This window comes from Trichoplusia ni, chromosome 16 (genome assembly GCF_003590095.1).
Source record: "Trichoplusia ni isolate ovarian cell line Hi5 chromosome 16, tn1, whole genome shotgun sequence".
NCBI lineage: Eukaryota > Metazoa > Arthropoda > Insecta > Lepidoptera > Noctuidae > Trichoplusia > Trichoplusia ni.
Window position 1 is genome coordinate 1,365,795 of NC_039493.1, and position 123,557 is coordinate 1,489,351.

General features: G+C 33.2%; 2 protein-coding genes and 1 non-coding gene across 9 annotated transcripts; 1 reads left to right on the forward strand and 2 right to left on the reverse strand.

Moving 5' to 3' along the window:
* The first annotated feature begins 44,372 nt into the window (after window positions 1-44,372).
* Window positions 44,373-111,749, forward strand: LOC113502137 (calmodulin-A-like). 6 transcript variants are annotated; one of them, XM_026883530.1, is made up of 9 exons: window positions 44,373-44,594; window positions 55,134-55,175; window positions 88,566-88,650; window positions 90,256-90,416; window positions 101,377-101,410; window positions 101,959-102,060; window positions 109,314-109,449; window positions 110,334-110,482; window positions 110,989-111,749. In XM_026883530.1, the coding sequence occupies exons 1-9, from the start codon at window positions 44,505-44,507 to the stop codon at window positions 111,018-111,020; spliced, it is 831 nt and encodes a 276-aa protein (XP_026739331.1). In that variant the 5' UTR covers window positions 44,373-44,504; the 3' UTR covers window positions 111,021-111,749. The 6 variants fall into 6 exon arrangements, with proteins under 6 accessions (XP_026739331.1, XP_026739330.1, XP_026739325.1 ...); XM_026883529.1 differs by lacking the exons at window positions 44,373-44,594; window positions 55,134-55,175; window positions 88,566-88,650; window positions 90,256-90,416 and adding exons at window positions 98,204-98,227; window positions 100,815-100,958; XM_026883524.1 differs by lacking the exons at window positions 44,373-44,594; window positions 55,134-55,175; window positions 88,566-88,650; window positions 90,256-90,416 and adding exons at window positions 98,234-98,541; window positions 100,815-100,958.
* On the reverse strand, window positions 62,243-80,398 carry LOC113502138 (troponin C-like). Of its 2 annotated transcripts, none has more exons than XM_026883532.1 (6): window positions 80,067-80,398; window positions 79,888-79,924; window positions 74,986-75,129; window positions 70,281-70,397; window positions 62,914-63,045; window positions 62,243-62,337 (listed from the first exon to the last, which is right to left on the reverse strand). In XM_026883532.1, the coding sequence occupies exons 1-6, from the start codon at window positions 80,067-80,069 to the stop codon at window positions 62,309-62,311; spliced, it is 462 nt and encodes a 153-aa protein (XP_026739333.1). In that variant the 5' UTR covers window positions 80,070-80,398; the 3' UTR covers window positions 62,243-62,308. The 2 variants fall into 2 exon arrangements, with proteins under 2 accessions (XP_026739333.1, XP_026739332.1); XM_026883531.1 differs by having other exon boundaries at window positions 79,888-79,939.
* Trnat-agu lies at window positions 105,845-105,918 on the reverse strand. The gene has a single exon. It is a non-coding gene; the product is annotated as a tRNA-Thr (tRNA).
* Window positions 111,750-123,557: the final 11,808 nt, after the last annotated feature.

Below are 123,557 nucleotides of genomic sequence, written 5' to 3' on the forward strand. Positions count from 1 at the left end.
GCAATGAATTTGTCCTGCTTCCGCTGTTGACGCCGTATGCAGTAGGTACGGTGCGCAAAATAGTTGTAGAATCAATTCAAGTAATACATCTCTCATTTTTATAGCCGCCGTGAAGCCAATGGAATGTGAAATAAATGGGGGTTCTTGAATTCTAGTGCCAAATTCAAATGTTTTGGAAAGTGTATGTTTATAGGGTTCGGTACCAAAGCATAATAACAGAACCTTATTATTTAGGTACCGCTGCATGTCCGTCTGTCACGAGGCTATATTTCATGAACCTTGGTATCTAGACAGTTGCAATTGTCATTACGTTGTCGCCAAAACAAAAAATACTAAAATTAAAAATCATTGATGGTTTAAGCAAATGATGGGAAGGTAATTTGATGAGTGACTATTTTTTTTTACAAGTAGTTTCCTTTTCCTTTTATTTGTGAAGTAACCTCAGTGTCGCGGTTCTAGCTCGCTCGCACTTGGCCGATATTTTTACTTTGTTTTGGACCATTGTTGACAGCAGAATTCCGCTCCACAAAAGATTTTTTCAAATATTCGTAAAAATCTAACATTCACGCTGAACGTGGGAAGTAAAATGTCGAACATATTTTTCGAGCCGCGTAACTACGAAATTCCTAGATCGCATGACTAAATACGTTGAATGTAACACGTGTTGACATTGTTATTAATTTCAAATCATATTACTTCGATTAAATTAATTCAATTGGCTCTATATTTTATTTTAATATTATAAAATTAAATCAAATCAAGAGCTTTTCTGATCTTCATTTTTATATTATTTTACTACTTAAAATTACCATTTCACAGACACTTTAAAACAGCACAAAATAGAAACATAAAACGAAAACCTATACTTTTCAGTCCATCAATTGCTTAAGAAAATGTTCATGAATAATTCATTCGTTTGCTGACGGTACAGCCCGCCCACTCGCAGTTCTGCTGATGCACTGAATTCCCCGAAAGATTTTACATAAATATATATGTAGAGGTCAGAATAGTTTTGTAGAGTTCTAGTAAGAGGCTTTAAAGGTATAATGGTTTAGGGAGTTAGATGTAGGGTATGTATTTTGTAATATTTCGATCGATAGGAATATTGCAATCCATGATGTTATAGAAGCATACTCTAAACTTAAAAAATATAATATTTCATGGAAATATTTTATGCTTATCACATTTAGTTTCTTTCTCTTTAACCCAATTATGGAAGGGTGGCCAGTTGAGGACATCCATAAGAACAGAATGAATGAGGTTCACTAATTGCCACTCACAAGGTAAACTACAATATTCAACCTTACCATAATATTATTGTCATAACGGAAACATAACATCGATTTCATACTACTACACGGCTACTGAGCCGAACTTAATGATACTTTTAAGGGGCCAACAGAAAAAAATGCTTAAAAAAATAATATCAACCAGTCAAAAGTTCTGAGGTAACAAATGTAAAAAATACACTCAAATTGGTAACCTCCTCCTTTTTGAAGTCGGTCAAAAAGCACAAAGCACGCTTATTTCCATACCTCGTGTAGTACAAAGCGAATTGAAACAAACGCCTAGCAAATAACAGATTCCCAAAAACTATCTTCGAAAACAAAACACAGTGATGGCACAAAATATTTGAAAATTAATTTGTCAGCAACATATAGCTTAATAAAGCCATTTGGAGCGAAGCCAAGCTGGCTAGAGCAAGGCTTTTGCTCCATTGTTTTTTCATAATTGAGAAAAAGTGAAATTGTGACGATGAAAATATAGTTGTTGGAATGCAAATGTTAGTGTACATATGTGTGCTAAGAACCCTAGTCGCGTGTTAGGGGTTTGGTCGCTCAGATTACGGTTGCGGCACCAAACAAGGCCTTTTTCTGAATTTTTAGCTTTTTATAAGTAATTAACCATATTTATTATTATCAAAAGCCGCGCATTCTTTACAAATATTAGTGTGGTCAGAATGATCTTAACTTGTATTTTTTTTGCTTTGGCAAGTAATCATATTGATCATTATTATATTTCGGAATTTATTTAATGTAGATTTAAAAATATAAAATAATACAAACTAATTTGATTGTAATGTACACAGGTTTCATGATGCAACACAAAACCATAGCCAGTTCGAAAACGACTGTACAAAACTTTAAAAATCTAAATTCTCTTAATTCACAATATCTGTTTATTTTATTTATGTTTATTTAATTATAAAGGTTCTTCAACGACTTATTCACTATAACATATTACATAGACAACTAGTAGGTACATGGATAATCATGGTGAATTTGTCACTTAAAGAAGAACACAGCTTAAACATAAATAAACAATACAACTATGAGATCTGTTTCAATTAAAAATTTGGAAGATAATATGACGTACTTTACTCTGTTTTAGAACAACATTCTTTAATAAGCTAATAACACTTCTTTATCAGTTAACAATGGGTAATTAGAATTATTAAAAAAGAAGAGAAGTATTAAGGCACAATAGGTATAATAATCGTCTAATTAATTATCGTATAATCATCAGGGTTATGGTTACATTTACTTTCACTAAAAACTTACTCAGCGTAAATGTAGACGGAAATACAAGTTTCCTAGCCGGTCGACTTTGTTTTTTAGCCATCAAGGTAATCGAAAAAGTTTGAGCAAATAATTGACCACAATTCCTTTTATTCCCGCAATTTACGAGATTGAGAGAGTAATCACGTAGTTTAAGACAAGTTTACGAACAAACGGGCCTATTTATAGGCCAATAAACCAAACAAAAATGTGTAGTTTCAAATGATTTGCGTACGTTCGAAGCCAAACAATATATTACTGCGAACTTTTCAATGTCCAAGTCAATCTTCAAGATGCTCCCCGCCTCGTTAAATGACAATCAACGTCAACATTAATAAGCAAAAGCGGTTAATAGCTAAAGAGTCTCGCATAAACTTCAAGTAATTACGCATATTTAACTTAATAATAACTTCATTCACTACGCCGCTCCGGGTCTACGAAGTTCGTAGCTATCTCGTAGCCCTACACCGTTACGCCGTAGCGAGTTAGGATCTCAATCAAAATACATTTTGTATTTATGTTTTGCTTTACTACATCCAATTTAAAACTCGGTTTTGCATTTAAGAGGCTTTTAGTAAGACAGATTAAACTTTTAACCATTCACTAACTTTTGATATATTTTTTAAGGTAATTTGTGGTTTGAACGATTAATGAATTACCTACTTACTACGAAGATATGTCAATTTTATTTGACAGCCCGTTAGTTATTTATCGCACTTGCACATTTATACATAATTACTAGTGTTAATTAAACTACTTTTGGCAAGGTACTGTGATCACAAAATTTACGAAAACTTTTTTAATTAGTTTTTGTATTTTGTAGAGATACAAATTGCTACAAATTGAGCCAGTGCACTAGTTCTACAATTGACGAGAATCGGCGAGTAGATTTTGACTGATAATCAGTACTCATGATAAATAGTTCGTAACTAAAGCAAATGTACAGAATAAAGATGATGATTAATAACTTTATTTTGTCATATTTTGGTTGTAATATTTTAGGCTTCTTTATCCATGTATCAGTGTAACAATAATATACATAATCTAATTTGCTAATTGTTATTTTCCGTCGTAAGTGTTCTGAAACTAGGTCATTAATCGCAACATATTATATTGATTAGTGATTACAAAATAATATATTTTCGCTTTAATTGATGTATGGAAATGACTCGTAATGTGTAAAAGCAGTAATTTTTGTATCAATTATTTCATTAAATATTTAGAAGCTTAAATAATTAACACCGAAGCTTTATATCGAAACCCATAATTTTATCGGCTTCTAAGAAAACTTTGTTACAAAATAATATTTCTTATAATTTGATGTTTTAGTTTGTACACACACCCATATTCGATATAACTGGTATTTCTTCCCAATGAATTAACACTGTCTTTTGTTAAAGGCAACTCATTTAAAAAAAAGTATTTAAAAAACAATGAAATTTGACTTAGTGGTTTCTTAGGTTTACGTGAATGTTAGAATTGAAATGAAACTACTTTTACGGATTTTATCGCGGTTTAATTTTAGATTTTAGTTCCCGACGTCGCCTGACGAAATTTCCAACATCGTCTTTCATAATTAAAGTTATTACTTAAGCAAGTAACCATTATTTACACAAACTGTGTTATTTCAGCCTTCAGTTTAACCCTTCCTAAATTAATCCACTAATCTTTTAAGTAAAAACATAAGCAGATTGAGGTTCACCTCTCATTGGTCCTCCCAAAGTTTTAGTAAAGGATCTCTTGCTTATTATGATTTTAATACTATTATTTGAAAACCATTGTGTATATGTGTTACAATTAGGTGTTACTTGACAACAGAAAGTAACCTTGATAGTTCTTTGGATTATTGCTCTATTGAAATTGATGAAATACTTTGGACTTGCCTTTCGTTGAAGTGTCAATAGTCTGTATTAAAAAGAAACTAGGTGTTTTCTTTTTTTTTACTAGACCACTGTGCCCTACTGATGGGCAAAGGCTTCCCTCAAATCTTTTCACGATTCTCTGATTTGGGCCACATAGAACCATCCCACGTGGTTAGCGTTTAGGTCTCTGGTTTTACCAAACATTAATTGGTAATATTTTTGGCATTTTAGGTATCTTCTGTTCATATTCCAAATAGTTCTGTAACTTAAGTGTTATAAAAAAGTACCAGAAACACAAGTGCCATTGCCCAAGTAGCAAAACACTCACAAATTGTTCGAGGATTGCGTGCGAAAACAAAATTTGTGTTGATTTATTACGATTATAATCAAAATAGGTGGAAGGTCATAGCTCTTTAATAGTATTTTTCCACTATCGTTTATTGTGTTATAAACTATGCACGCGACTTTGCCTGTAGGAATTCTTGGAAGGGAATGACAGAGATTATTTTAATAATGGCTTATAAAGTTGTTGTAGTGTGATAGTGTGCTTACGGGTGAATAAAAAAATATTTCATTTACGCAATGTCTTTGAACTTGAAGAGAGATGTAAAGTTTAATTTCTATAATAATATTTATTAAGATACTTTACTATGATACTATATAAAGACGAAAAATATATTTTCCACGTAGGCTTTTTTCAAAAAGCTGCCCATGTCATACTTGTCCGATTCTTAAATGCGTTTTATGGATAAGAACCAGGAAACTCCACAGTCATATATTACCACTGCACAAAATACCCCACTGAAAATATTTTAGGCCTTGGTATTTGCCAATTATGGCATCATTCTTAGGACTACAAAAAAAATATTGCAAAAATACAGGAATGTTTCGTGCGGTAACGAGCCAATTACAATAAACCGGTTGCTATATTCACGCCTAAACAAATAAATGAGCAATAAAATGGGTACTTTTGCCTGACATTTTATGCGTCATTTGATACGGTATCTGAGGTTTTCGACACTATGATTAGTGATTCGTTTCCTTCAACAAAATATTTTGTGACATTTGGCTGTGTTTTGGTACTAAGTTGAATAGAGGTCTACTACGTCTCTACATAATATTATTGCAGTTTTAGAAGAAAGCCGCTCATTGAGGTGTCTTGCGTCGTCATAGTTTGTACAGGTATAATAGTTTTACTGTAGACCTTTGTTAAAACCAATCAATTCAGCCCTCAAGCTCCACTGCTGGACATAGGCCAACCGAAATTATGGTATAATACCCAGTACTCCTCCTTCCACATCCAATCCGAACCAGCTACCTTTTTTAAGTCACCGGTCTATCGGGCTGGGAGATGTAGCTTACCATACAACATTTTTTTGCCATAATCCTTAAATTCAAATATTAGTCTATTAATCAATGCGTTTAGTCCATTGCAAAAACTTTAGGTTAATTGATATTGGGATCCAAGTTTATTGTCAACTATAACCTCCCAGAACCGCATTTATCAAAACTGACCAACTACCTATTTTGATTGCGAACGACTTTCCTTACATCCATTTTACAAAGACCCAACAAAGTTTCCGTAACTCATTCATTAACTTACAACTTGTAAAGGAGCAGGGGTCTTTTGAACTGGCCATCGAAGTTTGGAAGGAAGCCAAATGCATCAGAATTCAAGCTTCTGTGGCGTTCTTCTATTAAATATTTTTCTTATATTTTCGCGGAAAAGTTTTACTTGATGAGGTTATATTGTCGTTTCTCACAAGGTTGGGAGACTCTCGAAATGAATGCCGCAGTGTCTGCCGTATTAATATTAAGGTCAACAATAAAATTTTAATATCGTATCTAATTTAAATATTTTATATGATCGTTTTAAGTGGGAACGTAGGCTTTTTGAAGGTCGAATTTAGTTTAAAAATATTCCTTTTGATGAATATTAATAGGTTTTGTCCTCGGAGTCGCATTGTTCGATACCTGACCAGAAAATAGTTTTTTGACTACTTTCTTAAGCGTTAGCATTCTAGTAATTTCTGAAAACTATTTAACGTGATTTATTAAAACATGATCTATGCAATTAAACTGCTGGAAAAGTGACAGTTCAACGGCCTTCTAGCAGAAATGACAAGTGTGTTAGGCATGTTTTCATTACTTTATTTAACTATAGAAAAAAATTAAAAACCATTGAATACAATTTTAATTTAAACACGACAAGTACTTGCAATTAAATAAAAATAATATATATAGTAATAATTCAAACCTCAGACAAGACTCGAGCCTGCATGAGCTCGTAAAACATAATTTATTAACTTTATCGTGACACAGTCTTAAGGAGTTACCAAAAACAGTACCTTAAACACTTAAAACAACGTCATAATTTAAGCTAAAAACTATATCAAAATAAACAAAGAAACGACCAATTAAAACACATTTAAAAGACCGGTCTTTACCACCCCTTATAAATGCATTAAGTGTATTAACTCCTGCACCGCCATTAACACTTGCTAATGTTGTAAACACGTATGATATCACTCCAAGGTGCGGTGTTATTAGCACTGGCTCGGACACGCAACGTCGTTATTTCATGTTTAAAGAGCGTAAACTTATTTGATAAGGGATCTTAGTTGCTATAAGTGAAGGGAAAGTAGATAAAATATACGTATTTCTTGTTATCTACATCAGTCTATGGCTGACTTCGCCGCCATTTTTCGAGTGAAAAATATATTTTTGGTTTATAAACATATTTTTTTGGTTAAATATTGAAATCCACGCGGACAAGATATTTTCTATATAAAAATAAGATTCCCTCAGCATTGACGGTAAATTAAATTTAACAATAATTAAACAGTGGTTTAGAAGGTGGCTGGCAGCGGATGGATGCGGGCTGCCCAGGACCGGGATGGTTGGCGCTCTTTGGGGGAGGCCTACGTTCAGCAGTGGACGGCGATAGGCTGAGATGATGATGATGATGAAACAGTGGTTTCTTAGGCTTAGGCGAATGTTAGACATTGAAATGAAAATACGTTTACGGATTTTATCGCGGTTTAATTTTAGATTTTAGTTCCCGGTGCCGAAACGTCGGGAAATAAAATCTAAAATTAAACCGCGATAAAATCCTCAAAAGAAGTTACATTTCATCCTGTTCTTTTAATGTTCAAAAAAAGATCATGGATCTCTAGAGGTACTTACACAAAAGCATACCCATAAAATAGACAAAAAATCTCTACGAACAATAGATATGGAAATTTTTCTCAGAATCTATCACCGATATAGTGCCAAAGGTTGAATTTTCCGTGTGCTCTTGGCACGGGGACAATGCCACCAAACTATGGAATTTAGTGGAAGTTTGTTTTTGGCGTTTCTTTAGGAAGGTCAGGTTTTATATTCCCTATTTATATTTTAAAAAATCATTTGATAGCTACTTTACAAGGGGTTGTAAAAAAAAATTACGATTATAGGTAGTATTTTTTCCCCATTTTCACGTAGGAAAAATATAAGTCAGTTCCTTAATTTAATTGATAATAAATACCCGCATTCTGAACGTAATGTATTTTATATTAGGTAAAAAAATGTGTGACTTATCTTACAGTCTTAACTCAAATAATCGATCCTTTAAAAGTCCGAAATTCAAAAAACATCCTCAATTGCCTAAATAAAAACGTTATGTACCACGTCAACTAACTTTTCAACTTTACTTTCTAACTGCTAAACTAAAAGTAGTTATCAAAACTCTCAAGGAGCAATAAAATAGAAGGTAACAGCCCGAAGGTGTAGGCGTAAATATCAAAGACCCTCTCGTGTAAACGAACAATTAAAAACTATTCGTTTGATATTAACTTGACCCCTCGTATCGTCGACATCTAAACTAACTAGGTCATTGAAATTTATAATATTAAATATGAAAATTTAATTTCATATGTTTTTATATTTTCACTAATGTTTTCGTGTTTCATTACCATTGTTTCGCGTGTCGGTATTGTGTTTACACGCGATTGAGTTGTTGGTACGTTGAATTAACGCGTTTTGTTAATAAATTGGAGTTTGAAATGGTGTTTTTTAATTCTGAGAAGTCTTTTGTTTTGTCGGTATGTTAACATGCGAGCTCGTTTTACCTCTTTTTGTATTACTCAGTTTAGTCGAATAAAGTTCTGAATTGTTTTGATACCACTAGCAGTGGTTGTAACACCACTGCCAAAATAAAATACTTTTCCTTGCTTATGATGCTAATAAACTGTCCAATTTTATCTTACTCACCCATCAACATAAACACTTAATCCTATATAACCAGAAACTAGGATAACATCCTCCTAAACTCTTCGAAACCCGCATTATGTTCTCAAAGAATGCCTTAATCTGGTATCTATCGGCTATCGGCCAAATCTTTCAAATGGAGCAATAACAAAACTTCGGTTCCTTCGATTGCTACTTGGGCGTCGTCAATGGGAATGAAAAATGGCGTGACGTCACACGGTCGCCATGTTAGATCCCAAACCGCGCCCCCTCAACGCTCCCAAAGCTAGGATTTATGAAAAATACGATGGTATTAAATTTTCTGTGATTGGCAAGAAAGTTTTGTCGACAGTTCTTGAGAAATGTATTTTTTCCTGGTTTTCGGTGATAAATAATGTGGGTTTCTCAGAATGTTTTTACTACTTATTTTACGAGTAATTGCTTTGTTGGTTATAAGCGAAACGATCAGAATTCGAACTTATAATATAAATTGCCTAGAAGAGACCTTCTGGATATCTGTTAAAGGATACCGGTACTTTATCTAAGTCTTGTTGATGAGAATACAATAAATAAATGTTTGTGTCAAATAGTGTTAGTTCTTCATACATGGATTTAGTGATTAACAATTTTAATTTTAGTATGACCAAAAAGGATTATTTAAAACAAAGAAAATACAAAATACACTTCTTATACCTTCAGTATGTTAATTATATGCATATCCATATTATAGGCACTACAGTATTTTTTATAGATCGAATACTATAGAAAAGGTTTTAATTGCTAAATCGATTGTTCGAACACTTTGAACGGCGCTGCACCCAGTGTCAACCGCACGGAATTTGGCACCGGCCGAGATCAAAGCTTTGAAGGAATATCTACAGTCCTACGTAAATATAGGTAGTGTTATCCCAAAAGAAATCAGGTCTCTTTAATCGGCCTAGGAGTTCTGAAATGCACTCATATTCTCCTCGTTTTTGGAACATATTCCAATACAAATCTGCTGCTATTAATCATTTTCATCATAAATACAATTGCAACTATCTACCACGGTTTATAAGATACAGCTAAGTGACGGATACGCAGTTATTCGTAGACAGTCTTAATAATAGTTTTCCTATTTTCACTCTTTGGGTACGGAATCCGAAAAAAACATTCAACTACGGTCTCTTGCAACACCCTGTGTATTTGCAAAGAACCTAAACATGACTTGATTCATCATTCTTATCATTAGCCCGTCTCTGTTCACTGCCTGACATATGCCTCTTCTACGACAAGCCGCTGAGCTCTATTGAGTTCTCCTCCTCCATTCCCTGCCTGCTGCCTTACGATGATCATCACCCCATCTGGCCACATATCACAGGGCTACAGCTCTATTGTCACGCCCTGAGTCAATGAACACCTAAACAATACGAAGTTGTTACTCCAAATCACTCCTCTTAATTTGCAGTCTATTGTACCCATGCCTGCGTATGTAGAACATAGATTTATAGTCCAACAAGAGCTGGGTATTAATTGGTGCCGATTGTTCTAGTTAATGGTTGCCATGGCAACACGCTTTGTTTATTACATGTGCAACTGATTGCTGACACTGTTTCGTTCGGGAATTTATTCCTATTGTCATTTTCAACTGTACGTGTTATTCATATGGACAATTTTAGATTTTAAAATGCGTAGGTGGGATATAAAGTTTTCTGTTTATTTATTAATTGAATATTGAATAGGCGCACAATTTTATTGTCGACTCTAACTATTATAACTGAAAGTAATACTTGCTTGCAAAAAAAATGGATACGAATTTTTTATCCAGGCTTTCTCTGTGTCCGATTGCTGGGAAAAGATGCTCCATTTCCTTGGACCATTTTCTATCCTGGATACATGGAACTAGCCCACGCGGAAAGCCTTTAGATGCTCCCGCCTTAGAATTTATACAACGCATGAAAGATGGTGACATATGGAAGTGGGGATAGTAACGTCACTTGTCATCGATTCTGTCATAAAGTGAGGTCATACGAGATTCCAACTTACTGTTTCAACTTTACTATTGTTTACTTGATAAAATAAATAAACGCGTCTGATATCTTTATGGAAATCTATCTAATGGACGCAGTAGATTTTTTAAATCAAATAGTTAATTAACATGAAGTCAATAAACATTTAAAAATGTACAACCAAACATAAACTCTTTTTTTCTAGTTGGTTTATAAATCGTGTTAAACACGAATCAGTGCTTAAATTATTCGAATACTTAACAAGAGTCCTTGGAATACTTTAAATTAATAACATTTAATAATTGTTGGCGTGTAAATTAATAATTACTAGAATTTTGTGCAATGCGGTAAAACTCTTTAGTTGGTAATTTATTAAAATACTTACAAAATACGAAGTTCTTTGGAGTTCAATCTTAATTAGTTTTTGTAGTAATCGTGACCGCGGTTTGCGTCTGCGTGTAAAATTATTTTTGAGCTTCTCCAAACTTGGATGTTAAGTTTTATTTTAAACATATTTTGTTGACTTGCTACCTAATTCTTTTGGTACATTAGTTAGTCTTATTTTAACATTTGGTTGAGTGAGTACAATGAGATTTTTAGTTGTTATTATAGTAAAAATATCACAAAAAATCCCTTTTTTGTACCTACTTTAAAATCGGTTAAGCGGTTCTTCCGTTAAAGTGTCATAGACAGTCAGACACGTTAACGAATGACGAAGAATAACTTACTTATAAAGGTCTAAAACTAAGGAGGAACAATTTTGTATTTCAATCATCAACTTAGCTAAGTACCTATTATTAGAATAAAATAATTTCCAATTATTACTTCTACGATGAAATTCGCATCTCATTTTAACCACAAATGTACTGGAAGACAAAGAAACAAAAGAGCCAAGATAGCTTAAACATTGTATCTGTAATATAATGCCGCAGCAAAACCTTAATTACACATATATCCTGAAGATCTCCACGAAATATTATCCTAGAAAATATACAATATTTGACAAAGAACTTTAAACTTTACACTACCACAAATAAGGTTGGTTTTCGTATAGGATCTTTTCAGTTATCCAACCGCCATTATACGACTGGTATACACATTTCAGTGTAAGTTTTTCTGGCAATGCATGTCGTGGGACCTTTCTGAAACATTCAGGGAAGCTAAATGAGAATTTTGTATGTAACTGTTCAGTTATGAGCGCTTTGTGAATTGTATGGTATAAGGAAGGTTGTGTAAGTCTGTAATTGCCCCAGCGCTGGGCGTAGAAGCTTTTGGATCTCGGAATTTGGTTAGGTGTATGTTGATATAATTATCTGAAATTGAGTCTGTATTTTTTTTTATGTCAGATGAATTGTTTAATTTCATGGATCTAAAATAATTCTACATCATAGTCATACCAAGGAAAAAATATTTAATAATCAATCAATGTATGTAATACATCGAATTTTAGTATTAAAAAATCTTAACATAACCTTTTAAGTTTAACCGTATGTACGCTTGAACTGACGGCATATATGAGTATGTACCCAATGTGCGTTTTCGAAATATTTGACACCATTCAGCAAATTTAAAACTAAATTCCATTGTTTTGACAAATATAGCCGATGTATCCCAAAAATGCATACTGTTCAAAATCACAACACCCCATCTAAAGCAGTCTACCAAAAAATCCAGCCACAATAAAGATTGATCAAAACGGTGAAATTCCAATCTGAACTAATATAATAAAGATCTGCCGGACCTGGGTAGCACATAATCCCACATGTTTACTCGCCCTTTCATATGCGTCTTATGATGTCGCACCTTCCAATAAGGGTAGGCAGGGTGACAGGTATTACGCATGGCCGATATTGTTTCAGAGGCGAGGATATTAATTCTGAAACGTCTGTCTTTATAACTGGGTTTAATGTCACGTCTGTTTTATTTCGTGTTGTCTTACTGACTAGGTATAAAATGTTATTGATATACGTCAAATGTATTGTGATTTAGTTAGGGGAATTTTATTTATTTTAAAACATTAATTCGCATATATACAGTCAGCCCAAGCGATCATAGGCGTAAGGTTATACATAAAAAAAATATATATTTTGTATATCTTACAAGAATTTTATAGCTTAATAATTTTTTGCACAGTTTGTCTGTGGATATGAATATGTACCTAGTTAATTAATTAATAATAAGCGCAGTACGGTCGCTAACTTGTTAGTAGTAGTTGATATAAAAGAAAATTAAACATTAAAAGAAACCTTATTAAGTGGTCGCCTAATGTTTAGTCTAACACTTAATAATATGATGTTGTTTAAATGATTTGCAGAATTTATTCATTATTTGTAACTTATAATCTAAGCATGATTCTGCAGTACAAGACTGCGTTCCGCAGTTTTGTAGAAATGGTACCTCATTCAATGAATTTATTTGTTTCTAAAGCAGTAACTAGAACTATATTGCAAAACATTATACTAAATAGCAAATTGAGTTTTTTTGGGCTGTCTAACTTCCGAGGTCGATGGCCCATTTGGACGTAATCCAAGAAGGATACATCCAGATTGTTATCTAGGTACAGACGTAATTTCTGCCTATAATTTAATGACAGATGATATTAAGGTTCATATTTCATGGTAATTGTTGACATCCTGAAAAGCCTTACCTTAATATTGACATAAACGTGTAACTGAACGCTAGAACTATAAATAAAAGAGTAAAAAAATAAAACATAATCGAATTGAAACCTCCGTCTTTTTAAAGTCGGTTAATTATACAGGGGTTGAAACTCCATGGTAACAGCTGAACTTCTTATCGACCCGTTGGGAAATTAAACGTGGTAACACAATTAAAAGCACTTACTCCTCAATACCTTACTTAAAAGAAAACGATATCCACTTTAACTCGGCTATAAAATTTTCTAAACTTTTTTACCAAACAATAGAAAATAAAAATACAAAGCAATATAAAAAATACTCAGAAGGGTCAGTGTTTTATGAAATGAAATAATAATGAAATCAATCACCTTTAAAAGGTAGTGTATAAAATAAAAACTTAACTTAAAACGTCAGAAACAACACCTTATGGTACTTGAAGAATGATCTCGATTAGCTTAAAATCAATAAAAAAAATGATCTGAATATTTTTTTGGTTACATTATTGCAAGGACTAATTCCATATGGCCCAGGATAGAGAACATTTGGGGAGAATATTTTAGGCAGCTCTTTGCACAGCAGAGGGACAGAGTGGGCTAGAAAAAAATGGTTACATTGTACCTGTAATTTAAATTATTTTTTTCGGCCACTTCATAAACATGAAAAAAATTACAATATTGATGAGAATATAATGGCTTCTTAACAATATTGTACAGACTGAACCTACTGTATTTTGTCTGTCCACTGTGACTATTTTGTAAGTGGTTTTCATTAAACTGTCTCAACCAATTCTGTCCGCGTCGCGTCCCGTCGTCGGCCCTCTGTAATTTTTTTACCAAGTAGATTAAGGTGACCCTATTTCGACCTCATTTTTTTGTAAAACAATAGTCGTGCTTTCTTTAATTAAGCTGTAGTTATGTATAGAAGTGTAATCGTATCGTGTAACTAGAAATTTTATTGTTTTGCTTGCTTGTTTGGGATTTCGATTCATGAGGTCTAGTTTTTTCTGAACTATGGATATTCCTTTTAAACTTATGTTAAGATTGAACATGCAATATATATCCAATGAGACTTATGTAAATTATCCAACTAAAGTAGGTCATATTATCCAACTACGCTGTCTGTTCGTCTGACTGCCCGTCCATCCGTCACTAGGCTGTATCTCACAAAACACACAGCTGGATAGTTTAACTTTTACATTCTGTAATGACGTGAAAGATAGCCACCTAATCATTTTGTACAGAACCCTCTGTTCCATAATTCCATTATAATTACTTACTTCTCGTATAATCTAATGGAAATATTATTTAATTTAAAAATCTGACACAAAACATTTAAAACCACATTTTTATTACAATCTTTTCACAATACATTATTTAAAACAGCTACAATAATCCCTTAAAACTCCTAATCCTCATACGTCATAGCCTCCACACAAACGCTTGGCTCAAAATAAACAGTGACGGCACTCTTGTGGAGATAACGTCAAGCGCCATTACTTACTCGGCAGCGCCGATTTAAAAAACATTTAACTAATCGCAGCCACATAAATTTGCCTGACAACCCTCTAGGGATGGCTGGGATCGAAAAACTGAGAGGACGTACGGAGAGTATTCTTTAAACTAAGGTTTTGGGTTTTACAGTTGATGAATGAACTAGCGTTTTTAAAGTTTAAAATTCATCTTTAATTATTAAAAAAGCGTGAATTCTTTATATGACATTTGATAGAAATATTGAGCTTATTTTTAGAAACATTTAATGTAAAATAAAGTTTTTTTATAAACAACAACATTTTCGTATTTTGTGTCACAATTATGCGTTTATAGAGGTTGGAAAATTCAACGAAAAGTTTTCTTTAATTTTGATGGTCTGTTTTATTTTGTTCAGACTCTATTAAAACAATATATTATATTAAACATACTGTTTGAACATAGGTTGTCTTGACTTAACGAATAAAGAAACAATCTTTCACAGTATTTGCCCTAACAAAGTACTTCTATCACATCGTTACGTAGTAGCTACTCGCTTGAGTTTTGTATACATCTCACTGTAAAATGAAAATCAACTTTCACACTCAGAATGTCTGTGACCAAAACAATTTTGCAGATTTTCATTTTCTTCTGTATTTACATTCTGAGTGAAAATGTTTTCTATCTCTACAACAGTCTATTACATTTTGCACGTGAGTCGTTCTGCATTTGTTTTGACTGGGAATAGCAGGATTTGCACCACCACCTTTTAAAGTACGGCTGTTACAGCTGTAAGAGAGAGATGGCACTCTACATTGCATAGAGCAGTGTCCTTCTTCCACATCTACAAGTTTTGTCGTTTCTTTTAAGGGATAGTGGTTGTGTTATAGTAACTGTCTCGTTTAATAACGTTTATTCTTGTTTTCTGGAGATAATCACTTGCTATCTCATTCGTTTGCGTCGTCGTGAAAGTACTTAGAATTTTCTTACGGGTTTCGTTCCCTCGTTTTTATAGTTAAGAGATTGGAATGATCCATGGATTGTGACGCTCATGGCTGTAGGGCTATTCATTTATTTAAAGTCCGTATTCGAGCTGTTATGGCTTCCATCATCACTTTCTACGAATCCTACTATTTTTGAGCTTTGCTGATAACATTGACTAACTACAAAAATTAAGTTAAGTATATACAGAATCATCATCAGCATCCACACTCCTTATTATACCAATTTTAAGTACAGATTCTTCTTCTGTTATATCATTTTCACCCTTATAGACTAGTATGAACAAAAAAAATGAAATCCGAACATTTTTTTTTTAAATCTTCAAAATTAACCTTCACATTGTATTCTTCAGGAAACTAACCTGTCAGTCTTAAACACAACAGAAACTTTAAACAGACACAGAAACTGCATCAATCGTGTTCTTATCTAAATTAAAATTAGATGCAGTTGTTTGTGTGCCAAGTGGTGGATATACCTTAAAACTATTTATGTGTTTGTTACCTAGTACAATGACCAACAAAAGTGGATCTACCAACTCTTAAAATGTTTATAGACACTCTGTTTGCTCTAATTAGCGAGTAGTTTTTCTCACGCCTACACCTTGGCGGACATGTTCCCAGGTTGACCAAGCATGGGAAAGTAATTTGCGTGACCCACGAATGCTTCTTCTGAGTCTTGGCGTCTTTGTGTCTGTGAATTCATGTTTGAAAACCTCCCGCGATACAGGGATTCAATTACTTACATATAGTATAGTCAATCTATCATTATAATAAGCAGCAAGTTTCAAAACGAATTCTTATATTTCAGCTTCATTTTCCAATATTACTATATATTTAATCGTATTAAGGTGCGTTGGAAATGTGATAGTCTTAATAAACTTTTGGTGCTGACAGTACCTAGACAGTAATGCTATGGTTGGAACCTATCCAGCGCAGTCAGAACTAGTTGAGAGTTTTATAAGGCTGTATGTTTAACCTGCTATATTTGGACATGTATGGGAAATTGGTTCAAGGATTTTACGGAGGTATTTTAAATCAAATTGAACTTAGGTACCTTTAGACTTTTAATATAAACCTAAATGTAAGAATTTGCCGTTTGTTGTGTGTCTAGATCTGATCCCATTGAAATACAATAAATAACTTTCAAGGTTTTGCAGGTTAGTTAAAAAAAAAACTCTTAAAATATTAATAATTTCTGCAACGGACAGAAACCTTTAACGGCAGGACTATTTTAAAAGAAACAGTCGTCTAGAGACTAAAACCACTCGTTCATCACGTTTGCTTGTAAATGCGCATACAATCTTCAGCAGCAAAAACTAACGACAGCTGAGACATCGTCTGCAATCAGTAAGAAATAGAAAACAAAAGAAAATCAGATCGCAGACGTCTGGGACTCCAGACTTGGGTACAGACCGTGCAGATCCTATATTAGAAAATACTTGGATGTCCACATCAACCCTATTGTATAGCAGTAAAGTCTATTTTTGCTTGTAATGCTTGTTCGCAAGATGATGTGGTTGATTGTACAGATTCTATAATCGTTATACCACTTCATTGTAATAAAAACTCTATATCTAAAAAATAAGGTCGATTTTTGCGGGTTGTTTTTGTGTCTTGCAATTGTTGTGGGGTTGATAGTACGAGTTTTGCAGAACTTGTCTATTAGTATATAATTGAGTTATAAGTTGTTGTTCTCTCACGCGGGCTTCTATACAATATTACAAGATTGCTAGTTTAAATTAGTTTAACGAAATAATGCAAAGATAATCAAATTCCTTAGTTTCGTTCTTCAAATTGCTCAACACGTGAACGAATGGTTTTGAATTTTTAACATCAATTTCATACTTACCCATTTTTCTATAGGTTTTTCTAACAAGCAAAGAATTTTCCTTCATAACGTTATCTCAAATACTGGAATTATAGAATCAGCTGACGTCTGTATACCATTACACAACATTTCGATTTGCCGAACATCTTAGATTGCAGATGTATTGACTTCGCGAGGATTTTTGGCAATACGTTCGGGAGTTTTAACGGCTTGGAGATTTGTAAAACGGTGTCAGGTTTCTGAGAAAAATAAATATTTTATTTCTGAATACAAGGATTCTGTTCTATATTAAATCCAAGTACTTATGTATTAGTTATAACCTATGGCTATAACAGCTTTAGGAACTTACAATTACTTACCTATACATTAAAATGACCTGACCGTTGATTTCTTCTTTCTAGAATAGTAGTTGCATCGGCAAATAACACTTATAGAATTACACTAAGAAAATTGTATATGCACTAATAAAAGGGACCCATAATACACCCTTGAGGTACGCCAAAACTGGTAATCTATTCTGAATTATAGCAAAAACTTAGAATCTGTAAGCTGATATGTTATATATGTATTAATTTAGCGTAAATAAAACACTACACTAATACGATTAACATCACCCAGTCGATTTAACACCTCCCGGACCCAGCGATACCGTTCATCACATAAGTTGGGGATTAAGAGTCATTCCAAATTGCGCGACAACTTATCCGGCTTGTCCGCTTCGCAAATATTCTCTCTTATACCTTCACAGGATTCTCCCGAAGCCGTACGCATGCGTGGTAAAGTTACCAGATTACTAACATAATCCGTTACTATGTTTAAGTCTTCCACGCGATCTAACTGCAAGATTCGAACGCGTTTATTCATTTTGATTGAGCGTGTGCGTGCGTGAGCGTACTCGAAAATTATGTATATTATAGTTATTTGTTTCTTACTTAAAATTATTGGAAAAAAGCAAGATTTTGATTGTCAGCTAGCAGTCTCTGGACATTTTAATGAGGCAATAATTACCAGAGATGGCAGAATTCTTGCGATTGCAAAACGATCGTTTTTACAGCTTTTAACATGAAATTCGACAGGTGATAAACTTATGTAATGTCATTTGGATTTTGAGTATTGGTATGTTAGTTTTTTGGCAAATCTGCATTAAGCTATGTAGTTGGAAGATTACACACCTAACCGACCAACTAAAACTTGTTTGAGTTGGTCACCATGATACCACTATTTACACAGGTATTCTTTCAAATATTCCCAAAACAAACTATGATTCATACTAAACGTTGTTCGCATTACCGAGAAACAAGAGCAATTTACACTTTTCTTTCTTTCCAAAGAATCCTTTAAATCCAATTAAAAAGAGAAACTCTAAGGTACAAAAAGTCTGTAAGCTAAAAGGGGGCTTTGGAAAGCATTTGAAGGTCTAAACCGCAAGGAGGTTTTGTGGGACGAAACTGGTTAAAAATTTTCGTCGTACTAAATTCGTTGGACTTAATCTTCTTTATTATTATGAAGCTAAGTTTTGTTCTAAGAAAAAATCAGGATGATACAGCAATATTGTCCTGTAATGCAAGTTATTAGATGCTGATATCTACCACTGCCTTATAAATAAAGTAAGACTCATGCAGTTTTAAAATTGAGGAAATCACATTGAGTCGCTAGCGAGTAGGTAATTATGGAATTTAATTGTATCTATTTGAAATTCAAGTTCATCTGTTCATCTAAAAAATATAAGAACTAAAAGCACTTTAAAACTCTCAATAGGTCTTATTCGTAGGTAGAATAGGATATCACGACACAACATGGTTTTGGTTAACACAGACCTTTCACAGACAAAAAATTAAAACTAATATAGTAATCTGTACCAATAGATACCTATCAACTTAATCCCACTTACAAAGATATATAGAAAATGATATACTCGGCTGCGAAAGATCAATTTCTTAGATAAAAGCCCAGTCACCGTGATCACGTTTTGGAGAAAATCGCTCCGTTATACTTCGAGGCAATTTTATTTATGATTTATAACCGTGAGAATACTTATAGGTGCGTTGAGTAAATTAGTCTGCCAGATATAATTGTATTTAATGTTACATAGATTTTAACGGAGACAGAAAGTGGGTAATTTAGAAATTTACATTTCCTTTCCGTCTCTTGTCTAAACTTCTCCTTTCATTTACTTACATGAAAGTTAATGTCTTGTTAAGATTGCAAAATTGTCTCATAATTAGGTTTTGTCTTTAAACTTAAACCTTAATAACTCTCTGACGCTTATTAAAACCTCTTTGCTGATCTTCCTAAGTACAAGTTATATGGGTTGATGATTACATTTTCTAGCCAAAATTAAATATTTTAATTAATGAGTATACCAGAAAAAAAGATAAATAAAAAGAAGGCACCCCATTCTTATATCCGGTCTAAAGAACCTCAAAAAAACTTTTAAGTCATCTAAGACGCGGAGCTATTTTTAATCAACCCTTTTCTCAACGTTTTATAAATAAAAAAACAGTCAAGTGTGAGTCAGACTTGCGACACCGATGGTTCCGTCCAAATAGGTCAAAGAAAACTAAAATGTTTGGGCGACTGAAAAATTGTCGGTACCCAAATTAATTTGTCAGCAACATTTATGATCGTAACAACCATTGCTTAACTAGGACCTTTATTTTTAGTATACTAAAGCAGCAACAGAAATAAATAATCTTTCATTTCGTGAAAATTTCAATTTACCAGCTATAACGTTTTATACGATACTGCTTGGTGACAGACAAACAGACAGATCGACTGATGTACAAACTGAGGAGCTTCAGTTACAGAGTTCTATTATAGCCCTTGTGTCATCAACATCAGTGGCCTCTAAGATCTATGACAGATGATTGAAACAGCAGCCATGTTAGTTTTTCTGATTTTGGCAATTGCGCGTACACTTATGTACGGACCCCTAAACACACCAGTGAACGTCAAGTGTCCGTGACTTGGCAGGAATCCCGTGCTGCAGAGAGCAACGTCATCATATTCCATCAACCGGTGACGTCACGATTGATGGCTGGGTTTACTTGGCGTTAGTACTTTAGTGATTTAGTATAGCTTGAATTATGGTGTTTGGTAGGTGATGGTTTTGTGGTCCATAGTCGGTGTTTTGGCCTTTGCTTGTAGTCCTTGCTCAGAACTTCTTGGAGTTTTAGAAAAGAAGAAAATTACTGTTTTTATTTTTGTACTGTTTTAAATAAGTCCTAGACTTTACAGGGTTTCATTTATATTCGGCGCTATGAATACATATTTCTTTGATTGCAAAGTTTTTTTTTCCTATTTACTTACCTAATACGCTTACCCATACATAAATATTTAATATATCTTGAAAAGTGTGCAAATTTTATTGATACCAAATTTTTGTGGCACCAATAAATTCAAATAACATGAGTTGGTCGCAAATCCGAGCCCCGCAAATCGTACAAAGCAATCAAGCTCTTTCATATGTACAAGATAAACTTTTAACAAAAAATATTTACAAAACATGTTGGCAAAATGTAAAACATATTCAAATTTCAACCTTATCGCCTAACTTTTAAGGTATGATTTAGAATGGCATGTTATACCAGTCTGTTAAGTTAAATGTTTTTTATTTAGAAGTAAGTCTAACTCGGCTTTAGAACATTGTTCTGTGATACAAGGCTTTTTGCAGCTATTCCCCTGAACACTTAATGTTTAGTTGGACTATTTACGAGTGCTGTAGTTTCTTAACAGGGTTAGTTACAGATTGTTTTCAGTCTAGAAGAGATTTGTTAAGCTATTACTCTGATTCTCCTTTAGATAACTTTTCTATAGCTTAGATATATTTTTGCCTAGGTTATACTAGTTTATGAACTTTCCGTTGAATGCAGATAGCATCTATCTTATGCAGTGAAGCTCATGCTTGCTGCTCCTTGCAGGTTGACAATTTCATTCACCAAGTTTTTGAATCTAGAATTTCTCACTATGTTTTCTTCACCTTGGTATTAAAGAAAAATTGGGAAAGAGAGGAGACGCGTCACATTATAACAGTCACAAGGTAATTAATTTCTTTCTAAAACAGCAATATCTGTACTGAAAATATACACTAATGAAACTTCATAATTTAAAACAATTCAAACCAGAAAGTTCCCTTAAGTTAACGATTAATCATGACAGACAAAACAACCCAAGAATCCATTAAAAGCGGAAAAATAAACTACAAACAAAATAGCGAAATCAAACAACATTAAAAAATAACAAAGCCAGCGAACCACTCCACCAATTAGGTCATCAAAATGCCATCATTACTCTATCTAGTGACGTCACTATCGCTAATAATGATCGGCAGGGCATTAGCGGGTATATAATAAACCCTTATTTAATAGCCGCTGTTGTGTTAATTTGATGCGATATTGAATACTTCAAGGTTGCAACGTCATGCCTATTACGCTTGAGGGTGGAATACAAGCCTTTAATGTGTGGCTTTGTTCGTGTTTATGCTTTTTGTGTATTGTTTCATTATTGAAATGTATTGACGCGTTTTGGAGTGAAGTGAATGCTTGTTTGTTTGAGCATTTTGTGGTAAATGTGTGAGGAAGTATACTTTGTTGAATGTTGTTAGTTTTTTGTTCTCGTGCGTCGTTAGAAGTTGATAACGTGGAACAAAAATGAGGGATCCACATATGTCCATCCTATGTATGGTACACTACAATTTTAATAGTTTAAATCTTGTTTTTTTACTCATAACAAAATATTGTATTGTTGCTACCATCAAAACTTTGAAACACAATCAGTACTTTTAATTTCCGCCAGCTAACAGTTAAAACAACAAACGCGGATATACAACAATCACGCAGCACAATTGCTCTCGCAATAAAAACAATGTCAGCGATATTTGAAACACAAAAAGTGTTGTAGGTACAATCGTTTAGCCAGAGTTGGCTTTTATCCCGCTATCGTTTCAATTTTCCAAACATGTATTACAAAATGCTCGTTCGTTGGCAAGCCTGCAAGGAAGCTAATTGCCAATTAAAATGGCTGCCACAATACACTCGGAAAGTACGCGTGATTGCCGTGTTTGGATAATGCGTTTCGTGGTATCGATACATAATTAATATCGGTTCGTGTGAACTGTTATGCCGATTTACAAATAAATAGCTTTTGCCAGCAGCTCTAACAGCTAGAAATTGAGAATGATATAACGAGAATATTAATTGGGATAAAAATCTATCGTATGTGGTAATCCAGGTTTCATCCAAATCCGTCAGTGGTTTTCAGGTGAATGTACAACAATTTAGTTCTATTCAGTTGGGTAACTTGGATAGCCCCATAAGTTTAATTGAGACCCACAAGCCTCAACCCAACCTTGTAAATACGAATCAAAGAAACAATCGGCGTTTGCAAATTATATAGCACACCACAAAAATATTTATTGAAACAGCCAAATGGACATGACACCAGCTACAATATTTTACACACGAAAAAGCACGAATGAATTACACGAATGAAAAATCACTGTTATTTCACTTTCAGTGTGAAAAATGCATAGAACGGTTATCATCTAGTAGCAGGCACTGGTTTGAGTGTTTTATAACCAAGCAAATGTGATTTGTTCGCACTGTTTTTAAACCTTTTTGCGAAGAACTGCGAGGGTGCGATTTAGTTTTATGTGTCTCTTCATAGTTGTTTCCCCTGGCGTTTGTAGTCGCTTCTCGTTTTAGTGGTTTGGGAGTATTCGGTGGTGTGTAGCCCTTTAGGGGCTGTTATAATGCTCTTTCGGAATTGCAAGTGATAGTGACAAAGTCAAAGGATTGTTAGGATTTTCGGGATTTCGATCAAACTTAATGATTTTAATGAATATTGGGGATAAACAATTCGTATTTCGCCGGTCAATTAACTGAAAGATCAAGATAATTCAGTAAGTGAAAATAAGACGTTGTATTATTATTTTCCAGTAACTATATGGCCTGTAGATGTCCAATTCAAGCGGTGGACTATCCGTAAAATCATTCCCATATTTTAAAAAGTTGTATATCCTAATGCGATATAAAAACAAGTCTGTCTCCGCTAAGAACGAATCCAGGTCACCCCGCCACCCCTCATAATTATAAAGAAATATTTCACCAGCCGAAGTCGTTCATCTCTTGGGGACTTTAACGACGGGAATGACCCCAAAAGCCAATATCCTTAGTTTAGTGCCGTCATGACCATCCTCGGAGTGCTGGCTTAACGACCAAGTCCCTTAAAAAGTATTTTGTAAACTCATTTGGGATACCACTCTGTCTAATGGATGCGGCTTTATTGCATCAGTTGGATTTTTTCATGGGTTTCCGCGATAATCATTCGCTCTGTTTCTGGCTGATTTTATATTATTTTTATAAAAGTTATAAATATATCTTTCACATTATTTTCGTTCAATTAAGTTGAAATCATTGCATATTCTAAGTGGCTAGAGAAAATTAACTGAAAAAACTGAAAAATGTGGAGTCGGGCTTTTTCTTTGAAAAGGCTTTTTTCACAGTAGGCCCATTTATAATATTTTGGTTTAGTATTTTTTTTCCACTTTCCAGAAACATAAGCCGTAAATTATAAATATTTAAAATCGGCAAATAGTTTAAATAACAGTTCAGTTACAAAACTGATGGCATTTTAAGCTTATTTAAAGACATCATTCCTTACTTAAGATTGATTTGAATTTAACACATTGATGTTAGGATATTTTGATTTATTATATGACCGAATATTTAATTTCGGTTTTGGATGAAAAGTGATAAATTGTTTCCGTTTTCGGAATCTGTTTGTTTATTTGTCTTTTAAATTTTGACATTATTTTCACTTTAACAACTTCTTCGTTTATTCATTTAATTATTGCTGTAACTTTTACTTTAAAGACTTTGGAAAGTTAATTTTAGATTGATTTATATTCGTTATCTAAATATTAACCGTTTTGAATAACCACTACCACTAAATTACAAACCATAGAAACTCTTTTCAAGTGACTTTAAAAAGGAAGCGGGTCTCAATTTGTCTGTATTTTTGTTGATTTCTTTCATATCCCACGAAATATCTTTTTGGTCCAATAAAAAATCATCAAATTTGGCTTAGTAGTTTTTAGTTAAAGTAGATTGTATGTTTTTCTTGTTTAAATAACAGGATGTATTGTCAATTGGTATTATACATGATAGTAGCGAAAAATGTTCAGCACATCTTTTTTTAAACACTCATAAAATTTTGATTTTGATTAATATAAAATTGTACTCTGTTGTCTTACCTCAACTTAAAACCACCAAGAAATAGTCCTATTTCACTTTTCTCCACAGATGCATTCACGTTGTCTGTCCATTATTCTCCGTCCAACATTAACTATGAATATATTTCTAAACATATAGCACAAAGCCTATTCAGTCCACGGAACTGCAGAGTGACAGTTCACGTGACAGGGCGACGTGACAGGTCGTCGTGACAGCCGGTAATGATTCTCGGGTCACGTCGCCGAGAATCAATTGTAGCTACAATAGAGAATAGCTGAGAGTCGGAATGTGGATCAGAGTATCGATTTAAAGTGTATCGAGGATTTGATTCGACCACTTTTCTTGAGAAAATGCCTAATAGTGTTGGGCTTGAGTTGTATTTGAGATTTAAAAAATACTGACTCTAATGACTAATACTAACTCAAAGGCCCACTGAAAAAAGTATAGTCAAAACAATATTGTTGAGTTGAGAGTAGTTTAGAAAACACTAGTGTTTTTTTTATAAATAAGAAATTAAATAAAAAAACATACTGTATATTAAGAACACTTACGAGTATTTATTCCGGCCAGTGCAATCAATTTCACTACAATCACAACGAAAAAAAAGACGACTTCAATTATTGACCTAAAAACTGAAATTACATCGGTAGTGGTACTCAAAAAACACTAAATGACATACGACTGGGAACAATTCGCGAGCCGGTATTAAATCACAGAATAACGTAACTGTAATTAATTCGAGAACTTGCACTCGAGAAAGAAGTGAAAATTTATATGATAATGACACTTATTTCACGAACCATAGAGTGCATAATATTTTAACACATCAGCACTCTCATCTGACTACACCTTGGATATGTAATATTACAGATATGGTATGCAAATTGAATATACGAGATCACAATGTAACATAATATCACTTTATTTTTAATCCGAAATATTTTCTTTCAATTTAACAGAAGAAATTTTTAAATATTTAACTTAAACCGTTATCACAGAACCGCTTAAGCAGTACTTGAAAAATTAAAAACTCAAATTGATTAAAATAACAAGCGAACAATTTAGAAGCATTCAAAGTTCGTGTCTCTCGAGATGAATACAGTTACAGCCTTTACTCCTTGTAAACGTGTTTATAAAGCCTTATAACCCCGTCACAAAGTAAGATTATTTTAGGTGAGGGAGAGAGATGGCGCTATATAGCGAAAAGTTTGCGTCTCGCTCACACAATTACATCGGTCTGACTTTCGAAGGCGATGGCAGGATTTCAGAGCTATTTGTATGAAATATGATCGTCAAGGGAGTTGTTGACTATAACAGTAGGATCATGTGATCCTGTAAATGTTACATTTGTGTTCGTTTGTAGTTTATGTGAGGTGATGTGGGAGTGTTTGTCCGTGTGTTTAATGGTGGTAAAAGTTAATTGTTTGTATGTTAAAGTTGAATTTAATTGTTGAATGTTGGTAAAGTGCTTAACACTACAGTACATTATTCTGAATCAATCTTAAGAAAATTTTATCACATCTCATTTAAAAACAAAAACTACAACTATTATGCTACGTGAGAATTCCAACTCAATCATTTAATAGTTACACACGCACTAAATTTCAAACAATTTACATGAATTTATTCAACCCTAGAAAAAGTATTACCGTTGTTCTATTTTAATGTGACGACTCACTCAAAACAATATAAAGAAATTCCAAAAAAATACATCTCTCTTACAAGAGCTACCCCTTAAATAATCCTACTCACGTAGAAAGGCTTAAAGAATAACGCCAAAGAAATACACGGAATTTATCATCTACTAAAATCGAGAAAATACATATCTAAATGTGATCGCAAACAATGGGGGAGTACAAATCGTATCCAAGAGGCAACTGGATCGTTCGAAATCAATGGAGATTATAATCAATTTGTATGTTACTGTGATACTTTGAAATACGGTAAAATGGGAAATGTTCTAGCGTGTGTTTTGAACGTAATTATAGATTTATATCTAATGCGATAATGGTGTTATGAGTGCTGTATAATATTTAAATCAAACAAAATGAGATTCATATTGAGTCGCAATTTATTTAATGAATAACGCGAGATTTTTACTAAATTAAAGTAACACAATTTATTGAATGTCCTCTCTAATTGTGCCAGAACTGAGCACAACATATCTAATATTCACAAAAATATCGAATAGTTTGTATTTCCATAAAAAGTCCGATCAGCTCCAAAGCTGAAATCAGTTAAACACACTCACGTTATGAACCTAAACGTTTCAATAATGTAATAATATAAATCCCAGTAATTTTTTTTTTCCTGGTCGTCCGTTATAACAGCAACATATAAGTAATATATGATATGAAACGGTCCGAGTAAATCCTTTCCTAATATTCTCGATTCGAATTCATCGCGACGGGCCTCACAGACCAATTTCGTAGTGATGAATGAATCCCAATTTGCGGGTCCGCATTGAAGGGTTAAGGAAATTCTAGTTATGGTTTTTGAGGTCAGTATTTGATTGTATAAAGGCTTAGCGCGATATTGCAGAGGATTTTGGCAAGCAATATCTTTTTCAAGTCCGATTTATTTACTCTGGAACGATTTCAAACGTACTAGTGGATATGGTTTTTCTGAAGTGTATTATTTGATATGGATTTTCTTTTTTGAATTACTAGGTTGTTAAAAGTTATAATAATAATAATAATAATAATAATAATAATAATAAATCTTTATTGCATTAATTGTGGTTACATTAAAAGGTCTTAATATAAGTTTACAGCTCTGCACAATTTACCTACATAGGCATGCAATAGGGTACTTAGCTTACATAAAATGTTAGCTTATGAATTATAGATATAAAACAACATTAAAATAATAGGCAGTACCAAAAAAAGATGTTCTTACATTAATATTTCAGCATCCCAGTTTTCATAAGTTAGCTTCAAAGTATTCTTTTAAATCATAGAAACAATGTTCAATTAGAAATCTTTCAAGTACATTCTTAAAACTCTTTAGCTTAAGTGATCTTATTTTACAGGGCAAGTGGTTGTAAATTTTTATACTAGTAAAATACATGTTTCTTTTATACATTTCATTATTAGGTTGTGGTATTATTAATTTATCTCTGTTCCGCAATCGCCTATTATATTCTTGAGAGTTTTTGTCAGGAAAGTAATTACTGTTACATTTAATGAATGTAGCTGCTTGGAGAATGTATATTCCTGTCAATGTTAAATATCCATATTTTTTAAACGTCGGTCTGCAAGAGGTTTCATTATCAAGGTTATGAATTATTCTTATACACCTTTTTTGAAGTAAAAAAGTAGTTTTAGAATCCACGGAGTTACCCCAATATATTACTCCATAATTTAAAATTGAATAAATTTTAGCGTAGTATGCTGATTGTGCTGTTTTAATATTAGTTGTATTTTTTATTATCTGTAGTGTATAGCAATATGTTCTAATTTTTTTATTTAAATTTTCTATATGCAATTTCCAATTTAGGTGTTTATCTATATTTAGACCCAGAAACTTTGATGCATCTACTTCTTCTAATTTATTATTGTTATAACTTATATTTAGATTTTTCTGTGCAGCTTTATATGATTGAAACTGTATATACTTTGTTTTATTTATATTAATTTTAAGATTTAAAGTTTTTAACCAATCAATTATTTTAGCTAGAGAATTATTTATTTTTAGTTCGTATTCTATTTTATTCATACTTTTACTAGTAAAAAATATTGATGCATCATCAGCAAATAAGACAGATTGATCCTCTATTATTTGCGGAAACTCATTAATATAAACCAAGAACAGTAAGGGTCCCAGGATACTTCCCTGTGGAACTCCGACTTTTATATGTGTGTAAGGTGACCGAGTGCGAGACAAAGTTTTGGTTTTAGCATCTGGAAATGTTATTTCTGTTGCTTGTTTGCGCTGGGTTAAATAGCTTTCCATTAATTTTAGAGGAATACCTCTAACTCCAATATGTGCCAACTGTTTTAGAAGTATGGCATGATTAACACAATCGAAGGCTTTTGACATATCTAAGAGTATAGCTATAGCAGGCATTTTTGTATTAATTGCATCTAGAATTTCTTTAAGAATTTTAAAAACTGCTAAAGTTGTCGATCTTTCTCTACGAAAGCCACACTGAGCATCGTGTAATATATTATTTTTTTCTAGGTAGTTTACTAACCGTGTATAAATTACTTTTTCAAACAATTTAGAAAAGATTGGTAATAATGCGACAGGTCTATAATTCTGTATTTGATTTTTATTTCCATTTTTAAAAAGCGGTTTAATAATAGCTTGTTTAAGTTTTTCAGGGAAAATACCTACTTCTATCATAATATTTGCAATATGAGCTAAAGGTTTGATTATTGGTAATGCACAACTTTTAATTACTTCTACGGTTATATCGTCATATCCAGTACTTTTTTTGTTTTTTAGTAATAATATGTACCTTAATAGTTCCATTTCGTCTACTGGTTCCATAAACAACGATTTTGTATGACTATGCCCCAACGGTTTATATTCTTGTTCGTTAAATTTTTTATCATAATTTTGACTTACATACTTCATATTAAAAATATTAGCTATTTGTTGTGGTTTCGTTACTTGTTTGTTTTCCTCTTCTATATAATTAATAAATTTCTCAGCACGTTCGTTATCTGTTATTTTCTTAATGTAATTCCAGATTCCTTTAGTTTTATTTTCAAAATTCTGTATCATATTTATATTAGCTTGCCTTTGTCTATAACTTATTATTTTTTTCAATAGCTTTTTATATTCTTTATATTTACTTACAAGTATTTTATTATCTGATTGTTTCTGTGTTTTTATAAATAACTTTCGTTTTCTTTTGCACGAAATAACTATGCCTTTTGTCGTCCAAAATATGTTAGCTTTATTTTTTACTTTTGTTTTGTTAACAGGGAAACATAAATCATAAAATAACTTAAATTCTTGAATAAATGCGTTATATGCAGTATTCGGATCTTCTGATGTGTATACATCACAGAAACTTAAACGCGATATACAGGACCTAAATTTAATTATATTCTCTGGATGGTAATCTCTTCTAAAAATAAATTTTACTTTTTCTTCTGATTTAACGTTTTTATTAGTATGTATTAATTGGGCAGTGTGATCAGATAGCCCAGTTTGAATAACTTCGGATCTAGTTTGTTTTATGTTGCTAATTATATTATCTATGCATGTTTTTGACGTTGGAGTTATGCGAGTTGGTTCATTAATTTCAAACTTAAGGTTATAGATATCTAAGAGATCTTTAAATTTTTTAGTATTAGTTGAGTCCTGCAATAAATCAATGTTGAAGTCACCTGCTATTATAATATTTTTACATAGTTTCTTGTCTGTTTTTGTTAGTTTATACAACATGATGTCTAATTTCTCGAAAAATATATTTATTTGACTACTTGGCGTTCTATAAATACAGATAATAATACATTTTACCGATTTTACATATATTCCACAACATTCAAAATGTATTTCAACAGCGTGTTCATCAAGCCAGTTAATTTTTTGGAATTCAATGTTTTTTTGTATGAAGATTGCTGAACCACCTCTTTTTTTATTTTTTCTGGAATAATTTGCTGCATTTAAATAATTAGGTAACTTTATAAGTGACTCACAGCCATTTGTTATGAATGTTTCAGTAAAACACAATATTTGGGGTTTTTTATCTAGTTCCTCTAACAATAGATGAAGTTCGTACAATTTTGACAATAAGCTATGAATATTTTGATGAAAGACTATAAGATTATTTTCGAAAAAATGAAATGTCATTATTTTCAATACTATTAGTTTCATTCCCTACTTCAGTATACACAAGGTTCTCAGTTTGGGTTGAAGCGTTTAAATACATGTTATTGTTATTTGTTACTTTTTTTGGTTGTAGATTTTTAACATAAAGTTCATAATTGTTTTTATAGCCTACACGTAAAATTTCTCTTACTATTGTTCGTGTAATACTCATGAAGCGCTGTTTTCGTATAGGTATACCCGTATAGTGTCCCATTATAATATCTAAGTATATCGAGTGTTGGAATTGTTTACATATGCAGCTAATTTCATTGTTAAATGTGTATTCATTCATGTATCTATTATATGGTACCTCACTTATTATTACATTTGTGTGGTTAGTTTTACTTAACATATAGTATAACATTGATATGGCTTCTTTAGGGTTTTTATCATTACATCCAGCTAACACAATAATAAAATCATTTTTAGAGAAACCTGATGATAGTTTCTGTGTCGGTTCTAGGACATCCTGTAGTTTTGCTCCTGGTTTGAAGAAAGTAAAGACTTCATACTGTGATCCTAGGAGGTTTGATAAAGCCTGTTGCAGCCCTCTTCCTTGATCATCCGCAAGGATCAAGACTTTATATTTTGGCTTAATTACATCCTCACATTTTTTCGGTGTATCTCGTTCTGTAAAAATTGGCTGCGTATTTAATATTTCTTCATTGACTACAGTAATATTATTATCTTTGTTCATTTTCTTTAATTCTTTCATTTTTTCTTCATGTGTATTTGTTTCTCTGCTGGTACCTGGCTTAATTAATGGTTCTTGAAAAATCAATGCGGTGTTATTTTCTTTGTTTGTATCTATATTTCCTTTTTGTTTAATCAATTTATCTGTTTTGTTTTTCTGCGTAGATGGCGAAGAAGCACTAATTTTCTTTGTTCTTTCATTTTTAAATATTTCTATAGTGTTTCTACACTGCTCTAATTCTTTCTGTAGTCTCTCATTTTCAATGCATAAATTGTCGATTTTTGCATGTGCACCTTCAAGTTGCAATGTCATTTGATCCAACTTGAATTGTAACTCTTTTTTTTCCATTAAATCTACATCAATATTTGGTAAACTTCTCTGTGTATCTTCCAATAATACATTACTAGGGTCAGAGTACTCATCTTCCGATAGAATAGAGACATCAATATTTGATTGCGACCTTAACTTACTTCTTTGTGTTACAAACGACATTTTAGTCGATTTTGTATGTTATCCGTTTAGACTGAAATAGTAATTTCCGAACGTATTCCTTGCTTGTTTATAGATCTGTGGCAACTGTCAAATGTCAAATGTCAGTTTCAATTTTATTTGACAATTGGATGTAAACAAATGTTTTTTTTTTATCTTTTGTGTTGTTTCTCCTTGTTTTCATATGAAAATTCAATTACAATTTTAAATTTTGTAATTAATGAAATCATAAAAAGTGCATTCAGAGAGTTATTCGTCGTTACTCGTTACAAGAGATAGTACATAATTTGAAACTGAGATAAATTGTGGTGCTTAGGTCCACTTTTAACTGTTTATTATTTATTTTCAATTTTACTTTTGAGGCACTGGTATTGTTTATTGTTTTAGTTATGGATTCAATAACACTTGCACTGGGATTTGACTTGTTTTGTACACTTTGTGCGGCGTCGTTAGCGCGGGGAATTTAAATTTAAAAATAAAAGTCAATGACCTTTAAGCTTGATCCAACAAGAAATCACTGCAAATTAATATTATATATTGTTATGAGTAACTTAAAAACACTATTTATATAGTTCACAAACAGTTTTTCTTTTTTTATTGTTCTTGTTGCTGTTTTAACACGGTTTTACACTTTTTAAGTTTGTTGGCGGGATTATTTAAAAATTGAGACACTTTTAACGCGGGAGTTTCGAAGGGTTTTTAAACTGCAATTTATTTATATTATCACTGAATTGTTTCTGTTTATTACATTTACACTTGTTCACTACTACTTGTTTTATACTTTAGGCACTAGGACATCATAAAATGAGCTATTATACTATTTTTAGTTAAATTTTATTACGGAGCCGATGTTATCGTGGCGACAGCGCCATCTACTTATTAGATATTAGTTAGATTATAACTTGATGAAAGCCTTTGATAGTCTTGCAATTTAATAAAATACAACAACTGAATTCAAAGTGAAAAAACCGAAAAAAAATCTACTACAATATTTTTTTCGATTACATCTGTTGTTCGTGTACATTTTCATTCATAAGACAATAAAAAATGCACATTAAGCAATAAACAGCCTCCTACTTCGCACATTCTTATATTTTATTCACAATAGCCAAGTTGCGGTCGCGGCTAAATGTATTAAAAGTTGAAAATCTCTGGAAGAACAAAAACATTTTTCTTAAAAAACTCTCTGTATAAATATATCTTGCATATAAAAACATCGAATTTAAAATATTTACCCTTTCATAAATAGGTCTAAAATCTGACTCCGAATAGAGCAGACTGAAGGGCAGAAATCTTTGAAAAAATTTAACAAAAAACAATACCCATTGCTATTCCACGTAAGATAAGACTCGAAATGCTTTACAAACAACTTGGGTATAAGCTGTCACCCCTATAAGTTTATCTCATAATATGTGACGTAATGTCATCAAGGTTGTCACGAGAATATCACATAACATAACAAGCGCCACCTAGCGGTTACACCCGTATAGATCCCGTTGCCATGGAAATAAGGGGATAAAATATAGCTATCTAGAAGCTAACATGTAGATCGTTGCTAATGCATCTTCTTAAGAATAAAATAATGTTTCAAATTCGGATCAGCAATTTAGACGTTGTGCCAACCAAAAATATACGCAATTAAAATGTCAAAAAGATCTAATTTACTTCAAACGCCTCTTAATTTTAACATAAAAAGAATGCTAATGCCTTTTATACTTGCTCCACTTGACTATCCTTCACACAATATTTTTCTCAGAGAATGCAAATTAAAATCATCGAGGTAGGAACAGCGTAATTTTCTATTGAGGAGAACACACAAAGGAGTTTGTATATTACTTGGGAGATACTGTTTGCGGAAACATTTAAGCTTTCAAATTGTTCGCTTAATTTCCTACTGTCAAAAATGTTTTGTAGCCTTTTGTGTTTAAGGAGTTTATTATGTTCCATATTAAATTTTCTTTCAAGTTTGTTTATTATTGTCAAGCATTTGAAATGGATTAAAAATTCGTGTCGTGGTTACGCTTACGGTTATGTATGCACGAGGTGCAGGTTCGATACCAACGCAGGCAAAGTACTAATGTAACTTTTTAAAGTTTTTATATACTTTATTATTTTCCCAGACACCACAGACGCAGACAGTGGAACCTGGAATCCAACAAAAGCAACCCGCTTAATGCTCAAGTCTTTTTTAACGGGAAGAGGCCTGTGCCCAACAGTTGGATGTATATAGGCTTATTAAATATTATATATAACTTAAAAAAAAAACAAGAACAGCGAAGAAAAAACACAGCGTTTAAAATTGCATTTTTCAAGTTGCGTATAACAACTCTCGCTGACAACCCTGTCGCCAGACTAAGTGACGTAACCTCGTCAGGGCTGCCACACAAACGGGGCCAAGTAATTTGTCTTGGTTTATTTTTTGCTGGCTGAAACCGAAGAAAGGCTTAAGCCTTCTTTTGCCGACGAACAAAAATGTAACCTTAAAAAGTAAAACTCTTTTAATGTTTGTTTCATTATTTTAAATGGTCGGAGTTGGGTTTGGGTTAATGTTTGATGGTACTTTGTGTAATTAATTTTCATTGATATAATTTTAAATTTTGGTAAAGGTAAATGCTTTTTTTGTTCCGTACTCAAAGCGTGAAAACAGAACCCTATTCGGTAATAGAATACCGTTTTTACCCTTAAGAAGGAGCCTCAGTAGGGTCCGCTGTCTGTTTGTCCCCAGAATGTATCTCATGAACCGTGATAGTTAGATAGTTGAAAATTTCGTAGGTAGTATGTACTTCTGTTGCAGTTTTAACAAGAAATACAAAAAATAAAGATCGATTTTAACACAACTGGTTTATTTACGAGTATCTTAAGGTTTTTTGCACGGTATCATCTGTTTCGCGAGTCCAATTCGCTCTAGACCAGACTTTTATAATATTTTCTCTAAAAAAAATGCCACATGATGCCTTATATTTTATGACTCAACTACGACATACTTTCCAAACTTACACGTTCAAGACGACATACTTTCGAATGAAGTTTCACTGCAACAGGGATTTATCCTGCCACTATTAATCCCACAGATGTGTGGAATCACAAATTAAGCCAAGTTTCTAATCGGCAAGTTTCCCGCGCACAGGATTCTTGATGAAACTTGCCTGCAGTCCGATACTTGTTGGGTTTAATTAACTTTGAGAGAGAAACTATTGAAGTTTATTATGTTTATATATGAAATTATTAAATGTTTTTGTTTAGAGTTTAAATTAAGTAAAGTTTCGAACATAATTACATTAATAAAAATCTTCAATTTTGTAATTCTATTAGCGCAAAGCTGAAGAAAATAAATGTATATTATATAGTTAAGAAAATAAGTGTAGGTACAGACAGCTAGCAGGGGGAGATCTGGATAGTTTCTAATTAGAATGACTATCAAAATATAAAGCTGAAAATTATTCAGTCCTTATTTTTTAGGATTTCGTATCCAAAGGGTAAAAACACTAAAAACAGAATCCTGTTATAAGGCTCCGCTCTATCGCACGCACTGTTAAAAATCTCATACATAGTGAAAGACAGATAGTTTAAATATTCACAGATGATGTATTTTTGTTGACACCATAACAAATCTGACATGCAGGTTAAGCAACGTGTGCTAAGGCCATAAAATTGATGAGAGACCATTTTTAGTTAGTTCTATATCTAAATTTTTACGGAACCCTTAAAGTTGCGACGCCGACTCACACTTGGTCAAGGTGACCTATTGATGTTCTTCTTTAGAAAAACTATTACATAAGACCATTGAACATTAACAACAGCGCAAACAATAATAAATGACAACAATATGATCGTACAACAGATTTCTTCCCATCCAAGCAAAAGTTATTCAGATAACATTATAATGGTTCTTGAAACTATCGATTATACTTCAAACTAAGGTTCTCCTATCTCAAGAACTATACGAACAAACAAAACATACAATAAGAGGTCTTTGTGTTGATTGTTCTAATCTATGAAGATTGTGGAAGCGAGATAGGGCTATACACTACTAGTAGCGGTGTCCTGCTTCCACAATGGCGAGAGTCTTCATTTATAAGTTCAGTAACGATGTTGTATTTTACAATTCAAATCACTTTGTTTGTCTTTTGCGTCTTGTGGTCAAAAGGTAGGCTTTGTGTCTTGTAGGCTCAGAATTTCGTTGTAGAGTATTTATTGTGAGGAAGAATGCGAATTTAATACATTTTTTGATTCTATGAAGTCATCCTCATTTGATGACGTCATGTGCAAACTGCCTATGCTTCATTTGCTTATAAAAATGGTAAAAAATCTTTTTGTAACTTTTTTAATACAGGGATGAAGATGTTGGTATTTCGGAAGCTTTGCAAATAGTTTGGTATTTTTACATCACACAAATACTTGTCCTACGCGGGGATCGAACTCGAGACAGGTCGCGCACTGCGGGTTTGACGTGGTGACCTCAACCACTCGGCTATCCGTTATTTAACATACCTGTGGTTTGCACCCACATGTATTTAGGAGAAAAAAGCCTTCAGGACCCATTAGTGGTCAGGCGAACACAGCTAAGCCAGTTCCTACATACCTCTTTAAAAGGTAAAACCTCAAGCTTACCTTTTAAAAAGGTCGAATAAGTTTTTCCTCGTTTTTAACTCCACTGAAATATTTTCATTTTCAACTTCAAAAGAAACCAAGTTTCTATTTCAAGCACTCTTTAAATGGTTTTTAAATGAAACTTTTTAGCCTGCTTACAGAGAAAGTTAATAGGTTGAATTGGGCATAACATTTTACTAATATTGTTCTGGTAATCATTTGTTTTTTGGAAGGTTCAGGAGTATGTTTTTCTTCTGAATCATGTGAACTTAACAAGAAAAAAACCGAAACTATGTGTACGTAAAACACGCACAATTTGAGTCACTATTTCAGTAATTTAAAGTTTCTTAAGCGTATCGGAGCCTACTAGAAAAACAAATCTATACTAATATATAAAGCTGAACAGTTTGTTTGTTTGATTGTTTGTTTGTTTGAACGCGCTAATCTCAGGAACTACTGGTTCAAATTGAAAAAATCTTTTTGTGTTCAATAGACCACTCAACGAGGAAGGTTTTAGGCTGTATGAACATCACGCTGCAACTAATAGGAGCGAAGATACAATGAAAAATGTGTCAAAAACGGGAAAAATTCCTAACTTTTATCTTCTAACCACGCGGACGAAGTCGCCGGCAACAGCTAGTTTGAACATATTTAAAGACTTAAAAAAGGTCACTGTTCTAAGGGCAGTTGTTATTGTAGATCGATTGTTGAAAAAGCATTACTGCGAAATGTACGCCATAAAAACTCCCATTATCATTAAAAGGCATGTTTTACGTGCATTTCAAAGGCATTGTTCAGCCCCCGTACCATGCGCTCTTAACCTAAAACCCCCCGCTATTGTAAAAGCGAGATACTGTTACGTGTTATATAGCTCCATCTCCCTCCTACACTGGTACGGGCTTGATTTAAGAGTTTCGTGGTACGAGGTCTGGCCATTTGTGTAATTGGTGGCGAGTCGTGTCGTCCGGGTCCTATACAATACAGTTTCCTATCTGACTGGACTAGTCTTGATGTTTGATATGTAGATTTACAGGCTCAGCAGTTCATTTGCATTTGAACCTCGTTTTTGCATTCTGTAGACTTATAGGGTATTTGATGAATTTATACTCACTGTTTAATAAAATGATTGAGGTTATATTGTACAACTAGCTGTTGCCCGCGACTTCGTCCCCGTGGGTAGAAGATATAAGTTATGATTTAGGTGTACCTGCCCGGTTTTTTTCACATTTTCCATTTTATCTTAGCTCCTATTAGTCACAGCGTGATGGTTTATAGCCTAAAGCCTTCCTCGATGAATGGTCTATTCAACACAAAAAGAATTTTTAAATTTAGACCAAACAATTTAGTTCAAACAAACAAACTCTTCAGCTTTATATATTAGTATAGATAATTTAAAATGATATGGGTGGCGCTCGTGCCCAGATTTGGAGACGGAAAAGTTTGCCTAGGAATAGGATATCACATACACACACTAACTAAATGCTAGTATTAGTGTTTTATAGTACTTAATGATAGTAATATCTATTTTCATTGTTTATCGGTACAATGTTTTTTTAAATTGTTCATATCGTGTATGTATCATCTGTATATCGTGTATCTATCATCCACGTGTTTATATCATCATTCCAATAACTTTATATTCAATATATTTTGTACACTGCAGGTTATATATTTTATCTACACTTAATGACGATGATGCCATCCTAGACGATTTCTTCTTCTTTATCTCAATCTTCGTAAGTTCGCTATTTCAGTACTTTTAACTGATTGCGTATGATGATCGGGCTTTCAGATTTTCACGTTTCACATCAAACTCAGAAAAAGAACTCACAAATAAATCGTGTTTTTCACCATCTACAATATTAATAATTCCAAATACACAGAATTCCCGACCTGTGTCATATTTCGAAATTAAAAACTGTTCCTGACGTTTTGCAGATTTGTTGTAAAAGTCTTTTGAATGGGGCCACAAACTTCGCACGCATGAAATTGACTGAAAATAAGTTTCAGGAATCGCAAAGTTATGATTGGTTTTCAGTACGAAGATATGTATGGATGTTGTAATTATGAGTTTTGCAGAACGCGTCTGGTTCGACCCTTCTCCTTTTTGTATGTACTTTTTGATTTAGATCACAAAGGTTCATTTTATATTTTTCTCTGTCATAGTAAACGTCACAAGAATGAGCTGTAGTATTGACGTAACGTACTTAATTGTATGGAAACAAATAAAAATTGAAACTATACGAGTGTATTTAGGCAGCTCAATTGCAGAGGTTGAAACTTTTGCAAATAAATTATATTTTAGGATTAAATTTTTCAGTCATAAGATGAGATTATTTACTAACCATTTACTTACGACCCCACAGTCCCGTAAGGACTCTAAGGATGATAGGACTCTGGTTGGTCAAGTTCGAAAGTAGTCTAGCTGTCCCGATAAATAGGCGAGATAAATAATTATAAATCCGCCTCAAGAATGTTATTAAAAATCTTTGTTAAGCAATTAACATCTTTAAAACAAAAAATATATTTTCAACACCAACAAAGTAACTTACTCTCTTATTGTTACTCTTGCCTATTTTCCTCAAATCGACAGAAGCGGGTACATCTCTAGATCTATTAAGAGATATGAAACGGCGGTACGCACTCGACTGGCCAACACATTGTGATGTACATTGGATACTAGATGTAGGCCACTGTTACATGCAATACAATGGCTATTATAGTTCGCCTTTTATCCAGGACAAGTCGGGGTCGGCTTTCCGTCTTACTAGAGTCATTTGAGTACGGTATTTTACAAGAAACAATAGGATCTCTGACCATTGCGATGCCCTTCCCATTTCATCATCTTTAGCAGTTTATTGAATTGTGATGCTAATGCTGTTATGTTTACACATTTGGGTTGCAAAATTTAAATATATAGACATACTAGCTGTTGCCCGTCACACGAACGAATCGTTTGGTATAAATGGGGATGGGTTATAAGAAAAAAGATTGCTAGAAAATTATCAAACTTGATTGAAATCGGTAAAGTAGTTAGGGAGTTCATTGTTAAGAAGAACACAACACCAAAATTGGTCAAAAAATTTAATACAACCTAAAATTTTTATTTGAATAAAACCTTCTGTAAGCGTATTATTTACGCCAATTCCAGAAAATGTCTTAGAAGACAATAGAATAGAAGCAGCTTTATTTCATTCGTAAAAAGCTGACTGATTAAACATTCTGGCCAATTCTTATCGGTTATTATGCAAGCCAACAAGCAGACCTGTCTTGGCCTGAAGCCAAACGTTTGATAAGACCTACGTAGCCTTGGACAGAGACTCCGTAAGCCGAATTTTTGTGGGTCAATCTAACTGACATTCACATACTGGCAATCTATATTTACCCTACTAGGTTAGTGATAAAATTGTCTGGTATTTTATTTTATTTTATTTAAGACCTCCAACAAAGGATATACACACAAAATCACCAACAATATAAATGAGATTAGACCCATTTCAGTGTACTCCCTCAATTATAGGAAGCCAGCAAATATAGAGTTTTTTTTCTATCATTTATTTGCAGCTATGTTGGGCAAAAGGTTTAATTAAGTGTACTCATTTATGAATGGGAGTTACAGCATGCTATCGGAGATCACAGCATTTTAGTGTTTTGGTAGTTAACCATTTTACTATGCAGATCCTCTCTATTGACTAACACAATTAATAAAAGTGGACACAAGAGAAACTGGCGTATATACTCTGTGTAAAGAATAACAGCGATAGTTAAAAAGAATAGATTTTTGAATGTTTTTGGAGCTAAGATGAAGCTAACGTCCTGCACCCAATACAATACGAATCCTGGATGACTTAGGAGCCTCAGCAGAATTTACTTCTCATTTGAAAGCCCATAGATCTCGTAACCCTTAAGACTACCGGGTTACTGATGTAACTAATCCAATCCAGCTAATTAACTTAACCAAACACATCAAGTTCGCAACAAACTCGATAACGGGCCGCTAAAATTGTGTTTGTTTCCAAATTACCTTGAGAATCTTTATTATAATCAAGTTATAACAATGAGACATGGCGGCGCCATTTTATTGCACGCCCCTAATGGAAGACCCCGAAATCCATGGCTGTTCCGAACATTATTCTGATTATTTTCCTTATGTGTTTTTTAAGGCTTTTGCGATGATTACTGAATTGTAGTGCACGCTAAAGATATCCTTATTGGGTCTATTTTGTTCTGGATATTTTAGTTCTTATAGAGATTAACTTCCGAGTATCGATACCCTTACTTTATCTAAACGACGTTTTAATGTTAATTTAATTATTGGTAATTTCAAATCTTTTGAGATATACCTACCAGATATTCAAGATACGTTTTTAGACTTCGTAGCTAAAACAACTTCTGCCGTCATGAAATCTTGTACCTTGAGAAACCTTTTTAGAACTCATAATTTTCGGCAAAAAGTTTTTTCATCCAACATGCGACTGGCACCAATCTTGCAAGCTCCTGTACTTTTCCATAACACTTGATAATAAAATATAACCTCCTAAACTGCTAAATCAAAACAGTAACGTGTAACGAAGCATGTTTACATGTCTTTCAACCCTCGAAGGTCACGCATCGCATGCTACTAATTGGATAACTCTGAGGCGTGCCGACAAAATAACAATATTTAATACACGTCCTTGTTCGTTTAAATAATTGAAATAAATGCTGAGATTTTGTATAATGTGACTCTACATGATTAGTTTTTGCGTCTGGTATGGAATACGTGCTGATTGCGGTAACCAAGGAAGATCGCAAATGTTTCCACTTTTCCAAGAACTATACTACTTATTTGTTTTATTTGTGTGCCCAAACATGTAGTGCTTTTTAAAGAAAGAGCTAAATTTTATCTTTGGGATGATCTATTATCATGTCTTATTTTCCTTGTTTTCATTTTCTTGGACGTGACTCAAACGGAATCCAATCTTCACTTACAATTTATCTACTCTGATCATATCTCATTTGACAAATAGAAGCTACTTTGTTCAAATACATAGACTTAGAAACACTAACTCCTGAATGGATTAATTGAATTCGTATATTTTTGGGACTAGCCCGCCACATACGCCCGTCATTACAATTTAAGCTCAAGCCAAGATAGAAAAAGCGAATACCACCGTAGCACACAAGCTCGGTATATCCCAGGGAAAACAATTGACTGTCTTTCACCCGAAACAAAATTAATCCGAAATAGTAGAAAGGATAACACAGAAAAAAACTATTTTGAATTCTGATCATGACTATATGACTGACAGACTACAAGACACAAACTATCACAGCAACGTTTCAATCTCTTCGATAGACGATCAAGTCACTGTTCCATTGACCATCATTCTAGAACCCAGCTGTTAGTATTTAGGGTTAATGCCTAGTTTTAGTTCGGATCTAGTGCTATCGATCCATCGCTGCACACAATTCGTGCGTTATATCGATTTTCCCTTTGTAAGCGAGTGTAATTGACTTGGCCGCTGCAGGTCGAGGCTATTTGTTTACTAAACTAGTTTAAACGTTCAAATTGAGCTTGTAATCGTTTATGATGAGAGATAAATTAGTTTTATTTGTTGTGGAAGCAATGTACTATATTATGAATGGATGTTTATTGTATTATGGTGTTCTGGTTAGATTCGTATAGAGTTCAAATTCTCTTTGGGAATACGTCATATTTTTCCTTCATTGTAAGTAGCTTTAAAACATAGTATTTGCTGTCCTTAGTTTGAGCCTCCAAGAATGTTTATAATTGCGGATATATATCTAGTTAGCGAAGTAATCACCGATACATACCTAACCTGGTTTATAGATAACCCAAAATATACATTGGTGTTTTTCAAGACAAATTGAATTTTATTTGTATTCCATTTAACCTCCATTCGTGAACACATTCATCTCTAAAAAGACCAATATAATATAAGACAGCAAACGAACAAAAATAAATCGTCCAAATCAACTCTTCACTCGAAGGTGACAGCTGACACCGAACCGTGAATAAACTTAATAATTTAAACTTAACAGCGCATTATACGGCTCTACTTTACAACTCCGACATGCAAGTAACTTTCTACCTTCATCACAGAAAATAAAGTTCACATTCTATTAAACCTCACGTAGGTACTTGTTGTAAGAGCTCTTGCTGATAGAGACTGCGGGCTTTTTACAGACACTTTAGCAAATGCAGGGTTAGGCCTCATTTTAGTAAGCTTCAAACACAATTGGTGTTCAGTGTGTGTCTTAACTGACTTATTGTGTAATTTTTCAGTGTAACGACTCTTTACGCGAGGGTGCTAGGGTGGATAGTGACTGATGTTGAATTTGTAAACGGTTTCAAATTTTTAATACTTGTAACGTACGTGTAAAGTACGTTTTCCTATTGGATATGTTAGGTATATGTAGATAACTTTCACGGGATAGAAAGCACCATTTTTATGCGTTTTTTTGTACATATTGTCTAGCGTTCAATTGAGGGTTAATTGCGCTGCAGAATAAATTTCATTTCCTTTTTTACTACCAGTCAGTAATGAGTTTAGCTCTACAAAATAATAACTCTTTTTGGATTCCTAACAATGCATAAATACAAATTCTATCTTTCAATTTTCCATACATACCATACCTACATATCGCGCATTCTCGTATCAGCGCACAAAAATGCCATTGAAAATAACCAGTATCACCTAACATGGCACCAAAGGCTTTGGAAGCCACAATCGCAGATATAAATAAAACGTTTAACAAAAGAGAGATCAAGATACTTCCCAAACAACCGCTTCCTTTTATCGAACAATGGTTCAAACACTGTAGCATCACCTCTAACTGTTGTGGGAGCGAGACAGCGTGAAACGGCATATAGTCGCATCTCTTTCGCACAGTGACAACTGTTTTAAGAGGTAGTAGGTTTTGTTGTTGTTCCAGTATTTTAAGCTCTGAATTTATTATGCGAATGTTGAGATAACGTTGCTTGAGGATAACAATGTTTACACAAAAAGGACTTGAAGATACATACGTGGCTGGTTCAAAAACATTAAAGTTCCAAGGACTTCTTTATTTGATTATCTGGTAGTTATTAATACTTGTAGATGAGAGGTATAAAAGAGATTTACAAAATGAAATGCCCATTGAAAATGTTGGTCTTACTTCATTTTGATAATTAGTACCGTAATATACGACGAATTCCGTGGTCGAGTTGCGTACGCACTGGTTTTAAGGTGTCGCTAGCTCTGAGGTCCCGGGTTCGATCCCCGGTCGGGTCAATGTAAAAGAATCATGTGATTCTTCATTTAGAATTTAGATTGAGATTTATTCAACATTGTTTCGGGTCTGGGTGTTTGTGGTACCTTCGTTGTATCTGAATTCCGTAACACAAGTGCTTTAGCAACTTACTTTGGGTTCAGAGCAATGTATGTGATGTTGTCCACATTTATTATTTAATATCAGATGAGATCATTACACGTTTACATTTTTTATTTAAAAAATCTCTTGAGCAAATGTCTTTTTTCATTTAGGCATCCTAGAGTCACTATACATAATTATGTACACATGCTTCTGGGTAGCCTACGCAATATTTATAACTAGCCTGCTATTTATCCCTGTTGACCAGCTAAACATTTAGCATGAGCTGTTTCCTTAGAATGTTATTAACTGATCACTAACAAAAATTGTAAAAAAATGTGATGCGTTATAGAAAGCTTTGAGTCTCTTAAGCAGGCACTTACTTCTTCTCCACAAACTTCCAATCAATAATAAGAACTACAAATGATTACAGGTTAAGAAAGATCATCAATTAAATTCAATTATAGTGTTAAATATATTGTTGTCGTTTTTAACAACGAAAAAGGCAATAACTGTTAAGTTTCATGTTAAAAAGTTAATTAATAATAAATCGTCCTAAGTAGTGAACAAATAGTGATAAAAAAGCAATTAAATTCGTCAATTTAAATATAAAAGTCTGTGATTGAGTTCTATATCCCGTTAAGTAAAATAATCATCTTAAGTAAAGTGGTGATTAAACTTGAGTGGTGATTAGTGGGGTGTGATAAGAGTGGCATTCGAGACGAGGAGGCGTTTAGTCACTGTCAAAATGGCGTTCGCAGCTGCTCGCATGATATTGAAGGATAAGCGACGGAAGGCATCAAAGGAAGACTTCAGAGATCCAAGGAACAGAAGCAAGGTATAAAATATTACTTTTTAAAAGAGATTTCTATAAAAATAAGGACAAAATTTTCTTGTAAGTTGACAAGACAAAACTTGTCCGGCGATAATTAAGACTTAATTGAATTTACTTATTTCTAGCACAATTTGTTACAAGAATTTTAATAAACAAAAGCGAAATTATCTCAAAATTGATTTCTGTTTGAACAAAGAAAACAATATAGGTATTATCTGAGAATTTTGAAAATGGAATTCCTAGTTTATTTTACAAAGCGTAACGTTAGCGTACTGAAAGTCGTTTTAAAATTGGAATTCCTTAAGTTCCTTATAGCCGACATTGTTGTTATACGGAGCATTTTTCAAAAATGGAATTTGAAATTGTTTGCTTACATCGTTAAACAATTTCAAAAGTTGAATTTCGTGTGTTCTATTTCTGAACACAGTACTTTTTTTTTTTAAATTTAGTTAAAGATGGCGTCATCAACCTTTTTTAATGTTTAGAGAAATATATTTTCTGTGTTACTATAAATCAAAATGAATATTTGAAGTTTACAGCGTGTTTATTTTTTATTGCCTACCATTGGCTTGGTTGGCAAAATTTATTAGCTAATTAGTGTGTAGCAGGTGTGTTTGCCAGCGGTTTATCCAATCAGGTGACAGGTAAATAATTAATAGGCCTCGGTACATTCGGTCCTCGGGCTAAAATTGCACTTGAGATTTACCGGATTGAGCTGTGAATTATTGCACTAAATTGAATGTTAGGAAAAGGTGTAAATTTTTCAATGAATATTTTTGTATGACGCCCATAAGTCGTAGTATATTGAGACATGAATAACGTGTTTCAAGATATTATTAACATACTCAAAATCTTAGCGACCAGGTTGCTAAGTTTGTAAAGCGATTGGCACGTACAGCTAGGAGTCGCAAATTCGAGTCCCGTATGAGGCTTGATTTTCTTGCTATTTAATTGTAAATATTATTCATCACAGCACTCTCTGCGTATTAAAATTACAAAGATGCACAACTTGATGTTAAAGTAAGTAAATAAACAGCGTCATTATTTACGAAATTAATGTTTTTATCTCGCCAACCAGAAAACTAATAAGTCGCATACTCGTATATAATACAGCGGTTTTATCTCAAAAGCAAAACTAGTTTCTCCTTCATAATTTAAGATACACTATTAAAATATTCTTTATAGTTCATTAAATAAACGGTAACAATAGAACTCGTTAGTAAAATTCTATATTAAAAAAGAATATAACCTAAGAAGTTTTAGACTTGAGGTTAAGTATTCATTAATAAAAACATTGCATCCTAGAAAAAAAGAGGTTTGCATACAACTTGAGATCAGTTCATTAGTACCGTTTGTTCGGAAATTGCTCATTAAGCCACGTCGAACTTCATGGATAAATAGGACGGGCGCCATTGCCACCGTTTTGAAACGATATTGTTAAAATCATACGATGATTTAATGAGTTTCTCGCAAGGAATTTATAATGTGCTTAGTTACAATAGATAAAAAAAGATATCCAAATTGAATGTGACTTTTAATATGGAATAATTTGATTTTTCTTTACTGAGTAGGTATATTTTTTTTCCAATGGCATGAAAAAATATAACTCAACCCATCTTTTGACTTCAGTTTTGTAAAGAGCAAAATTAAATTGAAAAAGCATTGTAGTGCCTTAAAGATCTTTGCTTATTCTCAAAATCACGGGAAGAAATTAAAATCGATTTACTAAAAATAAAACCAGAGAGAATAAAAACTTTAAAAGACAAAACCGGCCTATAACCAACTTCAGTAATAATTCCCCGTTACGCTTCGGTGTGACAAACGGCCGGCTAACTCGCTTGTTCGCTGCTCAGAATAGGAAATCATTATAAACTTTAACGAGTTTTCACCTTTAATGGTTTTCCCTTGTAATGTTAACTTGAAAGCTTAAATTATCCGATGGTCTTTATAAGGTAAAGGTATCAAGTTGTTGTAGAGTTACGATTGGTGTCTAAAGGATCATGTCACTATAGGAGAAGCTAGTGGCTTGACTACAGCACATGTAGATCGATTTTAGGTTAAGCTGCACTCGTTACGGTCGGTTCGAGGATGGGTATCCATTCTTGTCGTAACGAGTTAGTAATTGTGGACCCCGTCTGATATTTACACATCTTTGACAGTCGGTACGGGTAGTCTGAAACTAGAAAGTCTGACAATCAGTCTAACTAAGGCTTAACTAGTTTATAGTGTTTCTTAGGTAACTGGTTTGAGGAGGTCAGATAAGCAATCATTACTTTTAAAACTGGTACTTTCTGGTGCCAACCCCAACTTTGTTGGGAAAAGGCTAGCTAAAAAACCATAGCACATGTAAAAGAACTTCATAGTTTCCAATGTCCATTCCAGTGACAAAACAAAAGATACTCATCTACATTCATAAACACACTTTTACGAATAGAGTAACTAAGGCCAAACCCAGACAGTTGAAAGTTCACAAACCGACCAACAGTCGCCGATTCCAATTCAAATCAGCCGTCCAACAAGAGAATAAAACTATAAATTCCACCAAACTCCAAGCCTTAGGGAATCGAAAAGTCGTCCGGATGAATCGCAACTGGACCGGATGAACGGCCCGGATTGCCGGACCGACGCTCCGGGCCAACAATATCGATTGCACAGAAAGATTAGGAGTCAGATGTAGTTTGAAACTTTTAGGTTTTTGCTTTGATTTTCGTTCGTTCGTTTTGTTGCTTAGTGTTCGGTTGTGGATATTTTCTACATGTATTTGGACCATCTTTTTATTATTAATCGTCACCAAGCGCAAATTTTACTGCACTGCTGAGTACTACTGGCTGCTAGGTTAAAGTTCTCTTCTTGCCCTTCTTATCGGCCTTGTTTCCGTCTCATCCAGATTTAACATTTGGCCGATGGAACATGAACATTAGTCGAAATTTTGATTTCTCGTAGCATTTAACAACTACTTGATAGGGGCAAATATTTTTAAGATTTAAGTAACTCATTCTAACTCATTTTTGTAAAACCCATTCAATAGCATTCCCCTTGCTAGCATTGTTTGAAATAAAAAAGTACTCCTGTCATTTTAATATGCCATACTAAATATAGAAGTAATAATTTCAATTAATAATTATCATAGAATCACCGTAGTTCTCGACAACATCCAACCACATTTATATCCTGGTAATAGTATTGGGCAAACCAATTCGCGTTTATCGACCCATTTCAGACAAATCGGCAATAGGAATTTATTAGAAATGGTCGAAATGCAGTTTTCGCTTTTTGCAGCTATTGTCATTATTGTTGAGTACGTAATAAAACCAGTGGGATTGTTAGGGTACTGAACTTTGTAACTTTGTATTTGATTTTATTGGGATTAATGTTTTAAGTCTAACGAAATGAAAATTAATGTGGGTGATAATTATACTCAACTAAAATGTTGATGATTTTCAGAGAGTTATCTGTATTTCATGAAGGAATATTATATAGCAGTATTTCTCTGGTACGATTTGTAGTCTACATGCTTTACTAGATGTTATCTGAAAGGTGTATATATTTATATTAATATCTATTGTATAATAACACTTCAGACAGCCCGCAACTAGTTTGAAATCTACAGCAAAACTTCAACCATTTTACTTCAAGAGGTTGTTACGCTCTCGATATTTCTAACAGCTGTGTTTGCAAATTTTCCTTTCCTTGTACGGTTTTGCGTTTTTAATAAATCCATTTCTCAACTTCATTTCTCAATAAATCCAATTCTGTCAACTGTCCTCATAGTAGTCACCAAGGATATTACAAAATCCTCCATGGATAACATATTTACACTCTCTTCAAGAGTATCATATGTGTAAAACTACCCTTGTTTGTAGGATAGGGGAGGGAACAAACAAATCCCTTCGAAGGGAGAGATAAGGGCCAACCTTGGTTGTTTTCCCGTTATGTATGGCAATCGAGCCAGTTTTATGGTGCTATGGATGTATAAATGTATGAAGTGACCTTGTATCAGGAACAGAAAGAGGAATGTTCTTATTTTCCTATTTTGACAAAGAAAAGCAAAAAATGTATGGATCTTATTATTTTTTTACATAAGTATTTAAAGATTAGTAGTGGAAAAAGAATAAAGAGTGTTGTGTCGATTGATTGAAAGGTAACTAGATTATCCTGAAGATTTTCAGAAGGGTTCCATGGTCCATCTAAATAGTTTCTAGAAAAATACGAACGTTGAAGATACTCGTGAACAGAGAAAATATTCATACTCGGCTGATTAAAAACAGGGAAAAAAAATTAATACAAAAGTAAGACAAAGTAATGAAATATTGATCATAGGATCCTCCTTTACCTTTTTAATACCAGCCACCAGTTGTTGCTTTCATCAGTGAGGATAATCTCTGACTCTCCAAAAATCCTCTGAAAAATGCCACTCATTACACGTAAGCAAAAAAATTTCGTCGTTCATTGCATGTTCAGTTATTAGGAGCTCCGTGTTGTGTCCGGTCAATATCCGGTGTTGGAGGCCGTACTTCCGAGCCTTCAGCGGTGGCCGTACTACGTATTCAGCAATGGCAAAGCATCAGCCAGTTCTGTGCAATGATACTTCATGTGCTGTTATGGTCAATGCCTAATTGCTTAGCTTTTATAGAGCAGTTATTACTGATACGTAATTTCAGGGCAATTCGAAAATTTTGCTTTTTAGCTTTATTTCGCTGTGTACGACTTACGTAATACTGCAATGGTAGTGTTGTTCTTTTGTTTTTTTACGGAATTACTGCCCGGAAGGCATGTGGTGGACCTGATGTAGGTCAGCCCGTATATTCCGTGGATAGCGGTCGAGATTTTAAAGAGATTGTAGAAAATTGTTCGGGTAGAAACGTGGACATTCGAAAAAGGGATTTTTGTGAAAGGTTCGATAAGGTGTTTGAAAGTTTTGATTTTTTCGTTTTCGTTCAATTGCACCCTGTAGGATAAAGGCTTGCAGTCTGTTATGCATGACATATTGAAGACCCATCTTTTTTTATAGAAACAGTTTGTGATTAAGCTGTCTTGTACTACTCATCTTTTGGTCTAGACTTATTTTGTTCAAAACGAAATGAAATAATTTAATTTTCACAAAATATGTTTCAACAAGGTCCAAAATTGAAGCCAATACACTCTGCCATCTGGCATACAATTTATAAATAAAATTCTGAATGTTATAAAAATACTAAATTAAATAATAATAGTGCAGTTATTCAATTGCTTCTGATTTCAACTCCTCATGATATTCGTTCAAAAACAAAAAGCTTAATGTAAATGAATATTGGTACTTTTCATACATGCTTTAATAAGAAAGGAAACTATATACATGAGTATATCGTATAATTCAAATTCTGAGAGCATCAAATTTGCCCTCACGTATTTCAATCCCGAATCAGGAAACTGATGGGTCTAAATAGTTTATTTACTTCCGATCAAAGTCCGATCCTTACCCAACCCAAAGCTGCCAGTACATTAAAGATTTATTTATTTGCAAATGTCCCCAGACGTGACCCAAATCGGGGATCAACGGGATTGAATGATTTATCACAGTAATTAGCAGAGATGGTGATTCTTGTGGTACCAACAACGTGCTATATTGAAAAGCAAAATTTATTGTTCCCTTTAGCCTTATAGATGTTCGGTCTTATTTGAAGGCTTTCAATCGTGATCGTGACAAATGGTGGAATCTGGGATCCGTTGCCTATTATTTACTTGTGTTTTGTTGTCTCGGCTTTTCTCCCTGCTTTTCGCAAAAAGGTAGAGCCTTTTAGGCAAAAACTTAATAGTTATCGTTAACGCAAATCCCGTCTGCCCGTCTGAAATATTAGTCTATACTTATACATTTCTTTGATGTATAGTATCATCGACATAGTAAAAATAATTGCAAGTGTTAAAATAATAAAAGTCACTCCTTGTGTAATGGAAGTTGTCCATTTCCTTAGTCTTAAGATCTAAAACGATATTTTGTACTATATTCTTCTTTTTCTTTTGTCACATTTTCCTTGTAACGTAATTCAATTAAGGCTCGAAATATCTTAAACGTCAACAAGAAGTAAGCTTGTCGTCGCGTTATCAGACTCGCATCTCATCTTGACATCGCTGACATCTGACATCTTGAGGTATTCTGACAGGATCCCTGGGGTCATCGTCTCAATGTTGAGTTCTATTTACATCAAAACAAGTTACCAGAACTCGGGACTAAAATAGATACAATCTCTGTTAAAGCCAATATCAAAATTGTTGAGAAAACATTTTAGTGAAGAACTTTGAAAGCTGAAGAAATTACTAACTTGTAACTTTGATCAATGCCTAAATTTGTTATAAGGTTTAAGGGTTCAGTACTTTGAAAGCACAATTTTTTATAAGCTCTCTTGTCTAAGAAACTATAATTTTTTATCCGTTACTTTTTTTATGCCACACGCTGTTATTGTCCGTCAAAACAAAAACGAAACAAATGACGTTCAAAGTACACCATTCCACCGCTACGTCAACTTTTGAAACCTGTTGACCAAACATCTCTGACATCTGTCATCGTTCGAGCTCCTGACAGAAGATACGAGTCAATGCCCCGGGGCATTCCCGAATATAGGGATTTCATTCGGTAGCTTCCCGGTGTAATAAAAGGTTATGTTTGATCGTAACGTAAAAACTAATGGAATTTTGATGGTGTTCATATGTTCGCTTGTTATCGACGTGGTTCGAGAGTTGATTTCTGTGTAAGGTGTTTTTAATGATTTTTTTTTCACTTCCTTTTTCTGAAGAGACTAAAATAGACACACGACTAGACTCAGCTTACCTTACGATGTTACAATCCATACCAATATTAGAGATACAAAAGTCTGTCTGTTACACTTTTATCCCAAATCATTTTTTTATAAACTTCACATGATTTAAACTTAGACCCCAATAAATAAATATAGGAAACACTTAGCCGCGGATAGACCATGGACATGGCCAAAAGTTAGTGTTTTTATAACCCCAGTACTTAAGTTATACAAAAGAGGATTTGTTCTAGTCCATTTTGTGCACCGTCAGGCTTGCACAACTGCTAGTCTTGCTCAAGGAAGCGATGATAAGTCCTCAACGATTTCTGAATCGTCTTTAGATTTTAATCCGGTATTAATAAATAAAACAAGGTCCAAAGGATAAGGATAGATTCTCGTCGTTTGAAAAAAGTGATTGAGCCGCGTAGACCTATCGCGACAGATTGCGGTCATGAATCAGTGATTGTGTTCATCTATCCTATTGAAGGGACCCTCATTCTTGAATAAGTTATTTCTTCTTTTCTCTTTGCTGCTTAAGAACACTGTAGTCGTACGTCGGACTTATTACACATTGAATTGGAGCACTACGTGGAGGATTTTTAATTTCAATTTAGGGTGTCAAATTACTTTATTCATAACGGAAAATGATTATAAATATGATTAGTTTTAATGTATTGCAGATCATTTTTAGATTTCGAACAAATTCAAGTCCCAATTAGATCTATAATAATTTACAAATTCTAGTAACCGCAATGAATGTAAAAAATCTACTTTAATATAATAATAATTATATTAAACTGTTTCCATAACAACGTTATTAGTCCGTAGTTAGTTCAGTACCGAGAATTTTAATCTTTAACTTAAAAACGCGCTGCAGATATTAAAGTTAATTCCAACAGCGATCTCGGTACTGTAATATGTAGGTGTATGGCTAAGCCGGTATGAGTCAGCACCGCGCTCCGCCCGGCTCAGACCGAAATCCTGGAGGATTACCCCACAAAAACGAAAAAGGAGAAACTAGATGAAATTCAAATTATTTTAATGTCAAGTTGTGTTTTCAAAGTTAAATTAGGGTGACATAAAATTACACGTATGGTAAGGCAATTTACGTAAAATATTCATTGAAACATTAGCAAGCAACTTCTGAAATGTTTTCGAATTGGGAGATGGAAAAATTAGATAAGTGAAAACGATACTTTGCGTAACGGTTATAGGTGAACAAAGCTACTACCTGCCTAACAAAGGTGTTATAAAAAAACAAGTCGAAAAATAATGAGTAACAAACGTCATTTAAATGTGTCCAAATCTTATCTTTTTAAATTGAGAAATCTATCAAACAATGGACATCGTTTCGTAAAAATATGAAAGAGAAATTTTGCAGGAATATGTAAAACTCTTGGTAAGGGAGGCTCATAGAAAATTGAAGATTTGGTTCGGCACCGGAATGGATCAAACTGGATTTACCTCGGAACTTCTACAACTTTGGGGACATTTTCATATTGGAAAATGATATACGGGCTTCGTAACGCATATTTTATATGAATGCCTCGTACCAAGATTTTATATCCATATTTATTTGTGATTTATTTAAATATGAAATTTTGGTGGAGCCCTCGTTTAGGGACTTATTGGTTTTCATAATTCGAATTGGTTTTTAATATCTTTATTCAATGATTAGATCTTACTGATAGTGAAATACAAAATTGTAGGTAGGTATATTACAGCACTAAATTGAATGTTATGGTGTTTTACTAGGTACACACTATGAATCTTACGACGTGAAAAATATAGATCAGAAAATCTGCAGTTACAATGATTAAAAAAAATGATTAACCAAAGAAATTAGTTTAATTACACAAAAGAGGTAAGGTATACTAAACTTTAAACATACAATCAAAAACAAAAGCTACAACAAGCTCGAAGATTCGGAAGACATCTTCCATAACCGTTGTGTCTTTACCATTTCTGTTTCAGATGTTCCTGATATCCACAAAACTAACGCTAACATTACTAGCTACAACCGTATCAGACTTACTAACTGTTGTAAATAAGTGTTGCTGGTCGTCTGCAATCGCTTTCAATGTTTCAATAGTGCTCTTTACAACGAAACGGGTATCAATGAAACGGATACTTGCGATTTCAACTTCGTAATTGGCGTTTCCATCAATAATATTATTATTATTGATAAATTGAGCGTTATCTTTGACTTTACTACCTACTTGCTTAAAGAATTGAGACTTTATTCAGATGGCTTTTTGATCACCATTGAAGTGATACAACGCTTAAATGGTGGTGATGTCAAACAAAACGCGCAATGGTTTTCTAAATTTTTCTTTCTCACAATTGTAAAGAGTCACTTAAGTGTTGGTTGCGAACTATCTACCTTGCTTCCCTCTGGCGTTGACAACTTAATATCACTGTTTTTCGATATTTCTATTACACAAACGAACGAATTGCTTGCATTGAATTGTTGTGTTTCGGAGTTCAATTTGGAATTTTGATAGCCATTCCCGAGATAATTTAAAATATCAAAGTTGTCAAAAGTGTCAAGTCTAAACTTTGAAAATAAATTTGGAAATTTAAATTTCTTATGGCTTCTTTAGGATAAAACAATGTCTGATGTGACATTTGAAATGGCTTCAAAAATCTAAGTTTTATTCCAATACCTGTGCATAAAAACATTTTGATTACTAACTGTTTCTTGTGTGTTCGACCAACAAGATACGAAATGCTGCACGATCTGTCTTCTTCTTTCAATGCTATGCACATAGATGCACCTACAAGCTGTGTAGATTGTAAAATGGTCTTTAATGCTTTACTATTAATGACGAGTTTGCAATGCCAGTATTGCTATTATTAAAGATAAAATGCTGTCTAATTATCGTAAAAGAAACACTTTATAAAAGTAAATGACATTCAAACTAGGCTTAAATGATGTCGAAAAAGAACCTTAAAAGTGGATGAGGAAAAAAATTAAGAATTCTTAGAATATTAAGAATTCTTACATAAAAAAAGTCGGAGTTAATACGTTTTAAATGACTTCAAAAACAAATATACAGTTTGTTGAACAAGAAAAAAACGGTCATTACCAGCCGTACCTAAGTGACAAAAACAAGAAATTTCAAAAAAGTATTCTCTTTTTTCGCTATATCATCTCAATGTGACAATTACGCTGTTTTGTGAAAACATAAATGTCCTAATAAAAGACCGTAAATTAGACTACAAATAATTTTATAAAACGTAAAATTTGTAATATTAACACGAATTTATTTTCTGGTAGACAAAATTAATTAAAGTTCAATTGAATCTGGACAAACATAAAATAAGACCTTAAAACGATGATTAAAATGGAAAATTCAATCCGTTCTTATGTTTCCGAGAATAATGAACTATCCGGGAACAATGCACAATGAGTGGTTGAGAATATTGTAGAGGGCTTGTTAATTACCGTTGCCGAAGCTGATATCAATGGATCATTGATTGAAATGAATTCTCGTGTAACAGACTTTAAAAGCAACAATGATGCTTATAGACAGAGTTTATCAAAAAAGATTGATGCAAAAACACATTAAGCTCTAACTTTTAAATGAGCTATAGTAAAAATGGACAGCAATTTATCAAAGCAACAAAATATTAAAGACGCTATTACTTTAAAACCGACCTATTTACAGTCGCCCCAAAAGCTTGTGTAACAGCATGTCAATCTTCTTGGTCGTTGTGACAACAGCTGTGTGTGCTAGTGTATAGGAACGAATGTTTCTTCTTGCAGGCTCGGAGCGCAAGCACCAGTAGCTTTAGGAGTGTAAGTCAGGTAATGAACGTAAACGCTTTATCACGCCTGTTCATTATACATGAGAATTTGATTTGGTTCGGTTTGGTCGGCAATGATTTTTATGTTTGTACGTCGATGTATGTCTTCTACATTATATTGATCGACTTACATTTAATACTTGATTCGAATACTATTTGGAAATTTAAAAGTATTCTAGGAACAAATATATATTTTAGGTTGCCTGGTGTGATTCGATTTACATACAATCGAATTGTTCGGACTCCTAACTTAGTTTCGTTTTTGTCGTTACAATTTACAAGCTTTGTCCCCTTTTCTTCTATATCTGCCACTTTTATAGAATCTCCACCTTGAATACCTAAATGAGACAATTCCACTGGAATCAGCAATTTCCCTTTATCTTAATGCATACTTCGGCTAATTTTATTAGATTCCTAGTTAATTTCTTATTTTACGATGACTGTACCCTATTTTGCACTTTCATGTCTTCCCGAATTGTCTTAATTTTATTGAATATCGTTAGATGGTTTCTTACCGTCGGTGTTAAAGTCTTTGAGTTTCTGCTTTAAAGGCAATTTTGTTAGTTATTTCTGATTTGACATTGTTATAAAAATCATTGCCAGAATAATTATGTCATGAGCCATTCGCGTTATAAATTGTAGTTTGTTTTAGCAGTAGCCCATCTTCATCTGCGTAGATTCAGACATCAGAGAACGGTAAGTGACGACACATTGCAACACAGACATCATTGTAGTATTTTTATTATAACTCTTTTATACTTGTAGCATCTACGGATGAACAGTTTATCAGAAAGTCTTCAAATTTAACAAAATCAAGACAAAATTAATTCGAATTAAATACATCATAATGTCTACCCCAGGTAAAGATTTGTAAAATGATAAAAAAATTCAAAATAATGAGATAATGAGAACTTTTTTAATCAAATTATACAACAATGTCAATCACTTATGATTTCAATAATCACTTTTATAACTACTAATCTTTGGCCAGAAAGTTAATAAATAAGTCCGTAAAAAACAATCACCAACAAAAAAAACATTTTGAAAAGGAAGATAGCTTTGGATGACCAAATAAATAAAACTAATCTCCAATTGGTCGCATTAAGGCTTCTTAGCTTTCGAGAAACAATTTCTTTGTAGGTCAATCCTAACGAAAGATTAGCTCAGTCCAAGTATAGCGAAGAAATTCTATTTCAGTAATGTAATCGAATCAATCTTAATCTCTTTGTGATTTGGGAATAAATTGTATCATTCTAGCTTTTGTTACTATTGAGTATTTTAATAATAATAAGTATAAATACTTGAATTTGGATAATGATAATGGTAACTATTTTTAAGGCAGGAATTACGCATGGTTTTTCTTCAGCATGATTATGAAATGGTGGTAATCTTTGCTTAATCTTGAAGAAAAATAACTCTTTATTTGTATAAATATACCTACTCATATCCTACTGAAGTTGTATACAACGTGTGACCTTTTTCCCGACAATTTTAGTAAGGATAACTTTACTAGGCTATAAAACGACAAATTGCTTTAGTGGGGTATTTTCCATATTTATTCCTTCATAAAATATGTTTCTTTAACGTGAAAAAAAAATGACTAGAATTTCACAGTAACAAAAAAATGTTGATACCAAAAAATTAATCCTCAAACAATGCGTGTCAAAGTCTAGGACTAGATTCAACACTTCACGTGGTTAAGATATGAACTTCTTAGTAAAAAAGTCCAATCTTTCCTGAGTTCTTAAATAAAATAAAATGTATTTATTTAGACATTAAATTAATAGAAGACGGTTCAGAGACAGATGTAGCAGCGGGTCCCAAACTAGGCACAGCCTGTATCTTGGTGACCAATTCAGTCTTGAGGAACGTTATTTAAAATGGTAATTAAAACCACAATCTCCACTTTCTCGTACCTCCCATACCCATTTTCACACGAGTAGACACACAACCGATGCCCAGCGATGTATCCAGTTGTAGGTTATAGAAACGACCCTTTGTAGATCCGGCTTAGCCTTTCCCTTAATACCATGATAAAGGACTTCACCTTTTAGTACAAAAGCTACTTCATTAAACCGCCATTGGTCTAATGGTCACTGAAGTGGATGCAGATCTTGATATTAAATAACAGGCTGACCAATGTCCGTACCATGAACACCTGACGCAGAATTGTTGCCAAAGTGTAAAGAAGACGCTGTTACTCGCAATATATAATGTCGTTTCACTCTGACAGGGCATTTTGTTTGAAGACCTCTTTGTAAATGTAAGCTCACGAGGTTTTTGACTGTAAAACGCGTAGACTTAATGACATGAGTCATTAAAGGGTGAAAATATAATGACGATTGGATTTAAAAAGCTCTCTGCTGAAACTTTTGAAGAAGAAAATTGTATGCGATGAAACATAAAATTGAAAGCCTTAGTTTTTATTTTGTCAAGAAACAGTTTCAAAAATGTATTGTAGATTAATAATTTTATACAAAATCAGTCAACATTTACTAAATAATATCTTCAAAAACAAAAAGACAAATATAATTCATGAAGACACATACATATTCATACAATTCTAATTATTCCACGCCTCGCCGCCAACCAATCGTCGCCGAGTTACAAAATGTCTGGCAAACGTTTTCACCGGGTCCTTTGACCCAAAAACCCAGTTCCGATGCCTTCAGGCGCGAAATACCCGACAGAAACTATAATAATTATCTCTTAGATTGGACGTCTCTAATTGGTGAAATCAACGTTCTAAATTTTAACGAGAAATGGAAATATGATTTTCGAACTTCAGAATTTCGAAATTGGTTTTCAGAGACTATTTTTGGAATCGAGTTTTAGTGGAGATGAAAGGTTGAATGGAATTTCTGTTTACGCTATAGGAATAAAACAATAAAAATATAAATGATTAGCGAAAGCTGGTATGGTATTAAATGTGATGGGTAACCTATTTACTGGGGGGTTATGGGTAACTCATTTTTCTTATGGTTATACGTAACAGACTACTCAGACTAGTATTCAACGAATTTACGTCAATTACGTTTATTTAAACTCAAAAGAGAATTACAAAATTTTTTAAGGTTACTACAAAAAAACAGCTTTAAAATATAAGAATCCAAATACAAAGACACAGTCTCTTACGCAACGAATAAATTACAAAATTACTTCTATTTAACCGCACCCTTACCTCAAAACCGATATACATATTGTCAAATATCATGAAGATACCATATTAACATGAACATAATTATAATATAGCTTTATTAAACGTTCTCGTGTCAATTAATATGGTAAGTTATTGTGTTGTCACTATATGAGGTTTCAGTTTTCAATTAGGGCGTTTCCAAATTATACACATATACAATGGAATGTCACGCTCATTTAAATGAACAGCTATTTGGTTGATTATTAATCATACATCCTTTTCTACACGGAGAGGTATTTGTCGAAGTGCGAGACTTTAAAAACAGTTTCTTTTATTTGGTTTTAATTTTGTAGCTACTGAATCAATGTTTATGAAAATTTATAATAGACATGTTTAGAAGATTAATTCCCGTGTAACCTAAGTTTTCCATCAGCATGTTAATTAAAAACTAAACCAACGTCTCAATTTTTGATCCTTTGAGTCGAATAGGTCGTTACACGTTATAAATCCTCTTAATTTACAATGTGTGCTTAGGACCAAAAGCCTACCACCAAATGTCACAGTAACCCATTGTGGAAGCGAGATACCGCTCTACGCTGTGTATAACGCTGTTTCGCTCCCACGCTGGTAACTGTCTCTCTTTAATCCGTGGTAGTTTGTGGAAGGACCCGGCGATATTTATGAAGGTTTTCTAACAGATTACGGAACTGTTTCAACAAGATTGTTAGCTATGTCTTACGAGATAAATAGGGGGCGCAATATGTATGGATCAACGTTAAGTACGCGGATACATTAAATAAGGCTTTGCTTCGATAGTTTATGTAGTTACTTGCATGTTGTTTACACGGCCCGTATGTTAACTTTATATAATTATTAATACCTGTGTACAAGGGGTGGTAGTGTATACCATCTATTTCTTAGGCGTAGCCAAAGTTTTAGGGATGTATGCCCTAGACGAAAATTGAATAAATTTATTTTTAAGGATAATGAAGGTATTGGTACGTTGCCTGGCGAGAAGCTTATAGTATTCTATCAATTACAAATTATTCCTGTTAGTTGTAAAAGATTGAAGTATGAATTACCCATGCGCGATGAACAAAAATGAAGGTAATACATTAATTTGTAATCTCATCTGACGCTAGTTATAAATTTTCAACGAAAAGTGACGTTACTTTTTTAATAATACACGGATCATTTTACGGTGTCTGAAATTACAGTGAATATGTATAAGGCAGTATTGCCCCCGTTCAATTTATAGTACGATTCATTTGCTCTGAGGTTTTAATCAATGCAGTCCATTGTACACTGGATACTAGTGCACAATGGATACTATTTCACTCTATGCGGAGTTAATTGAGCTTTCAGAAAAATATATGATTGTTATCAGTAAAATGGTAGTTGCACCCAAAATGTAGTCTTTTAAGTGTTCAAGATACTCGTAGTTTTGAATATTTACCGTTTTTGAATTCAAAAGGTACCTTTCTGTCTGTTGTGTCAAGAAGCCATATCAGACGAATTTCGTAAATCGTGATCGCTGCATATAACGTATTTCTGTGGCTATGTGTGTCATTATATTGAAAAATAAGCTTTCTTATATTTCAATGTAGGTCAACCTGCACACGGTGTGCAAATTCAATTGTAATCAGGAAAGTCGTGGACTCAAAACGTTACACGCAATTATTAAAAGATATTATTTTGATAAAATTAATCGAATTTCACCTGTATTTCATCATATTTACAAGTAACAGACCTCCTATCCTATAAGTATACATGACATATTCAAACGTTGCGTGGTGCTAAGCCCTTAGAAAGGTTTAGCAAAGAAACCGTCACCGTACGCGGTGCCGGCGCCTCAGGTGTGTTTCTTGCGAGCCTTTCAAAGAGTTAAGTAAATGGACCTTTGCTGGTACCTAACACGTTACTAATTTGAAATGTCTCTAGTTCTGCGTGTATGCTTAAAGGTGTATCTATGTCATTTTAGCTTAATTGGGTGTTGATTCGATTCCAACGCAGGCAAAATACCATTGTGACTTAATCAAAGCTATATGTACGTTTTAGTTATTCTAAGACACCAGTAACAATCGGTGAAGGAAAACATCAATGCTCAAAAACCTTCCCTATATGTGTAGACGCCTATGCCCAACTGTCTTACATTATTTTTCATTTTTACCTTACGTCAAAACTGTTATAGCACGCCCTCCTGGATTCAGCTAATTTATTCGAAAATCGACAAAAAAATATACCAAAAAATACACTCACTATTTTATGTTTTCCAATTCTACCCACCTTAGGACCTTCACGCATCTATGAGACCCCCTCCGCCCCCACCCCTCTGTCACGGTAACCCGATTATTCTTACAATACACGAATATCTCGCTCGTATAAAGTCATTCGGTGTTTGGATATTTCTACACAACGCACGTACACCTGCCCAGCGCCACCATATAGGCGTGAATTTTTTTTATAGATCATAAAAAAGCTATCGGTTATACAGATGTTGTAGGTACAAGGAAAATATTGAACCGAAGGGAATATGAGAAAGATTGATGATTGGGTTTCTTTCCTGCTTCTAAAATGGGAAATGGAATTGTAGACGTGGAAATGATCTAGGGACCAGAGGGATAGTCCAGGAACTGGTTTATTTTTGATTTTCGATTTGGTCCTGAAATGTTACTTACGTACTATCAAACCAAACCAAGAGTGAGTAGCGATCTAGTGTTATCAGAATCGATGCTGTCGATCAAGCGTAGTTCTAGCTTGTGCCAATGCACGAATTGGCGCTAGTGTTTAAGAATAGAGATTGGTTCTCACTGCAGTCGGCTAAATAACTTAGACTTGAAGTATGTTAAAAAATATTTAGTTGTGTTTCTAACAATCACAGAGGATCTAAGTAAAATTACAATTTTTAAATCTGGAGATTGTAAAATTGCTTGACAATTCCATATAAAAAGGCATTATCATCAACCGCATTGTCTTCAACGAAAATCAAGAGTAACATACATTTAATAAACGTAGGTACATTACAGGTTAAGAATTTAAAAAAGCACAACCTGCACTGACAAAATTCAGACAGAATTCACAACGTTTTACCTTTTGAAGTATGAGGTGTATGCAAACCATGACGAGTCCTCAACGTACCGTACAATTCATGAAAACAGTTTAAAATTCCAGAGCACCACAAAGCCGTTTGCTTTTCTTTGTGAGCTCGGATCTAAGGCGGCCGTTTCATGTGTTAATTAAGTCCCTCTTTTTCTTTTGGAGAAGTCTGAAAAGGCCTTTGTCCGAAAGGAAAAGAAATACTATGTGTCGTTATTTAGGGCCCGAGGCGAGGTCTCAGGGCTGGGACTGGTCGGGTCTTGAGTTCCCTGTATTTTGCTTAGTGATTTTTTTGACTGTATTATACCAGATACCTTTACCACTGAATGTTGATATAATGACATTTAATCTTGGAGATTCCTGACTATAATTATGTAAGAGCTATGCCTGTGATGAATGTAAGATTTATATTTTGTTCAACATCAAAGTACTTACTCCCTCGACCGGTTCAACAACATGTATTTTTTTACTTATATTTATTTTATGACGGTTTATTCAATGAATGAATGCCGCTACAATACAGATGGTTTGTTTTTGAGTTTTTCGAGAATCAAGAGATTAAATTAATGACTTTGCAGGGTTTGCTGCACTTGATTTCTCCTAATGACTAATATATGTACACAAGTATGTCTTTCATTGGAAGATGGTTTTTAAAACTTCCATCAGTTAAAATTGCTCTTTTAATTTCAAAGATACAAGTAGAAGATAGAATAATTAAAAACGCATAAGATACGTAAAATGCATGCTCCTCTTTACCACACTTCCCTGTTTTCACGAACTTCCATAAGTATAACCACTTCATTACACAATAACACTCAAATGAAACAAAAAAATAAAGCTAAAATATGCGTTTATTAACATAATGCAGGTTTAGGGCCACCCCGCGTTGTAATCACCGCTTAATCGCCCGTCATCATCGCCATGAATTCTGAAACAGCCATTACAGTAATTTCACTTTTGGTACCAACTGCATTTCCCTCTAAAAATCCCTAAAAATAACCTTAATTCAAAAGGAGTACAGTCCATTTTTCTTTGCGGGTTTCCTGGTGTGCGTGTTCGTACACTTATATTTTTGGTGTTGGTTAAGTACAGGCTTTTGGTTGATTCATTATTGTTACATGTTATGTTCGTTGTAGTGAGTACCGCTTTAATTGTTTTAATCGTTGGGGCAACTTTACAGGCAATCTGATATAACAAACGTGTTTGTAAATGTTCAGATATTGTAATAAAGTGTTTACCTGTATAATTTCAAGTACCCAATTTAGTATGCACTTATTGTTGATTGTAGTCTAGTTTTTTCAGAGATTGGAAAACATGAACGAATGACCTAGATATACCTAGGTATATTGAGTGGGCACAAAAAACCCAAAAGCTACAAGATTATTATTTATTATTTTTGTACTTGCAAAAATTTGGTATCAAACCTGTGTCTACATACAAACCCCCATTTTTTATTTTTACATGTAATTATTTCAAAGCTCCTTTTAATCATGATTCTACGTACCATCAAAGTCCACGGTACCGGACGCGTCTGTATCAATCTCTGCGATCATCTCGTTGAGCTGGTCCGGAGTCAGCTGCTCATCCAGCGCTGCTAGTATCTCACGTAGGCTTGACGTCGGTATGTAGCCGTTGCCTGGAAGTGGTAGGTACAATTATAAGTCATATGTGGATATAAGGGAAAAGAATAGGAAACAACTGTTCTATAGTAGGTGAATAGGTTAAAACATTTAGGAGAAATAATGAGAAAGTGAGAAAGAGAGCTTTTTGGGTCATGGGGATCATTGATGTTCCTGAACATTCTCATAATATGAAACATACGGCTACAATCTCGGTATGTAGTGTGATATGGCCGAAATTATGACTCAGAAGAAAATAATCATATTAAAAAACGAGAGTCGGAAAAAACACTAAAAGAATTCTTGACTTCAAGACCTGGGATTAAAAGCTAACAAAATAAAGAAATAAATAATAAGATTTTCTTAAAAAAATCCTGTTACTTATTCCTCTAATCCATATCATAAACCTGTCTCAATTTACCTAATTACGATATCTATTTATTTCATCGCAGCGATACATTTTTCTCATTAAAAACTCGGACTGTCCGTGACATTTGCGTGACGAGCCAACGTAAATAATCATAGAGAGACAGAATCATTCCGTTGACATTTGTGTATTACGTGTAATCAGTGAGGACACTTAACATACTCCAAGATTCAAGACCCAATGACATTAGTGTTGTCACGACTATTACGGCTGAATTATATTGTTGAGATTTCGACACCACTCGAAATTTTTGTCGGATCAAACGGCTTTCGTTGATCATAAATTGAGATTAGATTTGGACGCGATACAATAATGTATCGGGTTTATGTGTGTACTTGCACCTGGTGGACCTTGAACGCTCATTACATCGTTATCTCACCCTTGAGATAGTCAACAATATTTTCGTGATTATGAGGAGGAAATAGAATACGGTTTTGTAATTAATATGTGAAAAGAATACAGTTTTGTTTTTCTATTTTTAGTATTTATTAAGATGAATGAAGAGGTGCCATTTAAACATAAATTTTACTGACTGTTTTTATCTCTTCTGCCATTTGTATCCTGTAGCTTGGAGGCTGAAGTGATGCATGTCATTTAGGAACTGGGTAAAATTCTTCGAAAGAGATAGGAGATTATTTTTCTTTCATCAAGTCTATCATGATTAATTATTGCCACGTTTTTATACACTCTCTTTCTTGTTTGTTTATCATTCCGGTTGGATTTTTGCAACTCAATTTTGTTTTTATGGTTAAAATTTTTAAAATTAATACTAACCTCATAATTAATGACTAAAATTTTCGGTAGTTTTGGTGAACACACACACTTCACTCCTTTGCAGTCATCTTCTGCGTTGTGTTCCTTTATATTTGACACTTCCATATCCGAATTTTCCAACCAAATTGACACAAATAGCAAAATTTCGAACTTCATTAAAAAATTACTCTCAAAATATTTTGGCAGAGAAATCTCTTCAGATTGGTATCCGTTCATAAAATGTCTATCGTATGTGTTTACTAGAAACCTAATCAAGTATAGATGTTCAAGATCAAATGGATTTCAATTGACTCTGATCGTGATGAAACACTTTGGTTTGTGGGGCAAATATTTTTGCCCTGCATATTATCAAGCTGACGGGGACATCTATTTTACTGATAAAAAAACGTCTTTACCCTTTAAAAGTGCATGTTCAATACATATACATGCCATTATAGTTCAATTTTTAATGCTTGACTATGTCTTCAAATTTGTATTTTCATTTTAACGCCAATCTTAATATGAAGCGAGTGTGGTGGCAAGTTATCTGCTTTGAAATTGCCTTCATAAATCAGGCTTAAATATGGGTCCAGCGTTATTCAGCGCTTTGCTGGACCAAACTGCATAATAATGATCTACTTTATAGCAGATTTTTCATTTGAATATTTTCTTTTTTTAAATAAACATTTTTAGCCAATTGTTTGTAGGTAATTGTTTAGCCTTGATCATGATCACAACATACATAAAATACAGAATCTAAAAATAAACTAATTAAATATTCATCCATCTTTAAAAACAGTCATAAATAAACCGTTATAACGTAACAATAATTTATGATATTCTAAATTTAAAGCCGACCTCAGCAATTTGTTTCTCCAAGAGATAAAAGACGCGATCCATTCTCAAATAATTTATGCCAGTCTTATTTGATACAAATATTAATTTGAATTTTCCACTTCCGAGAAAATAATGACATGTATTAATTTTTAGGACTGAGCACGTTAAGTCATGTTTGTGATCAATTTTGAATATAAATGACTTTTTAATACCCAATATGAAAGTGAAGCATCGAGGTTGATACATAATGTTATAAAATGAGTTTAATACATCAAAGTGAATAAGAATGTTGATGCCAGGTTTAAATATTGAATTTTCTTTTCCTGCTTTCAGGCGTTTTGGGTGGGCGCCATCCGAATTTACATTTTATTATTGTCGTTTGACAAAGCAGATTGGTTTTAAAAGTTTTAATTAATTTTTGTCTTTTAATTTAATGGCGGGCCAGAAACGTATTTATCATTAAAATAATTAATATAACAATCGTATTGTTGTTGTTCTATTAGCGTCTGTAAAGTTAATTGTGACGAAAATTTATAAGCATCATATGTGTGAGCGTGTAATTTATTTTGTTTATCCGTCAAAACAGTAGTACATTATTACATATTCTTAAAATAAACGAAACTATTTACTCAAAATACAAAAAAAAACAGTGCAAATAATAGAAACCAAGGAAATTATTTAAAACTCAAAACTATACATCACCAATTTTATTTGTTGCCGAGCGTAAGACAAAAGTCATAATAATTTACCTTTAAACACGGCCAAAGAAAACATAAATTCACTTTTTTATATGTAACGCACTTGTCACTGTATCACGTTTTATTATCGTTTTCGCATCGTTATTCTATCGTCGACAAATGGTAGGGGTGTTGGCGTGGCGCCAACAATCGATGGGACGGTTATTACGAGCAATTATCACCGAAACACGATGAACACCATAAATTGAAAAAAGGTGATTTATGTGATGAAACTGGTGATCTTTGTGGTGATAAATGATTGTTTTAAATAATTTAGGAATGTATTTCGTTGATTGGTGCTGATTTATTGTAATTATAGTTTAGGTATCGTTAATCTGTTAGCTGAGGAGCTCGTGGTTTAGCTATAATCGCATAAGTGATTCGATCACAGGTTAAGCTACGCTTGACGCGGTTAGTCCGTAGATGGGTGACCATGTTTGTCATAACGAGTTCCTCCGTGTTTCGGAAGGCACGTTCAATTGTGGGTCCCGGCTGTTATTCCTACATCTTTAACAGTCATTACAGGTAGTAAGAAGCTTGAAAAGTCTGAAAACCAGTCTAACCTAGGGGTATCGTGTTGCCCAGGTAACTGGGTTGAGAAGGTCAGATAGGCAGTCGCTCCTTGTGAAACACTGGTACTTAGCTGAAACCGGTTAGACTGGTAGCCGACCCCAACATAGTTGGGAAAAGGCAAGGCCAATGAAATGGTGAGGTATCGTTAATCTATTGGTAAGTGTGGCATTATATCAATGTAGCTGTAGTTAATCATTATTATTTACGTTATTGAGTTTAATATCTCGCATGAATGAAACATTGATATGGTATTTCCAATAAGCAGTGAACTGGTTTCGGGTTAATTTAAATTTTCGCAATTACAGCACATAATTATGTTTCGTACATTTCTCTTTGATTGATATAAAGTAACTCTTGAACCAACCACTATTAATATTATAGAGTTTGTTGCGTCGTTTTATCTCCACAACTAGTGTTTTTACTAAGCCTCCTGCAGCATCCTGTTTTGCCTGCTTGTCACAGCAGGCAAAACAGGATGCTGTCAAAATGTTTTTTGTGGTGTTCATAAAGTGCTACTTGTTTTTGATTTTAGTACCTACCGTAGCCTTGTCCCAGGCTATGTTTAAGTCTGTTTTCAGTATACCTAGATTTAACTGATTACCTTACTTCACAAGGAGCGATTGCCTATTTAACATCTACAATTCAATTTACTGGGAAAGAAAGCTGTTCAAGGAAGTAATTTGCGCATTTGTTGAAATAGGAACATTTTTTTGGTTTTGCAAAATAGGATCTTTATTATACGAAGGTACTCGGCTGTTTATCCGTCCGTCTGTCACTAGTGACAGATAGATGGATTCGTGATAGCTGGACTGTTGAAGTTTTCACATATATTTTTGTTGCCACTATAACAACAAATGACCGGACCGGGATGGTTGGCGTTCTTGGGGGAGGCCTACGTTCAGCAGTGGACGGCGATAGGCTGAGATGATGATGATGATGATGATAACAACAAATTACAATAGAAATCGAAATCGAATTTAAGAAATGGTTGGCAAAGTCCATAGTTTCTTTGGATTTTTTTTTGTTTTCTTTTAACCTATGATATAGAACCCTCACTGCTAGTCGCGCTTGACCGATTATTTACTTTCGATATATTTATAGGTCCTATAAAAATTCCAATAAACAAAGCTAGCTTGTCTAAACCCAATTTGTCTAACAGGATACAATAGCTGTAAAACTAAGTTTCCTGCATCTGAGACTAGATGCAAATGCGAGATACAAAACAACAAAGTTTTTAACACAAATCTCAACCAATACCTACTACGTATTCACCGCAGACTCAATCGAACAAAACAGAGAATAATCAAAAATGTACCTAACATTCTCGTGAATAAAACTCAAAATCGTTTCCCATTGATGTGCCTTTATTGCCTTCTGGTTACAAAGTTGGAAACTTTTCAGTTCAATTTCCATATGAAACGAGAACTTGTTTCGAAGCAACGTTTTGAGTTTTAACTTGTTTGATCCAGATATATCTGGTTTTTATAAAGGAAAGCAATAAACGGCTGGCTTTTCGTTTAAAAGGCTTTTCTTTAGCGTTAAACATTTTTTACGACGGTCGTTTGTTTTTATTTTAAGTATTTTCGAGTATGAAAGCCTGTTGTTTATGAAATATAGATTGGCGTTGGATAGACGAGTATTTTTTACACATTGTGATGAAACGATGCTTTTTTTAAAAGCTTAATTTATTGCCAAAACACGTTACTTTTATGAATACTTATGTTTCAATGTTGACCAAGAAACCTAGAAATTTTATTGAAGTTTTAAATCCCTCATCACCAGAGCTAGAGTAGAAAAGAGTTAGACATTTTTTTTATTATGTTAATACACGCTTAATCATATTCCGATTGCGATATTTAATTGGGATTTTTTTTGCAAATTAATATACTATTAGTCATGAAATTCCACCCCCATATTTCAATCTACAGGCTTAATAAACTTACACGTGTTTGTACTAGAAAATGGAAAGAAAAGCGGTCGCAAGAATTTTATGAAAAGAGGTTTATAAAAATGGCTGCAATTAAAATATACATCCATAAGGCTCAAACATAAAGTTGATATTTTCTGTGACTTAAATAAAAATGCTTCCATGTTTGTAAATGCCAACCATTAGAAATGCGGATTATTAGTATCTAGTTTTTTTGTCTTCGTTTCCAGCTTAAACCAGAATAATAATTCATAAATCCTTTTATCAATTAAAAGCTACATTATCATCTAGTAAAATACACTATATTTACATTTTTCATCCTTAACATCATTTTTACTAAACGATAAACAAACGGGTGAAACCGCGAAATACAGCTAGTGTAAAATAAAGTGCACTTGAAGTATACAATGGAAATAACCTTGGCATAATGAATGGTTTGAAACAATTCCTGAAATTGTTTATGAAGAAGTATAATAAGCGGTTTCTTGCCAACCTAACAACGTTATTTATCGCCTTTGCATGCATTAAAACACGGCTTTGATATACATTTTCAATATTTTTAAACAATTTGGACTTTTTTAAATTATGTTGTATTAATGTTCGCTTTTTTTATATGTCTTAGCTGGTCAGACGGCTGGCTTTGCTGTCTAGTCGGGCTTTTTAATGCGTTTGTGTGTTTTATTAATTTATTTATTAGTTGGTATTAAATTAAAAAGAGTTTTAATAGTTTATTTTGTACAATATGTTTCTTAGTCGCCTCCAATTATTTGCTTTCAATGTAACATGTTATAAATCTAAACAAGCTATAAATATTGAAAATGAAATAAATTTGGTAGACTTTACTCTCAAGTTGTAAATTATAAAAGACTAAGTAGATATGTTTATTTATTTTTTACTTATTAATTATGATTTAATTTTTTTTTTTTACTTTTAGTTCTATTAAGTATGGGAAAATCAAAATTGAAGATGATCACAATTAAAAAACAAGTTAACTTAAAATTTCTTTTTTAATTATAATTTAAGTCAAGTTTTTATTATTATAGGATAGCTGTCAAGACGTCCTTTTAAAAACAGCTTAAAATAATTCCGTAGCAAATAAACCGGCTGTAAATTAGTGTGTCAACGCGGAGAAATTTCAATTAAATTTTAATGGCTGAGCTTTCTGCCCTAAACGGGAAATTCACAACGATAAATTAGTATAAATCTTTTCGCTATTTTCAATCTCCCAGACACACAGACGTTAAGGTCGACACGGGAATTTAATTATGAACTTCTTCATTTGGTAAGGTTTTTCTGTTTATGTTTGACCACATTTTGTTTTCAGGCTTTGATATTGAAAAGTAATAATACGGAATAAGATTGTCGTCAATTTTCAGTTGTACGGGATTCAGTTGAACGATGTTTTATCTGCTTTCCTCAACCTATTAAGCTATGTACCTAAAATTCGAGTTATTTTAGAATTAAGTATTTAATTTCGATTCGGATTAACATCGAACTTTATTTTTCGTATGTTGTTATAGCGGCTGCAGAATTACACTATCTGTTAAGATTACAACTACCCAGCTATCGCAGTTCGTGAAATACAGCCTAGTGACGGTCCGAAGGACAGACGGCAAAACCTCAGTATTAAGATTCCGATTTGCTCTCACTCATACTCATACATACTCATACTCATAATCATACTTAATTGCTCATTTTAACAAACGGGCATCTACAGCCAATAGTGATTTACCCTTTCCTGAAATATCCTCTTAGAATTTTTTACTTAGAGTCCAGTCGACAGCATGGATAGCCGAGTGTTAGAGAGGTGACGCCTCAGTCTGGCCGTATTTGTGAATATGACTTGAATGTTCATAAAACTAAATTCTTTAACACAAGTGTTTTTTTTATACGATATAGGCGGCATACTCTTGTTTTCCAAATCACTTCTCATCAAACCCAATCTTAAGCCCACAGTCTTCGGGAACTTATTATTAATACACTTATCTATCTACTTACCCTCTTTGTCATAAAGTCTGAAGGCTTCTTTCAGTTCCTTTTGTAGCGCCTCGTCGTCTTCTTCTAGGAAATACATTGCGACTCGCACGAACGAGTCGAAGTTTAATGTCCCGCATGCTACAAATAAAAATATATTAAAAGGCTGCTGTAAATGGGTATTGTTTTGAAGAAATTCGTCTGCTGAAGTAAAAATAATGATTATGACTTGTATTGGACTCTTTTTGATTTGTAAATGAATGGCATAGTAGCATTTTTTACAAATAATTTTGGGCAGTTCATATTTCAGTATTTGTTTTGTTTTAAAATTCGTGTCAGGATTAGATTACAGAATTCGATTCAGAAGTTTATTTCAGTAACTTAATACCTACCTAATTACATGTTACCCACAACTTACCTGTTCTGATTTTTTATCTGTTTGTCTCTCTGTAGCAAAGTTGTGTAAAAAATCCCATAAAATCAACTCACATCATTATTTGAACATACTTTAAGACTCATATTTCTGAGCGCAACCCCTTATCGTTAATCATTTAGGTCAAGTTTATATTTAACTGCCAGCAAAATTTAATGACTGAATTTTAAATATCATTGAGTTTATTTTAATGACACATGCTCAGTACAGCACACTTAACATTTAACTCGTAAATATGGGGGATCATTTAACGGTTATCCGGGCATCTTGATCCAAGTAATTAAGATGTAAATGACGTTATAGAGATGTTATGACATCACACAGATGTTGCTTAATGGTCAGTCTCGCTAATGATGAGAGAGGCTGCTAAGAGGATCGTAATTGATTTAATTATCTTGTTTGATACTGTTTATGGGGTTTATGAGATGTAAGTGTGGTGTTGGTGATAAATATTGTTTTTTTTTTTAATAATGCTTTATTCCACGTGCTTCAATGAGTAAATTATACGAGGTTTTTGATATGTTAATTCTGTCATGTCGATTTTTCTTTGCATGCAGTATTTCGATCGACGTGTGTTGTGTTTTCGGATGCTGAGTATGTTTGTATGAATATCATCGAAATGTCGTAAATAAGGAATAGATACTATGTTGTATTATTATAACCAACATTGGTAAGTAGGCCAAACTGTATAAAAATTCGGTAAGACGCCAGAAAAGTTTATACTTTTTTGGCTATTAAACTTTATCCTCAAGTTTATGTATATGTATGTTCGGTAAAGATATCGATTTATGACAACCGCAGTTGGCAAATATGTATACACATTCCAGAAGTCAGAAGTTGTGCAGATATAGCAAGTTACAGCGCTAGTTCCAGTCTAAATGCTCGGCGGCGGCGCGTCGAAACGGCTACGGCTTTGAAGTGTAATATAGGGTGGGGTTTCAATCATAGCGTAATGATAAATATGTGAAATTGGACCCAAAGTATTTGCCGAAGTAACTAATAACTATCAGACGTTAGTGTGTACTTAACGCAAACTTAGGAAGTGCGCAGTTTCTCTAGAAAGTAAAATAATTGAACGTCTGGTTTGGTCCCGCTTATCTAAATGTATTTCTGTTAACTTTCGTATAAATAACTATAAAAAACCTGATGATAATATTAAGAGATATTCAATATTGCAATTTAAAAGCAATATCAGAAGCAATTAGCAATTTCATTGAAATCGAAGTAAGTAGATTATTCGCAAGCTGTTAATTACATACAAATCTTCAAATTTATACCATCCAAACAAACAACGGTAATATTTTCACACGGTAATAAGTCCACAGAAACGTTTGAAATACATCAAAATATTTACTGAAAATTGTTTCGTTAGTAGTCCATAAAACTAAAAAAAAAACAAATCAAAACTACATCCACCTCTTAAACTTATCTAATATTTATGTTAGTAATAGTATTAGGCCACAAATATGTTAGAAACACATCAAATATACACTCAAAACTGAAAACTATCTTATTAGTAGTCTTCAAAAACTAAAAAATCAAATCTCCACCTCTCACACTAGCATCCCACCCAACAAACCAAGAACATCTGGGAGCTTTGCTAATTACTTTCCTAATTGCTGCTTGTGTCAGTTGGAATGTTATTCGCTGTCATATCTCGTTAATTACACTTTTGTTGCAGTACACTGCCTTTGTCGTAAACGTGTGTTTAGATTTTGATTTTAAAACAAGGGTTTGTGACACGCGAGCTTTACAAGTGTTTGTTTGAGTGACATGGTTTGTATGTTTAAGCTAAGTTAATTGAAAATACAGCGTTGTGTTATAAGTTAAATAAATGTTAAACTAAATTACGTAGTGTGTTGAACACTGGATTATTGTTTATAGTCAGAATACTAAAATAATTTATTTACAAAATATTATTAGATAATTCAAATAGGTATTATTTTATATCGGACAACACTTACTTATTCGTACATAATCAATTATTTTTACAGCCCAATTCGGATTATAAGCATAATCATTGGCAACGAATCTTAATCACAGTGTATATTACTACAGTTAATTACGGACTTCGCCAATTAAAGTCTTGGCCTCAAGATGAAGACGTAACAAGCTCGAACTGGTCAAGGGTCATACAGTAGGAGGCTCAAGAGTTATCTTATAGACAAGAGGTCCAAATACTCCTCTTATATTTGGAGAGCGATAAACAAAACCTGATCTTGACCCTCACAGCACTTCCCTTCTATTTATTTTTTTTACTTGCCTGAGGGTTTCTCTGTGTAGGCGTTATTGAAATACGTATGATTGGTGTTTGTATAAGAGTCTTTTAATATTTTATAGTTGGACCAAACTGAGGATATTTACTTTTATTTAGAAATTGAAAAAAAACGCGTGTATCAATGAAGTGCTTTTGTAAGGGATACTGATAGATTTTATCAGCCTTTAGTCGATTCTTCACTAAGAGAGCCGACCCCAACATAGTTGGGAAAAGGCTAGACCAATGATGATAGTCGATTCTTCAATTGTTCTGAACTCACTTATAAACATAAAATAACGAAATAAAAGACAGATGTCATACAAAAATAAATTCAACCGAATTACAAATATTATTTCTTGCATATTTTATTTACTTATGTTTAGAATCTTTTTGATTTCATTCATTTAAGTCTGCAATTTGCCCATCACACAATAATTTAGTTTGTTTACTCACAGTCTTCTAAGTACGCTATGCTCAGTTATTTTCGTCAAAGCATATGGCCACATTGCCCACTTATCGAAGCGTCGCGTCGCGCTGCAAATTGCCGTGACCGCCTCGTTAACGTCACTGTCAGCTGATGCGATCAACACACCTTGGTCTAATGTTTATAGGCTAAGCAGATGTCTACGTAATATCTATCTGGTTTTGTTTTTGGCGATACTTGTGCGGTAATGATTGATAAACTCAGTGTAAGTTAAGAAAGAGCTGAGGCTGGATTTTTAGGTCGTGCGTTGGATCTCATAATAATCTGGTGCTGTAGTAGAAATCGAGATCATTATATCTCACAAACGTAATAGCTAAACTATCTGGATGTACTGAAATTAATTATTACTTTCGATCTACAATAATTTTCACAACTTTCCTTAAAATATTTGAAACATATTTTTCCAAATAAAGTATTAGTAGTATTTAGTGTGTAATTGCTCAGTCATTGTAAAATAAATTATTTCAGTCATCAACACTGTTAATAACACTAAAACTCCTTCAAGTCATAAATGAAAAATGAGTAGAACACAATCAACAAATCAAGCTATCAAACAAAACAAAACGCTTTATAAATCAAACTGCCACAGTTAATATAAACACTTGGTAAACACACAAAATCCACATTTGATAAACTACCACATTTGTGTCATAACTCCAAACCATTAATAACTGGATCAATAAATTAGTCAAAATAAAATCTACATTTATTCGAATGTCATTCCAGACATATCTTACAAAAGTAAAAATCTCACACCTGTGTCTCATGACAACCAAAATACACTTGAGGCCAAATAAAAATACCACTGTCAATAAATAATATTAAATATGAAACTGTCACCACTTTTGTTGGCGAAGGAATTTAAATTGTCATTCTTAAAAAAAAAACTAGAAATACTTAAATGATTGAATGTAATAACAATTTTCCAGTGAGCATTAAATGTTGCTTATTGCATCTCAGATATACGAGTACGGGCGATTGTCAGCAGAGTGTAAAAATGTCAGCGCTCTGCAGTAGGAGACTTTTGAAGTAAAACAGAACTATTTTCTTGGCTTAGCGTCGAGACCGCATAAACTTCGCACTTTAAACACCTTAAGATGAGATTAACTGGAGTTATTTCTGTTAAATTTGTCATTGTGAGCGCTGTTTAGTGTCATCCAAGCTAAAATAGGATGACGTAAATAACAACTGGTTAAAATAATATCGGATTACTTGCTCTTCACTATTAGTCAACACACGAATACTTAAATCCGAAATAAAGACAACCTCTTTCAAGTACACATAAAAGTAACAATTGATTAAATATTTCAGAAAAACCAACCAAAAACTTCCGAGTAAATTAATCACACGAGCAATCGCATTTTGAAAGCAGATAATAGTTCTTATATTTTCTAACAGATGGCAGTGCTCTTTATGTTCGGACTCCCCGACCGAATCCGAAATAAGCCGAACACCTCAATTCGCGAGTAACTTCGCTCATTTTATAACAGTTCTACTACATCCATTAGTGCCATCATACTCGTTACAAGGCTGTTACCTACTTCTTTGGGCTCACCTTCAGCATCTTCACTGTCCACCATTCTGTCAAGTTCAAGGTCATCGTAGTTGTGTACCATGGTGTTGAGAATCATCTTCACCTTCTCCTTCTCAATGCGGCCCTGCTTCTGTGAGTCGAACATGCTGAACGCGCGCCTCAGCACTGGAAACAGAGGAAAGGTATGGTTTATCCTCTGAAGATTGGGTAGCGTAAACTAGACTAGTAAGGGAAGGTTTGAATCTGGTAAAGTGAAGAAATTATATTTGAAAAAATATTTCAGTTTCATTACATTGAGAAATATAAAGTGTTATGTGTTTTGCAATTCACTTAGTTTTGGAGTCGACGGTATTGTTGTTCTCTATATCAGAAAACGTGAAATAATGGAACTCCAAGATTCTTGCGTATCAAAGAGATAGTTCTAAAAAATGATTCCAGTTATCTCAACACGATCAATTAAGGATACAAAATCATAGAAAATTTCCGCAACTCTAGATTCGTTTCCTATAAATGCATAAAGACCTAACTCAAAAATAAACGCGGGCAAAACATTTGATCAAGTATTTCTATGAAAAATAAACCACAAAACCGTTTACATCGTTTTCAATGGGAACACTAATTGAAACACGTTTTAAATTTTACATGCAAAGCAGACTGTCAGTTGCGGCTGTGAACATTTTGCGAACGAAAGTTCGTTTGGCTATCGCTGTAAAGCCGATACAATTTAGCTTGAAATAGTACAGTGCTGGCCAACAAATTGGTATCACGATGTTAAGTAGTTTTAAATTAGTTAGTTTAAGTTGCTCTTTTATGGATCTATGCAGTTATCTTGTTCTTAGGTGGCTTAAAACCACTTTCGGCTTTTAATTTATTGTGATTGACCTACAGTGAGTAGATCGGAGTGTTTCTCCCTCTTTTTTGTGAAGGTAAGCCATCTTGGCTTGGCTTTGACCATTTCAACGGGATTAGGTTTCAATAGTTTACCGCATCTTAGAGATAAGACCACTAGTTATAAAGTTGTCAGTACCTGTCTTAAAATTTGCCTATCTCTATTTTCCAACTTTGCACACCTCACTACGACACTAAAACTTGTCCTGCGTTGTTATTGGTGTAATAAACATTAAAACCTCTGTCATGTTATACTTGACATCAATAATATTCCAAAAGCCATATAAATATCCCATTCGATTTACGACATGATATGATAGATATAAAACTATGAATACAACCAATAAAAATCATCTATTTATCACAGCTAATGTGACACAGGAATCGGTCCGATGAGTGCAAACTTTATAAAATAATAAAATATATAAAAATAAAGTGATATATCAAACGAATAAAACATATGAAAAACTTGTTGAAAAATATATGGATAAAATATTATAGTGATAAAATAAAAAATGTGGCCATCCTTTAAACGTTTCAGTGGCCGCCAGTGTAAAGCGAATGAGTTATGTCATGCGTTGTTCTAAAATTGATGGCTTGTGGTTGGAAATCCAGTGTGTACTGGAAACTAAGGTAAATATGTACTATATTATCAATTTTGATACATTGGATTTAGAAGTGTAACAAAAAAAACCCGGTCTAGTCTAAGTCGGACTCGTGAACCGAGGATTCGGTTACAAATACCTTGGAATTATAATTCTGTGAATGACGCAAAGACAAACGGCCAGTCGGATAAACAGTGGCCTTAGCAATAGGATTTAGTTCAAAAAACTAACAAGTCCTAAAAGACATATGTTATTTATATAACTTACTTAACATATTATTTCATAATTTATTTAAAGATAAAGATGGACGCGAAATAAAACTAAACTAGAGAGAGAGAGAGTGTCGTGGTTCATAATTAATTATATTTTTGTGTCTGACCCGACGCGACGTCGCTTCGGAAGTTCCAAGTGTCATGGTCACGGATATACTGCTTTTAACTTTATAACTATTGTCCCCATTTTCCTTTATATTATAGAACTTAAAATACATAAAAATATACATATATGTTTATTAATTTATGTAAACAATAAACTTTGAGACGATCGACTTGAAACACGTCATAATCATAAGCAAGGTTCCAAACTCCTTATCTTCCCCCTAACACAAGCTCTTAAAGCAAGTTTATCGCCGTTGTAGAAGGGGGATGCCGATATGCATAATCTATAGCGCTCTCTCCCTCTCATAGCTTATGTTCTCTTTTAAGATCTTATAGTAAAGGTTCTTCGCGTTAGATTCTCATCAGTGTAACTCTAAGTTATCTTTATTAACAAGTTTATAACCGTTCCGTAACCGTGGGCTATCAAAGTTACCGTAATCAGGAATCGATTCGATAGATAGGCATAATGAGAGACGTACATGGAAGTAGAGACTTAGCTATGTATATTAAAAAGTTGAGACAGATAAAAAACAATTATAAAAGCGCAATTGTAGATCGGATAAAAGAAACGATCGGTGTGATGCTTTTTTCCATATTAGCCTATAATTTTACCTAGTTTGATTTCATGGTGCAATTTCTTTTTTTTTCAGTGCTAGTGTTTTTTTTTAATTTAATGAATACTGCATTCCAAATAACCTCTAAATTTTGATATAATTAAGCATTTTCTAGCTACAAAGTAATTTATGCCAAGAGTTGGTCAGTTTACACAACTCTGTAGAGAATATCGATCTTGAATCTCAAATACTGAATAACGGAATAAAAATAGGCCTAACAAAACATCACAATAAAAATAGATGACGATGTGTTGTCAATTATTCTTCTTTGTGTAATTACTTGACGGATATAGAACTTACTCATGGCTACAGAATGCTGCTACTAAAATATTTGGTCAATCACTGTTGTAGACTAGATCTTCTCTCCGATAATACAACACAATATACTGTCATAAAATTGTCAGCAAACATTGAATTAATAAGTGTTTTCAATAAAGATTTTCTTTGCTTTTTAATCTTTGTAGTTTTAACTGAACCGAGAGAAATCATAATAATAGCATTGCTTATTCCTGGAAGTAGCAGTCTAATTTCAAAAAATATACTTTTACATTTGATTGTCCAAAATATGCGAAATGGCGCCACTTGCCTTGAGAAAAATCGCGGAGCCATTATCAAGTAAAATTGAAACACTTAAAATAACAACGCAAATCTAAAATATAAATTATAAAAGAAGTCATAAAACCACAGATAAATATTTCAACAATGGACAAAGAATTTCAATGTAATATTTCAGAGATGGCGGACTTTAATCCGACATTGTTGAATACAGATGTCATTTTGAAAGGCTTGCAAAGACATTCTCTCATTCAGCCGCGGAATATTATTGTTGAGATATTATGAAAGGGCTTTTATAATAAAACTGACATACTTTGAGTATCGTGAATGAGAATACGGTAAAGTAATCAAAGAGGTATTCTTTTATCATAATCATGCAACTTTTTGTATAATTATACTTAGACATAAATCGTTGTATATTGTTAAATCCTTCTAGAATATTGATAAAACTTCCAGGTATGTAATTTTAATTAATGGTCAGCCTTGACCATTCCTATTTATTCCTGGTTCGGTTGGCAAGTATTTCTCGAAACCGTCAAATCAAAAATGCGAATTTATAAAATAATAAATACATACAGCAGAGTACCTTTTTATACTAGCTTTCTTGCATGCCAGATTAAAAATGTTTCAAAGAGGTTTTTATTAAAATCAAATTTAGAACAGCAAAAATACTTTTCAAGATAATGCTACTAAAAAAAATACGTGAGCGAGATACTAAACAGTATTAATAAATAGTTTTCCTTTATATTTTTCCTTTTTTCGTCGTATTTGTCGACAGCTTGCTTAAACACGAATAAAGGGCAAAAAATAAAGGTTCTGTTCGAAAAAGTAAAACAAGAAATTGCGAAAGTTTTTACAGTTTTTGGATGTTTACCAGTTTAGTAGTTTTCATATTGAAATAGTAGGTAAACTTGGTAAGTTTCGTAACCATTTAAGCTTTTATTTTTTATTTCCTTCAGTCATGACATGAATACTTTCAGTGTGGTCACAATTTAGCGAAAGGTTTATGATCAATAATCAATGCTTTAAATTGAAAAATATTGTTGAAAATCACTTTTTGCATACTGTAATAATTTATTTTATTTTATTTACATTTTCCATCCATGATTAGAGATCAACTTTAAAATAAAGGATCCCGATGATAAAATTCATAAGTTTACAAGCTAAAAAAAGATGACGGCGTATTTTTCAATCTGTATATATTTCCTTGGCAAGGCTGCATGGAAAGGGGTTTTGCTGCGGCTTAAATAATACTAATAGTACGAAGAGTTGTGGCTTTGCAATCAGCATCCTGGTTTTAGCTTTCCATTTTACGTTCCGAAATTAAATTCTGATGGTATTCTTTTATGGCTGTATTCGTAGGTACCTGTATTTTGTTTTTTTTTTTTATATTACTGTGGATTTAGAATTTCATTAATAAAATATACTTAGTAAGTATTGTTTTCTCTATGACGTTTCCTGATTTGTTTTTTTTTATTATTTAATTGGAATTAGAAATGGTATTGAACCTGTATATGTTGTGATATGGTATTGTTTTTTAATTCGATATTTCGGTTATTTTTGTACGTTGTGGGCGAACTGTAAATAACTTAAGCTAGATAACTTTCCTTAAAGTTGATATTAAATTGTATTTGACCTCATTTAAAGAGAAGTTCAAAATGAATGATATATTTTTATAGAATCCCGTTTATACTCTCTGACTCTGAATCAGTCTGGTGTTACCAGCATATAAGGTTCGATTCTCAACAAAGACAAATAATTGACATGTACGTATAAAATATTATTTGTGGTTGGATTTTATTACATTTGTGGGTAATGGCGCAATGAACAAGGAGATAATAAGAATAAATAACTCGTTAAATTAATAATATAAAATATACTTACTAATGATTTGAGCATCATCATTTTGGTTTCGTCGACTCTGTAAGTGTATTGACTATACATAATTATTAATAACTATGTCCAAAAAGTCAAAAATAAATTTCAATAAATAATAATAAAAAAAACTCCACAATCAAAAACAAACAAACAAAGCAAAACTTTTAAAAACAGATAAAACACACCATTTTGGAATTGCTAAATGTCAATTGGAACTATTTAAAAATTCAAAAATGTGTTGGCTCTGGCCAAGGCGCGCGCGGCGTGAACACTAAACTGGCTGGTTAGAATCACGTTCGAAATTTAAACGAGGTGTTACGGGCACAATGCTTGTTCGGGGCATTTAGTTGCCTGACGTAGTCTTGAAGCGGCGGCCTAGCATTTATTTTTAGATTTTTTATAACGAATATTATTTATAATATCGGTTCATTAAATATATATTTTGTTTACTATTGAAAAGCTTCCTGGTATATTTCTGATACGTAGGTAATTTTAGTATTTTTAATGAATTTAGAAAACAACAAAGCTTACAGAACTTTGTACTATAAAAAATGGATAATCATTCTCCTTTTGAAGAAAAATGTTTTACTTTCTACATTTTTTTTAGTGATGGGAGACTTTTGAATCTATATCTATACTAATATATAAAGCTGAAGAGTTTGTTTGTTTGTTTGTTTGAACGCGCTAATCTCAGCCACTACTGGTCCAAATTGAAAATATCTTTTTGTGGTGAATAGACCATTCATCGAGGAAGGCTTTAGGCTATAAACCATCACGCTGCGACTAATAGGAAAATGAGAAAAAAACAGGGCAGGTATAAATCATAACTTATATCTTCTACCCACGGGGACGAAGTCGCGGGCAACAGCTAGTCTAATATAATCATCTTTAAAAAACTATCCAAAATTTTACATCTTTCTTCAACATTTTTTTCAGTGATGGGAGACATGATGTTAGTGAATTTAAAATTTGAACGATTCAAAAATACTTTCATTACAAAAAAAACGGCAAAATTTAAGAATGCTATGTGAGAGCAAATAGGATTACGTTCAGGTAATCGCATTTCCCAGTCCCGTGCTTTACATGGCGGAGTTGAAAACAGTCGGATAACGAAGCTCTTTTTATTCTAAATTTCCCTGGATATTTAAAATCTGATCATATATGCGAACTAAATCATACGCTAGAAAAAAATTATATAATGAACACACATAGGTACAACGGTGAAAGGATTGGCGTTTTAATAGGAAGCCTCATTGTTTCACTTCTTTGTTGAATCAAAGAGACGCCTTTTCCATGCAATGGGACAGTACGGATAAACAATAAAAAATGTGTGTCTTTTAAACTATAATTGCTTTTTTTTTAAGCACTTAATTAAATTAAGTACCCACAAAACAAATTACCCATCTAAAACACACCATGTAATACAGAAAGAACGAGTGTTACAACTAAACGCATTATTAATCAAAATTAACTATGACGTGTAACGGTAATAAATATGATTTATACCTGCAATAGCGTACTCACATCTCTGTAACAACTATTACCTACTGACCTACATCAAAAACCGGACGTCGAAACACAAATTGACATTTAAAAAAAACAAAAGAAAAAAAAACATTAAAGACCAAAGGCACGCGATGAATAATAGACAAGAAGTATTTTTCTGCACAACACATAATTCCGTATTCCAGACACGAAAATTAAAAAAGATGCTGCGCTTGACAGAAGAAAAATGGCGCGCAAAAAAACTAGACTCGATTTATCGAAGTTGTCACATTAATATTGAATAAATTTTGGAGTTTTATTTCTTTAATTTATTTTGGTAACACTTATTGTAACCTAATTGCGATAAATATTCTTTGATGTGAGCGTTTTGGGTACATGATGTTTTTTTGTCTTATACAAGTTAAGCAAGTTCACGTGGTTGGGTTTCCACTACATTTAAACACGTGAGTATGAAACAAAGTGACTTACACCTTAAACAATACTCTGACTTACGTTATGGTCAAAAGTTATAACTGTTAAGCTTTTGGTCGGTGTAATGTTTTCCATCTCGGTCCTGTGCCAGTTATATACTCCCTTTTAGGTTTTGCTCTTTGTCTCGGCCTTTTTACCTACTTTTACATTAGTAATGAACGAGTTACTATTCTTTATCAAACATCTTTTAGACACAAAACGTACATACATCTTATGCCACACATGAATCACACTTTATTTCAATTAAAAATTAAATAATACGAAAACATTATTTAATAATATAATTATTGCGAACAATTTCGTAAACTCTACAATTCAAATGCACTAAGAATCACAAAACAAATTAGTGTCGCAATATTTATATGACACATTCAAAACATAATAATCATCTGACGCAAGTAAACTACTGCATTTTATTTCAATTGTAATTTAAAAAGATCAACTATGAAATTACTAAAATAACTTCTATTAATAAAAAAAACAGTTGAAATTGCAATCTTGAAACTTCAGATAAAAATAAAAGGCGAACATTTCTCTCTAGTGATCGTTCTTTTTTAATACACTGTCGAGCATGTAAAGTGAACCCAGAAATATATGGACCTAATTAATTCTCTCCCAAGTTGACGTCTAATTTTCACAGTTTGTACCCTTAATTAAGTTTAAATTAGCTTTTAGTACTACAAAATCTTGAACCAACATTTTTCTGGATGTTTTTAGAAGTCGTTCATTTAATTCCACATTTTGAAATTGCATAACTTACTCCTTACTTGTAAATCTGATCCATGACCAACCTAATTTTGAACCATTAATCTATTTAAGATCGCTGTTGTATTTGTCATTTTTCAATTCGGAACTAAAAAGGTAGAATTCTGTGAAAGAAACAAGTGCATTCGAATTATTATACCTACGTCTAAAATAATTATTATCAGCTCAAAATTAATGTAATTGATAATAGATTCAAAGGCTCATATTCAAGAACAAAACTGAAATTTAAAAGTCTGTCTTCATAGTATGTCTGTCAAATGGAGACGAAGAGATGTTTCAAACCTACACTCGACAAAGCATCTTTCGTGAATATAGCCGTAAAGAAAACACCCATCAAATGAGATCTAAACCTTCAAGCTATTCTTTCTACAGCAATACAATACCTATTATTTTTACAGAAACATAAACGCCTGTTATCACAACAGGGATTTAGAAATATCAGCAGAAATAAAAGAACCCAATCATTGTGTTTACAAGCAAGTCAATTCCCCTAGAGAGCCACAATATACGCTTAGAGAAATGTTGGCTTACTTTTCATATCTGCACCGAGTCCGTATTATGAGAACTAATAGCATTGCTACTTGTCTGTGTGGTAGCGAGATGCCGTTACATAGTGTAGTATGCCGTCTTCTTTACACGTTTGTAATCGTCATGGGGCTTTTTTGATGAGGGTTGTTATTACTTTGACGTGTCTGTCTGTATGTGGTATAATCGCTCCTGAACGGATTGATTGAGTTGGTGTGTATTATAGAAGAATGATGTGCAAGTGAGTCTAAGAATGTTTGATCAAAATTGTTTTAGCAGTTGAAAGGATGTGGGGGATGAAATAATCAAATGTCTTTAAATATTCTCAAGTTGGGTCTCAAATTAAACCTAACTAAAATAGAATGTTGACGGAATTATTTGTAATACTGCAATGTTGTAATGTTTTGCAATTATTTAGGTGCAATCTTTCTACGTCCCTTGGTAGGTCCACTGCTTTAGGTATGAGAGTCTCATAACACAAGTTTGTCACATCGGGTTATCTAAAACTACATACATATAGGCTGAATAACGGCAGTTAGAAAAAAAGATAAAACTTTATAATACCGAGATTAAAGCACACATGCACGTGGTATGAAAAAAAGAGGTCAATATTTTGCATCTCTTTCTCTACGTACCAAGTAACATTAGCCGCATTGTACGCAGCATAAAAGTAAAAACTATGATTTTAAATGTACGAAATAAAAAGTAATTTATTTGTCTGTAAGTATAATATTAACCTGGAATCTTGTGTGAAGCGGTCATAAAGATAAAAATGTCAGAACCGTTTCAAGGTTGTGTCGCTTTGTTGTTTTGGAAAATACTAGTAGATACATTTCTGAGTCATGGAATTTTAAGCTTATGTGAATAGGGGTTTTAATTGATACTGAAATAATTGTTTTTATGAAGTACTAAAATCGATGTTATTTCGACTGACGACGCCAAAGTCAGCAAAAATTAATCAAAACACTGAAACGCGGCGATTTTGCGGTTTAATGTATTTTAATTGTATAAAATTTTATTATTAAGATATTCTGAACAAAATCCGGCCAATTGCGAATTTCAGTGTTTTTTTTTCATGAAAAAGAATACAATACATGTACAATGAAAATCGCTTTCCATAAATGTTCGTCGTTAAAGCACTTTATGGGCCTTTATTGTAAACATTTAAACAACCTGAAACGATTATAAATTGCTCCATAGCAGTGACATAATACAGGCCGATAAAACACCTTTTAAATCTAAACTAATCCAGGTCACTTTCATATTCAAAGCATTTTCATTTAAAATCATATTAGTGCCTCATACCATGCTTTTAAAGCGGACTGTGGCTATTGTGAAAGCGAAACAACGATATACACTGCATGTAGCGGTGTCTCGCTCCCACTTAATACAACAATCTTGATTTAAGAGCTTTAGGTCAGAGCCTTGAAATGAAAAGCGTGTCAGACCTAATATAAAGCGTTTAATTTATGCAAAGGGATGGTTCAAAACGAGATTTGCCATTATTCGAATAATTGTTGACTTAATTATGAGTTAGGTTACAAAACAGTTCGATCTGCGAAGATTGAGTCAGATCATAATATAGGACTTCTATTCTACCCCTTGTTGTTAGGAATGCCTCAAAGTTAGCAATTTAATTGAAAAGCCTCAATTTTGAAGAAGCCATTTTGCTTTTCGTAAAATGTGTCAATAAAAGGGCGTCGGCTGTATCTTTCATTTGCATGTTCAAAATCTTTATCCCAAATGCGATGATCCTTTAAATCAAAGTAGTCGTTTCACTTGTTTGATTTAAATAGGTTTAAGCTAAAGTGTTTTATTTCAGAAATGTAAATTAACTTATAAGCTCGAAGTTCATTTACAATAAAGTATTCCTAAATTGAATTATCAACATTTTGTAAAATGAAACAATGGATGATAAAAATACATAAAAAGATGACTGTTTTTGTTGAACACGAACTTAAGGATGTTTTAACTTTTAAAAGCCAACTCTTTGGACCAGAAAGTATATACAGCCAATAAAGAGAGTAGAAATAGTAAGATTTTATTTTTAAAAACATTTTATTGACCGACAAACGCTGGAGCAAAGTCACGTCGTTCGAATTTATACTTTTTGCCAAAGATTATAGTTAGTTTCGAGTAGGCTTGCCTCGCCTACGAACAATTGTGAACATTTATGACACTTCGAATTAAAATACGCGTATTTTTTTAATATCCACAAGTTTTTCACACTTTTGTTACAAGGTTTCCGATATTTTTGTTTTATTGCCACGCGATAAGGAAGTCCATGCTTAGTTTGAGGTGTAAAAATATGTGAAGTCACACAAATCACGATTTTATAGGTATTTCTGAAAGTTACACAGGTTGGTTAATGGGTGTTTTCCTATTTATATTCAACAAATTGAATTTCATTTCTGTTACTGGATGATTCGGTCCTTTAACAAGACTGGTTTTCAAAATCGTAGACAACGTAAAATACTTTTCATTACCGCACTTTGATAACAAACAATCTGTATGCCTTTTTTCATTTTATCATGAACAGATGAACTATTAATATGTTGACGTTTTCAAGAATCATTATCAAAATAAATAGATCAGACATATCTTAAAAACACTAATTTTTTGTCATCATCATATTTTTCTAGCAAAAGCGGAAAAATGAAGCAGGATTTTAAATCTCACCCTTAATTACATTCATTTGTTAAAATTCTTCACAACTTGAAAACGAAGAGAATTATTTTTAATTAGAGCTTTTAGAGCAAAAACTTTTAACGCTATTCTAGAAATTCTGGGCTGAATTTCTATAGAGAGGAAAGATTTTAGCTTTTAACGGTATTTAGGCTTCGTTTAGCTTTGAATACTGCCACATTTTAAACTGTCCATCGTGGCCAATAGAAAGGCTTTAGGTGAGATTAATTGGCACAGTATTATGAGTATTATTTATTTATATAAGGCCAATGAGTAGCGCTATTTTATAAGGCACTAGCTGTTGCCCGCGACTTTGTCCCGGTGGGTAGAAGATATAAGTTATGATTTATACCTGCCCTGTTTTTTCACATTTTCCATTGTATCTTCGCTCCTATTAGTCGCAGCGTGATGGTTTATAGTCTAAAGCCTTCCTCGATGAATAGACTATTCAACACAAAAATAATTTTTCAATTTGGATCAGCAGTTCCTGAGATTACCGCGTTCAAACAAACACACTCTTCAGCTTTATATATTAGTATAGATTAATAATGGACAGTGTCCTGTTTTTGCCTAAACTTCATCGCTTCTTTAGTGCCGTCGGCGTCGGTGTAAAGTAACAACTGCAACGACCCCAACAGCGTAGTGACAGCTTTTATTCTTGTTCTAAGAATTCTCTAAAGCCGAAACAATAAGTATTAGATTCCATCTCGCATATAATCGCTCTGACATATTTTAAAAACCGTTGCAGCGAGATAAGCGACTTTGACCAAGAAAACTTTAGTTAAATTCGAAAAAATATTGGAACAACCGAAACGAATTATGATTATTTCACAGCAATATTCATTGTGAAAAGATTCTTTTTCTTTTATTTTTATCTTAGAAAGATTATTTAAAGATGACTGAGTATTTTTAATCTGCTTAGTTTATAGACAAATTGTGTGAGAACGGCAAACGTGAAACTGAAATAACATGTATCGAAATTTTCATTTTGCGATGTTTATCTTAAGTAGATTGATCCGGATAAGCAAATCGGTTTGATCAAGATTCTAAGATTGATATTATCTGATAAAAATAAATAAGTTTATTTTTGTGATATATTTTTTGATATAAGCATAGATGCTATAAATTTAACTCCCTTACATTTTTTATTAAACTGCTTTTAAAAATGTCTACTAACTAATTATTTTATTTGTTATGAACTGCGTTCTTCGATTTCAAGGCACGTGCCTAATTTTCTCGTAGGTAATTTTTGGTAAAATACCCTTACTATACTAATTAAATACTGAAAAAGAGAGCACTGTGTAATATTTTCTCTTGTTTTATATACGCTACTTACAATTTATCACGATTGAGTTATATCAGAACAATAATTTCATTAAATACCAAGACAAAAGATAAAAAGAAGCCACAAATCTATTAAACTTAGAGGATACATAAATTCGCCCAACGATATCACAACCATTAGTTACCATAAACAAAACTCATAACTTTCTTAAACCACCCATAAAGCGACGCAAATATATGTGTAATACCCACATTAAATAATACTGGGCATTAGCTGTCAGTGTTGCCATGAAAGAAAGATACAGTTGTCGGCCGCTTCCGGGCAGCTGTCGCAGGAAGCTCATCCGTCAACTGGTTGGCAACACTGAAGCGATACTGGCAACACTGACTTGAGATACTATGTTTGACAATTTCCGTTTGTGATACTAGTGTTAAATAGTTTTTAGGAATAGAAAACTATTATGATTCACCGTCTCGTATTAACTTAAAAAGTTTACATTTTTAGTCGTCGTGCATCAGATCAGATAAAATATATACAGTTTTTTGTTTCACCATGTACGCCTATTATATTGAATGACGAGTTTTATTGGATGCGAGGTTCCAAAACTATCGTGCCTAATAATCTACTATAAATGTCTATTATTAAGTTAAAATAAAAAAAATCTAATTATTTTGAAGTCAGGACAAGCCAGGACCCAACGAGAACTAGACTCAGAGCAAGTAATCGCAGATCATACAAACACGGGAATCGGACCCGCAAAACGTCACGCACACATTGGCTGTTCGTGCAATTAATGATATTTCAACCGCTATTTGAATTTGATATCTCATAATTATTATACTAATGAAAAAACAATATGTAAATAAAAATATTTGTATTTTTTATAACTAATCATGTATTTTCTCAACGTTTTTTCATAACCGTGTTTTTATTTTCAGTCCCTGTTGCAGCAACCATCGTTCTTCATGAAAGCTGTTATCAACATATCACTTCATCCTACGATCATGTAGGACTATCTACATTGTACTCTCGGCAGCCATTCTTAAGTCCGGCGCACACTGGCGGACCAGACGGCATAGGATGTTAAAATGTCAAATCAAATTGATTAGTGATTCAATCGAAATAAGATCTAATTTCCAATGATCGAGAGAACTGCGTTGCCATTCCTAGTTGCGTTCTGCAGCAAATTACCGACCATTGAGAAATAAACCTTATTGAGATTGGATAAGAAGTATTCAATTTAATTTTTCAATTTGTATCCTCCGTTTTCCCGTGCGTTATTGTTTGAAGGCCATTAGTCTGCATAACAAATAGTCAGGCTTATAGATATCGTCATTAACGCTTTCCACGACAATTTACATACATTCATAGGTATATATATATATATATATATACATATATTATGTTTGTATGTTGATGTTGCTAATGTTTGTTATTTTGTTTGCAGGCGCGGAACAAGCCGGCAGATGGTGGTGGTCACGTGAACCAGAAGAACGCGGCCGGACAGAAAGCAACACCGCCCTGTCAAAAAGGTTATAAATTCGGCATATTATTTTAATACATAATTGAGTGTTCATACATAACTTTCCATCGGATCTTTAAAAAGTTTACTAGATGTTTTATAAAATCAATGAAATAAAGGCCAGGAAGTGAACTTTCAAAAATTATCAAAGGCTATTCTTTTATAAAATTGACGCCATTAAAAACAGTGTTCGTAACCACGCCTTACTTCCACAACGGCTGCAGCTAATTAACTTAATACTGCCGCTGATTCAAAAGAAAGCCAAATGCACACCAGCCAGCATTCAAACGTGACCAAATTCAAATCCCAAAACCTATAACATTTATTTACTTAGATATCAGATATTAAATGAACTAAATATACATACAGAATTGCAGCGTTTTCTATGCAGAATAGTTTCAAACGGCGATTACACAGGAGTCAACACAAGAGCATGTGACATTACTGTAACACATGCCTTGAATGTGAAGTAGATGTTAAGGTCCTCTCACACTGACTTTACTGCAACTCAACTTATAGCTCCAAAATGTAAGTAAAGTGAACAATGCGTGGAATACTCCGTATAAAAAACGAACCAGTAATACGGAGACGTCGCCGTCGTGTGCAACGGCTATAACCCAATATGAAGCTTACATTTCGCATACAAGCCGAAAGTGAGTTGAATTCGGAGATCAACGCTAAGCTATATCTGCGTAAGTTGATCTATAGATCAAAACTACGCTTATCCTAGGCGGTCAGTGGATGGCTGATCATCTATTTCATAAGGATAGATCCTCCGTAGAGGCACTTTAAATTGTTGGTCCCGACTGTTACTTCATAGATCTTTAACAATCGATACGGGTAGTCAGCTAGAAAGTGTGACAACCATTCTTAATACGAAGTATCTAGCTGCCCAAGTAACTGAGTTAAGGAGGTCATGTATGCACTAGTATTTAGATGCATCAGGTTAAAAAAAAAACATAGTTGGGTAGAGGCCAGGAAGATGATGACTGTGAGTTGAGTTGGGGTGATTTGAAATGTTCAAATGTGCAAAGACCCTTAGTCTGATTGCCGCACGTGTATGCAAACCATATAGACGCTTGGATTATGCTGAAGCTTCTGAAGCATGTGATTATAGGGATATTAATTGCTTCATTACGTCATGTTAAGCATCCTTACTAGGATATTAGTTAAGGGAGATAATGCTAGATCCAATATTGCAATTATATTCGATGCTGCGTCCATGCAATTTCATACCTCTCTAATAAAACAAAATTTAAATGTCTTTAATCCAAGACATCAATTGATATCGGCTAAGGTTTTCAAAATGACGTATTATTTACTTCAATTGTTCGCAATGTTAATGAAGAATGTTATGTTACTACTGAAGATAAAAGGTCATTAGTTTGAAATAGTAACTGGTGTGTACCTACTATTCAGTAATAATAGTTCTTTGAGATACTTTTACTGAATAGAAAAACACTGCGGAATGATAAACACTACTAATTTTACTATAACCCTTTTTCTTTGAATAAAATATCAATAAGTAGTTGGCATTAAAAAGCTTAAGTAGCCATTAAGTTCCCCAGTCTCGACGACGGATAAAAAGAGCACTTTTCAGGTGGATCCACAAAAGGCGGTCCGAAAACCCCCGTGAAGCCGTCAGCGAACAAGGGCGCGGCAAAGACAGCGCCACCAAAGCAGGCGGCGGCGGCGGCGGCAGTCAAAACTCCTCAGGGGAAGAAGAAGAAAGGGCACAAGCACCAGCAGTACGAGCTGATAGTCACCATTAATCTGGTAAGTGGAGGATTTTTTTTACAATGAGATATTATGACCACCTTAGATAGATCTCTCCTTTTTTTTACTGATCTATGCAGTTATTTGACTGCTACTATGTCAAAGGTAGACCTTAAGTCTCTCTGGACTTTTAATTTATGAGGGTGCATTTAGAAGTATGGAAATTGCACTAAGCTGTAAGCAAACATTATGTATATCAAGAAAGTTGAGAGAAGCTGAACGTGATGATAGAGTAAGGGGAAGCGAATTACTATTGATTTTCTTCTTAACATCATCATAAGATAATACTATTATTTTTTCTATTTAAAACGTCTCCAACACTAAAATTTTAATCCTTCTCTAAGGGGTGGTTTCACAAACATACAAGAAACATGCACAAAGATACCCAGACTCAAGACAAGCATTAGTGAAACAAACGCTTGTCCTACGCGTTGATCAAACCCGCAATACGACATGAACATTGATTATGACATGAGAACCTCAACCATTTGGCTATTGGTGCAGTGGAAGAATACTCCAAATTTAAAAATGAATAATCCAACCTAAAGTTGCTTTACAATAATTTAAACGCCTCCTTACATCAAATACGTGATGAAAACTCGTTTGCGCATACATTGCCTCGTACGTTACACATCAATTTCCCACGGGTAGAGGCAACTACGAAATGATCCTCATATTTTAACTTACTGCATTCTCCATTCTCCGTAAAATGCAGAACATTTTTACCTGAAGAGAATTTCCTTTTTTGAGTGACTGATGATGGCTGTTTAAAGAAAAAGTTTTAGAAGAAAAATGGGGAACTTATTTCACAAAACAAATGAAAATTGTGATATTTTTTGACACATTGCGTACATACGGCAAGAGGCTTGTGCCCAGCCGTGGGAAGTAAATAGGCTGATATTATTTACATTCCTGCAATTTGTTTTTAAGTGCCAGGCACTGGAAGTGCACTACAGGCGAATATAATAAACTAAATGACTGAAATATCTTTTTCACTTGATTAATAACCTCGGACACAAAAAAGGGGGTGTTATAACTTGGATATACATAACTTGGATAAAGATTAATTGTGTTCGAGTGTACACGTCGAAGAAAACAATGTATGAGCAGACATTTCATAAACAACGTTTTTGTAAAGGTATTCTTTAATAAAATATTTCAAAGACTTTTTGGCACTATATCTGCCAATTTACCGTCACACATAAAATACGTGTTTGGAGTAAAGTGGCCGAGTTACTAACCTAGTCTCTTGCTATTCCTCCTAAGTATGCAATAAACGATCAACGCTGTATTTCCACGTATACACCGCTATACCAAAACAAACTGCCTAAAGTAACAAACTACCGCATAAGAATAAAAACAGCCTTATCGCGGGAACATACACCCATCTCCTTCCAACTCCTACTTTTCATATTATCTATCCCGCTCTCACCATCGTTTTCGCGATCCAGAAAGCGTAATCGCGCTTGTGATTGGATTATAGAATGATGTTCGTAGACAGGATTTTGTTTCTCGCTGTTGTTTTTTTTTTGTATTTGCATTGAATTTTGATTTTGTCAGGAACACACTTTTCTGTTTAGCTGATTTTGTTGAAGATACAAAAATATTTTTCAAATTTCAAACACCGCGTTGAATTTCATCTTTTGTTTATGATCTGAATATTAAGTGTTTATTTTTTTATCCGAATCGATAAGGAGTTTTTACGCTATTTCGGGAGCCTGTAGAAGCTTCTGAAGCTCTTTAAGAAGTGTGAGAGAGAGACGTAGCTCTGCACCGTGTTGTGCGCTGTCACGCTTACACAAATGCAATAGTGTAACTTTAACAACTGTTAGACCTTCTGACTCAAACTACATAAATCACCAATAAGTAAAGCTCAAGGTTACCGAAAAAATCCACAACTTTCACACAACGCCATCTAGTCAAAATGAAAATGAAGGTCTTTCTAGTAACACATACATATTTTAGAAAAAAATATACCTACCCACACATAGAAAAAAATATTTTGCTCATCACACAAACACCTAACCTAGGTGGGATTCGAACCCAAGACCTCCGATATAGCAATCGTAGCCTCTAACCACTAGACCAACAAGCCAGGCAAAATTCCAACCCATTTACCCCACGAATGATGCTCTCGTTAGAATAACGATGTGTTTGTTGATGAATGGGTGACGGGAGATGAATTAGTATTATTGGCCTGCTCTAAAGATCAGTAGGTAAACAAATATGTCTTTGACGGTCAAGATGAAGGGAACGGGAAATGGTCCATAGAAATAAAACGACGAAAATAGTTGAGAAGCATCCAAGCAGTTATGTTTACCTGTAACCGCAGAGTAGTAATGTGGTTGGTCGTAGGTTTGTACCTACTAATTGTTTCCGGCGGCTTTTTTTAAGTTATAAATATTTATTAAAATATTTTTTGGGCATGTTGATGTTTTCAAATGGGGAAAAAGTACAAAGAAGGTTTAATCTCTAAATGTTTAGTTTTAAAATCGACTTACTGTATGACGTTGAGAAAAGTTTAAACAATAATATATGTTTATATAAATTCTCGTGTCACAATAGTGCTACCGATGCTAGAAAAAGTAGCTCCACCGAAACGTAATGTTGTGTGTAATATTTTCTTCTAGAGGAAAAAAACTTCCTAGAAATGTATCATTATGACCAAAGTTCGAAGGGTCAAATATAAAAAAAATCTTAAAATGAGTTTAGATTCATTTCAAAAAACTTAAACAAACCAGACCAAAACCATAACCACAATACTTTAATTAAACTTTACAATTGAAATGTCTTTCACAAAATCAAGAGAATCCCTTACAAATTGTCATCTAAAAAAAATCTTTAATTTGCCACTAATCCTTTTAAATCCAGCATCGAATAAACTAAATCTTATTTAAGATGTAAAACCGCAGGTGTTCACAACATTTTGTAAGGAGGCTTGGTAAGATGATATTCGTTGATATAATTAATTATAAACTAACTCTGTTGCTGACAGGGACTGCTTAGCAGAGATATTTATTGTAATGGCCGCCATGTTTTGATATTCCCTTTCTATGTTTATCTGTGTTATGTCTGATTTTTTTTTAATTTGTTTGAGCAACGATAAATTAAGGTTTAGGGTTTGCATTTATTTTATATTTATAATTGGTGTTTCGTGCAAATAGTTTGTTTTGTGTAATACTTTTGATTATAAAAACAATGGTTTTCTTTTTATAATTAAACCTCGTAAGTAATAACTTTCAGGCTTAACAACTTTTAAATGGCTCCACCGTTTTTATGTAACGTCATGACTAGGAACGTCACATAATCCACTTTTAATACAAAACAAACTAAATTGAAATCCCTCAATCGGAGAGCTAAGATGCCACAGACAGACTACAGATACGTCAAACTTATACATCCCTCTTTTTGCGTCGGGGCTTAAACCTTCAAATTTAATTTAATACAAAGTTCAACTTCAGATACAAAAAAAATATTTAAGAATTCAGCACCAATAAACATACAAATATCAGCTACCAACCTTGCTCTTACACCATACACCTATACAACATATACCTTTCATATCAATTACAGGCTACAATAATACAAACAACAAAAATTCACATTTACAAAAATGTTAAATGAATAACACAATTCAAAAACCATTTTGATCGAGATCATTACAAAATAACGATGAATGCCGCGACTGAATACGCTAAATTGGAATTTAACGATACCACTGTGGGGCTGGTTTTATGGGCTATACGTTATAAATCGTTAAAGAGGGGTCGAAGACAAAATATTCACAGAAGTTTCAATCTTTTTGATCCCACTGCAAAGGCCTCCCCCTTTCTCTTCCACACCTTTCTATTCTTTGCAAGTTCCGGCCACGTGCGACCAGCGCGTTTCAGTCTTAATAAAAAATATTTTTTTGACGAATATTAGTACTTAACTCATGTGACATTATGAAGATAGAAGACTACCATTCATATAAAATGTAATACGAAGCAATCTATACATATAATAAAATTTGTCTATACAAAATCTTGTAGGTACTCAGTATGTAGTGTACAGTAAATAATATTCTATTCTTTTCTATTGTATACACGTTCAAGTCATGTCAATAAAGTTTTCATTTTAATCGCGTAAGACGACGAACAACCAAGCTAAGAATGAACTTGTATTATGGGTGCAAGCTCTCTTAATAAATCTGAATGTCCTCTTACACAAACTAACACGGGGGTTACATTTAGTAAGTTTTACAATAACCCTACACTGTATGTACTAAGAATCACTGCTGTAATTATTATATGGTGTACAATAAAGACTTAAGCTTAAACCTTAAAAAAAACAGCCAATTTATATAAGTCTGTTCACTTTTGGTGTCCACGAATGTCAATGAAACTTCTGCAGTTAATTTTTCGAGGAAGCCAGATGGAATTTGCGTTTTGTATGAATTTGGTTCATTCGGGAAGGGTTAAAAAGAGAACTATGAAAGGTTTTCTGTCCATTATTTAAAACTGTGGCCAGAACACTTTTACCTACGTATTTACTTACTGACAATATGACATTTTACAAATAACATAAAAGGAAGCGTTTCGTTCTTTTCTTATACACTAACTTTTTCTTATTTGTTTGTTTGTCGATCCGGATGGATTTTTGCAACTCAATTCTGACGCACTTCCCCATTAACTAACAGGCTGAAATGTTCAGGGTAGCTTCAAACTCGATGACTTGGCACTTATGTGCTGTAGTGTGCTGTCACACTTAAACAACTGCAATAATATTGATTTTAAGAGGTTCTTCTAAACCTAATAGATTACATATTGTTTTTTTTTTTGTAATTTTTATGAGTTCAAAGAGTAAACCTTTTAAACACTGTTCTTATTTTTTGAGTGCGTCTTTTATTTTATTTTGCAAAGAATGCGATATTCCAGAAAAGAAACCAACCAGGTTAATCCCACACCATGATAACCATCTAATACAAAATGAGCATTCCTCGCCGAAAATAATGTTCAAGATTTTTTCTCACTTTTTTCTATATATTCAAATATTTCTATTCTATAAATACATGTATTTGAATATTTTCAAGATGAACTGTGAGACATCACGATTCAGACGTAACAATAATTGTTATTGCATCGTTTGCCACCGCTGTGACTGTCAAATCATCAGCTTATCAGCTGGCGTACATTATTTCACTGGAAACATATGACAGGGGAAACAGAAGTTCCACTTCAAACAAGACTATGTAATATTTTTAAAAAATCAAAAAAGAGATATGATACTAAAAAAATAGAAAAAAAAGTGTCAAGTGCAAGTCCATGGACTTACAAATTTTCATTTAATTATAAACATAAAAAATAATTTAAAAGAAACTAAACAAGACGTATTGAATTTTCCTCTTTTCTTCGTAAAAAAACCCCACCAACGAAGTCAGCAATTCTAATAGATTACACTTTAATATAATAATTCATTATTATTTATATTTATATTATTAATCAAACTGAAATCTGCCGAGCATCATGTCAACATTTACTATAACTTTAATTATTTAAAACACCTGCAATATTTTGAAATATTAATATACCTACTGTTGATTTTCTGCACACCCAGTTTACTTTGCCAACATCGTTCCAGCATTTTAAATGCTCGTGTGACGTCACCGTTCCATTAAACATGTAGTTTATTGATTCAATTTGAAATAGATATTATTTTTACACATTGACAAACTTTTTACGACTTTCCTACCGCCGATACTTTTTCGTAGAGGGCATTAATGTCAAAAAAATATATATCAAAGTATAACGGAAGGGTAAAACTGTATTAATAAATTCACGAAATTAATAATAATATTTTAGTAGTTATTAAAATGTATCATTAGATGTGAATTATAAGGTTTTTAGTTAAATCCAGCAGGGATTTTCTTACCAGTCGGTATAAAAATATAGAGTCGGAACCTTTGATATTTCAGACCGTGTGTGCCGAAAATATAGTTAATTATCTTTATACATGAGACAAATTCATTTTAGAAATGTCTTTGACTGTAGTCTGTCTATGCCTGTTTGTTATTATACAACATAAAAAAGCAGAATAAATATGCGTATGACAAAGCTATTTTCACTTTTTAAAGTGTGAAGAGAAATAACGTGAGGAAGACACCAAGGAATTTATCAATAGTGTTAAGACATGTCAGAGGCCTACCCTTAAACACTGGATTATTCACATCAAAAGTGCGAAAAGAGAAAAATTTGTTCCTGAATTCGTTAGTCGTAAAATAAAAAAATAATACAAAATCAGTATAAATATATTGTTTTTGTCAACTATCAACGTGTATCTGACCACAATAAAAATATATTTCAAGACCAAACTTTATTTGCATTGTAAATTATATATAAGTACCGAAAACAATGTTGATTTGCCGACTCTTGACAAATCAGAACTTTTACGATCGACATAAAAATACCTAGGTACACAAGATTTTTGTATTCATTTTCCGTTTTATGTCATTGTCTCACTTTTTAATGAGACAGCGAAGGACAGAATGTCTAATCTAATGACGTTAGTTAATTTTATTGAGATTACTTTTGTTTTGTAAATGTGGGCTTTGAATTTTTTTTTGAACAACGTTCTTAGTGAAATAAAAAAGTTACTTCCTGGGATAGAGATCGGAAACAAAAACGAATCAATGGGCTCCAATTTCCAAGTAATATTCAGTATTAAGTAAGGTTGATCGATAACTTAAAATAAATTATTGTAATAATTGAAACGCCTGTCAAAAAAATTGACTCAGTCATGTTTAAGAGACATTGCTCAGAGCATATTTGTAGGCGTCATAAATCACTCGAATATTTCGTGGGATTTACTTTTAATTTAGGCGTTCTGTGATATTTCACAGTAGCTGCCTGCCTTTAAAACAACATTTATATCAGCCATTTCTAATAGACAATACAGCAGCTCGATGATATCAATTATTCGTTTCGAGTAAATCATAACAAAGAGATGAAAAATGCAAAATGTAGCTTAAATTTGCCCAGCCGCTAAACAAATTGCTGTAGCAATTAGGACAACGGCCGGCAGCCGTTAAAATATTTTACCTGTGCAATTTGTCAAATATGCGTTTTCAGTTATGAATAACAGATGTCGCTACTATCGCATACCTACAAACACCGTAATTAAACAGAAAAAATAGAGGAATTACTTCTCCTTGCCTAGATAGTTGTTTTTTCTGAACATTTCAATAAAATTATGTATTAATTACTGTTTTGTGAATTCCAATACTTTACTCTTTTAGACTCATTGATGTCACTAGACTTGTGATGAGATAGGTAATAAGTCGTTTCCCGCCAAAAGTGCTCAGTTCTATTAATGATACGCATCGTGCCAAGATGACGGACCAAATTTATTTGTTCTACATCGACCGCAAAAATATTGGATCAAACATAATTTAAATGATATAATCTAAGTGTATCTATTGTAACTCATTGAATTAAAGATATTATAAATAGTCGTTCCAAGCGGGACAGATGTTTTCTATCATATACAAACTAGACATAAGGAAAATGTTTGAGTCAAAATAGCTGTGGTGTAAATTAATCGCATTTGTAGAACATTGTGGGAAGAAAATCAGACCAGTGTAGACCTGCAAACGAACTGAAACGATTTAATTCACTGACATTATTGTGTACAAAATTAAATAAATCAAAGCAATTAAACATGTCAGAAAGTAGCTCTATTGTAGAACAGCCAGAAAACAATCAGAGAAAATAAATTTAAATATAGAATTCTACTAATAACCAAACTGACATTGTCGCGTCGCGTGTCATTTGCCAGTACGATAACATAATCATTCAAAATAAAATTAAAAACGCGATAACTAAGATTAAAATAAGAACGCAGCTATTTAAATTAAAAGTAAAGTTTACGCGCCAATAAATTACTATTTCGAACGTGGAACAAAAAGACCTTGGCGTGTTTCGTGGTAAAAGTTTTAAAATTAAAAACAAATCGTGCTTTTGGCGCCATATTGCTTTGTTTACTTTTGCGTGCAGTTTTTAAAAGACCAGTCTAGAATATTATCGTGTTGAGTTAAAAAGTGTGTGATTTGTGGAGTGCTTTTTATTATAAATATTTATTATATAGTTTTGTGAGTCATAGTGTGTGACGTCTTTGTTATAGTCACGTCTCTGTCTCTTAACAAATGCATTGGAACGCAACATCAAAATACATGTTAATACAATCTGTTATATTTTCATATCATAGTCAGCCATCAAATCACAATCATTTTAAAGACAAGCATTTTTCTTGGAATTTGAAACTCTTCCATCCTTTTTCTCTTTAAGGTCATCGTTCTTTTAAAAAAGAGACAGTAATTAAGTATGTAAACAATGAATCGATTAAAATCTTGTGTAACACCTACTATTAATCATAGATGTTTGTCTTAGTCGGTGTCGAATCTCGGTCAAACTATATTTACTTTTCGCCTACCTATTTGTCATCAAATGATCTATATGACATCTGTTTAATGTTTGCGCCTAATATTTTACGCTTAATTTTTTCGTCGCCTAACGGCTAACTGGAGGATATAGTTAACACTTAAATTAATATTATTGTGGCTGTGCAAGTTTAACAGAGCCATACACGGTAAAAAACAGCATCTCTTTTCGACAATTACAACAGAAAAGCGTCGTGAGGAAAAAGCCAGTACACAAGAAGAATTCGTTCTTTTCTTTTCAAGTACTTTTTATAAGGTTTTGGCAGGATTCTACATTTTGACATTGATCATCATTCCCCTGCCCTTATCCCAATTATTTAATTTGGGGTGGGCGAAACATTCTACACATTTCTAGATTACTTAGCACAAATTTAAAGGCGTAGATTGTATTTCTTACACAAGCTCTGTATCTCTTTGTAATTCTTGCATTGTAAGTTATAGATATACTTTTTCATCAGAAAACGATAATTGTTTAAAGAATGAGCCTTTACCAGAAGAAGTAGAAGTAACATCCTTTTAATTTCTCGAACTTCGAAAGGTTAAAAACCTTATAAAGCGTAAGGTTTAGAACTTTAAACTAGTTCACTAAGTGCAGTTTCAGTCTAACGACAGCTTTAGTCAAGTTTTAACGACCTTCGCCTTACCAGTAGTCATTTGAGTCTAGAACTGCAGTAAGTTCTAGACGTAAAACAAGCGTCAGTTGCATAATTATATAATGGCTTATTTTATAATGTTTTACAATAGTTGAACTCTACTATATATTTAAATACATACGTCATGCATACATTTTCTAATCATTATTTTTTCCGTGTATTTAATAAATAAAAAACAGTGTAATTGCAATAAATAATCAAATCCGCGGAAAAAACGGTCAACTAAGAGTTTAAGTCGACTTCTTAGTTTTTTTGGATTTTCCGCAACAGGTTTGCATGAATTGCCATAAACGCTCACCAAATCTATTGCCAATGCGCATCGCGTGACGTGTTCCCTTTTTCTAAGTTCATCCATGACCTAATTCATATTTTTGTCCAGCCTATCTGGTCAAAAGACATTTCCCCAATCGTCCCGTTTTGATTTATCAAAATTTCGAGTCCATTCCATTGATTTAAACGATTTAAAATTTTACTTGGCTAAAGGGGCTGGGCGCTTTCGGCCATTTTGCAGTTTTCCGTGACAGAGCAGTACGTTGTTAAGCAGCATCTTTCTTCTGCTGGTTTCCTCACGGCGTTTTCTTGCACTGTTATAGCAATATGAGTTCCTTTTGCCAAATAAAGTTTTAGGATTTGAAGTTACAACCTTCGAATAAGCAGTCTAACGGCCATACCACTAGGCTTTCACTGCTAGCAATATAGATCAGTAAAGTTCATGAAGAACCAACACCTTTAACAAAAGAACAAAGAACTAGGCACTTAACCTATTTCCTTTGATAAAACAAAGACTACGGTTGCAAAAGTTTTAGATATCGGTAAAAGTTTATTGCTTATCGATGAAACTTTTGAGTGGTCATACATTTTCTAAAGGTTTTATAGTTCCTAAAGGTTACAAACTATTATTTTTGGTGAATTTAGTAGACTTTGTGTGTGATGGCAATTATGCTTCTGCTGGTAAAGAACTAGTCAAAATCGAGATGAAAATTTATGATTTTTCTAATACATTTATTTTTAATTTAGGCTGTAAATAGTTTTTAACTAATGTTCGAAAAATATCGGCCTGAAACCAATAAGGAAAACTAGGTATACAATACTAAAATCTTTTCAGCAAACGATTACATTTCACGACCAAAATCATAAGTAAATGATTGGATTTAAACTTACACTTCGGTTAAAAAATACTTACAAAAAAATGCGTTCGTTCTGTAAAACCAATATGTAACTACGATCATACATTCAGTAAATTTACTAACATACCTTCTCGCTAAACTCCAGAGAGCGACACTTAACATACTCTTAGCAAAGAACAATTAGGGTGGTATAAAAATGGCTGAAACCACTCCCAGAGACGATGTTTATAAAAAGGAATACAGGAGGCTAAGAAGACTGACCAGCGATCTGGCGATACGACAAGTTTCTGTACGTATTTCTGTACCAAATATGTATACCCGAAAGATATTAATTTTATTGTTAAAAATAGATAGATGGCCAAAAAATATTATGACGTTAGTTCTCTAGGAAAATACTTGCAATGGATGCAGGATTAGTGCACGTACGCTTTCAGTTTAACTAAAATTCTCGTTGTACTTTCTTAGTTAAGATTTTCTTCTTTTAAGTGTTCTACGCCTAGAGGAATGCCTACTCTTTGCCTACAGCTCAGTGTTATAAATGCATCCCTAGAGGCTAACTGAATAGACCTCATAAAAATAAATAAAAACTTATAAATGGTCTATTATTCACAAGCAAAACTGTACACGACATAAGCCAAAGATAAAAAATAGGGTTTTTATAAATATTATTATGCCTTAAATTGAAACGATTTTTATTCTTTTTACAGTCGGAATATGGCCTCACGGAAGAACAAGTTGCAGGTAACCTTTTTCAATTTTCTTCAAAACTCTTTGACAACGGTACTAAAACAACAATAAATCTTCTTAATCACATTTTACTCATTAATATGAACTCCTTTCTCCAGCTCTCCTGGTGATCACCAACAGGCAACTCCACATTGAACAATCAAATAAGAAAATCACAACAACCATAAATAGTTCAGCCATCCCTTTATTAGATCTAGAAAAACGCTGTTACTTTGGGATTTCGAGAAAAACGTCATCAACTGAATTCTCTTCTGTAAAATGCCAAATGTTTTACGAAACTTCACAGAATGGACAAAGACAGAAGCAATAGACTTTCTAACAGCAGCAAAATCAATGTAATAATGTGGACTTAACCTAGGAAATATTATAGATTATAATTAGGTGTAGATTAAGTAGAAAAAAAACGTAATTCAAGCCTTGCAGTTGTGAAAGAGGGACAGAGCATGGCGTAGAGCAGCATCTCTCTTCCACAACTGCAAGGTCTTTCTTCAAGAGATGATAATCCTCTAACCCTTTCATTGATTATGATCCTTTTTTGACAGAATTCAAGGAAGCCTTCATGCTGTTCGATAAGGATGAAGATGGCACGATCACGATGGCCGAGCTTGGAGTCGTCATGCGATCGCTGGGACAAAGACCATCAGGTAAGATTGAGAGTTTGACACACGTTGGCGCCAATATTGGCCTCAACAAAATCAACCATCAACCTTACTTGACCAATTTTTGGTTTCAAAAAGTATTGTTTCAAACTTGGCACAATCTACGGGATTGGCAGTCCCATGTAAATTTTATATGAGTTTTTTTTATCAGATAGTTTACGCAATTTTTAAGGCCAGTTATGGATCTGATTTTTATCGTGAAAATAATATCTCCAATTTAATTTCACCGACACCTTTATATTTGTATTAAAAATCATGGTAAATAAATCTTCATTTCAATTTATATCGTCGTAAAATTTCAGTCAAAAAACCAAATACTCTTTGTTTAATTAAAGGTAAAATATTTGGGCTTTGTCAGATTATGGTAAACTGCACTAAATGTCTTTCGGCACAAAAATAGTGCTAATAACAAGCACTAAAGAGAAGACGGCAACACTACAGAACATAAATTACAAACAACCTTATAATATAACTAGCTGACCCAGCAAACGTTGTTTTGCCGATTTTTTTTTCTAGTTGTATGTAGTTTTAATGCCACATTATAAAAAAATAAAAACAAACAATTTCGTCCAAAAAATAAAATATATTTTTTTAATGTCAGCAACCCTTATCACTTAGGGGTATGAAAAATAGATGTTGTTCTATTCTCAAACCTACAGAATACGCATATAAAATTTTGTAAAAATCGGTTAAGCCGTTTCGGAGGAGTACGGTAACTAACATCGTGACACGGGAATTTTATATATTAGATATACAACAAACATAATAACTAAAACAGCAAGAGTTGCCTTAAATTTACACATAAACTATTACAAAAACAACAGTAATAACCAACTCATCATACTAAAGAGGATGATTAAAAATGTTACACCATGTTTAACATGCAGGAATAATTTGATACAAGCTGAATTAAACATTGAACGAGTAACTTTCAACACTGTTGTACTAACGAGATTTTAAAACTGAAGTTTCATGTTGGAAATTAATATCACTTTTGAATGAAATTTTTAATAAAATTTGAAATAGAGGCAAGGCATGTGCATACTTTGACTCTGATTTCCTTTTTCTCCGAGGGCAGTTTCTCTTGAAGAAAATTGATAGGTTTTGCACAGTTTTCATATCCACGAGTTTATTAAATACTGAATACTGTGTTTTATTCTTGGATCAACTGTACACTAATACAAAGGCTGACAAATAATGATTTATTGTAATCTATTTGAAACTGTGTTACGGATCACGCTTATAAATAGACAGAGAAATAATTATTGATAGTATGCTGTTTAATTCAGTTAAAAATCGTTCGGCTCCTACAGGTAGCAAATATTTAAAACAATAATTATTTAGCCTGAGAAAACCTACACGTTTTTTGCGTAACAAAACAGTATTTTTTCATAATTTGAGCTAAAAGTAAACATAAAACAAAAAACCTTAAATCAGACGTCATTAAAAATAATATGCTGAAAATTTAAACTACCTAACGCCTCACAGAATAACTGAACCCGCACAAAAAAACACATAATCGTAAACAAGACCTTTTTTCATCCACGTTTTGGGCATATTTCCCGATACTATCATAAAATTTTATTGATTACAGATTGTGGAAGTTTTTAAAAGCTGATTACTTAGCAGGGTATATCCCTGGAGTTTCGAATTAGGTCAGGTGCGAGCGATTTGGGCAATGACCCTCGTCTTTGTCAATATTAAAATAATATCACCTATTAAATGGCTTCGTTGTTTTCTTATGTTTTAAGGCTCGATTAGACAATACGTAGAAGTGTCAAAGAACATTTTCTTTTTTTTCTGAAAAATGTTTCACAGTACAAATTAAAGGTTTTACTTTACACATACGCAGTTCACACTACTTACTGTTAAAGACATTTATTTTTCTCGAAAGATAACATAAATCACTTACAGAATAAAATACAATAATTAACAACTTAATTTAGAACATAACGTCTCCAGACAACGTTTACAGTTATAATAAGTAAAAATGTACTTAAAAAAAGAAACCTCACAAATTTATTCGATCTTCAGTGATATACTATTTTGTAAGGACTCACGCAACGCCATCTAGTCTCAAACTAAGTAAAGCTTGTATATTAGTAAAATGCCTACACCAGACGTACACAAATCATGGAAGCCGACTACATACAACCAATATATCCAATCGTATATAAAACATGTATTTTTATCAGAATTAACAATTATTTTCAATTGTACCCTTCAGTGCCATTGTCTTAAAAATTAACACGCTTAACGCTTCAATCAGTCATATTTCTTTCAATTTATTATGGTTTACAATTTATTATTACTAACAATAACATGCACAATAGTCTTGACGTAACACACGTTAAATTAAACTTTATTGCTTTAATGAATAATAAGAGTACCTAATAAATAAAGTAAAATGACATTATACCCGCCCAAAAATACAACTGCATCAGCTGTTTCGCTGCTGTCGCAAGATTTGCATTTACATATGTATTATTTATGGAATTATTCTTAAAACATAATATTAAATTCTCGTCTCACAATCTTAAATAACGTAAAAAGTGGAGTTCCAAGAGATGAATAAGAAAAAGGTTTTTTTTGTGGATCGTATGCCTACATTTCCGAAATTTTAAAAATGCTTCAACATAAATATTTCATTAATTTTAATTCATAATTTATTAATCCATTTATCCGCTTCGAAAATACCTCTATTCACCTCGTTTACCTCTGCCATGCTCCTCGGAAACGACTTGATAGATTTTGATTAATTTTTTTATGCACATTCAGTTAGTCAGAGAACTACCTACTTGCTAACTACTTTTCATATCATACTCACATATATAACATTTCCTTTTCAGTCATACATAAGTTATGTTTTTTTCAAAACCATAAATTCCCTAGAAATAATGTATACAGGAAAACAAGATTTTCTGGTCATATATTATATCCGGTTGTACCTATATAAAAACAGTATAGTCAGTTAATATAAATTAGAGCACTGATATAATCGTAGTTCGCAAACACAAAAACAGTGCCAAAATGTAAATGTTATCCCATCAAAAACAATACTTGTCAAAAAAACCAAGTCTCGCAACTCAGTTGTTCTGCGGTAAAAAGTTGTGAGATCCATGTGATACCACTTTCTGTCTTAATACGTCCAGTCTCTAAGACCACGATCGTGATCGATAACAATTGAAAATCAATTTTATTGTGTCTGGAATCTCCGTACTCGAAGCATTAAGTCGTAACCTAATAATTAACAGCATCTTATAGTGACGTATATCAATATTAAAATTCTTGAATGTTTTATATAAATATATCGAGACTTGGCCATCGCCTGAAAACACGTGTAATTCAATCGCCTGAAAACACATGTAAATTCAATTATTTAGTGCGATGGCGAAGTCTCGATATATTTATATGAAACATTCAAGAATTTCAGTCTTTTAGTTTTATCCACAACGAAGTTACAGGGGGTCGAAAATGGTCTGAATTGCTTCGAGCAAAGGATGGTACGGCCGTGACGTTTTTTTGCTCGACTTGGTGGCCCCAGATGCAGTTATATTTAAAACTGAGTCAATGGCATTATTAAGGTCATCCTAACAAAAAGGTTAAAATATAAATTAAAATAATATTCAAAATAAAACCGCTTATTAATTTTATATGGTAATAATACTCAAAAATTAATCTACATAATATATATATCATAACAAAAGATATCGTTCAAAAAAATTTAAAATTAATTTTAAAACACAAAAAGATGACGAAGAACGCGAGAAGGCCCCGGCGAGATTCGAACTCACGATCTCCTGTTTACTAGACAGGCGCTTTAACCAACTAAGCCACGGCGCCGATGATACCTCGAGCGAAATAGTGTATCATACCACAATCATAAAGAAAAATATCAGCAAATGATTATGGGGTTTAATTATAGAACTTTATAGGTAATTGACCAAAGTAATTAAATAACCTATTATGCGACAGATTAAATAATTAATTTATTACGTGAAGGCGTTAATTCAATAAAACTTTACTACTTTGAAAGATATTTACAAGACTCAATTAATTATTAATTACACTCTTCAATGACCTGGGTAAATAAGCTGATGTAATAATTAGAAAATCACGTTTTTATAACTGTATTTTAATAAAATAGATGCACAGTTGTCCTTTGATATAAAAACAAAACCATTTTTCTCATAATATATTATGGCTATCCACAATATAAGGTAGAAACGAATAAGATCTTCTATCTATTTAGTTATTTCACCATATAGCTATAGGTACTTGAACATGTACAAATAATCTCTATTAAGTAATAGAATTTATGAGCACCCGTTATCTATCAATGTCAATAATGTTTTAATTTATTCTATCACATTGAAATTTTTAATCCGTAACATTGAATGAATAGCTTTACTAATAAATAATGGTATTTTATTATCTATAATATACACGGTGACTTTTAAGTCGTCTTACAAAAGGAGCCCAGTTCATGTAACCGACATTCCGACGTAAAATACCCCTAGGCGCGATAATTATTTTTTTATCATCAGCTAAGACAATAAATACGAAGAAAAATTAAAAAAGAAAAATCTGAAAATACTCTGAAAAATGATAAAAACGCCGCCGCCCGCGCCCCTCACCATTGTTACAAGGCTCGGACCGCGCTCGCAACAGAGCTGTGTTTCTAAAAATCTACGAATTGCATCATAATATTGAATAAAAATTGCATTTTAAATTTATTCAAATCTCATAAATACCATTTTTTTTATCATGAACGTGTTCTAGTCATTGGATACATGAACTGGGCTGCTTTTGTAAGACGACTAAAAAATCACGGTGTATAATAATATAATCTACATATGGATATGTCTATTTACAAAAAACATAACAACTGCAAAATCAAAACCGGTCTGATACGAGTCGGATTTGCGACACGAAGATATACCTACAAATAGACTAAAGAAAACTAATTGCCACATGCTTTTGACGGTAACAGACGATAACATTCATTATTTGTTTCTATAGCGGCAACAGAAATACATCATCTTTGAGAATTTAAACTCTACCTATTACAGTTTAGGTCATACATTCTGGTGACAGACGGACTCAGAAATGGATCTACAGCAGAGCGTTAGTACCTAACAGGGTTCTGTTTTTCCCGCTTTCACCAAATTGGTGTAATTTACAAATATTTAATCAAATGATCTTCTGAGAACTAATAATTATTTTACATATATACATGTCCATGTATAAACAGTACAAAATTAATCATATTTAAGCAGCATAAAAATACAAAAAAAAATGTTGAAACATCGAATTATACTCCCTACATTCACTCGAATTGGATAAACATTTCATTCAGTCATAATGAATTATTCATTTGTATAAACTCTTCACTTGAGGATGTCTCTCAAGGGGTTCCGTCTTTCTGTAATCTAATATTAACAGGTACTTAGGTACAATTATTATAAAGCAATAGCACGTATAAATGTTTCTATGTTAGATGAAAGCCTCAAGAAATCTAAAGTTTGTTAAAGAAAACTTGCGTCAGGTTTTTATGTGATATTTTTCGTCATAATATTCTCACTGGAGTTAAAAAAAACAACATATGACTTTAAACTAACATTGATTTTTACCTCATTTTGAACCTGCGCCAGGCTAATAAAGTGTGGTATTTTTATGGAACTGGTTTATGAATCACTTACATACTGCATTAATACTAGCCTATATACGTCCCACTGCTGGGCACAGACCTGTTACTTTACAGGAAGGTTTTAAGCATTGATCACCAATCTAGGTCATTGCGGGTTGGTGGTTTCAGATTCCAATATTTGGAATCCAGATTTTCTTGCGATGTTTTCTTCACCAGTTTTTCAGCGGTGTCTTAGATTAAGAAAGTAGATACAACTTTTAAAAATTCACAATGATACTTTGCCGGCCTTTGGATCGAACGTGCACCAAGTGCATACACATCCATGCATAGAACTGCCAAGCCTATACTAATCACTTTGATTGCGTAATTGCAAGTAGCCATTAATTCATGAATATTGTGTGATAAACGTATGATGCAGGATATAAAGTTGTATAAACAACATTCTTGTAAAATGAGTTATAACATTAGTCCATGTAGGTTGTTTGTTCCATATGCTCTTTTTGCTAGTTGGTGATCAGTTGAATACTGGTGAAGAGTGATTTAAAAGTGGTTAAGAGTGGCTAAAAAGTTAATTAGATACCTTTTGTGTTATTATATAATTCCTCCTATTTTGAACACAAAGCCAGTTCAACCGTTTAAGAGCTACGGTACTGGAGGCTTACACCAACTCGCAAATACGTCAACTGCTAAAATTAATACGAAAAGTACGATTTTTTTAAAAGACAGGGTCATTTCTTGTTCATTTGTTGTTGATACATTGATCAAGCATTATCATCATACCTTCTAAACGTAGCAGACATAAATAACTCGCTAAGAATACCCCAAAATCTGGAAACTCATAATAAAGTTACAATGTCTACTGTTTCTTACAAAAGTTTTCGATAAATATCTTAGATATTACCTAGCCGCTATAGGCAAGTTTTATCTGGGTGAAACTGGCCACGTAGCAGGCATCCTGTTATAATTTATTACAGTATTACTTTCTGTTAGCAAGATAAACTCTGGTGTAGAACAATACGGGTATATTGTATAAGTTTATTCGTTTGTCCGTGTTCAGCAGCCTTTTTGGGAAGATAAATAGGCCTATCTGGTTTGCAGACGTTTTAATTTTAGTATTAAATAACACTTATGTGTGCACTTGTTAAGTAGATTTGGAAATCATCGTGCTTGCGATAGAACCTTCAAAAATGAAATATTTTTGTGGGAAGTTAAGTTTATTTTCTGTAAAAAATACCTAGGCATTAAAGAAATCTATCGCGATAGTTTCAAACTTTTAATGGTTTGGATGTGTGTCCTTAACGTTTAAGTTACATGCGCAAGGACATACTTGTGCATGTCCACGAATTATTTCCAGTATTCGTGGATCATACAAATGCTTGCCTTACGTGGGTATGGATCTCGCGACACATCTCGTATAGAGAGAATGCGTCTTGCCACTACTAATAGGCGATACCGTAAAATGCTGTACCAAACTGAAAAAAAAAGATCTTAGATGTAAGGAAAACAGACAGTCATGATTCCACATTCCCAGGTGTACCGCAAAAACTAGAAGACATTGAGTATTCAAATGGTACTTGTGACATTCCAGAGACGGAGCTCCGAGACATGGTGAAGGAGGTGGACCAGGACGGCAACGGTACCATCGAGTTCAATGAGTTCCTCCAAATGATGTCCAAGAAGATGCGCGGGGCTGATGGAGAAGACGAGCTCAGAGAGGCTTTCAGGTATACACACCTTTTTATAAAGTCAGAATTTAATCTTTGTAGGGGGAAATTCAGCATCGAAATTGTGTCTGTGATTCTGGATTAAACTAAATGTTCATGGGCGTGATGACGTGTACAGCTAGTTTCATTTCTCTCTTTTAGTCTTAGAATGTTAATAGGCATTTCGAGCATCTTTGAAACCTAGTTCGACCAAGTAACCAGTTTCGAACGAAATGCTGTGTTAGGTTCCACCCACCAGTACCTTTTAAAACAAGTCTCGCAGCGTAAAATAGCCTGTCATGAAGAATTGCGACGCATTGCCATACACCGAAACACAAAACGCAGCTGACATCACCCGGCGGTTAGGTTTAGTCAGCTAGATTCTGACACTATTCGTCCCCTCTTCCAAGGGATCCATGAGAATTCCTCCGCCAAAATGGTTCTAGTCTGTTTGTCAGCGAAAATCACCAAGAACTAATAGTTACCTTCCTTTCTGGCGGAGGTTAGGTTCAGTCAGTAAGAGTCTGACATTCTCCATTCCATACCCCGAGGAAACGGGTGTGTATTGAGGATTCCCACGGCACACCAAAACGAAAACCCGTCTGTTCTGATCTATTTGCCATCGAAAATGTCTCAAAACTAAAGGTTTCCATTCAGATGGACGTTAGGTTTAGTCAAGTCTTAAGAGTCTAACACTATATGTTCCCCTGAGGGAGCTTACACTAGGATTCCACCGCCAAAATCAAAAAGAAAAAGCCCATCTATTCTGATCTATTTGCCACCAAATACTACTCAAAACTCCTTTCTAGTACTCATAACGATTACGCCATACCAAAATGAAAACCCTTGATCTGTTTGCCTTCAAAAACAACTAAAACCTAAAGTCTTCCTTCCTGGTATTCCAGGGTATTCGACAAGAACAACGACGGTCTGATATCGTCGGTGGAGTTGCGCCACGTGATGACGAACCTGGGCGAGCGGCTCAGCGAGGAGGAGGTCGACGACATGATCCGCGAGGCCGACCTCGACGGGGACGGCATGGTCAACTACGACGGTGAGGACTACCGACTGCTTGTGCGCAACGTGGCGCGGGTTCGATCCCCGCGTTGGACAAGCTTTTGTGTGATTTACGAATGCTTGTCTTGAAATTGGGTGTCTTTTGTATGTGATTTGAATGTTTGTTAAACCCCCGGCGATATAAAAATTAAAGTCCTTGACGCGGGAGTCGTTTTTAAAAGAAAATGGTCCATTTTGTAATGTTAAATGACTGAACGAGAGGATAGATAGTAGAAACCGTAAATTTTATATCCAATGGGTAAAATTTAACACCATTCCTGACTTCCCCGGGGCGAATGAGTTCGTAAGGTTTCCCTTTAAGAAGGTTATTGATTGAGGAAGTTCATAATGATTACTTAAATAGACACTAGTTTGCTACGATTCAACAACGATTAAGACTTCGTGTTGCTGACAAACATTCAAATGTTGATTTAAACCGAGTCATACCTTAAAAAGTATTATCTGAGAAAAGTTACTTAAATTAATTTTAATTATGCGTTCCAGAGTTCGTGACAATACTGACGTCGAAAAACTAGTATGCAGACCACAGGCCGAAGAGAGAACCTCCCGGAAGCCAGTGCCCCTACTCGTACCTCCAGCGGTACGGAGGGAAAGAAACTCTGATCTAGAAATATAGACGTGTTGCTAAAGTGGATCTTTTTATAGAACGCGCTTGGTGGCAGTGTATACGTACCCTTATTTCAGTTACCGCGCACATTACCAACACCGCGACTAAAAATCGCAGCTGCGATTAGTCGCGCATGCGACAAGTCGCAGCGATTTTTTTGTCGCAACAGTGAAGTTTCGCGTCTGATGATTTGTCGGTGTTCCTGTAAATTTTATCGATGATTTATGAGTTTTTCGCAAATGTTTCAAATTAAAATAAAAGCGACGATTTTCAACAGATTTTCTCGCGATTTATTATTAAAAATTTACAATTACGACAAATTTTAAGCACAACGTTGACAGATATACGAAAAGTCTCTTCATTTGTAGACAAAATCCGTTGAAAATAGTCGAATTTTACTGCGACAAATTAGTCGCACCTAGTCAATATCGGTGAGAGCGATTGACATTTTATAAGTGTAGTACTGATTAGTGAGTCGGTGTGTGTATTAGTATTTTGTGTTTATGCCTGCAAGTGTTTAAGGCCTTAATAAATGTATGTGCGAACAAAAATAATGAACTAATGATGATAAGCGCTTGATATTAGTCTAAAAATAAATATAAACAAAATAATTGAGGGCTACCAAATGTTTACAAAATCTTTTTTAATTGTCACTCAAAACGAAAACTTAAAATAATTAAAAGAGAGTAATAATTTTACAAAAGCTAAAATTGTATTGATTTATTCAATTTAAAAATACAACATCATAAAATGCCAGGGTTGTCCCGAAGAAAAAAGTAAGACGTTTAATTAATAATATTTTTATTTTAAATTTGACTTATTCTTCGGTTTACCTTTTAGATTGCAAAATTTCAAAATTAAGCCTTCTTTTTATTTTAAATTTATCACAACAACAAAGTCACCTTATGAAACAAAATGGTAGCCCTTAATTCTAAAACATGATAAGACGTCTTAACACTTATTTAAATATTTGTTTACCTTAATTAATTTATTGAAACAAAATCTTTCAAAATCGAATTGTAGATGATAATATAAATTGAATTAATTTAACAATTTTAACACAAAATTTAATGTATGTAACAATTCTTTAACCTTAACAATTATGCAAAAGAACAATGTTTTATTTGTATGTATTTATTGTTGATTTGCTCCTAATATATGTATAAAATATCTACCTAATCGTAATGTAACAATAGAAATAATTATATATTAAGGATTCATTACACACAATATATTATGTTATGTCGTGTCCGTGTTACGCTTTTGTGATTTAAACCGTGTAATGAGTCTTTAAAACATTTTTAACAACTAAATTTACATTTTAGAAGCATAATAGATGAAATAATGTCTAAGTACCTACATAAAAAAGAAAAATAGTCATAAAAGTATTCGGTTGTGTCAATATTTTTTGTAAACAGTTAACTTGTCTCTCGGTTTAGGTATTTTATTACACGAAAATATTATTTTGAAGCTTTTAATTGAAATAAATGTTAAAAATTGCACACTTTTTCTTACCTGTCAGATTGTGCGTAAATTTTGCAAGATTAAATTTATGCCAGCTTTTTAAAATCACTCATGTAATGGATCAAAAAACAAACCTGCCTGAAGGTTTTTTTTCGTGAAGTAATATATCTAAACCGACGATTAAATGAGAATTTTAATATCGTACGTATACACGATGTATGAGCTGTGTAGGGTAGTTCTAGAAAAATGTTTGTCTGTGTACTGAAGATTTCCGTTAGTCTTCCAAAATGTGGAGGTTGACTGAACAATGATGAGCCAAATGTTAGCCGAGTTCATTAATGTTATGGAAACGAAAATATTTATAGAAGTAGCAAACGTAAGTAAGGTGATTTTATTTAAAATTAAAATTAATAAAAAAATAAAGGAGGAATTTTACCAAAATCACGCGAAAAGGGTACTTAAATAATTATAACGAAATAGTAAAAATTTCTACATTTTGCTAAGCTAATAAAGACTATAAAATTTTAATGGAAATTTAGAATTTTAAGATCATCGCAACCCTACCGCAAGTTTTATTTAAAAAAAGAAATTTAATTTAAGAAAAAGAGCGAAAGATTTATCTTTAGAAATTAAAATAAATTAAAATGTTAATTTTCATATTATCACATAAAATTATCTTAGTTATAAATCGACAGAAAATGTATTTGCGTCCTATTTACAATATTTATTTTGTAATTCGTATGGAGAAAGTTGAACTTACTTTGACAACCCACATATTTATTTACAAAAAAAATAAAAAATATATGACAAATAGTTATAAACTTTTTGTTGGTACGTTGTAAAGGAAAGGTCTTTAGGAAAAGATTTCCGTATTTTAATCGATTTCATTCTATTGTCTTTATAAGTGTAGCTAATTGATGATTGATTAAATTTGACTTTGACAAAGGACAAGTATCGGGAAACGTCTATTTCTACATCATTTTCTTTTCGCCATAGAACCAACGACAAAAGCTGTTGGTAGACGAACATACGAAGCACAAGATAACAATCGATTTAAAAAAGAAACATTTTTTAGGAGAACCTCTTTTTCGATATATGCAAAAGAAAGAATTATAATAGCTACATTTGTAAAGACAATCCTATTTAATATAAAAATGACAAGTCATTGTATAAATATTATGTCAATCACAAAATATCCTTAAAAATAATCAAAAACTATTTATTTGATATAAAAACCATTTTATGACAATAAAAATAATGTAATCTGTTTAAAAATAAGTCAATTTTAATATTTAAAATTATTGAGAATTTATATTTTAACCAAAAATATATTTTAAAAAGAGATTTAAACAATTTATTTATTACATATTTTGAATAATTGTAATAATAGTACAAAATTATTTAACAATTATTAAATAAAATGTTTATTGAATTAAATTCAACAAGTTTTATGTCTAGAAGTAATTGACAGTTCATTTATGATGGGATTTTAGAATACCTTACATAATATTCATGTCATACAAAATAGGATGCGTCGTATTTGGTATAGCATTTTAGATTAACATCTATTTATGTATATTTTCAAATGTAACAATTATATTCTTTTTTTAATTATTTCTAGACTAACAATTAATTTGTTCTGTGTCTCATGACATTTTTTTATTTATTGTCTCTATATCTGATTTAATTTACTTTTTATTGCTTCATATAAAATACTGTATTGTGCAAAATCGTATAAATCTAAAAACCAACTTTTAAACTGACAAAATTCTAGATAAAATAATTATAATTATACTATAATTTCAAATGCTATACCAAAAAAAAATAGAAAGCTTTCATATAAATTAAAATTAAATATTATTTGCTTAAAAATGTAACCAAATAGGGTTGTCAGTAAATCAAGTGTAATATTAAAATTAAAAATTTGTTCCTTTTTTGTTGAGCCTAACATTACAACAAGATAGTGACCCTGATCATTTAAATGGATAAATAACATTATATGTATAAAACTCATAATTATTGAATGTATAAAAGTTATATATATGCAAGTTAGAATTCGATGTAATTAGATCAATATACAAGCTTCGTATGAAACAAGAGGGATTTTAATAAAATTGATATGTGAAGTGTACGAGTTTTATTTCATACAAAATATACATTTTTGCTTCTGTCTGCGGCATTGTTCTTGATCTCTCTCTGACCTCAAGACATTTTTACTAAAAAAAAAAATAGGAAATTCTTAGTATAACTCAAAATCTTGAAGTTCTGCGGTCTGTAGATACAGCATCCGAGTGGTACAGGTCATATCTTGGGCTTGATGCTAACTGGCGAACTGCACATAGCTATTAAAAAAACTCGTGCGCAGAAGGTCTACTACCACGTCTTAAAGTGGGTATGGTATATTTGCTTTGTGTTCAGAAAGCACCTCTTAAGGTGAAATGATTTTACTTTTAATGGTATTGCACTATCAGACTTCCATAACTTTCAATCATGGCGGAGAATTAGTACTAGATAGTTTTTTTCCGTATCTCATAATCTCCATGACAACTGCAAAACACAAAGCGAAGTTTTAAATAGCTACTCCTACGAGCCACTCCCATCCACTCACCTTATTACAAACATTGCATAATTAACAAAAAAACAAATCCATTATCATAATATTATAAACAAATACAACTTAGATACAGCCACGTCACTAGGTGACGAAATTTCAAAGATATTACATTGAGAAATGTTATCAAAAGCGATTGTACGAATACTATCGAGTTGACAGTATAAATTAAAATTATACTTTATCTATTAACCCAAACATGTGTACAGGGAGTTATTTGGAAGTTGTCTATAAAGTGTTTTTTTAAAGATTTAAGGGGGCATTTTTTTTCAATTTCCCTTTTGCTAGAATATTGCTTTACGAGATTCAATTCGACCAACTAATCAAAATAGGTACAAAATAAATACATATTTATTTAATTTTGGTTTTTTTTTACGGTACGCACAGTACGCACTCCGTCTTAGCTACACAATTTTTTATTAACTATATTTTTGTTTCATATTCTTCTTATGCTTATTACATATTATGTAAACGTGAAGAAGATACGTACGTTACATATTTATAATGAAGTAATGCACTCACAACGCAAAAATACATATCACCTGGTAAAAATACGATTAAAATGTAGCGTTAGAAGGTACCTATGTTAAAAAGTACAGTACAAATATACGATTAAAACATATTTCCATGTGTTAAGTACGTCCCTGTCCCGCGCGGGCACGTGCTGCGCGCGGCGTCACACGCGTCACGCGCGTGCGCGGACACTGCGGCTTACTGTGAGTGGAGACGGCTTCCAGGAGCATTTACACAAACTATTGTTTCATATGAAAGATATTATAAGGCAAATGTTTATAATTAAGAAATTTTGTTTCTATTTAGCCAGGCGATTATGAGGTATAGAGACTTGTTTACGCTGAACGCTACAACCACGGGAATATAAAATAGGGATAAAATCTATCCTTTACATTGATCCTAGGTTTAATAAATATGTGTTGGGTATCAAGTTTCGTCTAAATCCGTTCATTTGCTTTTGAGTGAAGGAGGAACAAACATCCATACATACAAACAAAGAGATAGTCATAGAGATTTATACACCTTTAATAGTATTTAGATAATACATAGTAAAAGTAGATTATAAGATTTAAATGATATTTAATGTAACGATCCAACAGACAAACTATGTAAATATAGTTTCGTTGGTCTTTTTTTAGATGTACCTTTTTAAATAAACAATAATGAAAAATAAAAAAGTATGTAAAGATATAAAGAAAAAAAAAACTTTCGCGTTTATAACATTAGTAGGATTAAATATGCATTGAACAAAAAGTTCTGGTCTTGCCTTTAGGTTTCACCAGAGCCACGGCAACTAGACATTCTTTCTGAGGGTCTAGCAAACTACTACGACAGTTTGTGTGAAAGTTGTGGAATATTACATTATTATTATAGTTTTGCCCCATCTTATTGGATGTAAGCATCACATGTTAAGGAGCTGTGCTGTTATCATGTTTAATCCCATCATTGAGATAAACAAAAGTGGGTCTTAAGAAGCATCTACCGTTTAAGTGGTGAACATTAGAGTGAGGACTTTAGTTAGATGTTACAGTAGTAGTAACACGTGTTAAAATTATATTGCATGATTATCATAGATACTCAAAAAATTTGATGACTACTCAATCACAAACTTGATGTGAAAATGATGACTCCTATTATAATGTTATGTTTTTTTTACATACATAATCGACTCCAAAGGCCTAACGACCCACAATATATAAAAACTAGAGATGCGCCAAATAACTATTCGGTATTCGGTATTCAGCAATTTTTTCACAATTCGTATTCGGCCGAATTATTCGGTTTGGTGCCGAATATATTCGGTTCTTTTTTTTCTCCGCCACATTACGCGACGTAAAACTAAAAGATATAACGTATTCTGTTATAAGTCTACGAAATACTATGAAAAAATTGTAGAACTAAGATAATAAAATAAAACATGGATAAAATAAAATAAAAATACGACATGTTAAAACCTGTTTACGCGGCGATTCAATAAAATTTTGAACCGAATAGTTCGGCCAAGTATTCGGTTCGGTAAACTTTAAACCGAATAGTATTCGGTTATTCGGTGAAACCACTATTCGGCGCATCTCTAATAAAAACACTCACAAAGTAGTCAATATTTTGTAAAAAAAAAACTTTAGAGCTAAATCAATATTCGACACAAATTAAATGAAGCAACGGTTTACTCACGCGTATGTATCAGGATTGCCCGACTAGTTTCGGACGCAACCGGAGTCCTTCAAAATCAAACTTTAACGTGAGTGAATTATTGCATCATTTAATAATAGATAGCAAAATGTAGGTATTATTTAAAAACCCAACTCCATACTGGCTAACTATGCCTGCTACGTAAAAATCTTTGCGCCCGATGCTCTCCAAGAAGATAAATGAACCTTTGGAACGATATTGCATCTTTGTAACACTGTTTTTCTGTGTTTGTACTATAAACAAGATAAAGTGACTGTTTAAATTTCATAATTAAAAGTATTAATTTATCTGTTAGTTAATTACAAAATAGGTTTATGAATCACACTGACATATGATTTAGGTAAACAACTAAACACATTATTTAAATCGATTTTCATTTGGTTTTTTGTCTAGTTTAATAAAAATAAAAATTAAAAACTCACGTTTCTAAATGCCATTCAAATTTTATAAACATCGATCTAGCCGTTTGGTAAAACCCAGCCGGTTGCAGTTAGTTTTTTAAAGTTTTTGAACTGACTTTCACAATAATAAGTCAGTGTTCTTATATTCCAAAAGGGTTAATACCTACCTATCAATCGTTATCACTCTGATAACAACCCATCGGGGTTGGCCAAGGTACAGTTAATTAATTTAAGTGTCACTGTCCAATAAATTGATGTCAACGTGTTTACAGATTGGTATTTCAATTACAACTTTCCTAATTCATTAATTTTGTCAGTTTTGATAGGTTATGGATTTTACGCCTTGTGTCTTAACAAGGTTTTTGAATCGTATAATCAGAATAACATTATTTAAAAAAAGAACCCTGACTATATCTATGAAGTGTACCCTTCTTCTGAGATAAATAACAGATTTTTTTTAGAATATTTTGAAAAATCCACGGAAATTTCATAAAGCCTTTGGAAGATTAAGAAAAAACAACACACTTCAAAATTTTCAATATTTTTTGTTTAGGTGGGTTATAAAAATATTGAATTAAATCAAATCTATAATGATAGTTTTAAGTCGACAAATAAATAAATATTAAAGTGATCACTGCCACATTTTCGTTAATTATGACATACCTACTTATTAAATCAGTATCTCTTTATAATACCGTTATCTTAATACTTATCGTACACTTAATGTTTATTGCATATTATAATTAATAATTACTATTGTAATATTGTTTACACAATAACTTTATGGATAAAGATTACGGTATAGGATTTACAAGTTAATTGTAAGATAAAAGGAATTAATTGATAAAGTTTAATAAGTGATGAAATGAATATCATATTGTTAAGTTTTTCACGTGTTTACAAATACTCACTTAAGAAAGAATCAGACTGGGGGTTCCTTCAAAATAGAACTACTTAATACGAGTATATAATCACTAGCTGTTGCCCGCGACTTCGTCCCCGTGGGTAGATGTAAGTTATGATTTATACCCGCCCTGTTTTTTTCACATTTTCCATTGTATCTTCGCTCCTTTTAGTCGCAGCATGATGGTTTATAGCCTAAAGCCTTCCTCGATGAATGGTTTATTCAACACAAAAAGAATTTTTCAATTTGGACCAATAGTTCTTGAGATTAGCGCGTTCAAACAAACAAACAAACAAACTCTTCAGCTTTATATATTAGTAAAATAGTATAGAGTATAGATATAGATTTGTTACTTACAAAATTCAAAAATAGTATAGTTCTTTTTGTTCTTCGGGGTGAAATGCTAATGACTTCAACCCACGTCAAGGGCACGGCGTGGGGATACGTCGGGCTTCCACCGACTATAAACACCCCGGGTAGTGGAAGGGCTACTTTAGACAGAGCCGCGGGATCGCTCGCGCATGCTCTGCCCGACTCTGGCTGGAGCTGTAACATAAACCTCAATCAGTGTGTTGGAGTTTTAATTTGTTGAATTACCACTCACGGTAAAATTTTGGGCAATTGCATTTGTGTGTAAAATTTTCAAATTTCACCTAATCTTCTTAGATAAATGCAGTCAATCAAGCCGCTCTTTCATCATAAAATGATGAAAGAGCGGCTTGATCCATCAAACAATTTTCTGTTTACATAAAAATAAAACTAATTCTCATCCACGTTTATATTCCTCAACACAAGGCAATGACAAATACAATAAAAAGTAAATACATACAATAAAGTGTGACTCTCTTCTCATATATGACCGGAAAATATCGTATAAGTTGTAATCCATTGCGGGTTTGGTCAGCTCTTGTACCAAAAGTGTTACATCATGTCCAGCAATGTATTGCTAGCATTGTTTAAATGAGGTTTTGTACCTATCTTTAGACCACAAAGACACATCTTCACACTTATGTTAACGTGAAATCTTCACATTTACAAAGTAGACTATTATGTGGTAAATTGTATTGCTTTTCATTCAAATGGATACCGGACTCAATTAGTTTTTCATGTTATTTAGTGACGGTTCAAAATATTAATGTTGTCATATTCAAAACTGTTTGAAGGTCGTTCTCTTAAGGCAGCTGTGATTTTTTGTGGTCTCTTGGAAATTGAGCTCTTTTTATAGTAGGTAACTATCGTGAGAATTTCGTCCGCAGCCGTATTTCGCTTTAATACCAATCGACCACGAGTCAGCAATCGCGGTGAAAGAAGAATTGTTGTTGGTGCTTTAGGTCAGCGGTATATTCCGATGGACCAATAAATATGGTACGGTTGATCCTGTACTTTGGAAACCAGCTATACACAATGTGTACATGCCAAATAAAGGCCAATCAAAATTTAAATTAAAGAAATTGCAATCTGTGTTGCAACCTTTGACCTCGATGGCCCTTAGAATAATTAAGTCTAATATGACAAAACAAGCCCTTTCTATTACAAGATTTACAAGGTACTATAAATAAGAAACATTTTTTCACGTTGTACCGGTCAAAGTCAGTTTATTAAATAGAGTACAGTACATGGCAGAGGTCAACTCAGATGTCGCGTGTACACACAATACAATGAATTTAATCAAGATTCAAGGTCAGATGCTGGAGTAGTGCATACACTTAACAATGTTCAAATACGTAGGAGCCACTGTTAGATCTAAGAGTATTTTTATAGAACTATCGTAAGAACGATTCATTGATAAAGGATGAAACGGTTTACTCACCTATATATATCGGGACTGCCCAACTAGTTTCGGATCGACCCGCGGCAGCTCATGATGAAGGACTTGAGTTCGGTTTGAAACAAGTCGGGTGAACCCAATTGAACGGTTCATCTTTTTAAGTAAATAGTTTTCAATGGAAGGCACTCGAATTTAAGGAGAAGACATGTCAAAGCCACGAGACTCATCGAAGCGAAATGTAATTTCCATATTTTGGAGCGGGATGGGAGTGTTTCACAAACATTCTAGCCACATGCATAACTTATAACAAGAATTCGTGAATCACACAAATGCCTGTCCTACGCGGGTATCGCACCAGCGACACGTTGCGCTTATTGGGTTTGGCGTGATGACCTCAACCACTGGTCTATCCGTACAGTCACTTTTGACTGTAGCAATGTTTGTCTTTGCTAGTGGGGAAGAAATAAACTCTATGGGTATCGGTGATTGACCTTAAGCTACAATTTCGTGGCACACGTTTTGCGATCTGCATATTGCGTAGGTGCTATACAAACGTAAGGAGGATACGTCTAATAACAAAATAGCTGTTCTTATTGTATTGCATTTGACTGTGAATAGACCTGACCCTTTGGGTTTGTGACCTCTCTATTTGTAATTCATACCTTCCTATGTCCTGTCAGGTGGGCAGAAGCGTGACATACTGTTTAAAGAGTTATGGTTGTATAATTAGGGTCAGTTTTTGCATGGTACTTTCTAGCTTTCGTTTTTTCGGTCATACTAAACTTGTATAAATGTCTCTGTTATCTAAATATTAAAATCAATCTTGAAGAAATAGGTCACTGGGTTGAACTAGAAAGCGACTTCGAAAATGCTTAAGTTCAGGAATAATCAGTTAATCAATTAATATGGAATTCAGAAAACAGAGCAAAAAATATTACTTACAAAAAATATTAAAAAAAAAGAAACTAGTATACCAGCAGAGATTCGTCTAATAATACGACAAAACTAAAAATAATCTACACAAGTGTTTGCTCAAGAATACAAACCATCAAAAACATAAGTAAATATGTCATCTTTACAACCATTGCCATCCAGTAACTACACCAAAGATAGTCTATCAAGTAGGTACCATGCGTCGAAAAAACAGTATCAGGCATGTATCATGAAAAGAAACAAAAAAACATATTAAAAACATTATAAACAGATTCACTTGAGAGTAAGCCGTAGTAAAGATATCGTAAGTTGTGTTAACAGTGATAAGAGAGGGAATGTAAAGAAAGGAAGTTCGAATGGGATTTTAAAGGGAAGATGGAGTGATGAACTAAAGGATAGGAATATTGATGAATTAATGGGTGTGACTGAAAAGAAAGATGTTGATGAATATACTCTGATGAAATCTTAGATGAATGGGCCTAATGGACTTAGGTGTATGAAGGATTGCAACCCATGGCCAATATTGCCATACACCGACACGAAAACGCTTATGACGAAGCTTGCCAATTCAGGTTTAGTCAGTAAGAGTCTGACACTACCTATTTCCTCCCTTGAGGGAGTGGGTTGACGATTCCCCCGCCTTAACAAAAAAAAAGGTGGACTTAGGTGGATGGATGGTTAAGGTGAGGATAAATTTAAGAGTGGACTGGAAGGGAGTAGCTCGTAATAAAACGTGTAGTCATGGCTTTGGATGGATGAATGGAAGACGTAGACCTGACAATAATAATAAAAGCCTACATATGTCCCATTGCTGGGAACGGGAACAGACCTCTTTCCGTATAGGAAAGGGCCTCGATCACCGCGCTAGCTTACTTCGGGCATATAATCGCAAGGCCACCTCAACACATGTTAGAAGAAGTCAAAAATAAATAACTCGAAGGATGAGCCTTCATAACTAAAGACCCCTTATCAGGTGAGTAAAGATATTAAACAATATGAACCAGTTAAAATATTATTTTTATATTTACGCTGATAAGGTTGACAAACAGCGTGTTCAGATAATACTTTGGACCATTGCAGAGGCGTGTATGAAGGACACGCCTTCTAACAAAGGCTGGTCTAGTAGTTATAAGCCATGACATTTATACTAAAAGCGGAGGGATCGATTCTCACCCGGGACAAATATTTTCGTGATGAGCACGATTACTTAAATTTGTTGTATTATTTAGAAATATGTTTTGCTCAGTTTTAAGACTAGATTTCATATTAAGTGTGAAGTAAATCAGATTACTACTACTATCAACATGAGCAAGCTATTAAACCCCAAAAAACAAATTTACCATCATGGAGTCAGATTCCATTCGGTACAAAATCATTTACATGTAAAATGTGAAATGAAAGCAAATTACGTCACAATTACAGATACAGATTCCACACCTATATATAAGTTAATTTCACAATTTAAAAATTACATGTGAATTATGTGAAACAATATCGTTCATATTTAAGCCAATGTTTAAAACATACACCTTTTATAATTACTAGCTATCAGCACTCAATATCTTCTGACGTAATGCTATTGACGTAACCATTCTGCTGACCATTGATTAGTTTGTCACATTTAATGTCAAGGCGTCTACAACAATGGTTCCTAAATGTGTAGTATATTAAAGTTAATCACGCCATTTTGTTCTTGTTGGTTCGCTTTTTTCATTACCAAGTTTAGATTTTAATGCGGAACGAATTTTACAAGTTCACGTTTCTGTTCATTTTTATGGTTGTCTGTTATATTCATATATTTTACCATCATTCCTTTTACTTACTAATTTGTATCTTCTTTATCTTTCTCATATTTAATAACTGCAAAAGAGCTAAATTGTAACTGATTTATGTACAGTTTAAACATATTAGGTCTTTTTTCATTTCTACTCTCATTCAATAAATTAACCATAATCAAAAGATAATTTATCACCCCATTTATTCGTACAACATCTACTACTTCTTGACACATTTATTCTTTATGAATAAACAAAACATAAAACAGTTGGGCCTTGATAAGAAAATAAATTTCATAATCACTCTTCATACATTCTTCATCTCACTTTCATCATCATCCACCACTTTTTCTTCGATAACAAATAACACCAGTATTCAGTTCA

What these genes read in the sequence shown, in the direction of transcription:
- LOC113502137 (XM_026883530.1), top strand. Translation starts at nt 44,505, where the DNA reads ATGGCGTTCGCAGCTGCTCGCATGATATTGAAGGATAAGCGACGGAAG. An exon ending in GCTTTAGGAGTGTAAGTCAG is followed by an intron (nt 55,176 to 88,565) that starts GTAATGAACGTA and finishes TTTTGTTTGCAG; the next exon opens with GCGCGGAACAAGCCGGCAGA. An exon ending in AACACCGCCCTGTCAAAAAG is followed by an intron (nt 88,651 to 90,255) that starts GTTATAAATTCG and finishes GATCCACAAAAG; the next exon opens with GCGGTCCGAAAACCCCCGTG.
- LOC113502138 (XM_026883531.1), bottom strand. An exon ending in TGATGATGCTCAAATCATTA is followed by an intron (nt 75,130 to 79,887) that starts GTAAGTATATTT and finishes CTCTGTTTCCAG; the next exon opens with TGCTGAGGCGCGCGTTCAGC. An exon ending in CGGTACCGTGGACTTTGATG is followed by an intron (nt 62,338 to 62,913) that starts GTACGTAGAATC and finishes TGGCTGTTTCAG; the next exon opens with AATTCATGGCGATGATGACG.